We start from the raw sequence: 144179 nt of genomic DNA, 5'->3' as shown, positions 1-144179 counted from the left end.
TGCGTATTAGGAAAAAATATTTTAAATAATAGAATTTTGAGTGGAAAATACGAAAACCAAAAAAACGATGAAGGAAGGCACATGTCCAGATAGTCTCCATCAGAGTTTATAGGACAGTGTTTCTTGTTGCATCAGAATCACGCAGAGTATTTTTAAAAAATGCACGTGCCCTCATCCTGCAGAGTCTATACCTGAGTAGGGGTTCCAGAGCCTACATTTTTAACCATTCCCCACCCCCAACATTGGGGGATTCTTATGCACACTGGAGTCTGAGAGCCGCCACCCTAAACCCAAGGCATATTTGCTCACCTGGTGACCATTACACTGACTGCAGGTTCAGGCGTCAGTACTACCTGAGGTCCCTAAGAAACAGGTAGCCTTGGTAGAGACCTTGGCCCCACGCATCATGAACTCAGTGTGTAAGCCTTCAGGAAAACCACCTTTCTGACCCTAGATTTCTTGTGCTGGAAACGGAAAAACTGGAATTCATCACACACAGTATACATAATCCTGTGTGCTATTGCCAGGCAAGGAAGTGCAAGGATCTGGTTTCCACCTCCTTTATAAGGACCGGAAGAACACAAGAATGCACGTGGGTTAAGTGCACAGAGTTCAAATATGAAAACGGTCTCCACCAAAATCACGAATACACTGGCCATTTTTGACAAGGATAACTCTGTTTTAATGTCATTTCCAAAAGGAAGGCTTTGTCATCAGTTCAGCTGAAAACTCCTCAGTAGACGGCTTCCATCCTTCCTCTCAGGAGTGTGAGTCTGGAGGTCCAGGATGGATGCAAGCATCTTAATCAGTGTCACCAGCTCCTCAGATACTCACCTGTTAAGGTTGACTGAACAAAAAGGGCTTAAATACTGCCCTTGGACTCAGGGTTCGTTATCATTGCTAGGTCATGCTTTAATGCATAAATTTGTAAGCACGATTGCTATTACCCCCCAAATAAGAACAAAAATCCAAAAGGCCATGGCCAGGCTTTGGGAGGATATTTCCCTTGAAAAGGAAGGTTTAGGACTCAAAGGGATGCATTCTTTCTACACCATGAGGATGTTGTAAAGCAGAAAACGTTAATAAAACCGTCAGAAATGAGGTCAAAGAGCTTAACGTGGAGGTGGGGCTGACGGTCTGGAATCTTACCAAGAATCTGCTTTTCTTTCCATAAAGGAAAGGCTAAAAAGGGACTCTTCCCATCTGAACTTCAAACTAGTTTTAGATACATTCGGGAAAAAAATGTATACACACTGCAAACCTCCCACTCAGACACCCTCCCACTGGCTGGTAATTCTCTCTGAATGGTCTGTGGTGGCATCCTGGGCACCATGGCACTACTCTCCGTGGCTCTGGGGACATTGAGCGTACGCACGGATGACGTCAGGACGGGTCTTTGTGGGATCCTTTCCCTCCAAAAGGTGACTTAGAGGCACTGTGAAGAGGAATTGCTTTGTAGGAACCCAGAAATGCAAACATTTATGGAATTACTAGGCACAAATTACTTGGCACTGCAAATTGGAACAATTAGCAAACCTTTGTAAGGAAGGAATGTTGAGCGTGCAACAACTTGAGAATGGAATAAAAATGGACCTATTATTCTTTGACTCAATTAGGCGCACCTGATGTACTCAATATGCTTTTGCCGAACCGTATATTTATCTGTGCTGTTTGAGGGCAAGGGTGGGGCTACTTCTAAGCGAGACCCATTCATAGCAGCCCTGCCCCTCACCCACCATGGAATGGAAGCAACTAGTGGTTTCTGCCAACAGATGAGAACTCTAGCCTGGCCACACAATATCTTGTACACAAGTAAAATGATGCCAACACTGAGTTATTTTTCATAATGGTCACAGATTTTTGTACGAACTAGCGATAGAGAAAGGGACCATCTGAAATAAAGCCATTTAGCAATGTGACTTTCTTCCCTTCTAGCTAAGTCCACATTATGGACGTACTCTTCCCTGTATTCGCCAACATGGTAAACCAGACCCGCCCGTGGGAAGTGAGCTTTAAAGCTGGCACACAATTAGAATTTCTGTTCTACGAAAATAAAAATATCAAGTGGCCTGTCAATAATTTTACATTCCCAAAGGGCCAGGAAATCCTTTTCTAGTTTGTCTATCCACATTATTTTAAAAAATGTAACCCATATATGTATTACTAACAACCCTCTGGGGAACGAGTAACCAGTGACTGAAAGCCACCATCAGAACTTGAAGGGACGGTAAAGATGATCTAGACCCCACTCCTCCCCTACAGGTTGGGCAGACCCTCATCTTCTGACTCCTTGTTCAGGCCTGGCCCGAAATCACTGGTCTTGAGTATGTACCAGAAATGGCATTGGAGGGCTGGAGTGGGCTGCCCAGCTGTCCTAGCCTCACAGCAGCAGGTCAACAGGGACATTTTATTGGTATTACTTTCTTCTATCACCTCTTACTCTGTCTCTTTCTATGTCTGCATTTTTTTTTTTCCCTTTGAGACTCATCTTTGCTGTAATGCAAATACTTGCTTTTATTCCAAAATAAATTTTTCTGATTCTTGGAATACTCTAGTTGGCCGTGTCTTGGCATTATGTTTATAAAGTTGTTTCTGTTTCAACTTTGAATATCTTCCATGTTAGGGCTCTTTTTTGGGGAGGGGGGTAACTTTTAAATTTTGAAATAATTTCAGAATTTCTGAAAAGCTGCAAGAATCGTACAAAGGACTCCTATATACCTTTTACCCAGATTCTCCAATGGTTGACATTTTCCCACATGTGCTTGATCATTTTCTCTCTGCATAGATACATATTTATTAGTTTTTTTCCTGAACCATTTGAGCGTAAGTTGTAGCACGATGCCCCTTCACTCCTACATCATTCAGTGTGTATCTTACTATGAAAAGTATTGCACTTCAATGCTGAAAAAGGAAAAAGCAGATAAGCAAAAAGAAGAAAATTAAAATCCATCTGGAGTCTTGCTACCCAGAAATAAACATTTTGCTGTATATTCTTCCAGTTCTTTTCTATGCATATATTCAAACTTTTTACCCAAATGTGACATTAAACATACAATGTTAAGCCTGTTGGAGTCTACATAGCACAGTGGGCGAGCTCTGGTTCTGGAGTCAGCCTGGGTTCAAATCCTGTGTGTACTACTCGCTATCTGTATTCATTTCCTGTGGCTGCCATAACAAATTACCACAAACTGGGTGGCGTAAAACAACAGACATTTATTCTCTCATAGTTCAGGAGGTGAGAAGTCTGAAATCAAAGTGTTAGCAGGGCTGGTTCCTTCTGGAACTCTGAGGGAGAATCTGTTCCATGCCTCTCTCTGTGAGCTACGGGCGGCTGCCAGCAGCCCTTGGCGTCCCCCCGCTTGTAGACACATTGCTCCAGTCTCTGCCCTCCCTCCTCTCTACCCTCCCATAGACTTCTGTCCCGTGTCTCTGTGGGTCTCAAATCGCTCTCTCTCTTCTCATGTAAGGATACCAGTCATAGGTGGATCCAGGGTGACTTTGTCTTTAGATCCTTAATTACCTTTGCAAAGATGCTATTTCTAAATAAGGGCGCATTCTGAGGTTCCAGGTGGAAATGAATTTTGGGAGGATACTGTTTATCTCACTATATTAGCACTGTGTTCATGGATAAGGAATCTTACCTCTCTAAGTGTAAGTTCCTGGGGTTATTTTAAGGACTAAATGCGATAACACACGTAAAGCTAATACATAATATCCAGGACATGGTAAGTAAGCATGCAACAATTGCTAGTTATTGATTGTGACAGAAATACGAGTATAACATAATATATTCAATCAATAACCTATTGGCTATTTAGATTTTTTCCCATTTTTTTGTTATTATAGGTAAACTCCTAATAAATACCCTTGTGACTTTATTTTTGAAAAATTTTTTACATATTCATGGTTATTTACTGAGCATAAATTAGGCGTGGTTCGCAAAATTCTAAGATTTTTGAGGTCCCGAGTCCTTTCTTGGGCTGCATGGTGCTATGACTGATCTCCACTGTCCGTTTGCGGAAATCATCTTTGGTCCAGCAGTCTGGGGACCTGTCTTAGTTTTCCCCAAATTACCATTCCTGGAAATACACACTGAAGATCTGACAATGTGGGTGCCTGTTCACCAATGATTCTCCTGATGGAAACGCAGCAGGGCGTGGGAGGAGACGCACAGTGGAACGTGTGGCCCAGGGGCCACAGCTGGGCGGGGAAGGGGTGGTACCAAATCTGAAGCTCAGTCACTGGGTTCTGCAAAGCAGTTTTGAACACTCAGGTAGACAGTAAACCACAACAACCGTGGCAGGAAAACAGCCCACCACAGATAAAAGCCTAAAGCTCCAGCTGACACTCCGGTGCTCACGTTTTACTAAGTAATTGCTGAGCAGTTCAAAGTCCTGGCTCAAAGCCCTCACTGCACGTCGAGGAACAAAGGGGCCTTCTTTCGGGGGTGACCCTCGGGCCCCAGGTGATTCCAGCCCCTCTCTCCACCTCCTCCTGGGCACAGAGGTGAGGCCGGAGGAGCAGGAAAAGGAAAGGCCCTACGCACTGTCCCTGCTGTAGCCAGAGTACTTTGGTTTCCAATGTGAACTGTGTTCTTTATGACGTCAGAACGCAGAGAGGGTCACACAGATGCACCAGCGAACCAGGTGAGAAATAAAGTGACTGAGGGCCATCCACTAAGGCCCTGGCATTTGACAGTCTCCTTCTGGAACAAACACACAAACCTTTAGTCAGCTTCTTTTGACCACAATTAGAACATATTGCCAGAGCAGGCGACCACAAATGGTATTTAAAACCAGCTTGACGGTTTTGGGGGGGAGCTAAGTCAGAGAAATGCTCCCCCATCACACTCACACACACACACACACACACACACACACACACACACACACAAGCCCAGCCTTACCCTACCTCCCACGAGAAACTATTTTTCTTTTGATTGACATTCTTTTTTAAAATAATGTTTGAAATAGTTCTCAAAAGTCATGAATTTGAAGCTCAGCGGGTCTACCTGAAAAACCTATATTTAGCTTTACAGTGGGCTTGTGAAAACTTGTTTTTATTTTGATTGCTGTGGGTGTGCACCCCTGGAGTTTCGTTTTGACTTTTCGGGTTAAATGAGTTTCAAAATGAAACTCATCCGATTGTCAGATTTTCCCCCTCTTTTTAATTTAAAAACTGGAGGCTCTCTTATTCCAGAGGTTCTGACTATTAGTGTTTCTCCAGAATTCCTCTCCTTTCCCTGTAGCAAGCTGACTATTGCCCCTCGCCCGCGTGTTTAACACCTCTTTCCCCCCTTCTTAATGCCTTTAAAACAAAGAGCTGAGGCCAAGGGAACGCCCTTGGTTGATGTGTCAAAAGAGCTGAGCTCATATTCTTGCTTGTGGGTGGCGAAGCAAACTTGATCAGATCTGTGCTTGTTTCCCCATTGGAGAAATGGGATGCAGATAAGATCTTCTCTCTCTTTTTTAGGGTGCTGTAACCAAAAATCCAAGTTGAACTTCACTGTCAATTAAGGAACACTATCCCTCCTAAGTAAAAGCTGTTATCATAGGGAGGGATTTTATATCAAAATGTTTTTCATAAGCATTTGGAGCCGCAGGATCTGATGTTGGAAGCTGCGAAGTGAATTCCTACGCGCCCGCCCCCCCCCCCCCACCCAGAGGGGTACAGCCTCAGACAGGTACTCTGGCGAAGAGAAGAATGAATTATTAAGCCAACCTGTGAAGAGAGAATCGACATTCTATACTTTCTCTATTATCATAATTTATTGGGATTACTTTTTTAATGTCTGTTACACTTTATACAAAACAGTTAATAAGCTACAACTCTATTCAGCTTATATTCATGTCCTATTGCTGCTGTAACACATTACCATAAACTGAGTGGCTTTAAACACAACATAAGGCTTCCCTGGTGGCGCAGTGGTTAAGAATCCACCTGCCAATGTAGGGGACACGGGTTCGAACCCTGGTCCAGGAAGATCCCACATGCCGCGGAGCAGCTAAGCCCGTGGGCCACCACTACTGAGCCTGCGCTCTAGAGCCCACAAGCCACAACTACTGAGCCCACGCTCCACAACTACTGAGCCACGCTCCACAACTACTGAAGCCCATGCACCTAGAGCCTGTTCTCTGCAACAAGAGAAGCCACCGCAATGAGAAGCCCTCGCACTGCAACGAAGAGTAGCCCCTGCTCACCGCAACTAGAGAAAGCCTGTGCACAACAAAGACCCAACACAGCCAAAAATAAATAAATAAATAAACAAACACAACACAAACTTAATATCTTCCAGATCTGGAGGTCAGAAGTCTGAAAGCAGTTTTCCAGAGTAAAATCAGGTTGTCAGCAGGGCAGTGATCTTTCTCAAGGATCCAGGGGAGAATCTGTTTCCTGCTTTTTCCAGCTTCTTACGGCCGCCTGTATTCCTTGGCTTGTGGGCCTGCATCACTGTGACCTCTCATAAGAATCTCGGTGAGTACATTCGGCCCACCTGGATAATGCAGGATGATCTCCCCATCTCAAGATCCTTAACTTCATGATGTCTGAAAAGTCCCTTTTGCCATGTCAGGTAACAACATACTCAGGGTTCCAGGGATTAGGATGTTGGCACTTTGGTGGGCCAGGATTCAGTCTGCCACAAGGTACAAAAGCAGGGACCCAACCTCCCAGCCCTCTGTCGATCCAGTACTTAGCACACACCCACATGGCAGCAGACACTTGGTTACTACGTGTAGAATGAATGCAAGAGATTATGCCTGCTCTTGGCAGCTCTACTCATGAGATGCTTATTGAGCACCTGCTATGAGCCAGACCTAAGGGCTGCAGAGCTGTCTCGGATCACAGACAGCTGAGGAGAAGACTGAACAGGGCACAAGTGAGCCCTGGGTGTCCAGAGCCCAGGGAGCAAGGGCCCCGTAGCAAGTCCGTTTGTACCCTTGCCATTTCTTCCTTTAATTATTGGCTGCTGTCTTATCTAAGCATTCTTTGAATACATCCCCTTGGCAAATGTGATTAATTATATTCAGATTTATTTCTTTATTTCTAGTTTTTCCCCCCTGGGTCCTCTTCTGATGTGTTAAGGAGTTTCTACTGAGAATTATTAAAAGAATCAGTGATTAAGTTTCTGCAGAACCTCTCCATCCCCAGCATGTGCTCCACCCAGCGAAAGCTCAGGTGGCTCAAAGGAGGTCCAACGTGCAACTCAGAAACACAGAAGAGGTTACATGGGTTTTCCGAGCCAGCCTGAGAACCTAAGCACTGTAGCTCGTTGGTTTTATGTGTAAACGTATTTCAAATTTCAAGTAGAGCTAATATACATGTACCCTTTCAGAATACAACCCGTTAGCAAGTTATAGCCTGTCAGCTCATGCACCAGTGTCCAGAACCTGAATCCCCTTACTCAATTCAGGACAACTCAGGTGAGTTACAGAGCCCCATGTGGTTTAAGGCCCTTCTACACAAGGTCTTCTTTGGGTTTGTGCAGGCCTTCCAAGGGAGCAACCCCGTCTCCTGTCTACCCTAGATGTGACTTTTGCATCTCTCCCCTTTCCCCTTTCTCTCCCTCTAGCAGTCTGAAACGAGCTAGGGGATGAGCAGCCAGCTTGGAGGAGGTCCGCAGGAGGCTGCAGATAGAGAACTCCAGAGGCTGCGGCAGCCGTGAAGGACAGAGGTGGGATATACCAGCTGCTAGTGGCAGCCACCTCTACACATAGGTCACTCCAAAGGTCAGGCCTGTCTGATATTTGCAAACCCACATTTCCTGCCACACTCCCAAGTACACCAGGCGCCTGCAGAAATCTACACTCACCCGTTTCTGAAAGGTTGATGGGTCCTCCCAGAGTTGGAAGGGATGCCTCTGTGGTTCAAAAGGTATGAGCTAAATTGGGAACACATTTGGTTCAAGTTTAGTCTTGAAAGCTTCTCCTCTTCAACTTCTCATGTCCTATTAGCTGACTGCACTCCTGAGCACGAACGGCTCTGTGCTGCTGCCCTTTTGAGGGTGGATGTTGGAAAAAAATAAAGTGCTAATCCCACACAACTGCTTTCAATTCTGCCCACGTGGGTTTGGAGTAGGAGGGCTGTTCACTCCGAATCTTTCTACACAGCTTTCAAAACCTGCATTTTTCCATGCTAACATATCTCTGCTTGTCGGCATCTAATCGAGTTCACACACACACACACACACACACACACACACACACACACACACACCCCTTGTGTTCATACACACTATTTTCTCAAAGGGAGGAATCAGCAAGTGTGAGCCGGGATGACCACTAGATGGCAGTATATGAAACACTCCTAAGGCGCTCAGGGAGCAAGGTTTGAGGACCACACAGAGCTGGGGTTCCCAGATATTAATCTGTAAAATGTTTTAATGAAGAATAAGAAAAGGGGAGCGCTCTGTAGGTTTGTCAAGTTTTTATTTTTCCGGGGAACATTATTAAGATATAAATCAACCTCCACTGCTTCCTAAGAGAAACATTTTAACCATAGAGAAATAGGAAGGGCAGAATCTCAAAATTAGGGATTGTCTTCTCAATGTAATAAATGTCGTTTTATGAAAAACTCACCACATTGTCCTTGTGTTCTCATTTTCATGCAGACCTATAGAAGAGTCATCATGATCAAGCCTTTGGGAAATAAACCTAGAGGAAAATGTGCCATTCCAAAGTGAAATCAAGATCCTTGTATTATCTTACTTCCAAACTGATCCTAAGACTTAAGTAGGGTTTCCATCTGGAAGCACAAAGCAGAAGCAGGGATTGCCATTCGGTCAAGCTGGGTTTGATAAAAGGCACTAGGGAAGTACGTGTCTAGACAATTACATGGGATACCTGCCCCCATGTTGGCTGCATTGTTGTTGAACCACCTGCCTCATTGTCTGGACTACCTCTGTCTTTGCCTGTGTCAGGCCAGCCTCGCCTTCAGGATGGGCCCTGTGTAGCTCAACGTCGGCTGAGCCAGGCCTCTGGGGACTTCCCGCCTGTCCCAGCTGGGTGGGCATCTTTGCATCTTGTTCTACCTCGCCAAAGAATTTGCACTAGAACCCAGGGGCCCTGCGAGTCCCCTTCTGTGGCAGAGCTGGGGTGAGACACTATACATGGTTAAAGAATGTGCTCACCACTCACAGAGCGACACAAATGGTAGGCTTTCAATCAGAGAGACCCTCATGCAAATTCCATGGCTTGGGTAAATCACTTCCCCTCTCTAATCCTCAGTCTCTTCATCTGAAGGTCGAGATCATGATGACATATATCTCTGTTAGCCATTGTCAGAGTAAAGGAGGTCATCTGTAGTAAGTGTATAACACAGTGCTTTCTGTGTGCTCAATATGTGTGCTCAATATGCATTAATATTAATAATTAATTTGGGTTCAGGGTGCTCGTTTCTAGAGTTAGGCAGGCTGTGTCACACCCCAAAGATGCCCTTCTTTGCAATGAGACTGTTACACACTGCATTTTGGGAGAAATTAGCTCACCACCTCTGAGTCTCTGATTTCCTGTTAACAGCACTTACTCTGTAACTGGTCGCAGCTGAAAGTGACCGAGATGTTACATAGCCTGAGGATTTGGTTTTGAGGCACAGAGCAGGAGCCCTGGAATTTTCCTTCTAGGATCCCGGGCAGCCCTGCTTACTCAGAAGGATGGCAACTACTTAGTATTCAAATGGTGGGCAGCCCCGTTAAGCATCTCCATCATTCACTAATTCTACTTAATTCAGTAGAAGGTCCCACAGCAGGTATGTCTATGCAGATAGAGCAGCCTCTGGTGAGGTTGGAGAGCACAGAGAAAACTCCAGATAATCAGACACACTGAAACTGATACCACGACACAGGAGACACAGGAGTTGTGGGATGACTCATCCCGGCCTGGTGTAGGAAACTCCGCTTGTCACCGCCCTGGATCGTCATTGGTAAGGGGACCCTGGAAGGCTGTGCTTGCACTGCCACCTAGTGGTTACAAAAAGCAAGACCGTCTGGGAAGGATTCTGGACCCACAGACAGACCCACCTGGGCAATGATCACCGAGAACCAACATCCTCCTCACAGAAATTTTATAAGTTGAACATTTTATTCACAGATTTACAACCCAATTTCCTAATTTAATTTGATTTAATTTGATCACCCCGACCAAAGCACTGAAACGCTGTGAGATTCGAGGTAGGGGCAAAAGCACCGGCCTAGGAGTCTAAAGGCTCATTTGAGTCACTAGGTCACCGTTCAGCATTGGGGAAGTGGCTTAAATCTTCCATTTTCTCTTAGAAAAATGGAATCTAACAATACCCAGGGTTTAGGCGGCTGTGAGGTCTGAGTGTGAAGCCCCTTTGTACACCATATGGTGTTCTTCCCTTTCTAGCATCCTGCTTCTGCTTCCCTGGGATTCTGCCTCTCTGCACGCCAATGCCCACACCCCCGTTTCAGTAAAACCGATCAGCCAACCCCTCTTCTCCCCCAGGAAGTGGAGGACCCCTCTCCCTTAGTAGTGCTGAAAATAGAAAGCACAGAAAAACCAAAGAAATACAAAAAATGGGAAAGATCCAGCCCCGGATGTGCTTATGGGACAGTTAACAATGAAAAGAGTCAAGGGAGATCCCTGCCATTCACAGCCTGCATTTACCAGGAGAAAAACTTCATTCAGAGGACAACACACACCCTGAGGTGGGTTGACACCCGACAGGTCATGCTGCGTTTACACCGAGTGATGGCTCCCCAAGCAGATACAAGCAGAGGGTTCTGCTTGTTCCCCAGACTCAGCCCTGGCCCTGGGCCTGGGCCTTCCTGCCTGACCTGGGTGGAGGCCTCCTCAGAACCACTTCCTGCCCTGCTCAGCCCTTCTCTGATCTCTGAAATTCTCCAGGGATCTGAGATTCTGCACACCTGAATGGGCTCCCCTAGCTCAGCCTCCTACCCTTCATCTTCTGTGGGGCTGGCTGGGCCTCACTGTGTGTCCTGCATCCCCAGCTGACCTCTAGGGCAGAGGTCTCCACACTTGATGACGAGGCACCCCTATCTGTAAAATCATTTTAAGCACACACCTCACTATGAATATTGATTTCAGTATATATATGCACTACCGTATTACTACATCATGTATATTATAGGACTTTCACAAAGACAGATATTTTAAAAGGATGAGAAATTTAAATATAATGTATATATCATCACGCCTATGCCCTGGAGTGGGTGCAGCCCCACGGGCTTAGGTTTTTTGAAATATATTTTTAAAATATTCCCTATGAGCACAAAACACTTGAAAAGTTTTAAAAATTAGCTACAAGCACGTTTACAGACTCAACTCTCAAGAAAGATTTTGAAACTATCACTTAAATACATATCCCAAACTTTGAAATAGAAATAAGACATATGAGGTGGACCCTCTCCTGAAGCCCCGTCATGAACGCAGAGCTGGAGGAGACCTCTGCCAGGAGGGGAGTCAGGCATGAGAAGGAGCCATGATTCTCTTCGCAAATTACACCTTCCTCATCAGGCATCTCAGAAGACCGCGGCCATGCACAGTGAGAACCTTGGACACAGAGGCCAGTAGCTTTCTTGCTTTGTGTTACAGCATCTTCTGACTCTCCTGAGAGGACTCTTGTCATGATTTGCTGAAGTAAAGAGGAGCAGCTCTCCAGCAGCTACTAGACACAAGCGCTACTGGTTAATGTACATACATTGTGCCATTTAATCCCCAAAGCCATCCTGAGAGACAGGTGCGCGCCCCGCACTGCAGAGGGAAGCTGAGCTAGGAGATGTTAGGTCATGCCCTCAAGGCCCCAGAAGTAGAGTCTGCCTGCTTCTAAAGCCCCAGACTAATCGTACAAATTCACAATAGTTAACTTTTGATAGTAATAGTAATATAAAATAAGTTGACATTTACGGAGTGCTTAATCTTTATAAAGGCTTTACTGCTGCCATTTGTTCCTCACAAAAGCATTATGAGTTGATTGTATTATTTAAAAAGGAAACAAAAGCTTAGTGGATTTAAGTAATTTGCTCAGAGTTACCAGTTCTAGAACCTTGTGGAAATGTGATGTTTGACCTCAAAGTTGGAAACTGTAACCTCTATCTCCTTGTCCAAGTCAGTCCGGCTCTGCTGACTGGGAAGTGGGAAAGCAGGACCCGAACAGCAGCAATCAGGGTTCGCTGAAGGGTTTCTCCCACAGCTGAAGATTTCCTGGACCCAGAGGGGTTACGTCAAGCAGGATTAGTTTGTCAGGTTGGCCGAAGGCCGGACAGAGCTGGGAATCCGGGCTCAGAGCCTAGGCGAACCTCTGTTTTCTTGCTGTGAAATGGAGGGGCTGGACAAAACACTCCCCAAGATCTCCTGACCTCTGACTTCTATGCTTCTATGATGGAATATGGATTTTTTTTTTTTGCGGTATGCGGGTCTCTCACTGTTGTGGCCTCTCCCGCTGCAGAGCACAGGCTCCGGACGCGCAGGCTCAGCGGCCATGGCTCACAGGCCCAGCCACTCCGCGGCATGTGGGATCTTCCCGGACCGGGGCACGAACCCGTGTCCCCTGCATCGGCAGGTGGACTCTCAACCACTGCGCCACCAGGGAAGCCCAAATATGGACATTTTTGTGTGGGGAAGGGAAAGGTTTGAGAACAAAGATATTCCCTCCATTTAACAGGGATCCACCCGGCCTCCAGCCTGGAGGACGCCCACCTCCCCCCCGACCCCAACTGTGTTCTCCAACTTCTAAGCACAGGCTGTTTGTTTTTTTAATTGAACTATCATGTAAAACATCAATCATTTAATTCCTGAATTTCAGGGAAATATCCTTTGTTTCTGGAGACTCCTTGGTTTCAGCATGTGGGGTTGTTCCCTTGAATCACCTTCCTTAAGAATATCAAGCAGGCTTCCCTGGTGGCACAGTGGTTGAGAGTCCGCCTGCTGATGCAGGGGACACGGGTTCGTGCCCCGGTCCAGGAAGATCCCACATGCCGCGGAGCGGCTGGGCCCGTGAGCCCTGGCCACTGAGCCTGCGCGTCCGGAGCCTGTGCTCTGCAGCGGGAGAGGCCACAACAGTGAGAAGCCTGCGTACCGCAAAAAAAAAAAAAAGCAAAGATTTATTTTGTGTCTAATCTCCGGGAGCTTGTAGTTTTCCATGCAGCTGGATATAAGGGTCATTACTAGGTCTACATCCACTCCCCCATCTTTCCCACTATCTACTATCATATGAGCTAGAGATTCTCACCTTTAGATTTTGTTTTATATAGAGCTCTAGTGATGAAGGAGGCTGAAGAGGTCATTGACTTTCTTTGTCCAACACTGCGGCCACTAGCCACATGTGGCTATCTAAATTGAAACTAATTAAAGTTAAATAAGAAATTTTAAAAGATGGTTTCTCACTGGCACTAGCCATATTTCAAGGGCTTAATGGCCACTTGTGGCTAGTGGCTACCATATTTAAAGCACAGAAGTAGAACATTTCCATTATCACCGAATTTCTATCAGATAGTGCTGGTAGACAAAAGCACTGATTTTAAAAACAGAGGAGAGATTAAATGCTTCACTGAAGGGCCTTGGCAGAACTATGAATGAAACCCATTTTTCCATACTTGAAAGCTATTCTTCTCTTCACTACACTGGAGGAGGTGTCATTTAAACTACCCAGGGAAGGAGTTTCTCAGTGGCATGTTAATACACATTATCACAAGTTAACAGATAGGACCATCTAGTCCTCCCTGGAAGAAGCCAGGTCAGGCAGTGCAGAGAGCCAGGAAGAATGAATCACAGGAGATGAGGGTCCATCATGACTCAGGGCATGGGTCAGGCAAAGCCAGAGGCAGGGTGTGTCTCATCACATCTGTATTTCCCCGCCTGGGCCAGAGTTGGGACTCCATTGTACCAAAGGAAACAAGAGGAGCCAGGGGTGGCATGAGTGGTTGGGTATCAAGCAAAAGGACAGTTAGGGAAGACTGGAGAACTCTAACCAAGATCTTCAATAAGAAGAGAGTGTCGCTATGCCAGCTTTTCACTCTGTCTTGTCTTGGCCCTCCAGATTTATGCTCTGCTTGCTGGGATGTACAACACCATTCCGGAGTTGTTAAACTTTGCCTTAGTTCATACCCTAGGAAACTTGGTAATGAATTTCAACCCATTGTGAAAACATAGACAAGGTATAGGTTAAAAGTTTAGTTTTGTTTTCAGTAGCTGTAGAGCTGAGCCATAGAAGGAGTGCAGGATGGGAATTCAGAAGACCTGGGTCTGTTCTCCAGCACTCTTTGATCCTGGGTACCTCACTTAACCTCAGTACCCTCATCTGTGAAATGGGACAACAGTAAGTATTCCTTGTCAGGATTGTTGAGGAGATCTAGTGAGGTAATATTCAAGACAATTCTGTGCAAAGCAGAGGGCTCTGAACAACTGTGGATTAGTTATTATCTTTATTATTGTTCCCTCATTTGGCACCTCTTTCACGCAATTATGGCGCTCAATTCTAGGTGGCCACATTACCTTAGGTTTACCAGATGTATGTGTTTTTCCCCCAAGATGTACTGTGCTTAAACAATTGATGAACCTACCTAATATCCTTATTTGAAGATGAGGTAGTCAGCCTATGTGGTTTTGTGAGCCAGCAAAGAATAGTTTAATGGTTCAATCAGCTCCTTGAGGAGATACATGGTGCTTGAGATACGCCAAATAAGCAGCATGCAACCTCTGTGGGGAGAAGAGAAGTCAGCCTACTTCGTGTGAAGACACAGCTTCCTGCAGAGCCAGATGTAGTTCGCATTTTCCTCTTGCTTTTTCCCAATAGCAGTGCTCAGGGGGGATAAACTTTACTTAACCTAATTAATTTTAATCACAGCTTTCAAATCTCATACTGTGAAAAGAATTACAAATTGGAATACATTAATAGAAGCCATAGTTTATGCTGTAAGCTAATCATGAAATGTGCATTTACATTTTCTGCATGAGTTTGCAATTACCATTAAAATAAAATTCCGTTATGTCCTTTTAAATTACCAAAATGTGAAGAACAGATTGAGTCAGGCCCATTTTTGTGCTAAATTACTAGAATAATGTCTAAATTTCCAAGAATTAGACAGCTTCCTCCATTTGAGTTGCAGCGAGGAATGATTTCCAGTCATCTGCTCCAAGCTATTTCCATTTTTAAATAATAATCTTTTAAACTAATTGTGCAGAAGTCTCACCTGCTTTAACAAGCAGTCCTTTGAGTTTAGTACAGAAGAAAAATTACATATATATATATGTGTGTGTGTGTATATAGCTGTATATATACACATATATATGTCTGTATACATACATACATATGTCTGTATACATATTAGGTGTATTTAGATCTATACATAAGATCTATCTGTAAGTTTGTTTTTAGGTTCCATGTAGACTTTTATGGATATATGTGTGTTAGTAAATGCTATCTTGCTCCTCAAAGGATCGAGGCAGTTTAGAGGAAACAGAGAGGATATTAGAACAATAATAACATTAATAAAGAATTCATTCCCAAATTAGAGTAGAATGGCAAGACATCGTCAGGGTAATATCACGGGTTCTCTGTGTGTAGGGCTCGGCAGTCTTTACCTCCTTCTACTCACTGCATCTCCTTTGGTCCTGAGGCAGGTAGCACAGGTGCAGTTGTCTCCATTTCGAGGGCAAAGAGAAAGAGAGTGTCAATGAGGAGGACAGTGGGTCCTTCAGCTCCAGTCTGAGGCTCTTTCTATAGGAAGGCTCCTGGCATTTAGAAATACAATTTTTGAACTGTGATAGTCCAACGAGGAGGAAGCAGTGGGCATAAGCAGTGACCACGTGCAAACTGCATCCTGATATCTGAATATTAGTGACTACAAAACGTTGGGGGATGAATGCCCCTCCCTCATACGGCATGAAGTTTCAGCTGGTTTGTTTAGTTACCTGGCTGGACTCCTTTAGACTTTGGTTTGCTGGGAATATTTCGTATCTAATTATGCCTAAGAATGTTCCTAGTATATCACTGGCTGGCTCTGCAGCAATGCACAGAAACAGCGCCCCATAACAGCAATAATAATAGTAACAGCAGCTCCCATTACTGATCGCTATGTTCAGGACAATTTTTCGGATGACAGTCCTTCCCATTTAGTGCTCTGTCTTCCTTCTTCTCAGGTACATATTCCATTTCTGCCAAGATTTCTATCCAAGACGGCTTTAAGATGCCCACTAACCAGCTTGTCTACCTCTGCACATACCAAGACCACGAGGGCCGTGTTGGACCCCTGGCTGGCCTACGTGGAGGTGGATCTCCTTCAGGATCAGGAGGGCTGGGCCTTTGTCCAAGGGTGGTCCAGCTCCAGATACCAGGTCTTCTTCAGATGTCGACTTCTCCTGACCTGCTTCCTCCTGGCCTGACACTCATGGCTGACATCACTTGCCTTTGGATTCAGACATCGAAAGACCCTAGCCTAGGGCCCCTTAGGCCCAGGCACAGGGCCTGGATCTCGTCCATCGTTAAAGCAGGCAGTGTGTGGTTCCTGGAAGACCTGGGCTTTCAGATCCTGCAGAGCTGGGTGTGAGCTGTGGCTCCACTGTGTGCCTGCTGGGGGGTCGGGTGATTCACTGAACTGCTCCGCACTTCAAGTGCCTCATCTGTGAGCAGGGATTTATGGCCTGCTTTGCAAGGGCTTTGGGTGAAGATGAATGTGACATCTGTGTAAAGCATGAAGACAGTCCCTGGCACATGGTCAGTGTTCATTGCCCTGACACTGAGGCTCTGCCTGGGCCCTCGTCTGAGCTCCTGCTTCCTTTCCTTGTGGCCCTAGTGTCTCACTTAATTCCTGTCACAGAAGCACTCTGGGCCTATTTTCTGAGCAAGTGCCAGCCCCATCCCACCATTTCTGCCTCCTTCCTCCCCGCTTCCGCTCTTCAATTCTAGGTCTGTGGTCTCTCAGATCAGAGGGCCTGAACTCCTGCTGGATGGGGCCCTGTGCCCGGTTGCAGGGAGGATCTGAACACGGTCCTCTGGCGGTCTCTGCACCGAGCTGAGGGCAGTGAATCCCCTGTGGCATGTCTGGATTGGTGGGCCATCGGGCAACAAGTGCATTTGATCTTGCTACTCAAAGTGTGCTCCGTGGGCCAGCAGCACTCGCATCACCTGGGAGCTGGATGGAAATGCAGAATCCAGGCCACTGAGTCAGAAACTGCATCTTGACAAGAACTCCAGTGATTCACGTGGACATCAGGGCTTGAGCAGCCCTGGATCGTGCCTCCGCGTCACCTCTACAGGAGAACTCGGGTCCTTCTTTCCAGGGTCAGCGCTGGTGTCTACAGAGCCTCCAAAAGGTGTGTGTTCAAAACATGCATTTAAGTCAAATTTAATTTAATATTCCATGTAGGAGTGTTTTATTCTTCTTTCTAGGTTGTCTAAAGCAAATTTTTGAATCTCTTTCCTGGAGACCCACAGCAAATATAGGCTGTTGCCAGCTTGTTTAAGGTTAACTTGCCCATCCCCCGCCATGCAGTAGAGTCTCCTGATGATACCTACTCCAGCCCTTTCCTATTCTGGAAACACAATCACACACACACAAACACAGGGATGCACACATACATGGATGCATACATATACACATACAGGGACATGCATCAGATACGTACGTGCACATACACCAGAGGCCACGCCATTTCCCACCCCTGGACCTGTTGTCTCTTCTGCCTGGGATGTCCTTCATGCCCTCTTTTGAGTTTTAGTCACTTTAAGTTTCATTTAAAGTGTCAGCTCAGCCAGGGCCACCACTTTGCTCCCACAAGACCCTACAGAAGATGGCTGTGTGGTGGTGTTTCTACTGTCATCCCATTGCATTACAATGTTTTGTTTGTGGCTTGATCAGGTCCTGGAAACACTGAACCCAGCGAGGGCAAGGGCTGAGTTGTATTTATTCATCTTTGTAACTGCAACACTCAGCACAATGTCAGGCACGTTGCAGATGCCCCGAGAATGCTTACTGAATAAATGAAGTGGAAAAAAGCTGAGCTTGTTCTGGTGGCTTGGTGTTTTCTCCTTTGAAGTTTAATCAGAATGAAATAAAATTACTGCGGACTCCAAGCGTTTGGGGAAAGTTCTGTAAAACCTTGCAACCCAAGTGGAACAAACAGATCAAAGGGAAATTAGATGGCAATTGTTTAAAAAAATTTCTGCGGCGCCATTTTAATTAGAGAACATTCTTCTCATTAAAATTAGGAACTCCCAGGGAAATACTTGGGATGTCCCTCCTCACGTTTTTCACCAGCTATTACAGGACCCACTGAGCAGCTTTGTGAGGGAAAGCTCCGAGGATGCAGCAATAAGACACTCAGCACTTACACAGCTCTCTACACTTTCCACAATTAAGCCTTTCACCCCTGCTTGCTCTGTGGAGGAGAAGGCCAGCGTTGTGGACTGGATTTGATGGCTGAAGAGGCTCTGAGCATAAATGACGTGCTCAAGGCCACACAACTGGACCATCACAAGCAGAGCCCAGAGTTTTGCATCCTCTTCCCATGTCAAGCAGTTTTTTCCCCCAGCCTCAGAGTATAATCCCTTTTGACAAATAATGTACATCAAACCCAAAGGCTCTTCATAAGGAGACTGGATCAGTGTTTCTCAGAATTAGGGATGTCACAGATCAGTCAGATGATTGAAACTAAGTTTAGATTTGCCAACTTTTTTTTTTTTTTTTTTTTTTGCAGTACGCGGGCCTCTCACTGTTGTGGCCTCTCCCGTTGTGGAGCACAGGCTCCAGACGCACAGGCTCAGCGGCCATGGCTCACGGGCCCAGCCGCTCCGCGGCATGTGGGATCTTCCCGGACCAGGGCACGAACCTGTGTCCCCTGCATCAGCAGGCGGACTCTCAACCACTGCGCCACCAGGGAAGCCCATGCCAACTTTTTACTTTGCTAATTAGGAATGCTAAGAAAATCTATGTTCAGAATTATGTTATAAAATATTGACATTTTAATTTTATTTATTTATTCCTTTATTTTGGCTGTGTGGCTTGTGAGATCTTAGTTCCCTGACCAGGGATTGAACCTGGGCCACGGCAGTGAAAATGCCAAGTCCTAACCACTGGACCACCAGGGAATTCCCAATATTGACATTTTTAAAAGAGGGATGATTTCTGAATAAAGCCCAGCTTTTAAAAATTGAATCCATTTAGCTTCATGAAAAACTCACCCCACTGTTGTTTTTTTTCTCATTTCACAGCAGGCCAATGAAAACCAGCGATAGTTTGGAGTTGAGTTTGGGAGACACAGGCTCTGCCAAACTTTACTTGCTAGATCCACATATTTTGTTGAAACCCCAAAGCCAAGCCTTTGTAGCAGAAAACAGTGAAAGGTCACCAGCTGGTATTCCACACCGAGGTCAGTCACCTGTTCCTTACACAAGCGTGGCGGAAGGCACAACTCACTCATGACATGACTTTTCCGGAGTTAGTGTGTTATGTCTCTGCTTTATATTCCTTAGAAAGAAGACGGAAGACTTGAAGCCTTGATGTGATTTTCCCTAGTAGTTGTCAGTAGGATTAGGCTAAGCAAGTTCCTACCTGAAGACCTCATCCCGTGGTGTACCCTACTCTTATTTTTGCTTTGTCCACACAAGAAAAATAAAGAAGATAACTTAATGTTGAGATGTGAATTTGGGTGCTTATGTGCTAAGGGGAAATTTTAAAAAACAAACATAAACTCTATGAACATTATGAGGAAATTATGGAATAAAAAGTCTAAAAATGATTACCATGATTGGTTGAAGGGGGGGAACTGTGAATAGATTTTTATGTTTTCCAAGTTTTGTTTCTATACTTATATTACTTTTAGAATTCAAAGTAATTTTGTCATTATAAAGAAATGAGAAAAATTACATCTTTACTGACCTTTAGGGATTGTCAATGAGATATTGTAAAAGCAGGTAGAAGACGAATCAGTGTGCTATGGCAGGTTGTATTTTCCAAAGAGGGCACAATGGCATCTCCCTTCCATCAACCGAGTATACCGAACGATGCAATGTGATTTTTGGGGCTACCCTGTAAAAAGCCGTGTACTCTGCTCTGCTCTCTTGGAATGCTGCCCTTGGAATTCAGCTGCCATGCTATGAGAAAGCTCAAAGGAGCAGCCCAGGTGGAGAGTCCACATGTGGATGTCTGGTCAACAGCCCAAGTGAGGATCCAACAGCAACTGCAGGACAGTCAAGTGAAGAAGCCTCCAGATGATTCTTGCTCCAGCCTTTGAGTCTTCCTGGAGGAGGCCTCAGACACCATGGAGAAGAGACAGCTGTCCTTTCTCTGCCCAAGTCAAATCCCTGATCCATAGAATCCTTAATTTGAAGCATAATTAAACGGTCGCTTTATACCATTAAGGTTTGGGGTTTGTTACATAAGGAATATGTGTGTAGCATAATTCTTTTAGCAAAAGTAAGCAATGAAGAGCAAAAACAAAATCCCTGTACATCTACATATACAAAACATCTGTGTATACAAAAGAACTCCTGTATATATATATATATATATATATATATAAATATATATTTATCTGAATGTTTTTATTGTGTTAAAAGACACATAAAATTTACCTCTTTAACATGTACAGTTTTATGGCATTAAGTATATTCACATTGCTGTACAACCATCACCACTATCTGTCTCTTGATCTTTTTCCTCTTCCCAGATTGAAACTCTGTACCCATTTAACACCAGCTTCCCACGCTCACCTCCCCTCAGCCCCAGGCAACCACCCTTCTACCCTCTTTCTCTGTGACTTTGACTACTCTAGGTACCTCATATAAGTGGAATCATACAGTATTATGGCTGCCTTAGATCACTTAGCATAATGTCTTATAGGTTCAACCATACTGTAGCATGGGTCAGAATTTTCTTCCTTTTTAAGGCTGAATAATATTCCATTGTACGTATATACCACATTTTGTTTATCCATTCACCCATCAATGGACATTTGGGTTGCTTCCTCTCTTTAGCTATTGTAAATAGTGTTGCTATGAACATGGGTATGCAAACAGCTGTTCAAGTCTCTGTTTCCAATTCTTTGGGGTATATACTCAGAAGTGGAATTGTTGGATCATGTGGTAATTCTGTTTAATTTTTTGAGGAAGTATCACACTATTTTCCATAGTGGCTAAACCATCAGTGTGTAAAGTTTCCAGTTTCTCTACATCTTCAACAATACTTTTCTATTTTTTTTCTTTTTCTTTTTTTAAAAATAGCTCTCCTAGTGGGTGTGAAGTGGCATCTCATTGTGATATCTTTGATTTGCATTTTCCTAATGGTTAGTGATGTTGAGCATCTTTTAATGTGCTTATTGGTCATTTGTATATCTTTTTTGGAGAAATAGCTATTTAAGTCCTTTGTCCAATTTTTAAATTAGGTTTTTTGTATATATTCTTTTAAATGTATGTATACACACACACACACACACACACACACACACACACACATATATATATATATATATAAACAGGGAGGAGGCAGAGAAAAGCAGCCAATGGCGTGTTACCTCAGACGGTATGTGTTGGTGATAGAAGACCAGGAAAAGCAAGTCCTCTTTGCCTTTTATGTCAGGTACTGGAAGGTTTCACTTGTCACCAGCATGTGCCACTAATTGAATAAAGAAAAAAAATTAAAGAAACTACCAGTAAAATGTCATTTTGCTTAAGTGTCTCAAAATATCTGATGAGGTTTTTTCAATAGCACAGCCAAGAAAAAAAAATTGTCTTGTGCTGACCCTCCAAGCTTATTTCATTGGTAAGATTTTAATGAGAAGAAAATTTCCCTTCATTGTTCTAGTCGCAGATGCTTGGCCTGCGTTTTCCCACCTCCCTCTACCCTCCTCCCTTCTGAAACAAGCTCAGACCAGGAGAGGAGCCTGTCTCTCTTTAAAGAGACTGTTTGTTTCCATGGTAACTTGCCTTCTTCATCTTCAGAGGTGTAAACTGGGAAATTCTATTAAAGGCTTTATCCAGGCAGTTGCTTTTGAAATGGTGTCTGATATTAGCTGTTTGCTTCATTCACCTTTGCTGCCCAGTAATCTTTTGAATTTGGTGATCCTAGCAAATGGAGGAAGTAAAATGAAACAATATGAAGCTGATTATAATCGGTCTGACTGGCCCCGCTGTGCACAGTCGTCAGGTACTGTCATGGGCTGTCTTATGGAGCACCCTGGGTGTCTGTGATTTTTGTGGCCCAGGCCCACCTCTGCACTGGTCTCTGGCAGCGGAGACCAGCATGCAAGCAGATCTGCGTGGAGAGGCCGGTGAGGTCAGCTGGAGAAGAGAGAGAAACTAGCTCTGTTGTCAAAAATGACTTTGATTGTTAATGGATTTCAAGTCTTATCTCTGAGATTCTGCTATGCGCACGTGGAGTTCATTATACCCCTGCTGTGAAAGCAACTGTAGTTCAAACAGTTGCAAATAAAGCAAGTAACCAAATTACCCGAGGCTGATGATTTAAGATTTTCCAGAACTTATGCTTGTAAAGCTTCATGTATTGACTGGGAATAGAAGGTGTTGGGGGTTTTATTGACCAGTGTGATTGACAGGCATGAAATCTATATGGTTTTTAATCTCTGGATACTCAAATAAGTGACATTTAAATCAGTTTATAAACATAGAAAATACCTTGAAAACTCTTTTCCTACTCAGGAAATTCAGCTATTTTATTCCTTTTGAAAGCAACTTCATTTGATTAGAGCAAAAAATAACATTCTATTGGTTGTCCTGTTTTTTGTGTTTTTTTAAAAGCTAATTGCTGATTAATAGCTTACCTCCAACTTTTGAACACATTTGCTACATAAAATATTAATATTTAAAAATATTTAGATTGGGATGATGAAAAAGTTTTGGAGATGGATAGTGGTGAGGTCGTATAATACTGCGAATGGACTTAATGCTACTGAACTGTACACTCAAAAATGGTTACAATGGTAAACTTTATGTATGTTTTACCACAATGAAAATAATATTTGAAATTTTCCAATTGGAAAATATGAAAGTTTCGGCAGTTGCTAAAGAAAAGCCCATTAAGCAAAACATAATTATATGGGAGTCTCAGGTTCCTAGCTTCCCCACACACACTTTTTTGAAGTATAATTTAAAAATTAGGGGCTTCCCTGGTGGTGCAGTGGTTGAGAGTCCGTCTGTCGATGCAGGGGACTCGGGTTCGTGCCCCGGTCCGGGAGGATCCCACATGCCGCGGAGCGGCTGGGCCCGTGAGCCATGGCCGCTGAGCCTGCGCGTCCGGAGCCTGTGTTCCGTAACGGGAGAGGCCACAACAGTGAGAGGCCCGCGTACCGGAAAAAATAAAAATTAAAATCATATAAAAGTTGTAAGGTATACAACTTGATGTTTTGCTACATGTATATATTGTGAAAAGATCATTACAATAAAGCCAGTTAACATACTCATCTCCTTGCACAGTTAAACTATTTTCTTTCTCTCCTTTACTATTTTTTCTTTTGTGGTGAGAACCCTTAAGATCTACCCTCTTAGTGAATTTCAAGTATGCAATACAATATTATTTTTAGTCACCATGCTATACATTACGTCCCCATAACTTAAACATCTTATACCTGAAAGCTTGTATCCTTTGACCAACATCTCCCCATTCCCCTCCCAGCCCACCCCAAGGCCCTGGCAACCACCATCCTACTCTCTGCTCCTATGAGTTTGACTATTTTAGATCCCATATATAAGAAAATATTTGTATTGTAGTATTTGTCTGTGTCTGGCTTATTTTGCTTAGCATAATGTCCTTCGGGTTCATCCATGTTGTTGCAATTGGCAGAATTTCCTTCTTTATTCAAGGCTGAATAATATTCCATCACACACACACACACACACACACAAACACACACACACACACATACATTTATCCATTCATCTATGGGTGGACACAGGGTGATTCCATGTTTTGAGTACTGTGAATAATGCTGCCATGAACATGGGTGTGCAAATATCTTTTTGAGATTCAGGCTGCTAGCTTTCTGTGAAGCTTTTCTTTATCTTTAAACTTAGATTCCTGAGAAAATCCCAAATTTCACTTTCTTTTATCATATTCAGTTTTGAGTCATTTTGAATGTTTTTCTTTTCCCACAAGAGATAATAAAAGTACTATGTTTGGTAGCCCTTATCTCTAGAGACACTTTTCTTCGTTCTCAATTCTTGCCCTGGAGGAATTTGCTGTCTCACAAGGGTCATCAAAGAACACAAACCATCCCAGAGTTGTAAGGGATCTCTGAGGTCAATGCGTCTGTGGTCCTACCAGGGCAGGCTTCCCTCTCCTGTGTCTTGGGCAGGTGGACATTCAATGTTGGCTTGATTACTTCCAGTGATGAGTGACTCTCGACCTCACAGGCTGCCCATTCTACCCTTGTCAGTCTCACTACACATTCAGTCAACAGTGTGTCCTCACCCTGTGGCGGGCACTGGGGATACCAAAGGGAACAACATGGATGTGGTCCTGCTCTCACAGAGCTTACATTAGAGCATTGTTCTGTCTTTTAGGCTGAAATCTTGTCCCCTTACCTTGGACCCATTTGTTCTGATTACGTCTGCAGAGTCCTAAAGAGTGCACGGCATCATTTAGTGAGTGATTGCCATTGGCAGCCTAGAGGAGGTGAGGATTTGTAGGCATGTAAAGTGTCTCAAATCTTAATGAAGTGAGTTAAGCCAGGGCAGTCACAATACAATCTAACTCTTGCTGCTTCCTGGGAATGGACTGCAGGGGAACAGGAGCAGAGGAGGGATGCAGGAAGGATGCAACCACAGCAGCTCAAGTGAGGGATGACAGTGACTTGGACTAAGGCTCCCTGGGGCTGTCAATTTGGTCCACATCCCTCCAGGGACACAGAGGCGCATCATGACCTGGTCACTTCCTGGTTCCTCGGGCTCGCCTCTCACCCTGCCTCTGCTCCAGCCATAAGGAAGGGCCCTCAGTACTTCTGAGTCCAAAAGGTACCACAATCTCTTCCGCTTCAGGCCTTTGAACATCTTACTCCTACTTCTGGACCATTTCTCTATTTGCCTGGCAACCATCAGCATTCAGCTAAGGCATCACTTCTTCCCAGATGCTGTCCAGTTCCCAGGTTACCCACAGGGCCCCCCTTTGGAGCTCCCTCTAGCACCCTGACCTCATATCATGATGGCTCACATCACAATAGGTGGTCCTTGCCTGTTGTACCACTTTTTTTTCCATTAACTTGCGATCCCCTTGAGGCAGGCACGCCTTTGTCCTGGTGTCCCCAGTGCCATGCCTGGGGGTAGATGCAGGAATGCTCTCAAGAGCCATGAGTCAGGACTCTAGGTGGCTCTCCTCGAGCTTTCCCTAGAGTTCTCAGTTAACATTTCTCTTTTTCCTGAAGATGTTCATTCCCACCTGCCCACAGATACTGTCCCTTGTCTTCACTTTTCAGAATCTCCATCCTCATCAAATACTAATCACATTTCAGTGCTCCAGACTTCTCAATGGTGAACAAGCCTCTCACCATTGCTTTTGTTCAGAAAGAGCACAAAATGGAAAATGTTGACATACTTTTCTAGGATAGTTTCCTTCCTTTTTTTTTTTTTTTTTTGCGGTACGCGGGCGCCTCACTGTTGTGGCCTCTCCCGCTGAGGAGCACAGGCTCCGGACGCGCAGGCTCAGCGGCCACGGCTCACGGGCCCAGCCACTCCGCGGCATGTGGGATCTTCCCGGACCGGGGCACGAACCCGTGTCCCCTGCATCGGCAGGTGGACTCTCAACCACTGCGCCACCAGGGAAGCCCTCCTTCCTTTTTAAATGACATTTCTAGTTCTTTAATCAGAAATTATCAGTTTAGAACTGATTTTAATAAAGACATCATAGTTCTAATGGGCTTCTAATGCTCACATTGCAAGTGCTTGTCTAGTTTTTACTCCCTCGAGGATCTGATTTTTAAAATATATTCATTTCATTGTTACTCGGGACCTTATATATCTTTTTTCAAAACGTTGGCCTTTGTCTCCCTGAGTGCTGTTCAGACTTCAGCATTATGTTAAGAGCCCAAGCTGCCTGCCACTGAACCCCACCTTGGCCACGCCCTAGCTGGGTCACGTCAGGCAAAAGATTCCACCTCTCCGGGCCTTCTGTCCTCCTCGGGTGTGAACTGGGGATAACAGTGCCTACCTCAAAGTTCGTGAACACTGAGCAGGTTACTACTTGTAACACACTCAGGACGGTGGCTGGCATTTGCAGTGGCAACAAATACCTTCCGAAGAAGGGGAAAGAGAACAGGAGGAGCTGTGTGTGCTGGGGCAGCCGGGACCTCCCCTCCGCACAGGGCCACAGGCAGAATAAGGACAGGCCAGCCGACATCTGACATGGGAAAACGGTGCTCCACCTGGGGAGTGGGCTCCGGCAACACACCTGAGAGCGGAACCTATCTTTCTGAGCCACAGTGGCTTCAGGAACTCTGATCTGATTGTCCTGGTGCTTTCCCATTGATCGAACAGATAAAAATAGTTTCTTGAAGGCCTAGGCTGTTTTGAAAATATCATCACCCACTGAAAAAAAGAAGAAAAAAAATAGAACATTCCTTGACATTATAGCTTTAACTTAATTTTCATAGCAGTTAAAAACTTAACTTAAAACTTAATTAAAAACAATTGCTATGAAAAAACTAAAATTTGGGACAGTCTGGGACAGTATCAGGAATACTTAGAAATGGAAAATACTTCTTTTGGATGATTTTTTCTTCAGCTAAGAAAAACTGACATGATTGAGCCATTGCTACTTTTTGCCTCTATTAACTTTCTAATTAACCTTTATTGGTATTTATATTGGTATTTTTATATACTTTATATACATTGGTATAATATATTATAAAGCGCATTTATGCACTGCTTGCCTCAAAATGTAGAAGCAGTCTATAATCTCACTATAGTGGGTAATAGGATGAGGGACTAAATGTAGACTAGCAACCATATCGGGGATGCAGATGGCTCAGACACCATCTACTCGACACATGTGATTCTACTCAGGGGGCAGGACATGGGGCTAGACACCTTGTTGGGGTTTGGGAGAGGAAAGGTCAGCAAATTCAGCTGAAGGTCAGGAAGGCAGTTCAGCCAGGCAGGTGGAGCCTGGTGTACAGAGAGCAGGATGCCCAATAGAAGGTAAGGCAAGTAGCTGACCGTGGAAAGTTCCAGCAAGAGGTGACAGGGTGTCATGAGCTCCAGAACAGGGCATCTGGGAACAGACCACATTTGGATGTCAGATAAGCAGGAGCCGGTCAGCCCAAGAAGCTTGGGTCAGCTGCTAACAGGGTCCAGATTCCACGGTGTGGGTTGGTGGGATTAGCGTCTGCAATGGCCAAGATCAAGGCAGGAATCCAGTGCTAAGGGGAAGCTGTCCTCCTACTAGGGCACAAGCTCAGAGCCCTATAAGCATTAAGGGGGCCCTGATGTTGAGTCCCTGAATGGCCCACACTCCCCGTCTGTGGACAGGACTGAGTCAAGCCACATGGAGGCGCATGGCTGAGCGTGGTGGTAGGGAAAGCTGTGTAGGCATCGTTTAGGCAAGCTTTCAACTGCAAGTGGCTGAAAATTCGAGTTGCTGTGGCTTATTGCATAGGGACATTTACTGCTTCTGTCTGGAGAGTGTGATCTCAGGGTTGGTGGGGCAACCCATCAAGGTCATTCCCATCCTCAGCTCCATCATCCTGACATGTGGGCTCTCTGTCACCACTGTCATATGACAGTGTCTATGTATTAGGTCCTCACACTGGGTCCTACGCAGGAAGGAGACATGGGAGCAAAAGCCTTCTTTCTTCCAAGCCTCTGCTGTCTGGAAACAGAAGGCCTTTTCAGAAGCCTCTTAGCAGTCTTCCCCTTCAACTGCCCATTGGCCTTATATAGGTCACTCAGCCACTCCAAAAAGTAACAAGAGCTTGAAATGCAAATCTTACGTTTCCCGCTTCTATAGAAGGAAGCAGGCAAGGGAGAAGCATGGTGCAGACAGTGGTTGCTGGAAATCTTTCTTACATAATTTTTTTTACATAAATCTTTCCCCCCCTTTCCCCTTAATTTGAGCAGCACCCTAGAAAACCTTTCCCTCTTCCTTGTCAGAAGTACCTTAATTGCTTTGGCTCCTTTAGGAAAAAATGGTATGGATGTTCTCATAGGTTTACAGCTCACTCCTCTCTCTGAGACTGGCCAATCCTGACTCTTCAGGGTCAGATGTTTTGTGTATGAGCCCCCAGAATGCGTGGCCCACGGTGAGGTGGGGCACCAACGTCTGGACAAGGGGCAGCCTGAGAGAATACTACCTTACACTCTCTGTCTTTGAAAACTGCCAAGCCTTCCTAGGCCAAGGAGAGTCAATTTCAGGCAGTTGAGTTCTTAGGCCTCCTCCCTCCCTTTATCCCAATCCACATCCTTAGACAGAAAAAGCCCAAGGATATAATGAAAAAAGTACGTAACATAAGGCAGGAAGAATTTCCTTACACGCTAAGAGTGGGGACCCTTGAATGCTGAAAAGATTAGTTGTTCTAGCTTAAAATGGTCCAGAAAACAGTTGAACAAGACGGACATTTTAGGGTCCTTTGATCTGGAGGTACCCGGTCTTCTGGGGATGCAGAGATTATAGAACAGGGTGTACCCTGGGGAGAAATATATGGGTCATTGGGCGCTTTCAAACACATAATGGATCAAAAAGTTTACCTCGCTTGTGTTCTTTCTTTCTGAAGGTGTTGGATGATATACTTCAGCAAAATGAGGGAGTAAATCATGAAACAGGCAGACATGAAGCCCAGGAAACAGGGATCCAGTCCAAGAAAGCAGCAAAGGGGGTGCTCACAGGATGACAGCTCAGCACTGGCCTGGAAAGCACCAAGCCTCTGCAGCAGCTGGAGGAGCTGAACTGCGCAGGGAGAATGCTGGCTCCACAGGGGAAACGGATCTGCAACTGTGTTAAGAGAATATGAAACATTATTGATGGGTGTGGGTGATACATTTGTTTGAAGCATTTATTTGAAAAGGTGATAAATCTATAGGCAAATGAAAAAAGTACTAGGAGAAACATGTTTTTTAGAGACAGGCAATGTAAGTACAGTCATACTTTACTTGGCTCAGCAGTGAACACTAGTTACGTAGTCATGATAATGTAATTTTGGCTGATTTAATCCAAAATTGTGATCTGCTGTGTTGGGACAAAAGAGTAGGGGAAACCGAGAGCTGTGTGTGTAACGCAGCTAAATCCTTTGCAACCATAATACAGAGTCAGAATTTTGGTATGCAAATTTGATAAATCAAGAAATAGCAGTTATTATAACATATTATTTACAAATATGGGACACATATTTAGGAAGGGTTGACAGCAGGGGGTGGGGCAGCAGCTGTTCATTTTGTAGAAGATAACTTTGATTTAGGGCTACGTGCACGTTTTACCTTAAAAAATTAAAACTCATCTTTAAAAATGCATTTTAAAAGTCAGGCAAATTGTTGATTTACTTGCTGAGGTGTGTTCTGCTTCTTTGAGAATTCCTGCCTCTGACCTATGGCCAGGCCGCTGTGGAGGTGCTCTCCAATCATGACCCTTAATGAGCCCACCCAGCAGGCAGAAGTAGAGGAGGTGTCTGTCAGCATTCCAGGGTTGGTTTTGCCCTCTTGTTAAGCAGAGCTAAGTTCTGAGGAGTTTTGTTTTAAGAGTGTTAATTGAGCTCAAGTTGGGAGTGAAGGGGGAAGGGTTGGGAGAAGAGATGAAAACCCTGTTCCTGGTTACAGCATCCTTGTCATACATTACTGCTTACATAACAGTGAGCCGCCCCACTCAGCTACCACGGGGGAAATTACCATATGTAAATACGATACTTGGATTACAAAAGGTCCTTGAATACTCCAAGTGATTAGTGTTCAACCTAATCTTTAGGGATTAGTATGTATGCCAAGTTAATAACTGAAAGGATATTCCGTAAATGACTCATTTAGTCATAGTGTACATTTATGGTTTTACACAAATAATCACTACAATGTATGGTGATTAAAGTATTAAGTTCAATTTCCACTTATGTTTGGAAGCAGCTTTTTCTGTCAGCGTCCCTCAGGTTTAATACAGCAAGACTTAAAATGGGTCACATGTTGTATCTGGGAATGCTACCGTGCCATTTTACTGAGAGACTCTTCGCATTGTGCTGAGCTTGCAAACGCGTCTCTGGAGCAGAGCAGCGGCAATTTGCCCCCAATCCAGGGCTCTCCCTACAGTCCTAGGGGTCTTCCATGGGGAGCTTGACTTTTACTTTTGTTCCCAGAACGTTCACTGATTCCTAAATCCAGGTAACATTTTCTAAAGGACTATGAAGAATTTATGGTAACACTGGTGTTATTGTAAATCAGAGGATTTAGAATCTTTTCTGAAAGAAGGAATCCACAAATAAACATTCAATTCTATTTTCCCCAACATTTTGAATCATTCTGCTCTCATCAACACCTGAGGTATAATGTGACAGAAGATATGAATCAGCCCTAGCAGAGAATGGGGAAGGTAATATTAAATACTGAGATTACAGGCATTTAGAATTGGATTTAGGCCATTCCCGTGTTTACCAGTGATGAAACTTGGGGCCTAGCCTCCCAGTTCTCCCAACAGCAAGGTGGCGTCCAGCCAGGACCAGAGCCAGTCTGCCTCCCAGGTCTTTGCCAGCTCTCACACAGCCAGCTACAACCCTCCCGTTTTCAGGCTCCAAGGCAAAGCTCATTTGATGACTGTGGCGTCTTCCCTACATCGAGGAGCGATTTGATGGATGCTGATGTAAGACAAAGCAGAAATGTACCTATTACCACTACATCTATAGCTGGCATGCCTACCTTGGAATTACGAATAATACAAACTGGAGACGGTTATGTCAGTAAATAGTCTGACCTTGTCCCAATTACTTCAGCTCTTTTCTTTTTCCTCCTTTTCTTTACACACACACACACACACACACACACACACACAAAATCACTTAAAAAATAGATGGCTATTCACCAAGGAAAAGTTAAAGCAGCATATCCATGTGTTCTTGAAGTCAGTTTGTAGAGGACAGTCCTGTGGGATGAAATACCATGTTTAAATGGATAATAAAATGTCGCATTCCTAACAGCCAGCAGAACAAGAGCTCTTGGGACAAAGGTGGTACAGGAAATCTTTAAGTAACAAATATTTAAGTCCCATTTGGCTATTTTTAAGTGTAAAATAAGATCTTTTTTCCCCACAGAGCCAAAGCACTGTGTCCGGGGCACACGTGTCTGTCCCATGTTAGTGGATGTGCCTCATGCTCTTGCATGGAACCGTCTGCTGAGACCTGATCACATCGTCGACCAACCACCTCCACATGTGTCACTGTGACAGGTTCTTATTTAAGGGGAATGGCAGGTTGTTCGGATCCTAAACGAAGTTCCAAGGAACAATGCTTAAACATTTCAGGCAGCAAAAAAACTGGCTTGGGTACTCCCTTGTTTGGGCAAGGAAGGAAATTAAATGCACATTTCCTGTACTTTTTGATTTACAGACCTGCCCAAAGACGACCAGCATTCCCCGCTTGCCCACGGTTTTGCTTTCTGTGGTTTTAGTTACCAGAAGTCAACCACAGTCCCAAATATTAAATAGGAAATTTCAGAAACGAACAATTCCTAAGTTTTAAACTTCAAGCCATTCTGAGTAGTGTGATGAAATTTTGTGCTGTCCTGCCGGGGACTTGAGTCACCTATCCTTCCAGTGTACCCTCTGTGACGTTAGTCACTTAATAGCCATTTCCTTTGTAGGACTGACTGCTGCAGTGTCTCAGTACTTGTGCCCAAGTGACCCTTATTTTACTTAACGATGGCCCCAAAGTGCAAGAGTAGCGATGCTGGCAATTCGGATATGCCAAAGAGAAGCCATAAATTGCTTCCTCTAAGTGATAAGGGTGAAAGTTTCTGACGTAATAAGGAAAAAAAAATCATACGCTAAGGTTGCTAAGATCTATGGTAGGAACAAATCTTCTATCTGTGAAATTATAAAGAAAGAAAAAGAAATTTGTGCTAGCATGATAAGTGCATAGTTAAGATGGAAAAGCATTAAATTTGTAAAATAAGGTATTTTGAGAGAGAGACCACGTTCACTTAACTTTTATTACAGTATGTTGTTATAATTGTTCTATGTTATTATTAGTTATTGTTGTTAATATCCTACTGTACATAATTTATAAGTTAAATTTTGTGACAGGTATGTATGTATAAGAAAACAAGGGTTCAGTAGTATCTGCAGTTTCAGGCATCCACTGGGCATCTTGGAACGCATCCCCTGCGGCTAAGGGGGGACTGTTGCACATGATTTCTGTTGATTTTAAGAAAGTCACTTAAGTTAGTATCATGTAGTTTTAACTGTGATAGTTGGCATGGCTAATACTGGAAAAAAACAGACTCATCTGATGCCTTGTAAATGTGAGAATAAGCTGAAGTAGCTTCAGAACTGAGGTATCTCTCTAGTTTCTTCTCTGTTCTTTTGTCATGTATATTTACATGACATTAGATGTATATTTAGTTAAGTATCTTTGTAGGAAACTGATTAAAAGTCAGAAGGGTTCTAGAGTGTCTGAGGAAGAAGTATCACCATTTTTCCTTCAACCACAGAAAAAGTTGCACACATTTTCAGGTTTCTTTAGTCTCTAATTTGAATTTAGTAAATGTATCAATCAATGACTAATATCGTTATTCCTGTAATAACTAAAGAAGAGGCAGGTATCCACAAAGAGACGCAAGCAATAAGGCTGAAAGGTAATTTCATTTTGTGAATTACTTTTGCTTTTCAGAAGATAAATATTCAGCATTTGCTCAATAATTTCTGGTGCTTTCAAAGCAATTATCCTGCTGCCATATGGCATTTATAAGATATCACTAACCATTAAATTACAGAATAAACAATGCATTTCACTACTTGGAAATGTAAAAGTACCATGAAACTCAGATAAAGTTAAATAACCATTTGTTTCTCAGAACAGTTTCACTGAAAAAACTGACATGAAGGGCAGGTCATTTAAACAGTAGTTTTAAGTTTTAGTGGGACCTTGTGGCAGGGGCCTAAGATACACTGAGAGCAGTGATTAGCCACTGATGGAAAAGGAGTACAGGTCCTGGTGGTAAGCAGTACACACTCTGCCAATGCACTCTTACTTATTACTATGGGCACCACTGTACCAGGTAGGACCACTGGTAGAAAACTGAATGAGATACCATGTCAAATACTTTTTAAAGAAGATTGTTTTCATTGGTATTTAAAATATTTTTCTGCGTATTGTTTTGTGGTATGATCAACCTAATCTTTCCTTTTTTTAGCAAGCAAAAAGCAGCTACAACCTAAAAAAAAAAAAAGGAGAAAACTTAAAAAAAATTACATTTATGAAGCATATTTGCTGAAAACCACCAAGTACTTATTAATGTTGCCATGTCCGTTCACATTTCTAACACCTGAAGCAATACATATACAAATATACTTACTTTAAAAAACAAATGCAAGGGATTTTGTGAGTGAAGTATTAAGGTTCTGTAAGAACATAAAAATAAAGTGATCTTAAATGTTTCAGAAGATGGTAACACTGTACAATCAAGCAGGCCATACTGGACATACCTATAGCCCTCTAAAACCTACATTTGCCCTCAAAAACTGATACTGAAAGGTTTTCAAGCATCATTAAAAATGGTCTAATTAAAAATTCCTGGGACTTCCCTAGCGGTCCCGTGGTTAAAACTTCACCTTCCAATGCAGGGGGTGCGGGTTCGATCCCCAGTCAGGGAGCTAAGATCCTTCATGCCTCGTGGCCAAGAAACCAAGAACATAAAACAGAATCAATATCATAACAAATTCAATAAAGACTTTAAAAATGGTCCACATCAAAAAATTCTTAAAACAAAAATCCTCTCAAAGGAGTTAACTCTTCGAGAGGAGAAAAAAGCTTAAAAAAAGCACATATTGTATCATTTATGTAAAATTCTAGAAAATGAGAACTACTTTATGTGGTTAGGGAACAGACCAGTGTCTGGGGCTTGGAGTGAAGGGAGGGATAGACAGCAAGAGACGAGAGAACTTCTGGAGGTGATGGAGATGATCAGGATGTTGGCTGCTGGGTGGTTTTTTACAAGTGTATATACACTATGTCTAACTCAATAAACTGCATGCTTTAGATGAATGCAGTTTACTGTATAAAAATTACACCCCAATTATTCTTTAATAAGACCCCCACACCCGCAAAAGGGGCAAAAAACAAACCAAAAACAAACCAAAAACAAAAAAACCTGGGCTAAGTCTCACTTTCCTATAGAGTGGAGAACGAGTCTAAAGACCAAGCCTCACAGCCCCACGACCTGTACTTCCATTTGCAGCGCATCCTTCAGGTGTGTGGGTGCAGGGTGGGGTGGAAGACTGGAGATAACCCCACCCATCCAATAAGTGAGTAAAAGAGCTGAAGCACCTTGGGACTTAGTGAGCATTTTAAGTTACAGCACAGCCAAGTGGCTTAAAACACAGACTTGGCTTTAAAAGACAAATATGGGTCTCAATGTTGGGTTTAAAAGTGGTCACAAAGTCCCTGTGCCTGCAAGTTTAAAGTTACCTCACGTTCCCCTTCCTTTGTTTGCCATTCCATTTTCCTTCACGTGGGCTGATAGTGGCTGCTGAGTCTCCAGGCATGTAATTCTGCTGAAATCAGATGATGATAGAAAAGCAGACTCAGGCACAAGTCTTAACCTTTAGAAGCCTATTTTCCCACCTGTGAAATGGGAACACCATTTAACTACCATGTGACTGAAATGGACATGTCACTTGGCATTAGCCACAGCAGCTTGCCTTATCACAGGTGCCCAATAAATATTTGCTGAGGAATGAGTGAATAAGCAGGTATATTTACTAAAGTGAAGGCAGAGTTTATAAGAATGTGTGTGTACACAGATGTGTAGGTTACGGGGCTAGTAGGTTGATAAAGAAATGAAATACTTAATGTAATTTAGATAGACTACAAGAAATCAGGTTTCTAATGAGCAGAAGTGCAGTGATGTACACCGTGTTATACTTCATACAAATCAGGATTCATTTAAACTGTGAAGAGAATCCATTTAACCAAAAATTAGAATTGGGGGAAATGATGTATTAACTGGCCAATCACCCAGCCTCTCAAAAATCATGATTATGTTACAACAGCATTGAGTATTAGGATTACTGACTTTTCAGTTTTTATTCGATTTTGTATAACGTAAACATGCTGCTCGAGTAGAACACCTCACAGCTCATTTGCTGATATAAATCATTCACCATTTTTATGACCAAGTTTAGAGTAACAATCTGAATTTTATTACAAACAAAAATAAATCTAAAAAGCTTCCTTCAATTATACAGTATGCACAAGGATTTCTGCATCACATCATTTTACATAAAATGTTCTGAATGACAGAAGTAGAACTTCCTACCATTTGAAGAAAGGAGCTGACCACTGAAAACCACACACACTTACATAAAGAAACAAAAGTTTCACAGGGAAGGCCTGTGATCTGGCTACAGGCAGGAGCTGAAACTAGGAACATAAAAGAAACTTGCAGAAAAAAAAAAGACATTTGATGCTCTAAAATACTTCACTAAAAATAGTCAAACGTTTGTAAACAATTTTTAAACAGACCTCTTCAATATGCTATGTTGCTATAAGGTAAATATTCTTAACTGATTTTTATTTGACTCAAAAAAGCTATTTTTACTGCTGAGGAGTATTTCCCTGTAAGTTAGATAAAAGCTTTGTTTTCCTTCCCTGGAGGTAAAAATAAAATGTAATTAGGGCTTATTCAAGGATTGTTTGTGAATTTTTCAGACTGGGGCCTCTTAGATACTTGTCTGTCTGTTTGCTATTTCCACCCCAAAAAATGAGGGTTAGAATAAACGGTAAGACCGGACTTAATAACAAATTTGGCTGCTTGTTAACACCTCCGTTTGAAGGGCTGATGGTGAGAACACTGATGAAACTGGCATCCCTGCTATGCTTTTCTCCCATCATCAAGGATAATAAGGACTTGAAAAATATGAGCTTGGCAAGTACTTAAAAACCAAGTAAGGCTGAACCGCACTCGGTGTACAGGACCGCTACAGTACTGAAAATCCCCGTAAACAAACGAGCAAGCGTTCAACAGCCTTTTTTGCATTTGGCATCATGACTTAAAACTACTATTTCCTTCCATTTACTTATTTGGGATATTTTAATGAAGTGATTGCATGTAGTAATAACAATAATAAACTTTCCCTTTAAGTGTGTAGTGTATAGCAAAACCACATTCGTGACTAGAAATAAAATCTGAAATCTAAAATGCTAAATCCTAATGGAAAAGTTCAGCCTTAGCATCCACGCTTGGCTACCTCATGCTCTGGGATAATTAGAAAAGTCTCTAAACACTGACTAGGTCCCTTTTGGTGGAGTGATAGATGTACAGACAAGCAGCAATACTATGGAAGAGTGAAGCTTTTCCTTAGAGTTATTTTCTGTGCCAATTTTATTTTACTATTAATACATTAAGCCTAATATCACTTTCAGCTAGGTAATTAAATTACTTGGGAATGAAAACCTCCTTTTATTTAAATGAAGTGATGGTCGATATTTATTTACCAAAAACTTTTTAATAATAGATTCTGAAGAAGCTAAAAATGACACAGTTTAGTACAAACTGTCCTTTACCTTTATTGCTTGCATACATAAGGAATACATTATAAAACTCGGTGGGAAGAAGAAAAAATAATGGAAGAAAAAGTTACCTGCTTTAGTATTTTTAAGAATAGTTTTGATAAATTCTTAGATCAACTTGCTTATCTGAAATAGAGCAAAACTACAATACAATCACGATATAAGTCTAATAATCACAGCAATTATGCTTTCATTTTAAATTTCCTCTTCATAAAACATTAATGCTATAAAAATGAGGTCGATGACATCCCTACTTAAAAGACACCTTGTACTGGTATCAAAATGTAATTAATTTTAATACCAACTGAAAAAATAGAGCTTATATAGTTTATTATTTCAATGAAGTTTTATTATTACTTTTATTTTCAAAGTTGGTAGCAAAGTTACTGTTAACAATATAAATTTTCTATTTATAAGTGAAATTCCTTGAAAAGTGTTGAAAGGCAGCAGGCATCCTAGGGTGGGCTTGCAAGGAAAATCAATCATTCCAGTATCGATAATAGGATACTTGATGAATTTAGATTTACTCCTTTAACTTCCTCATTAACTTGTCCTGATTTGCCAGGTTTTTTGCTCATTTATTATTGTAAAAGAAATCTAGGCCCAAGCCTTTTGGCTGGAGCAATTATTTCCATTTTCCATGTTTTCTCTTCAGTTTTTCAAATATACAGTAGAACAATCCAATAATCATTGCAGGAAGGAATGATCATTTAAGCTGGATCATGTTCATTTATCTTTTAATTTCATTTGAGGGATATTAATATTAGAGTCATAAAAGCTTTACAGTTTCAGCACACATACACGCAATCACAGAACTAAAAATCTTTATACCTTTAAAAAAAAAGGGTTCCATTTTGTTCAATGTATCATAGACAAAGTTTAGTCTAATGAAATATGCTTTTATTAAATACAGCAGCCGCCACTTACCTTTAAATATTTCATGGATAAAGTTCAGTACTGATCCAAGGATGCTGGCATCAAAGCCCTCACTCTCAACTATCCCTAAAGGTTCTGTATTTCTATAATGTAAAACCAATTATTCTAGATTTATAATACCCTGTCTTTATCTTGGTATATACCATCTTTCGGAAAAAAATTATTGGTTTTTTGAGATGAGATACAAGAACAAAATCATTCTTGAGGTTCCACCTCGAAAAAAAGACGATGATTGCTCATAGCAGCTAGTTTGATACCCCTTTTGTTAGGCTAGCCTTCACACAACGAGCATGCATATACAGCCACGGTTTACTGCATCTGTTTTGAAGTTGAGAACTGCTGCTTATTCAAGTACAGATGCCCCCATGTTATATGAGGAGACAGTTGAATTGCATGTCCACCATGAGAAAAGGAAAATAAACGATGAAACAAATGCAGCAAATATAGGCAGCTGGCATTCAGAACACGCCAAAAAGCTAACACTCATGAATTGTCATTATAAGGGTTTTTCTTTCCTTTAAAAAAAAGTCTTTCTTTGCATATTTTAAAATTTAACGGTCCCAGAGAATCATGAAGTGCCTTGTCGTTTTTGCTGCTGACTCCTGATGACCTCTAGTTGTTTTTTGCACTGCTGATAGTAAGTAGAAAGGCTTTTGTTTTCATCTAAAAGCTTTTTATGTTCCTGTACCAGACGAGATGTATTTTGCTGGTCCTTTTCATCCTGGTCCAGTTCTGCAACTAGTTCTTGCCTAAAAACAAATACCACATATTACCCAGGATGGAAATATTCATACCTTAACGGCTAATGATGGAAGCTCAATTAATTAGAACTTTTATTCTGGGTCTATCATTATACATCTTAGGTACACTATTCAAATATAATTATGGGCTGGAATGGAAACTATCATCCGTTCTTCTGGCGTAACCATACAAATACCATAATCCTTTTAATAAGCAACTGTACTTAGATAAGTAGTGAAAACAGATAAAATGGTATAATAAAAGTGGCAGAAAATTTCATTTGGTATCCCTTTTGTGTAGGAAGGAAGAAAAAAAGGCTGGGAAGGGCTTTATCTAGCTATCCTTGAAAATAACACTTGAAGTTTTAATCATTCACATTCTACTTTTTCTTTTTTTTGCGGTACGCGGGCCTCTCACTGTTGTGGCCTCTCCCGTTGCGGAGCACAGGCTCCGGATGCGCAGGCTCAGCGGCCGTGGCTCACGGGCCCAGCTGCTCTGCGGCATGTGGGATCTTCCCGGACCGGGGCACAAACCCGTGTCCCCTGCATCGGCAGGCGGACTCTCAACCACTGCGCCACCAGGGAAGCCTCACATTCTACTTTTATACTCACGTAGTCGTATTCATACCCTGAAACCACAATCCTATTTAACTACAGTGCAAAGTGGGAGCTAACAAAACATCTGCAAACTAATTAAAATAGGTGCTTTCCAACCTAAATCTCCTTCCTATTTTAAAATAATGAGAAGAATCCAAAATACCACTTTTGAACCACTTACTCCTGCAAACATTTTCAGGAAAAACCAGAGTCTTTTATAGGCTGATAAACTTTTTTGTTTTTTTAAAATAAACAAATTTATTTATTTATTTGTGGCTGCACTGGGTCCTTGTTGCTGTGTGCAGGCCTCCTCTAGTTGTGGCTAGTGGGGGCTGCTCTTCGTTGTGTGCGGGCTTCTCATTGCAGTGGCTTCTCTTGTCATGGAGCACGGGCTCTAGGCGTGTGGGCTTCAGTAGTTGTGGCATGTGGGCTCAGCAGTTGTGGCTCGCGGGCTCTAGAGCGCAGGTTCAGTAGTTACGGCACATGGGCTTAGTTGTTCCGTGGCATATGGGAGCTTCCCGGACCAGGGCTCGAACCCGTGTCCCCTGCATTGGCATGTGGATTCTTTTTTTTAAATTTATTTATTTATTTATTTTTGGCTGCGTTGGGTCTTCGTTGCAGCGAATGGGGGCCACTCTTCATCGCGGTGCGCGGGCCTCTCACTGCTGTGGCCTTCTCTTGTTGCGGAGCACAGGCTCCAGACGCGCAGGCTCCGTAGCTGTGGCGCACGGGCTTAGCTGCTCCGTGGCATGTGGGATCTTGCCAGACCAGGGCTCGAACCCACGTCCCCTGCACTGGCAGGCAGACTCTCAACCACTGCACCACGAGGGAAGCCTGGCATGCGGATTCTTAACCACTGCGCCACCAGGGAAGTCCCCAGCCTGATAAACTTCTTTAAGTACCTTTTATTTGGGGGGTATTATGTATTAGCTCCTAAAGTGAGGCTGCTGGAAATAACTGAATAATTAATGAAAAGTCCTCAAACAAAAAGTTACTAGTAACATTTCTTATCTAAAGTATTTAAAAATCAATTAAAACTATCATATTTTTTACAGTGCCCACAATTCACCATTTGTTTTTCTCTAGGATAGAACTCCTCTTTCAAATGATTAAAGTATGAAAAAATTATAGGTTAAGTATAAGAAATACATATTCAGACATAAGAAATCTTTTTTTCTTATCATAAAGTGCCACAGAGTTCCATAATTAGTTCTACAGTTTGCAGACTGTAATATTTAATCTCGTATTTAGCCTTTAAAATATTAAGTTGAATTCATCTACATCACTGTATTAGTAAACTGTAAAAAAACTACCTCCCACCATCAGCTTCATAGGTTATTTCATGAAGGTCATGTTTAAGAAAACTGAAATACTGTTTTTTAAAGAATCTCAAATAGAGAAGTATGGAAATGGGACTGTATTTCTTTAAAAGGGGAGTAAAGCAGTCTCTGTATCTCCCAGAAAAATGTAAGTACAAAACTCCCTAGAAAAACACTCATAGATATGAAATAAAGCCCTCTAGTAAGTAATTCTACTCTCCTAAACACACACCTGGCAAGAATATATCTACATATATGTTTCTAAGATAAAGCACAACTGAACATTAGTAAATCAAATTATTTTACCTTTGTCCAAAGAAACAATAAATCTTTATAACAATAAATCTAAACAGCTTTTAACTTTAAAATTCTGAGAACATAAAACACATGGTTATGAACACTAGTTTATTTCCCTTAGTTATATTTTTCCTAATATAATAAGAAATAGTCAAAAGAGATGAGTTTTGCAGGGAAAATTAGCCGAAGGGTGCTTAAAACTTAAACAAAGAGAAAATCTCCACATTAGAAATATGCTTAGTGATTAATTCTAAAAATTATTAAGTTTTCATGTCTTTAAACAACATTGCACCTTAACACATTTTAAATTCAAAATACTAATGATTTATTCTTATTCATAAAAGATAACTTACTTTCTCTGTAATAACAATGCAATTTCTGTTTGGACTTTCATATATTCTTGTGCCATTTTACAATGCTGTTCAAACACTGCCATAGATTCTTTGGAGTTTGGGCATGGTGCTAGAGGCTGAAAAATCAGGAATGTTAAAACATAATTAAATCAAACTCAATATCTAGCTGAGAGTTAAGACAGAGACTGTGATATATTTTTATAGCACTAAAGCAATGATCTTTTAAAAATAAAGTGTTAAACCAGGCCTAGAAAATCTCAGTGCCCTTTTGTCAGCGTTAACTCAGATCTTAAATTTACACTTGCCGCTTTAACACTTTCTCATTGTTACAGAGAACCATGAGTCGAGTACTCTTGGCCTCTGGTTTTACATTTCAGGTTGCCAGACTTTATTATATTGAAAGATGTTTATAGCTCTCACACGCGTGAGGAGACAACGAAGTACATTACTTGTATTTTCAGTCACCATGAACATGCCAAAGTACCACAAAATCTATTAAGCAGAAATGAGCTTATATGGCTTTTACATTTTTATGCACTAAAAATAAAGAGCAAAATGCTATTCTTGGCAGTCTTGAACAAAGGTATGAGTATTTTAAGATGATTGTTAGAACAGGAACAGTGATTTTGGCAATTTTAATTTTGATTGACTTAACTGAGAATCAGTTATTTCAGCTTGATTTTTAAAAGTTTAAGGAGGTCAACTAAAAGCATAAATAAATGAATATACAATAACAGATAGGAACACAACCATCAGCTTTAAAGATAAACTTCTCTAAAAGGAAAAAGTAAACTTTGCTGAGAAAGTAATCCTTTACCTGTAGTTGGTGATCCAATGTAAGATAAGCCATTGGGATGGAATTATCTGATCCATTGGTATCTGGAATTAGAGCATGTATTTTATTTATTTTCTGTTACAAATAATTAGAAACAAAAAGCAAGAAAGCATGCATGAGATAATGGTATTGTTTTTCTTAGAGTAAAATAAAAGTTATTGCTACTGGTAATTTTTGAATTCTAAAAGTAAACAGAGGATATCCAATTATAGATAATTGGAATACAACCATACTCTCACACCTACAATTTAAGTTGGCTATAAGTTGAATAGAACACAATATATTAAAGCATGTAAGCCCTTGTTTAATTAAAAACAAAAACAGTGATATGGGACCTTTATATTTTAAATTCAGTCGTAACTGATTCTACCTAATCAAATCCCACATTCTTTCTTTCCTTGATCATGCTAAGTTTACTCTAAGGCTGTGTCAACTCCGGCAACATCAGTGTTCCTTCACAGGGAAAGGGGGAAAGCAAGAGGCACTTTCTCTTCCAGTGGATCACCTTCAATTAGTATAGATTCTAACATGAGCTGCCCATCCCACTCCTCCCAATGAGAATCACTGCAGAAAATGAGAGATGCTATTGACGGGAGTATATTACACACATTGACAGTATGGAAACTGTGACTCAATATCATGCCAAAAACAGTTAAAAGGGTTAATTCAAACAACCAGCCAATTTTATCAAACTATTTGAACAGACAGGTTTTGTTTGTATTTCAAAACTGCCATAACAACTTGCAAGAGAAGCATGGGATGGTTGCTTCCCAATATTAACATTTATGTACAACAGTTCCAGAAGCAGGAAGGATCACTGTGAAGTAATATGGACTTTTCTATTTCAGAAGTAGCTGCTTTCCCATCGTTTATAATAGAGAATAAGTGAGCTAAACAAGTGAGCTGTTTAGCCCTTTTTCTATAAGCGACTCCTTGAAAGAGCGGTGCGGACGAGGCAGGCAAGGTCAGGATGACAGCAAGGCACTGCCTCAAATGCAATAGGAAACCAAGACAGTTTGACGGTTCAGTAACCTCCTAATTTACTGCTGACTGATATTCTAGCTTCAGTTTTTTTTTAAAAGGCCATTAAGAATGTGCTTGCAAATAACTCCAAAAGCGAAGCTAAATCAGACCAAATGAGATAATGCATGTAAGGAATACCATGCAGTGCTAGCTAGCCTATGGTGAGCACTCAACACATGGTGCTGGTGGTGGCTATTATTATTGTTTTAAAATTATTGTTATTGATACTAAACGAAGAATTGGGAAATGAGGGCAATTTTAAATACTCAAGTTTAAATTTCATATTAAAAAATTACTGTTAATCAAATAGTGGAATGCACTAAAGAAGGAATAACCGAGGATTGCCTAAGAGAGCCTTTACCCTAAAATTATATATTAACATAAAGGTTTTTCTGAAATGGCTAAATAAGAAATACATTTGTTTCTCTGACGAAACCTCTCCCCACCCCCTTACAATAGTTTCAAATAATGCTCCCACCAAACACTGCTTTCCACAAAATTAAACTGATTAAAAGTGACTTCCCCCTGACCTTATTGGAAAAATTAAGTGTCTTGAAAGAGTTTTTCAACTTAATGTTTCCACTCCTATTGCTCTTTCTTAAATCTTTGATACTTGATATATCCTATTAAATCAGTCCCCTATATCCAATATGTATTTCAGAATTAAATACATCAGTGTTTCACAGTATTCTGGGGGTGAAAAAAAAAGTCCAAGGATTGTGCTACTCAAACAATTTTAAAGCCCTTTGAGAGTGGGAAACTTAAGGTCCTTTATTGAATTTCATCTGTTCTCTGAAACCAAGACGTGAGATTTTACTTTCTCACTTAAATTGAAATTTAGCTTTCAGTTTCTGGTTACAAGATAGCAAGGCTATGCCACAAAAGTTTGTTTTTTAGTTGTTGATCAAATCTAACCTCTTTTCTTAAATGTCCAGATTCACACTGATTTGGTTAAGTTAGGTGGAATCTCTTTTCTAGCCCCTTAAACACAATACTTATAACTATCTCATATTCTCTATGTGCTCCCTTCATGTGGAATGCTGTCTTCTCCTTTCTGTTTTATGACTAAAGAACAATAGTGACTAATCTCACTATTTTACAAAAAAGTCACAGACTATGCCAGGATTATGCTTATTTACAACTATTAAAACATTCGGTGTAGTAGTTTGTTATACATCATGATGAATTTATTTTTAATGTGTCAGTATTGTAACTGTAATCAGAATGCAAGCAATGGGGCATGTCTTATATTTCTATCTTTGCAAAGTACTAAGCACAGGACAAACTCTTGAGTGAATGTTCCCCCTGTGCACTGTTCCCCGCCCACGGTGGGACCCTCTACTGGGTCTAGGCATCTCTTTCACTAGCTGCTCTTGCGTATGTATATCTTTCTCTATCGCCAATACATTCTAAGTAGAAACCCAAGAGTACTTATGTGTTATGATTATTAAATCATTGTGCTCTTTTTCTCTGAAAAAGCACAAAAATCTCTGCCCTTTTAAATTAAAAAATCGAATTAATTACGTTGTTTTAACTTATGTATGCACTTCTAATTTTTTTCTGGGTCAGTGGGCCTTCAAAGAAAAAGGTTTTACCTGTCTCTTTCCTACAATTTATTCTGTTAGCTTGATTATCAATATTTTTCTTAGAAACAGTGCAAAGCTGAACTTCATTAATTATAAACTTAAACCAGATTCTCAACTTCTAAAATTGTATTCAAAATATTTAAAAACGATAACCACACATTTGCAGTGTATTTCAAGGCAAAGTCAAAATTCAGTTGATACTGCAACCTGGAACTATGTATGATATCTAGCTATTGCTATTTTGTGGTATTTTAGGTCCCAGAAAAGAAACAAAATGCAGCAGTTAAGTGAGAGGGACTTAGGAGAATTTTGATTTTTCCCTCATGAATTCACTATCTGCCACACGTTGACTGGCGTGTCTAGATTAGTCCAGGCTGAAGTGAGGAGACCTGCCAAATGCTGTAATGTCTGGGCGAGCACGCCCTCACCAAAGGATGTAGGAACCAAGAAGAGCTGACACTACCTGAATGTTAATGGTCAAATCTGTCGAGAGCATTTCCCTGCCCACCTCTGAGGAGAAGTACGTCACGGTAAATTCTGCACACATGCTGAGTAGTGGTGAATGTTCTGGATAATCCTAGGCTGCGCTGTGCTGAGGGTGAAACTTAGGAGTTTTTGCCGCCAATGAATTTAAACTTACTAAAACTAGTGAGTACAACCAAGGCTAAACATAGTTCTATCTTACATGACACGGAGAAAAGCCACCCAGTTAATTTTTAAAATTAAATTATGAACTTGACTAAACCATGACAAGTATCTGCAAATACTTGTAAGCAGAATTTTAGTTTGTAAAGACAGAAAGCTGACTTTTTAATTGCCACAATTAGTAACATAATTGATCTTATATAAAACCCCAAATTGCTTAATTTTCCAAGATCTAAGAGATCATCTTCCTTCTCTGACATAGTAACATATAAGTAATTTTTATAGAAGTATATTGCTGTGTATTTATCAAGGTATCCCCTTAATGCTAAAGAAAAGTTAATTCTAGTATGGCACATAATTTCCTGCTTACCCATAATGAAACTATTCTCTTACTGCCTTCAGACAGGCAGGTTTTAATACTAATATTTTGATTTTGACCAGTTAGTTTTTCATGTTGGGGAGTTTTAATAACTCTTATCAGGCTTTTAAAAGTCTATTTAACAGAATATTTACGTAACTGAAATGAGGTCTCCCTCTCAGTTAAAAATGATTCAAAAGGTCAACGGTCAGAAATGTTTTTCTTACCAAGGTACATTAATATCTTGTATTTTTAAAACAAGACTGAGATGAAGATGATTATTTTACCATTCTAATTTTAGTTATCAAAAGATGAGAATTTACTACTATCACTTAAAAGGATAGATTGTAATAGGACAATCAGACTGAAATATCAAGAATAGAATATCTTCCTATTTGAAAAAAGTCCCCAAACAAACCATCTTCAAAATACATGTTTAGTATCTGGGGGAAAAAAACACATGGGGCAAGGTAGTAGTCTCTGTCTTAGCACTCAAAAAGGCATTTTAAAACTTATTGCTAAATATCTGATCTTATTAACAGGAAAATCTAAACTACTGTATAATGCCTGCCTTTGTAAGCATTAGAGAAATGACATGATTAAATGAACATAAACATGATACATTCAACTTCATAATTAATTATAATGAGGATAAACTGGTCACCTGTGGAATCATCAGGGGTCCATGGATGACTGCGAGCTGGCTTTTCTGAGGTTGGTCCTGAGGTAGTGATCATTCTGATGCTAGGACTGGATGACCTACTGCTCACCTGCAAGAAGTGACAGGAGGAACAAAGTGTGATTTTGATATGAAAACAAAATAACAAGAGATAATTTCCATTCTAAGACACAGGAGAGACTTCCATTTCTATCAGAAGAGGTCCCAAAACACTTGCAAAAAACAAATAAATCCTCTAAGAATATTAAATATACATATGTTAAAAAAATTTATATGCACTCACATAAAATACCTCTTAAAAAACTGATAAGCTTGCAAGGAAGTAAGGGAAAAGCTCTGAGACCAGAAATAAAGTCTAGCAAGTGCTTAAGCTGCTAGCCCTGGGAATTTCAATTGAACCCCAATGGCCTGTAGCTTTTGTTCTGACTGCCTGCTGCACTCAGAGAAACAGGCATAAAGTCTTATGTCTTTGTTGGATGTGAGTAGGACTGGCGAACCCCCTGCTTAAAGCCAAAACCCAAGAAAGGCTTCACTTTCAGTAAACTAGGGAAAAAACCCTACCCTACAAAAGCACTAGCAGGACTCCCCTTCTCCCTAACATATGCGCTTTAGAAATTCTTAGCATTAGAGTCTATGGATGGTAAACTCAGTTTTTGTTCATCTGAGAATGTTACTTTGACCTCATTCTTCACATTTTTGTTGACTTAACAATTCTAGGATGACAGTTGTTTTCTTCCAGCAGTTTGAAGATACTCTACTTTCTTCTGTCTTCCTTGTTGCTTTTGAGGATCTAACTGGTATTCTTTTGCGGACAATCTTTTCTCTCTGGCTGCGTTTTTACTCTATTCTCTTTGTCTTTGTTTTCTAGAATTTGACTATAGTATGCCCTGTGTTTTAACCCAGTAATGTAGGTTTTCTCCTTTTTTTTCTGCTTGGGACTTGTTGTGGTTGGGATTTGTTATATCTTGCATCAAGCTGGGAAAGTTTTTATTGATTCACAGTGGATACATTTTCTCCCCTCTACCCAGAGCTACTACCCAAGACAGACAAATTTACTTGCTACTGCTTTTGTTTCGTTTTGTTAAAGTTATTTATTTATTTATGGCTGCATTGGGTCTTTGTTGCTGCACATGGGCTTTCTCTAGTTGCAGCGAGCGGGGGCTACTCTTTGTTGTGGTGCGTGGGCTTCTCATTGCTGTGGCTTCTCTTGTCGTGGAGCACGGGCTCTAGGCACACGGGCTCAGCAGTTGTGGCTTGTGGGCTCTCGAGTGCATGCTCAGTAATTGTGGTGCACAGGCTTTGTTGCTCCACGGCATGTGTAATCTTCCCAGACCAGGGCTCAAACCCATGTCCCCTGCATTGGCAGGCGGATTCTTAACCCCTGCACCACCAGGGAAGTCCCATTTGTGATATTAAAACAAATTAGCCTACTTGGACCTAATATGAATTATCATATTCCTTCAACTTAAACCTTTCCTAAGAGAATTCTTTGCTACTTTATTTCTTTCGTTCTAAGAAACTCTTAGTACCTCATGTGCACACTCATTTGTTCTACTTCATATTTCCCATAAGCTATAAAACTAAGAAATAATGCTCATATTTTTAGGTCAAGTCTCAAAACTGGTCTTTCTTTAAAGCTATAAGAAAGGCTACGAGTTAAATTTAAATCCATAAATTAACTAAATAAGTCTTTATATTTTAAGGAATGAATATCTCAATGAATAATATAATACGCTAACATGTTTGTATTTAAAAAGAATAAAGAATATTTAAAAATAAGCCATGGCCTTCCCTGGTGGCGTAGTGGTTGAGAGTCCGCCTGCTGATGCAGGGGACACGGGTTTGTGCCCTGTTCCGGGAGGATCCCACATGCCGCGGAGCGGCTGGGCCCATGAGCCATGGCCGCTGAGCCTGCGTGTCCGGAGCCTGTGCTCCGCAACGGGAGAGGCCACAACAGTGAGAGGCCCACGTACCGCAAAAATAAATAAATAAATAAATAAATAAAAATAAGCCATAACTATTTTTTGACTACCCAAAAAATACAAAGCATAAATAAGAACAGATAATATTTGATAATTTTTAAAAAATATGAAACTGCTGGCAACCTAGTAGGAAAGAAGTCTTATTTTTAATTAGCTATTTAAAAAAAAGTTACTGATAAAATTCTGATGGCCATAAATGCTCTGAAACTATTAAAACTCATTTAGGTTGCTCTTTCCTTCCAGACATTTACAATTACTTCTTCTATTCTCAAAGAAACTGAAAAGTTTAAGAGATATAGAAATACTTGACTTACCACAAGGGTTGGCTATGAAAGTGGTTATGAGAGTACAGAAATGCCACACAGCAATTTAAGGCAGCAAAAGAATACTAAGCCAAATTTAAACTGCAGGGCAAATTACCATCAGTAGACATGAACCAGAATTGGACTTTGACCCAAACTTTATCTCTATATTTATAAAGAGGAATTGGAAGTTATTTACAAAGATAAAGCTTTGCTTTTTATGTCTCACCTGAAAGACTGGGAAAATATTTTCGTAAGTCAAGAATCTATGGCCAGGGTTACTTACTATTTAGACTGACATTTGAAAGCTATTTAAAACCCTCAGAAATCATCTTAGTTGCTAAAATTATAGAACCACAAAACACAGAGATCAAATATTGATTTATATGATATTTCTGTGAAGTACATCTGAACAACATAAATATTAAAAAGAAATGGGTATCAGTAGGTAATGTGGATTTACAAGGGTACTTCCTCATTATGATAATCAGATTAATTAAATCTATACATGACAGGGTATATTAAAAACATCCTTCCTAATCCAAAATTATGGGCTCAATCTAATTCTGGCTTCACCATAGTTCATTACAAGGGAAATTTTAGAATTTTATTTTTCTTATATGGTCTTTAAACTCTCCAATAGGAAGGTATCCTATGAGCCAGGAATTATTTAAGACTATTATGTAAGCTTCTGATTTAGAGCTTTAACAGAAAATTATTTACACTAAAGGAGGTGCAGAATGAGGATGGACAAAAGAAGTAGTATGATAAATTATATTCCTTAAATAAGTAACAACAATGTATGATAATGCAGCTTTTGATATGTGATATAAGGCCTTTAAAGCAAATACTTTCCATGATCCCTGACAGAAGCTTCTCTTATGATACAGCAGGAATAGAACGCTAATGGATTTTACTTCTTTCCAAGTGCTAGTTTTGTTTTATTTCTCTATAGTAATACATTATAGCGAGAATAAGCTGTAAGACCCCTGGGAGGCACACTAAGAGGGACAGGCATATAAGCATGTACTAAGCATCTATTGTGTGTCTGGTACTTTCACATGTTATAAGAACCCTGGGGGGTGGATGTTATGGTCCCCACTGGCAGATAAGGTTGCTAAAGCTCAGGGAAGTTAAGGACTTGCCCAAAGCCACATATCTGACCAGTAAAAGTAGATTCTAAAGTCCATATAGAAATCGGTACGTCCAGTTCTTTAAAGAACCATAATCGCATCATCTTGCAGCTGAAATTTTCCTTGACTGCAGCACTCTCCAAGAGAAATCTTGAAAACAGATCCATATCGGATACAATTCCAGAACAGGTATGCAGGCATACATGAGAATGTATAATTTTAGGGAAACACAGAAAGGTTCACCCAGATGTATTATAAAAAATAAATCTGTGCAGTCATCTGTAGAAATTTATTATCGGACTTCCCTGGTGGCGCGGTGGTTAAGAATCCTCCTGCCAATGCAGGGAACATGGAGTCAATCCCTGGTCTGGGAAGATCCCACGTGCCGCAGAGCAACTAAGCCCGTGCACCACAACTACTGAGCCTGTACTCTAGAGCCCGCGAGCCACAACTACTGAAGCCTGTGCGCCACAACTACCGAGCCTGCACTCTAAGAGTCCGCGAGCCAGAACTACTGAGCCCGCGTGCCTAGAGCCGGTGCTCTGCAACAAGAGAAGCCACCACAATGAGAAGCCCGTGCACCTCAACGAAGAGTAGTGCCCACTCACCGCAACTTTGAGAAAGCCTGCGTGCAGCAATGAAGACCCAATGCAGCCAAAAATAAACAAATAAGTAAATTAAAAAAAAAAAAGGAATTTATTATCAAGGTGGGTTAGCCTTGCTCAACAATATAATACAACAAAAAATGATCATCAATAAATAATATTTAAATGATTAATGACGATGCAGACCACCTGAAGCCAAAACACTTGAAACTGAAGAGGTCTAGGATTACTTTACCCTGCACTGCCTTCAGTTTTATATGCAAGACAGAGTGATAGAGTATAGAGCTTGTGTGCTTTTGGAATCAGATCTGGATTCAAAACTTGGTTATAGCAATTACTGGCCAGTGTAAGGGAAGTAAAGACTTAGGTAAGTTTCTCTAACCCTCAGTTTATCCATCTGCAAAATGGGGCAAATAAAAAGTACCAAACTTATAGGGTTAAGATTTAAATAATATACATTAAAGGCACGAAATGGCTGCACAATAAATAAAAGGCAGCTGTTACTGTTAAAGTTCTCTAGGTGATCTGGGCATAAGTCTGATCTGCCCAAATAAGCTCCTGGGAGACTGGGTCTTTTTGGTACTGTCAATGCACCCTGGCCAAAGGCTACCACAAACACACCCGTCGTGGAGTTAGTTGGGTTTAGTATTTGCTGCAGTAAAGCAAAGTGCTCACCCTGGGGCACTTTGGGGTATAAGAGGGTTTTAGAAAGAGCTTACTAGAGGATCTGGGCTTTTGTTGAATGATTCTGAGGAGGCTCCAAAGAAAGAGGCGTTCACTCTAGATTGGCTACTGTCAGCAAGCAGTGGCAATTCTACAGGGAGGGCAGTCTAGAGTCAGGGTAAAGCTGCATCTGGTAAAGAAGCATCAGTCACTCATATCCACTGGGAGAGGGCAATGTTTGTATTTTGTGGGTGGCACAGTGACCTTGCTTTTGTCTGTGCTTAGACAACACTATAAAATGGTCTTGTTTTGTCTCATTTTATCATGGTCTCAGAGTCACTTTGTCTATTGGTGTTCTGAGACATTCTTTATGTCCAGCTTCTAACAACACCAAGGCTTTAGTATTAGATCAGTTCCTGGACATCAGGGGCAGCTTTTTTCTCAGCACCTTCTCAAATGGAGGCCAAATCCATTACATGTGCTTAAATGAGCTTCCTGAATTAATTAAAAACCTTAATCAATTAATTTAAAAGTGAGTTGTATGGAGGCAATCTTTTACATGAATACTTACACAACCACTTTTAATTAATAAGCTTGCTACGTTCACTAGTCCTCCTCTCAATAGAAATGGCAGTATAAAAACAACCAATTTAATTTTAGTTGACAGATGAAAAGTTTAAGTGATTTTATTAAGATCAGTCTCGAATCAATAGTCATAGTAGAAACTCTCATCAGATCACTTTCCCCTATGAGATGTGACAGTAAACTTCATTAGTAAGCTCTCTTTTCCTCTGATGGTTGTACTGACTGGGCAAATGCTTTTATGTTCTTTATCAATTTCCATGGCCAAAACAAACAAAAAACCCTGCTATGCATCTGTTTAATCACTGCTTAGCCAGATTTTAAAAAGAACTATACCTTCAATTTTGAAAATCCAGATTATGCATACTTTTCTTCTTCAAATAATGAATGCTATTTTCAGTAGTAATTAAAAAGATTTAATGGTCATTTATCATAACATTTTCAGGGGAAAATGTTTTCATAGTATATGAGGATTACCATTTGGCATTCTCACCCCAAACTGGATATTAGGCATTTTAAGTTTGTAATACTTAAGTAATTCTGAAAGAGCAGATCAATTTTAAAAACTGGCTAGACAATGGCTACATAGCACCTGTTTTAGAACAGGTTTTACCACCATATCAAACTCCCCCTCACTCTGAATCTCTTGGAGTAGTCCATGACAACTCATGCAGGTAACTGTCCCACAATCAAAGTCTGCCTCAGTTCCAGTGTTTTATAGATGAAAATGGTAATGATCGAAGTCTCATGTAATATGGAGTTTGTGAGGAAATAAGTTAAGGCTTGGTATGGTGAGGTCAGTCCTGAAATACAGCAATGCCTTTAATATAGAATACAGAGAAGAGCACTGGCACTGGCAGATGCTCCTGAATTGTCTTAGAGCAAGCCTCTCATTCCTAGTCAAAGGGAGAATACTTGGCTAGAGTTTCTCATAACTGGAATGTCAATGGCAATAGTAAATAGCATTAAAAAGACTGAGCTCATCAAGCCTCTACGGAATCACAGCAAATACCAGATGTCAAGCTATCTGTTACTGAATGCCCTAGTTAATACTTTAAGTATTTGAGGGGGAGAAAGTGGGAAACTTCATTCAAAAGTTCTGGGATCTCATGAAAGCAGATATACTGAAAAAGCTGCTATTAAATAAATAAAACCAAGATTTAAGGTCACTTAATATCATAAAATATATAATAAATTAATATGTATTATGTATATATATGTACGTATGTGTGTATATATGTATTTGAGTGTGTGTATGGGTATTGCGAGAAATAAAAATATTTCCAGATATAAATGAAGATCAAGGCTAACTATCATTTAAATATCTCAAGTGGTTTTGTTAGTTAAGTTAGCTGATGGCTAGAAAAGGTTTTCAAATATTTATTAATGACTACAAAGAATCTCTAAAATTTCAAGTATGTTATAAAAATGAAATAATAAAACACCTTTTAGATGAAAAGTACTAATACATTTTACCAGAAATTAAGTCACATTATTTATAACATATAATCCTATAATTTTCATGAATATGGACCATAATGTGGTATTTTTATTACTTCAGATGCATGCTATAGTCTTAAAATTTATTTCAGCAAAACTGAAAGCAACAACAAAACCTCATAATTAGTTTTCAATTCATTTTAAGAATGTGATATAAATTATATATGTTAAGTCTATTGACCTGAGTAACAGAAAAAGCAATGACTGCTACTTTTATATACTTGGTTGGTTAAAACTCTGCACTTGTCAGAAATGGCTTAAATTATAGCACTGTCTGGGTCATCTACAAAGAGGGAAGGGGCGTTTAGAAGAATATCCAGAAATATAAAGATGAAGAATAAAAACCTGAACAACTGGGACAGAAGACTTTCTAGAGTTTATCCATCTGCTTAGTAAATACTGTCCTAAGGATGTTTCACAAAAATATAAATCTAGGGGATATGACAAATTAAAAGATGTTAAAAGTCCGCCAAGTATGTCAGTGCCTGTGATCCCAGAGGAGTGACATCTTTTGGGGAAATATTTATTCCCCTCATTAGTAAAAAGGAGATAATACTAATGATTCATTTTAGAGGACAATGTTAATGACAAATTGTTAAATTACAAAATTGAATACTTCCTTAGTAAAGCATATATAAAAACCATATAACATACATAGAGCACTATTGAATTAATCAACATATTTTCACAAATTTCCCTTCAAGTTAAATCAATAATGGCATCTATACTGTTTTTCCCTTAAGTATTTAAGTTCTCGTGATAATGAATTTCTCTATCATAATTTTAGGTCAACTCATAAAACTAATTTTGCAGAGTATATATATATATATATATATATATATATATATATATATATAATAGTTAATTCTTGATTTCTGCCCATTACTATTCTTCAAAGACAGATAATTCAAATATTAAGTCTTACCTGACCAGGTTCTGTTCCAGTAACAGTCAAGTCTTGGATGGATCTACGTCTCGGCTGCCCGTTGCCTTTTAAAAAATAAAAGAAGTAAAATACTGAAATCTACTTGAAGAGACAATAAGGGTTTAACTGCTACAGAAGAAAGTTGGAATCTGTTGCTCCTTGGATCTACACAAAATGTTTGTGAGAAAAATAAGTGAGTTTATTGCCAAAAAAAAAGAGTGAAAGAAAGACGTAAGGAGAAGAAGAGAAACAGCTATAGTATTTTAACTCAAAAGTTGCTGGCCTAGGGCTTCCCTGGTGGCGCAGTGGTTGAGAGTCCGCCTGCCGATGCAGGGGACACGGGTTCGTGCCCCGGTCTGGGAAGATCCCACATGCCGCGGAGCGGCTGGGCCCGTGAGCCATGGCCGCTGAGCCTGCGCGTCCGGAGCCTGTCCTCCGCAACGGGAGAGGCCACGACAGTGAGAGGCCCGCGTAACGCATAAAAAAAAAAAAAAAAAAAAAAAAAAAAAAAAAAAAAAGTTGCTGGCCTACAACAAAGTATGTCCTGATACAATAACCACTCCTACTACACGAAGAGCTGCTGAATTCTCTTCTACCATCTTCTGTCATGTGTTTAAACAGATGAATGCTTGGGGGCTGGGGCTGATGACGGCATCTATTTCAAGGGCCTTACGTTACAGTTTGTACAGCAAGACAGCTAGCAGGTTGTAAGCCATGACTGACTTTAACCAACAGCAGTACCTGTTTTGATTCAGGGCCTGAAAGGATGCTTAGGCTTGCATTTATTACACTGAGTCACACTTACCTAATCCCATTAGTCTTTGTCAGAATCTAGTAATTTATTATTTGTGAACAACAACTCTTAATTTCCTAGTGGAGATGAATGACTCTCATTCCATTCCCAAATACACAGCTTGCTGAAACGGGCTAGTGTGTTAATCCTGCTTCAGGAACTTCTATGCTAAAAATAATTTAATTAAAAATCAGTTTATGAAAGAACTCTACACATGTAAGTCTTCAGTAAAATGGAATGAATTAAACAACAGCTTCACTCAGCACTTTTACTTGGGAATAGGGCTGTTTATACAGTATCTTCTAAGATGAGAGATCAGCTGTCTAAAAGGAAACACCAAAATATTATAAGTAACAGCTGACAAAAAAGTCAAAATTCTTTTGACTCTGAAAGCTATATTATGTCATTTCTCAACTAGTGGGCAGCACTCAGATCTCGTACACTAATAACTGTGGCCTGATTAGAAGACAGAATTCATTCTTAAAATTTTGTATTTCCATAACCTTCAGTACGTTATTTTAAACCGATCAGCAATATATTTAGCATCTTAATCAAGGTGACCCTATTATTTTTTACATAAACTAAAAGGACCTTACAACAGAAGAATAATGTTTAATGCAATAATGCATGCAGTGAACAGAATAACTCAAATTTACAGCCACCTTGAAAGTATAACTCTTTTCTATTTAAAGCTATGTTTTATAATTCTTTGCATAATCTTAACTCAAATTTATTTCGAGTTTCATTTTATCCCAAGCTCCAACTTTCAATTAAATTTGACATAACAACAAACTGCACATTTACTGAATCAGGCACATTAAGACATTTCTGTGAAAACTTTTAATTATCCCTGTTTCCAGAGGACAAAATGGATCCCTACCATCATGACTAATAAGCAATTTCAGGCACATTTCATTCTACACAATCATTCTAAAATTAGCTTAGATGAGACAGGCTTGTAAAAGTGTCTGGAATTCTCTTTTCAGATTAGCAACATTTGTGAATCTGGGGAACCACCCAGCACAGTGTCTAAAAATCAGTACATCACCATTGCAATAACAACAAAAACAAGCTCCAATCTAGGTGAGGGAAGGCGGAAAGGGGAATAAAAGCTTTTAAGTAGGGTAAAGGAGAGCTGATAGTTAACAAATGCCTTAGAATGAGAAATCTTCAAGCTACAATATGAGTCAAAGCAAGCAATACTAGGTAATGCACTTTCATTAGCATAACCATGGCAGAAACCATCTGGCAAACAGTTCAGACAAAGCAAAAAAGGACTGCAATCAACAAATACTTGTTGCTCCAATATTAAGTTTTAAGTCATAATTTAGAAATATGAATGTAAAAAACATCAAGCTCTTATTATCGCAAATGAAAATTACTGGGTGTGTGCTCAGTAAATTTAGACTGATTTTGAATTTTCTGGTAACTAAACACTAATTCAGAAACCCACTAACTTTATACTTTTTCAGGGTTCTTTGAAATGTGCATAACTATATTACACATGGCAGTATAAAGGAAAAAAGAAGTAGAAATGAGGGACAATATGATGTTAACAGATGCTTAATCAAGGAATATGAAACCTGTAAATGATGTCCCAAGTATTTTATTCTGTAACAAATTCTGGAACTTTCACGACTACGGGTAGGGAACAAATGATATTTTTAAGAATAACTTTTCTAAGTGAGAGCAACAAAAGGAATACACTATATCCCTAAGCCCCTCCCCCACCCAACAGGGTGGCTGGAATGGCAGCTGATAGGTCGATCATTTCTACCATACTAAAACAAAATCCATCTCTTCAAAAAGCTGCTCTTTTTAAGTACAACTGATTTCCTGAGCTGGTATTTGAAAGTCATCATTATAGAGTCCCTCCAGAGACTGCTGGATTGGGTCCCAGAGAGTAATTCTTGAGGCTTTTCTTATCGGTTTCCTTACCTTAACTACTTACATTTTTCTATGTTCCAACTTCCTGAAGACTCTCTTCATGTAAAAATCAACACATTTTCCTGGAGACATCTCTTAAATAAAATGTTGGAAATTCTGATATTCATAAGCTTTGAATATTAAAAATTATGGGACACTATCCTTATGTGTAAAATACACAAGATTTAAAAAATTCACACAGCACTGTACACTGCAGGATTATACTACTGCTTCATGGTAAACTGAATATGTAATTTAAAAATATATGTTAACTGACACTGCAGAAATACAAAGGATCATGAGCGATTACTACAAGCAACTCTGTGACTATAAAATGGAAAACCTGGAAGAAACGGGAAGAAATAGAAAATATAAACAGATCAATCACAAGCACTGAAATTGAAACTGTGAGTAAAAATCTTCCAACAAACAAAAGCCCAGGACCAGATGGCTTCACAGGCGAATTCTATCAAAAATTTAGAGAAGAGCTAACACCTATCCTTCTCAAACTCTTCCAAAATATAGCAGAGAGAGGAACACTCCCAAATTCATAGTGAGGCCACCACCACCCTGATACCAAAACCAGACAAAGATGTCACAAAAAAAACTACAGGCCAATATTGCCGATGAACATAGGTGCAAAAATCCTCAACAAAACACTAGCAAACAGAATCCAACAGCACATTAAAAGGATCGTACACCACGATCAAGTGGGATTTATCCCAGGAATGCAAGGATTCGTCAATATACGCAAATCAATGTGACACACCATATTAACAAATTGAAGGATAAAAACCACATAATAGTCTCAATAGGTGCAGAAAAACCTTTTGACAAAATTCAATACCCATTTATGATAAAATCTCTCCAGAAAATAAGCACAGAGGGAAACTACCTCAACATAATAAAGGTCATATATGACAAACCCACAGCCAACATTGTTCTCAATGGTGAAAAACTGAAACCGTTTCCACTAAGATCAGGAACAAGACAAGGTTGCCCACTCTCACCACTATTATTCAATATAGTTTTGGAAGTTTTAGCCACAGCAATCAGAGAACAAAAAGAAATAAAAGAAGTAAAACTGTCACTGTCTGCAGATGACATGATACTATACATAGAGAATCTTAAAGATGCTACCAGAAAACTACCAGAGCTAATCAATGAATTTGGTAAAGTAGCAGGATACAAAAGTAATGCACAGAAATCTCCTGCATTCCTATACACTAATGATGAAAAATCTGAAAAAGAAATTAAGGAAACACTCCCATTTACCACTGCAACAAAAAGAATAAAATACCTAGGAATAAACCTACCTAAGGAGACAAAAGACCTGTATGGAGAAAACTATAAGACACTGATGAGAGAAATTAAAGATGATACAAACAGATGGAGAGATATACCATGTTCTTGGATTGGAAGAATCAACATTGTGAAAATGACTCTACTATCCAAAGCAATCTACAGATTCCATGCAATCCCTATCAAACTACCAATGGCATTTTTCACAGAACTAGAACAAAAAATTTCACAATTTGTATGGAAACACAAAAGACCCCAAATAGCCAAAGCAATGTTGAGAAAGAAAAATGGAGCTGGAGGAATCAGGCTCCCGGACTTCAGACTATACTACAAAGCCACAGTAATCAATACAGTATGGTACTGGCACAAAAACAGAAATACAGATCAATGGAACAGGATAGAAAGCCCAGAGATAAACCCACACACATATGGTCACCCTACCTTTGATAAAGGAGGCAAGAATACACAATGGAGAAAAGACAGTTTCTTCAATACGTGGTGCTGGGAAAGCTGGACAGCTATATGTAAAAGAATGAAATTAGAACACTTCCTAACACCACACACAAAAATAAACTCAAAATGGATTAAAGACCTAAATGTAAGGCCAGACACTATAAAACTCTCATAGGAAAACATAGGAGGTACATACACTCTTTGACATAAATCACAGCAAGATCCTTTTTGACCCAGCTCCTAGAGAAATGGAAATAAAAACAGAAATAGACAAATGGGACCTAATGAAACTTAAAAGCTTTTGCGCAGCAAAGGAAACCATAAATAAGACAAAAAGACAACCCTCAGAATGGGAGAAAATACTTGCAAACGAAGCAAGTGACAAAGGATTAATCTCCAAAATGTACAAGCAGCTCATGCAGCTCAATATCAAAAAAACAAACAACCCAATCCAAAAATGGGCAGAAGATCTAAACAGACATTTCTCCAAAGAAGACATACAGACTGCCAATGAACACATGAAAGGATGCTCAACATCACTAATCATTAGAGAAATGCAAATCAAAACTACAATGAGGTGTCATCTCACACTGGTCAGAATGGCCATCATCAAAAAATCTACAAACAATAAATGCTGGAGAGGGTGTGGAGAAAAGGGAACCCTCTTGCACTGTTGGTGGGAATGTAAATTGATACAGCCACCATGGAGAACAGTATAGTGGGTCCTTAAAAAACTAAAAATAGAACTACCGTATGACCCAAAAATCCCACTACTGGCGAATACCCTGAGAAAACCATAATTCAAAAAGAGTCATGTATCACAGTGTTCGTTGCAGCTCTATTTACAATATCCAGGACATGGAAGCACCCTAAGTGTCCATCGACAGATGAATGGATAAAGAAGATGTGGCACATATATACAATGGAATATTACTCAGCCATAAAAAGAAACAAAATTGAGTTATTTGTAGTGAGGTGGCTGGACCTAGAGTCTGTCATACAGAGTGAAGTAAGTCAGAAAGAGAAAAACAAATACTGTATGCTAACACATATATATGAAATCTGAAAATAAAAAAAGACTCTGAGGAACCTAGGGGCAGGACAGGAATAAAGACTCAGACATAGAGAATGGACTTGAGGACACGGGGAGGGGGAAGGGTAAGCTGGGACAAAGTGAGTCACAAGAGGGAGGGGATATGAGGGTATAAGTATACATATAGCTGATTCACTTTGTTATAAACCAGAACCTAACACAACATTGTAAAGCAATTATACTCCAATAAAGATGTTAAAAAAATATACATATATATTAAAGTTGGCACAAGTTTCATACTCCTTTACTAGTTTTAACAGTTCTGGCTGGTTTCTTTTTTTTTTTTTTTAAGATTTTTTTGATGTGGACCGTTTTTAAAGTCTTTATTGAATTTGTTACAATACTGTTTCTGTTTTTTTTTTAATGTTTTGGTTTTTTGGCTGCGAGGCATGTGGGATCTTAGCTCCTCGACCAGAGATCGAACCTGCACCCCCTGCATTGGAAGGCCAAGTCTTAACCACTGGACTGCCAGGGAAGTACCTGGCTGGTGTTTTAGAATAAAGCCTCCTTTAGGGTGGGGGTTATTTCCCCCCTACCAAAGGAAAGCAATTATTATTGAGTTTTGCTTTCTAATAAACCTACTTTATTAGGTTAGAGTTCAATTATTTAAATTAAAAAGTGATCTTGGTAGACCACAATATGGTGCAAAGAGACTACCTAAATATTCACTGTTAGGTTAGACGCACTTCCCTATTTAATTAGCCACAAATATAGAATTCTGCTGAAGGTGCGGTGGCTACCCTTGGCAGAAGCAGGTATAGTATATCTCAGTAGAGCTCTCCTTGGGCCTCAGTGTCCCTAAATAAAGGTTTACAGCTGTTAATGACACTGTGTGCAAGGTAGGAACTTGAAGATCTAGAAAAGCTCAGTTCTTTCTATCTCATGGTCTCTTCATATTGGCGCTGCACTATTTAAAAAGGGGAAGAATTGCACTAATAATTTACGTACATACAGTTATAGGAATGTTTACAAACAGTACCTACTGGTTCTTGAACCAAATATAGTATTAGAAGGTTATATTTCCGTCCTGATGGAAAAAGCAAAGTGGTGCCCAGGTGTCTCTGCACAGCATCTCGGCCTCCAGCTGCCCAGCATTCTACAAGGTCCTCACCACTCCCCTCCACCCCTGGCCCCCCGACTTAAATTACCTAAGATATTTGAAACTTCTGAAGGAGGAAAACAACACATAGGTATTAGAAAGCTAATTACCCATTTACTTTCTGTTAAATATTATGTTTGGCCTTTTCCATATTCTACTTATTCTACTTAACTATATATTAACACTTACTTTTGGAAAATACCCAATATACAATAGAGCTAAATGTACCTGACTGAAATTAAAAGTGAATGAATAGTCATTAAAATTTTCTCAGTAAAGAGATCTAAATGCAGCTGAAATCATAAGGATTCGTAAAGTTTCTTTTCAGCTTCAAGAATATTATAAACAAGAAATATCAATTAAATTCAGGGACCTGGGCAAAAATATTTTATATATATTAACAAGATTGACTCAAAACATTTGCATATTCAATCTTCTTTATCAAATCCTTAAGAACAGTACATAAAAGAGAGTACATAATGCTCTTTGGTCAAAGCATTCTAAAATCCAAGTAAAAGAGCTGAATAAACAAAAATCCATGATCTTATTTAAGTCTTAAAGGACAAAAAAATAGAAACATTTAAAGCAATCCAATAATATGCCACCCATTCTCTTTTCTTCAAATAAAAGTAATACAAATTAAAATGTACTGGTTGAAAAGGAGAAAGGATTATGCTTTTAAAACTCCAAGTTTTAATGGAAAACATTTAAGAAAGCCTATTTCCTTTCCTGGAAGTCTTATAATATTCAATAAACAAATGCATTAGAAAACTATAGATCAAATGGTTTAAAGTCTGGGCAAGAGACTTCTACATTTACATTAACTTTGCTTAGGTAGCACACCATTATTGGGCAGGACCTTCTTCACAAATGAAGAGTTAGCAAAATGTCATACTCTATTGGTAATTTGCTCTTAATTATGTGTCTTGCTTGGTAAAAAGAAGCCAGATCAATCTATAGCCACTCTCTGTGGGCAGGGGAAAGTGGAAAGAACGGTTATCCATACCAAAGTTTGCCAATACCTCTTTAGAGCCACGGTCAAGGTAGAAGGGGTACAAAATATTGTGTAGTCTGATCCATAGGAAGTCCTGAGGTATTAGAGGTCCATTTCTGCACGACCTGAGAGACTGTTAAATTGATGAATATTGGTGTTAGCTGTAAGTTGCTTGTTCTTCCTCATTTGTTGGTGACAGAGTATATAATAGTGTTGAAAAGCAAGCAAAACACAAGATTTAAATTTGCTGACCCTATGACTAGGTTAGGCATTTTAGTCATTATAAAGATATATTAAAAAAAATCTTTAGAGTAATAGTGTGTATTTAAAAACTTTTAAGACTTGGTAAGGTTTTAAAAAATGCAAGAAACAACAAACACTTCAGAAAAGATACATTTGTACACTGCCAATAAATACACATAAAAATTTATGTGATGCTTAAATGAGCACTCCTATTAAAAAGAGGCTGTTTATTCCAAGAGGTACATTAGACAGTATACTGCACTTGGCCAAAGGAAAATATTATTGAAACTACTTATCCAAAACAGATAAGATAAAAAGTACAGCTATATTTAAAAAAATGCTTACAAATGGGATCCAATGCTAATTAATGCCAGTTTGGATATATCAAGAAGTATCTGGAAATATAATCACAGGGCTTGTAGGGAAAACAACCTAGAGGGAAAAAATTCTAGAAGGTATTAAAAAATTGGAATTAAATTTCATCCTCCTTTACAATTAAAATGGCCATGTAAGACATTTGAGACATTCCCAAAGCATGGGTTATATCTTTATGTTTAATTTAAAAATATAACCTAAGAACAAATTAATGTTTAGCTTTTATGTCCAATTGTTTCAATTCCAGTGCTTGCATCCTTTTACTAAAGGAAGTGAAACTGATTAGGTTAATGTTTGAATATCTGGGAAAAAACCCAACAAGAATATTTAATAAAATGTATTACCGAATGATATTTCCATTTGAACAGCATTGTTACTCTGGCAATTAAGAGCAGAATTAAGCTTTTCTGACTCCGTAAGTATCCAATGTCATAAAAAAGCGTCTCCTGGCTGAAGAGCTCACCTAAATTTAATATGAACCCTAATGAAGGGCAAGGCAGAATTATTCTAACTTCTCTGACTCAAACAAAACAAGAGAACATGGATGTAATTTGGCATCAGAAGATCTAGGATGGGATCCTGGCTGTGTGACTCTGGGAAAACCATTCAACATCATCAGATCTAAGATTTTCATCTGTAAAATGGCTATAATTTTATCTGATAACCTAGTTATAAGACTTACGAAGGTTAATTAAGATGATGTGCTTTAAACTACTTTATAGGCCACACAGCACATCTAACCAGGGTTTCTCAACCTTGGCACTGCTGACACTTCCGGCTGGATAATTCTTGGCTGTGGGAAGCTACCTGGGACATTGCAGAACGTGTAGCAGCATCCCTGGCTTCTGTCCACCATATGCCAGTAGCACCTATTAGTTCTGACAATGAAAAATGTTTCCAGATGTTGCCAAATGTCCCCTGGGGAGCAAATGCACCCTGGAGGAGAACCACTGAGACTATTATTCTTTCCCTTCTTCTCTCTCCCTTGTTAATCTTGTACACCATTGGCTATTTCACCCACTATGTGTGGGTGTATCTGTTCTTAATGCTTACCCATAAGACCGGATTATTGTGCCATCTGCCTCAATTTTCCTGATTCCCTCAAACGTTTAAGATAATCACAGCTCAGCAGTATGTATGTTTAAATGTTGCCACTTCTTCAGTCAGAATATTATTCCCTTAAACTTGGGACCTTTCAGTGTAGAGGTAAAATGACCCTAAGTACTTTGCTAATTTTGAAAGCAGCTCATGACTCAATAAATAAAATTACTATGTGAAGAAAGGGTTAACGGTATTCTCTGAATGGCAACAGTGAAAATGTTGTAAAGTAAACCACTTTGATAACTAGAATAAAAGTTAATTACTCTAGAAATAAAATGGTTTTGTATAGACAAAATGGCCCCTAAGAATTGTATAACTTATATTTTACACATATCTGTTATATACAAATTTTACATGTATCATAGTTCCTAGCTGCTGGAGCTCAATAATGGTTTGTTCACTTATATAATAGGCACATATTTACTAAACACTATGTGTGAGGCACTGAGCCAGATACTGCTGGTGCCATCAATAATTAATCACAAAGGCATGGTCTCTATCCTCATGTTTCAGTTTACTGGAGGAGAAAAGAACTACTAGGCATTCAGATATAATCCAATACTATGCTAAAAGCACAATCACAGGCAAAGGACAGTGTGCTGGAGCACTCACCTAACTACGCCCATGATTGTGTGGGGAAAACTATATTTCCCTGTCAAAATTTCAGGGGAAGAGGTGGAGGAAAACCTAAAGCAGAAGGGTAAATAAATGATGATTTTGATAACATATATTAACCAATACTGAAGGTCACATATGCCATTTAAGTTTCTATTGAAAATGGTGATTTAGATGCATCTGTGAAATGATCACCATAAGAAATAAAAGCAATTTGCCAATATGAGACATGGAGGTACCATGTGTGAGTTGGGTATAAAAACACGTAATTTGCAAGAAGAGTCTCCTGATAATACACAGGAATCAGAACTGACCATAATTCTTTGGCAGGATACCAAACAAAACAGCAAATCTCATTTAGTTTTACTTTATTTCTGTTTTCTAGGTTAGGGCAAAACGGTATTTAGCAACTCTTTTCTCAACTTCATATTTCTCTTGTTCCCAACAGAAAGAGGCTGGGATAGAATGCCTAGAGGGAGCCCCAAAGTAGTAACGAAAGAAGGAAAGGAGTGAAGGACAACAAATATTTTTAAAGGATTGTTTCCTCTTTCTGCTGGGTGCAAAAAAGGTCTGGGTTCAGCTCTTCCGCTCACTTAAAAGATGAGAGGAACTTGGCAGAATTCTGGACTGGTATTCTCCCTTCCGTGAAAACGTTCACTTTACCTTCTATTCTATCCTCGGTTTTGGAGATGTGAGGTTTCCTTCCAAGCCCACTTCAGTGTAGATAAACGTATACAGTTTTTAATCTGTCTCCCTAATGACTGCATGCAAGGTATCTATTTTCACGTTCTATCAAATTGGAGCAAGAAGCATTTTTTAAGTACCAGGGATCATTATTCCAGTTCCACAGCTATTAGACCGACTCAGGTGGTCTATGATACCTGATATGACGATCTCAGGGACATCCAGAATGTTGCCAAATGAAGCAGTTTTACGGTGGCCCCGTTTAGGCTTGGAAAAGGCTGCAAAAACACATATATACAGTATACATGCAAACAACTACAAATAGTAATAGAAAACGATGAACAAAAACAGAATACTTTTCAAATAGTTATGTTAATAACACTTCATGCAGAATGGCATGCAGAACTATCTAACTTTTCATCCATGCTTAGAAAAGGCGTGATTAAGGAGCAAACAATTACCAATACAAGATGTTTCACATACTGGCTTTAATTAGCAGGAAAAAAAAAATAGGGCCGAGACAAACAAAGCTGCAGGGTAATGAGAAAGCTAGATTTCAAACATGTTCATAGAAATAATCTACCTAAGTGAAACCACTGAAGTGCAATGGGGGGGTCTAGGATGAAACTGAGAAGGAAAAGAGGAGTTAAAAAGAGATAAGCTGCCATATTTGTTTTAAATGAACAAACACAGGAATATATGTCCAATTAGGTGTTTCTTGAAGTGTGCTATAAAGTAAAATTCAGTGATTAAATGATAATTACTGAATCAAAGTATGAAATGTTTATGCTTTTATAATTGTAAATATTTAAACATACTTCTGGTAAACTGAATATTTATTGTAGTTTCCAAAGTTTAGGGTGTATTCCTTCTAAACCTGAAAAGTATTGAAAGGCTGGAAAATATGAACCTTTCAAAGTAAGACAGTTCACCAACGGATGTTCAACCATCTGTTTTACATTTAGGCAGAGAAAGGACAGGGTAATTCAAATGTGTGGTTATCTTTAATCTGGTGAAATAACACTTCTGTAAAGAATACTTATAAACCAGTACCTGACTAAAAAATTGACACGAGCAGATATAAAATTACTGTTATTACATTACAGAGCATTTCCTGTTTTAGGGTAGCAACCACTATTTGGCAGGTCTAACTTGAATGATATTCCTGAAATGAAAAAGGCTGCCGAAGTGTAAGCATGTGTTCCTGTGTACACTGTTCATTGGACACTACACTGCGACACCCCGACTCCACACAGAAACGCTTGTGACTCATGGAGGCCAGGAAAGCTCGACAGTGGCTGGTGACCTCCATTCAACTTGATCGTTTCTAAAGACCCATCTGTGTGGCAGAGACTCCTGGTCACCAGCGCAACAGAACCCCAACTTTACTCAGGACAGCAATGCTCCTAGATAAAAGATTGCAGATCCTTCCTTCCCATGGAGCCACAGGGCTCTTCCTTCCCATCTGACACTATCACTATGGCCAATGACATCTACGTGGGAGTTGTTAGGAGGGACTTCTGGGAAAGCTCCTTAAAAAAGCCTGGGCATGAGCCCTTCCCCTAATTCTTGCTTCTTGATGCCAGGACTGTGGATGTGATGACTGGAACTGTAATAGCCATTAGGGAGTACAAAGTAACCTTCAGGATGAAAGCCACACAATAGGGATTATGACACAGAAAGACAGAAGAAACCCAGTTACCTAATGATCATGGGGCCTACCTCCAGATTTGTTTGTGTGTGAAATATAAAGCTTATATGTTAAAGACACTGTTATTTTGGATATTCTGTAATATCTAACTGATTCTAATGCTAACTGATAAAATAAGTGATTAGTTGAAGACAAGTATAGTTAGGATGGTCCTCTGGACAACTTCTTTCTGAAAAGAGCTTCACACAAAATGAAAATATTCTATTTAGAAAAAAACCATAAAGACCTAAAAAAAAGAGGACAAAAACAAAAAACCAAACAAACAAAACCCAAAAACCTGGTTAGCTAAGTTAAAAAAAAAGTAGGCTAATACACTTGGAAATATACTTGTATACACATATGTGGTTAAAAGACTAGAGGTAAATACACAAAAATGTTGTTTATCTCTGAGTGGGACAATTATGGAAAACTAGTATTTTTATTTGTTTATATTTCCACATTTTCCACAATAGAAATGTATTTGTAATCAGTTCCTCTCCACCCCTGGGGGAATCAGAAAGAAAACAATTTAACCCAGCATTACTAAATGAACCTGGTTAGAAAAGGTTAGAAGTTCACTCAGGTAACAAAACATGTAATTATTTTTGTGCTGACCAGTCTTTCTTGACAAAATGGAATATAAATGCTAGCTTTTTCAAGATCAAATAAAATTACTGTGATCTTTTATTTTACAATTAAAAGAATTAATCCTAAACTTAGCTACTTTTTGCCACTGAAAGTAGGAGCAGCGCAGCAGATAGTAAGGCCAAATTATATTTGGATCTGGAGTACACTTTCCTGCTAATTTCAAAACAAAACATTTGCTATTGCTTGAGTTCAGCGCAAAATTATAGTAGAATCACCCAAAATCCTCCAAAACATCCTAGTTTTGGCAAAATTTCAATTTCTCACTTAGATTTTCAGCTTGTGTTTGAGCTGAATTACATTTGATAAAATCTGTAATTAGGAAGGTATATTTTATAATCCAAATAATTTTACAAATCATGCTTTCCTTATTTGGAATTTGAGACACTTTTTGCTAGAAGCATAGGAAGTATATTGTAAACTAACTTCCTACTTTAAAAAAATTTAGGACACGCACAAAAAAAACCACTGACATTCCCACTACTGAAGCAATTGAAACTACCATTTTCACCCCTCTTTAGACTTTTATTTTCATTTTACCTGTGGTTGCAGCAATTCTGGCTTCTATTTCAGACATGTCAGCACTCATCCTCTTGCCTTCAGAGGTTGGGGGCAAGCTCTCCACACTGCTCCCACGAGAAGCTCCCAAGCTCAAACGTCCAGATTCGCTCTGTTAAAAATATAGGTCAATTTGAATCACTAAAGCTCTTTATATTTAAAAATCCTGGGCAGCCTAGAAGGAGGAATATACCAACTGGGATTCTTAGGGGTTCTGTTCTGAAAGAAATAGAAAGTTTTCAGGGAGAGGGAGCTGTAAGGCTGAGGGAGAACAAGCTGTAGATACTGGCCTTTAGGATACGCTGGTCACTAGAGCTGGGAGTTACATGCCCCAAATATTGGTTAACCTAAATGCATCGGACAAGATGAATAAAATCACTCCTTAAAATGTTTTAAAACCAGTAATAGCAAAAATATAATAAATCTGGATAATATGAAATGAGAGATCTAGAACAATTCCTTTAACTGGGGAAGGAATACGCATTTTACATTTGTAACCATCAACCGTTCAAGTTAAGGATCACTGTAAGGCGGGAGTTGCACAGGTAGCAAACGCAGCAATCATCAGAAGAGGAAATGATTTGACTGGTAGTGAATTCCAGGAGAAAATCATTACACATCTCTACTCTTAAGCTTGCCTGTCTGTTTCAGGAACAAGACTCAGGACTTATATAGAGGAAGAGGACAAACAATTAACTTGTTAGTATAACGCTCATGACTACTGGTTAGGTTACCAAAAGATTTTACTTTTTGTTACTTTAGTAACAAAACAAACCTGTTGTTTTGCCTGGTTTTTCAACAATTTTGATTCTAAGCGTTTAATGGTATCATTTGTGGCCGGAACTTGCTCCATATTAGTGTCGCTTTTATTACTGGTATTTGTAGAAGTGATGTCCATGAATGAGCCTAGGAAAGCAGAAACATTTATGACTACAGGTTGGGAATAATACAAAATGCTTCATTCAATAAGATGCAACTTAAATTCTTTTCTAAACTAGCAAGACATAAATAGAAATAAAATTGAAGACTTTTCAAGCTGATGAAGATACCCAAACAAACCCATTTTAAATGAAATTTAAGGATAGCACAAAAAGGGAACCAAAACGCCTGGTCTTCAAATAGTCAAGGATGACTTTAAGATTCTTAGCCTGAGCTAGTAGAATGGAGTGGCTATTAATCAAGATGGGGAAGACCACGGGAGGAATGACTTTGAAGTGAGCTCAGTTAGGAAATGGTAATTTTGAGTTCCTAGTAGATATCAAGCAAGTAGTTGGATATATGAGTGTGGAGTTCAGGTCTGGGATGGAGCAAAACATTGGCAAATACATCGTATACAAAGCCATGACACTGGATGAGATTACCAAGGAATGAATTTAGATAGATAAGCAAAGAGCCGAATAACTGAGCCTTGAGCACTCTCACGTTTATAGGTTGGGAAGATGAGGAGTAAACAGCATAGAAAAACATGAGAACAAGTGACCAGGGATGTAAGATGAAACCCAGGCTGGTATGGTATCCTAGAGATCAACTCAAAGTGCTGAAAGAAGTAGAGACTAATGAACTGTGTCAAAGCCTGCTGAGAATCAAAAAAGATGAGAACTGAAAAATCATTCATTTAGATTTTAGTAGTGTGAAAATAACTGGTGATCTTGACAAGAGCAATTCTGGAGTAGTGGTATAATACAAGACTGAATGGAGTGGGCACAAGTGAGAATGGAAAGAGAGAAGCTAGAGAAATACAGACTACAGCAGTCCCCCCCTTATCCTGGGGGGATACACTCCAAGATCCCCAGTTGATGCCTGCAAACTTGGATAGTACTGAACCCTCATATACTGTGTTTTCTCTTATACATATATAACTATGATAAAGGTTAATTTATAAATTAGGCACAGTAAGAGATTAACAGTAGCTAACAATAAAATAGAACAATTATAATATACCATAATAAAAGTTACACGAATGTGGTCTCTCAAATTGTACTACCTTATTGTACAAATTTAATACCTTTTCCATCTAACTAAGCACTTATCCTGCAACGTGACTGTAACTTCTGCAGTTTGAGGTGTAACAGCAAAACTAGCACAAATTTCTTTTTCCTTTGTCACAATTTCACAGATAGAAGTTCTTACTGCTGATCTTGGCAACCTCAGCATATGATTTTTTTTTTTTTCTTTCCTTATTAAAGTTGAGAACTTTCACCTTTTCACTTAGAGGAGGCACTTTATGGCTTCTCTTTGACATATCCGAATTGCCAGCATCACTACTCTTGTGCTTTGGGGCCATTATTAAATAAAATAAGGGTCCCTTGAACACAAGCACTGTGATACCTCGACAGTTGATCTGACAACCAAGAGAGAAGGATACACTGAACAAAGGGATGATTTCATGTCCCAGGCGGGATGGAGCGAAATTTCATCATGCTACTCAAGATGGCTGCAACTTAAAACTTATGAATTATTTAGTTCTGGAATTTTCCACTTCTGGACCACAGTTGACCAGGGGTAACTGAAATCACAGAAAGTGAAACCGTGGACAATAGGGGACTACTGTATATATGCTCTGGGAATGATCCCAGCAGAAAGGCTAAAACTGATGATGCAAGAGACAGGGAAGAATTGCTAGGAAGGGCAGATGGGATCTGCCGCACAAAGGAGACAGGCTTGCCTTTGGCTAGGAGCATGGATAGTTCAGCCACAGAACAGAAGAGAATGCAGAGTAGAGGGGCAGATAGAGGCAGTGGGGAGAGTGGGCTGGGGGAGCTTTTTTTAAAAAACATTTATTTATTTATTTGGCTGTGCCGGGCCTTAGTTGTGGCATGTGGGATCTTTTGTTGCTGCGCTTGGGCTTATCTCTAGTTGTGGCATGCAGGCTCAGTAGCTGCAGCACGTGGGCTCTCTAGGTGTGGCTCTTGGGCTCTGGAGCGCGCAGGCTTAGTTGCCCCACGGCATGTGGGATCTTAGTTCCCCGAAAGAACCCGCATCCCCTGCATTGGAAGGTGGATTCTTAACCACTGGACCACCAGGGAAGTCCCTCTACTATCTTTTTTGATGACCACAAACTATGGAGCTGAGGAACTCCTGAACTAAAACACAGCTTCTTAAATAAGAGTCTCTGTAGATTGTTCTACAAAGACCAAAAAGTAGGGTGTTCACGATAAAGGAAATACGTTGTTTTATATATATATGTATGTATGTGTGTATATATATACATGACATATATATGTTTATATATATGATATATATATTTACAATATATATATATTTACAATAATTTCTGATACTATTTGATCTAGCAGTAGCTAAGAACTATTTTTCAAATAAAGAATGACATTCACAGCAATATAATATCCAATCTTTTTATATATAACTGCGTAAGAATTTCAAGACTTGGAAACAGGTCTTCAGCAACTCTTTAATCTGGGTACCTGCATGAAGAATGGTGCACCTGGAAATTCAAATTGAAGTCAATCTGCAATTAAAATGCGAATGAGGACATCATTCATTGCTTCTTGATTATAACTTCATGGGAATAGAGACACAAAAATTTAGGTTATTACTGTTCTACTCTATCCATTTACCTGTACTGGTGGCAGAGTTGCTCTGTCCTTCATCTGAATACTGGCACGGGTATTGTAACGGCTCATCTGCTCCTGGAAAGTACTATATATATAAAAAGTAAACAACAATTTAAACTTTCTTTAATACAAATTAAATCTTGTGAAAACTAACTTAAAAGGTACATTTTAATTACTTCCTTTTTGAGATTTGAATGTAGCAAAAATTGCTGCTTTATTTTCACTAAGGGATACACTGAATTTGTAAATACCTAAGGTTTTGATTTTACAAAGACAATAATGTGCTACTCTTCTGAATTTCAACTATTATCAATGCCATGTATCTACCTACATATCTATTAGATAGATAGTCTAGATAGTCTAGATAGTCTTAAAGAAAACTGCCAATATTCCTCTAGAGGAACATATGAAATACAGTAGTATTATTCCTCATAATTAAATGAAACATATTTATGTTCTCACAGCAGTGATGTAAACCTCCAAATTGTTGAAATGACTTAGTCTGACAACTGAAACGGTATGCCATAATTTGTTAGAACCTATAGTTTAAATATCAAGGATTATGAATGTCCCTCTATGAACTAGAGATAAAATACTGGATATATTTGTCGGGTGAAAATTAGAATTTCGGAAAAAAAAGGAAGGTTTTCTTCTCAAATTAGACAAAGCACATAAAAGCACAGTTAAAACGTGAACAATTTATGTAACCCGAAGTTTTAAGGTATCTGAGCTCTCTTCTTATGAACGTATCTTCAGGTCCTAGAATTCTATATATAGCTAGTATCCAAATATGCAGTTAAGCTTTAATCAGATTAGTTCAAGCTGGTTTGCCTAAGTTATTTTCATTAGAATGAAAAAACTAAAATTTTGGCCATTTAGGAAGTTACTTAATCTATATTTAAAGAGATTGAAAGATTCTTCTACTTAGCAAATTGTTCTGAAATTAGGCACTTTCATAAGTACATAAACTTTTTAAAGTCAAGGTACCACTCGATAGATTTGTTAGTGCGCCAAAAACCAGAGGCCTAAAATTATTCAAATAATTCTAAGTGTTTGATTTATAGATTAGGAAATTCTAATAATCATTTAAAACGATCCTTCTAAATTCCAAAATTCTACAGAGCCTAGAAGAAAGTTTAACTTTTTAATGGCAAATGAAAAGCTGAAAATATGCAATGAAAAACCAAAAGGTAAAAATTACTTAGATAAATGTGTCTGGGAATGAAACCTCTCTACTGCGCTACATAAATGACTGCTTGATAAAGATCTCTACTAAAGAAAATTTAAAACTTAGCAAGTATTAGAGCCATAAAATACCCAAGTCCTGTAAAGGCTTTAGAGATCACCTAATTCAACTTCCCTCACATTACAGATAAGGCAACAGGCCCAGAAACAAACACATCTGTCCACTAAGTTGAGCAGAAGGAAAAAGCACGTCCAGAAATCTAGTCTTGCCATCTTTCAATTATAAAGAACTAGTTCTTTTTTTTTTTTTTCCAAAAGAATGTTTCCTCCTCTGATTATATGAGTAAAGAACACCCATTCTAACATGGAAAATACAGATAAGTATGAAGCAAAAAAAGAACAATACTGTCCCTTTACTTTAAAACCCCATTAAAAGTCAGTATATATAAAATTCCCTTAAACCCAAAGCCCCTCAAAAGAAGGATTATACCCGCATCAAGTGAGTCATTATTTTCACAATTTCCTCCATTGAAGGGCGCTGAGAAGGATCTTTAGACCAACAACGAGTCATCAGGCTCTCAATGGGCTTAGGTAAATTTTTGATCAGTGGTGGTCGAGTACCTACAATTGAAAATTAGAGGAGGGGAGAAAAGAATGTATTTACTCAAAGAATGGTGTAATTTTTTTTAAAATATGCATTTCTGAAGTGTTACTTATTTTACAGATCTTGTAATTTAAGATTTTTTTAGGAGGACTAAAAGTACCTTTTTATTGGTCCTTTGGATTAACATTATATTTTCATAAAACAGAAGCTACATCTTTTGAGAAGCCAAATTAAAATTTTATATACATTATGACTGAAAGTTAATAATATTTCATTTGCTATAAATACTCTTTTAACAAATAATAATGGCTTAATGTGTATTTTAAGAATAAAATGGTGGCTTGAGATAATCTTATTTGAACTATATTTTCAGATTTATTGTAACAATTTCAAATGTGTTTGACAAATCATGTTCCATATGTCAAAAGTCATCAACTATGGTGTTATACTCACTGACCTCCAAATGGCTCTTTTGTGGGAGACAGGTCTTAGGATTGCTGTGAATCAATCATTTCACAAGCTGAAAACTGCCAACTTTTGTGTAATTAACAAGACTGTAATATCATTAGTAAGGTCCCTAACTTAAATAAGGCCTCAAGTATAATGAAATCTTTGTAAATTTATCAATTAATAACTTAGTTCTTTTATTCCTTACTTCATGGACATTCAATTATTTACTGACAACTGACAGAAAAAGAAAACAAACTGTCCTGTTCAAAGCTCTAGCATTCTCTACAATGACAAGAAAGGTAGTACAATGAAAGGTAGCATAGGAAACTGGTAAACACATTTGAGATTACTCAGATTACTGCCTGACATGTCTATGAATGATCAAAATAGTGAGGCATATATTTATTTCTATCACATGTGGAACAGTGTGTTAAAAATGCCATTAATCAGAATAATTACAATCAAGCGATAGAAATTAAACAACAGAGAGTGAGGTTAAAAGTTAGAAGGTTAAGCAATTTCCCTTCATGAAAAGTTTATTTTCCCAAAGCAGCTGGGAAGTAACTTGATTAATAAGGATATATTCTAATATCATGAGTGGTCAGAAACATTGTAACTACAGGTATAAAAGGAATAGGAGGGATGAAAGGACACTGTGTCCATAAATCAATATAACTTAAAAATATGGGCATTTGAGCCAGAAAGATCCAGATTTAAATCCCAGCAACACCAGTTACTAATCTTGTGACCTCAGTCAAGTTATTTAACTGCTCTAGGTCTCAGTTCCCTAATGTGTAAAACTGTAAAGTGAGGCAATAATAGTACTCGCCTCATAAGAATGAATGAGAAGATAAAAAGAAGTGCTCTGTGAAGCACTTTGTGTTCTGCCTTTACGAATAGCTTAAGTAACAACACTTATTACAGTAAGTCCCCTACATATGAACCTTCAACTTGCGAAGTTTCAAAGATATGAACGTGCGTTCCATCAACGTCAGGTGTGAAATTGCAGCTTGCCCTCCGTCTCCTATTGCTAACGATCCCTCAGCTCTACCATCTCCCACCTCCTCTCCTTCCTCCAGTCAGTAACTCTTCTTGCCTGTTCACTTGATGCCAGCCCCTGCATACCCGCTGTTGTACTGTACTACGGTACTTTTCAAGATACTGTACTGTAAGGTTTAGAATGTTTTCTCTACTTTTTGTGTTTTTTATGTATTATTTGTGTGAAAAGTGTTATAAACCTATTATAGTACAGTACTACATAGCTGACTGTGTTAGTTGGGTACCTAGGATAACTTTGTTGGACTTATGAACAAATTGGACTTAAGAACGTGCTCTCAGAATGTAACTCGTTCGTATGTAGGGGACTTACTGTATTATGCTTTGCTTTCTCTTCTCAATGAGACACTTGCTTCCTAAGGAGAAAAAGGCAATAGCTCCCTAATTATCTGAACCATGTGAGAGATTTTAATTTAATCTTTAAATTTTATTTTTTCCAAGAGAGTCCAGTCCAGTGCTTCTCTGTCCCCTCTAGAGAGCCAACCGAGATAGTTGGCTCTGGCTGTCTACTGATGGCCTTTCCCTAATGAGCACAGCCAGCAAACCTTCTCAGCTTTGTGCAAAGCCAGGACTGCTCCCAGCCCTTGCCCGTTTTTAGAGTAGGGGGGAGGGCTGGAGACTGGTAATAAGAAATTGTATATTTTAATATTAGGGATAAATGGTCTTCTTTGGGGGAGAAACAATTTCCAAATAGGAATAAAATATATAAAATATATTGAAGAAAAAATTTTCACAAACCATTATGAACAGCCCACATGATACGGAAAGCTGGGCCACCAATTTCATCAAAGGGTTTCCGACGTGTTATCACTTCCCAGAGGATAATACCCCAGCTGAAGACATCACATTTTTCACTGTAATTGCTACCTAGAAAAAACAGGTAGTAAAGTTTCAAGACTTTTTCCCACATGACTAACAGAAGCAACTGCTTTCATAAATTTTAAGAATGAGCATCATGTACAAAAACAAGAGAATGCCCCATGTAGAGCTGAGAAATTACTCTTTCTGAAGACCTCAAGTCTTTGCAATAAGTACATTTTTAAAAGGAGTTAAGTATTAATAATGCACTAAAAAATCCACTTTAGAAAGCTGGTCATTTTTTACCTTCTCATCAAGAAACACAGACCTTATCTTTTATTTATTTAGACTTATATTTTCTCTGGGGCAAAGTATAAAACATTTGTACACTCCTTTCTATAATTTCTTAATCTTAAATGTTCTTCTCCCATTCTCTTGATGCTACTATCAAAGCAGAAAAAATTTCTAATCTAGTGTTAAGATTTTCTTTTCAAAATATCTGGTGAGATAAAATTATTAATTTACAAACTTAAAAATAAGTTGTAAGCAGGAAAAACTATGAATACAAATTTACAGTAAGCAGATTATGCAGCAAAAGTTATATGATTACTAAGTTGGCTGGTGAATCAGCACAATTAAATAGCCAAACAAACCCCCCAAACCCACGAACAACCCACTATAACAGTGACCAATTATTACAGCAAGAGCTATGCGTGTACTTTACAAAGGCACTAGGCAGTGCACTGTAAGAGTTACAATGACTTTACAATCTGATTTGGGCTACAGGTGTTGACATCTTTCAGAAATGAAGAGATCTACATAGGCTAACAGTCTGAGCTTTGTTGCTCTAAACAATTAACAGCAACTTTTATTTCTTGGTTCTTTTGTATAAACAAATCTTCCCGCTCTCCATACTACAGTAATAACTGTGTTATTTTAACTCAAAGAAAGACACATGAAATAAACAAATAATTTTAAAACAATGCCAATTATATGCATTCTGTATACAAACTTGAAAACAGGCGGCATTATTTAATTTTATATAATTTAACACTTGCTTGTCCACTAACTTTTTAACTGAATTTTGTGGCAAAATAGCTCCACTCAAGTGACCAGCTGCATAGCAATTTTTTTTCTCTTGGTGGCTAAAAACAAAGAACAAAAAATTTTAAATTCATCAAAAATAAGTCAAAATCAGAATCTGATTACTAAATGTTTCTGAATTTTATGGGCTTTCATACTTCCTAACATATGAATCACACATCTTGAGTTCAACTTTTCTCATTTAAAAGATAAGTTGATGTTTTTATATAGAAACCTCATATGCAATTTATGGACCACTCTTTTAGAACTTCAGTAAGACACAGAGACGTAAAACAAAGTAGGCATAAGCTTATCCTTTACTTAAGGTCCTTAGTATCTTTACTTGTGGTCCTTGCATTCTTTCTAAGGCATGCTCATTTAAACTTTAAACTGCTAATTCTTAATCGCTAGGAAACCAACACAAAGCACAGTAGATCCTCATTATTCCCAGTACTGTTCTACAAAGTTGCTGTGAACCTTGAATTAGTGAACACTGAATCATCTGTTCCTCGGGGAATTACAGGGTTGGGCTCCTATACTGATCAGTTGACATTTTTGTCAACTGATCAATACATAACCTTGTTTTATGTGTGTTTCTGTTCAAAACACCTCATTTAATATAAATTGTTGATTCATTAATACTGAACTCATGGCCAACAGCACTGTAATTCATGCCTGAATGAAGATTAGTTAGCACATGTATTTTCTCTGTAAGACACATCACAGCCTTCTGATACTTAGGAACACCAGAAAGCACTTCAATATTACTCGTAGAGGCCATTTTAAATGGTGAAATCATCAACACAAAGCACAAAAAAAGGAAAAAAATAAGGCACTAAATACATCACAGAAGTGATAAAATATAAGAACTGATACAACGGGGCAGAGCATTGCCTTGTTTGACCTCAGCTGGGAAGGTGTGTGTTGGGTGACTAAATTTTTCCCTGCTTTGTTCATGCCTGTGAATAACTATGAAAGAATTATGAGTACTGATTTTAGGATACAAGTAGGCAATTTTGCAGTTATGGAACCTGAGAATGAGGATCAACCGTACATATGCTTGAACTTCATAGAGGGTGCTAGACAACTTAAATCTTGCTGTGAGACTCAAGATCTAAGGCTATATTTATTTAATACCTCCTTAGACTTTAGTATATATCTTATAATTATATACTATGCAGAAATAAAACCATGGAAACAGGGCAAAGCCATAAACACACTGGATTTACATGGAGTAATAAGGCAGATTATCAGTCACATCATGCTTTTGCCATTTTACCTTCAAAAACTTCAGGTGCCATCCAAGCAGCACTCCCCTTATTATTGGTCATGTGTGTCTGAATGTCACAGGCTGTACCAAAATCACAGATTTTTAAAACTGTCCCCCCTGCAACCAGCAGCAAGCTGTTTTAAAAAATAAAAGGTTATAAGACCAATATTTGATTCTGCAATAAGAGACATTTGTGGAAACAGAAAAGGTTAAGCAAAATGTCATCATTCAACTTCCGTGAAATGTTACCCACTCACCTATAACAGCTTAATAATACAGAGGAATATCAGCAAAAATTGACCTTAACCTAGTTCTCTTAGGGAGACTGCTAGACCCAAATTTTGATGTCTCCATTTCTATCTCCATAATTTTTCGTGACTATGCTTCTCTGTGGGCCAAAATAAAACATGGGGTTTAAAAAACATCTAGCAAGTGAACATTATGGTGTCCTGAAATGGGAGTGGATGTATATCAATACTTTCATAAATTGTTCACCCCCTATACTTAACCTTAACCAGTGTTTTTCAAGCTACAGGCAGAAACCTAGTCACAAAATTCTAGATCACAGATCTGGAAACCTACATCACAAAACCAATTCAGTAGACTATGACAGCATTTAAAAAATAAAATAGAAAATATCAAAGTGCATCACAACTACTAAGATTAAACACTGTTTCAGGGAAGTTCAGTTTCAGTTCTATATACAATAATAGGTACACACGATAGACTGTGAAGTATTTCTTACTGTGGATGATGGTCCTGAAGTTTGCAAACCTGCTTTGCTCACCTGCTTTGCAGTGAGCAGAAATGAGTCTTTAGCTTAACATAGCAAGACTGTTTAGCTGTTCACTGACCCTATTTCCTTTCTTCTCTGGGTACATTTCTCAGCCTTCTGAGCAATTACGTATGGCTATATGACAATTCTAGTCAATAGAATGGGACGTACTTCACCTCCAAGCCCGGCCCATATGAACTCTCACATATATAAACTCCTTTTCCTTTCCCCATATGTCACTGAAGGCACAGGATTCTGAACTACAAGACAGAAGGAATCTGGGATTCTGACCCACCATGTGCATCAGGAACATTCACTTCGGACTTTACGAGCAAAACCCACAAACTTTGTACTTTAAGCCATGAGACTTCAGGGCTTATATAACAGCATCACTGTAACCAATATGAGAAATGGTATTGAAATGGGTGTTGCTATAACAAAAATCTAACATATTTGGTGTTGGTTTAGCAGTAGGCAGCAAGAACACTGAAAGTGGAAGCTGGAAAGAGAGAGATCCATGTAATGACGTGGCAAAACATTTGGTAAAATTTGTCTCCTGTGATGATTTGTGGCTTTAAAGGACTGGAAAAGCTGACTTCTTCGACTCCAAACAGCAGGAAATAAGATTCACAAAGGCCCATTAAGACAGCATTGCAGCAAAGAACAAATTAAGAGAAAAGTACTTCCCATCTCAGCTTCATGACTTCAAGGTGCCTCCATTTAGTTGAGAAAAGGCACTGAGGCCGGGAATCCAATAAACCAGGCTCAAGATTTTGTCTAAGAAAGAACTGTGGTAGTATTAGTCACAGGCACATGGAACTGACTGGAACCTGGGGGATCAAAAGCCCACGTCTGAGGAAATTATACTGCCAACGGAACCACAGGCCTGGAATAAAGACGCTTCTGACTGTTGTACAATGCCCTCAGACCCCAGATGTGCAGAAGCAGGAAGCAGCCTATAAAAGCTGGACAGCTTCTGAGGAGAGTATATGGCCCAACACCTACTCCTGACACTGCTACAGAGAATGCACAAGGAGAAGCCTACTAAAGGGTGAAGCTAGGAGTCACAAGCAATGGAAAAAGGAGCTCCTCTCCTAGGGCAGGATCAGAGTCTGATCAAAAGACAAACCTCTCACAACTCCAGGGCAGAGGGACCAGAAAATGCAGGACTTCATTGCTACAGACCAGTAGCTGCTGTATGTTTCTGTTGTTTCCTTTTCCCAATGGAGCCTTTTACTGATGGGCCTCTCTTCTACTGTTTTGTGTGTGTGTACGTGTGCTGGGAGGTGTGAGGTGGGGGGTGACAGATAACTTTTCTTTCTAATTCATTTGTTTCCAGACCGTGAGGGGCTGCATCTAGACCTGCTGGAGAGGACTACACAGCATCCTGAGATCCTGAACTGTGAGCCAGGTGGTGACTGCAAGATGTTTAACTGGCAAAGGGCAGTAAGTAGTTCTACTTGTGTGGTAAGAGTAGTAGAAAACACATGCAGATGTGGCTGGGACTGACCAGCTGCTCACCAAATCCATCCCTTCTTCCTCTGGAGAACAGAAGACATTTCCCAACCTCTCTTGCAGGTAGGTGTGGCTAAGATTGAGTTGTGGCCACTGGTATGTGGGTAGAAGGGACAGGGGTCACTCCATGGGTCTGGCTCCACAAACCTCTCATCCATCAGCTTCATTCTCTTTACCTGCTGGCTGAATGCAGAGGTCCCCAAAGTCCTGGAGGATGGCAGAAGTACAAGATGGAGGGAGCCTAACTAGGCCCTTGAATGACCATATGGAAGGTCATCTGTCAAACAGGAATATGTTTTGGATTTCACCTGAGTCAGAAATAAATTTCTGCTGTGATAAGCCTCATGTTGGCTATAGCAGCCAGTGTTAAAACAACTACTATACTCAGCTATCAGAGTCTCTTAGGGAACTGGTACTCATAGTCTTAGGTTTTCCATATCCCAATGCAATTTGGTACTCCTTTAAGAACTGAAATATATAAAGCAGTCTGAAAGTGCAAAAAGAACCATGAACATAAAAGATAATTTTTATTAGCTTATTATTATTAAAAATTAATTATACATTTAAAAATGTAAATCACTCTCTACATCATTATCTAAAAGGCTTATAGGCATGTGGGTTATTCTGCAAACCAGTAGAAACAATTCTTTATTTTGAATCCCTTCCAACCATCTTCTCTTAAATGCAAAAGAGGTACTACTGTTTTATATAGCCAACGTTTATTTTAATGTATGTTTACTGATTTTATTTCACTATTCCTTCTTGAATCTTATGCTCACGTTATGTAATCATTTTCTTTCTTCCCCAAACACCTTTAATGAAGGTCTACTTACAATAAATTCACTCAGGTTTTGTTTCACTATATCTTAAATGTAATTTAGGGCAGGTACACAATTCTGAGTAGAGAGCTATTTTTTCTCAGCTCTGTGAAGTTATGATTCCAGTCCTCTAGCTTCCATTGTTGGTGTTGAAAAGTATACTTCAGTCTAACTGTCAGTCCTTTGCAGGTAATCGCTTCGCTGATTGAAAAATCTCCCGTTTTTGCTGTTCTGTAGCCTCATTATGGTGCGTCGTAGGGGAGATTTCTTTTCATTTATCCTGCTTAGAATTCATATCTTTTATTTGGAAAATTCCTGGCTAACCCCTCTTGAAATAGTCTCTCCCCATCCTATTTTCTTTTATTGGAATTCTAATTCTATGCTGTTAGTCCTCCCTTTCCTTCTCTCCATGTTCCTTAACCTATCATTTTTTTCATTTATTTGTCTGTGTTGCATTCTGGGTAACTGCAGATATATCTTACAGCTCACTGAATCTCTTGTCACCTATTTCATATCTGCCATTTAAAAATTTTAATTATTTCTAAATGTTTTATTTAGTTCTTTTGGTCATGTTGATAGTTTTCATTCCTTGCACATTTTAATTCCTTCATTTCTGTAAATAATTTGAGCATATATATTTTATCCTCCATATTTGATAATTCCAAATATCTGGAGTCTTACTATTTGACGGCTTTATTCCACTTTGTGTTTTTTATGCTGACTTTTACTCATGGTAACTTGCATCTTTATGGGTGTGGTAATTTTTACTGTGGCTTCATATTTGATTGATCTTAATCTGGAAAAATCCTAAAGACCTGAATTGAAAGTATATGACTTTCAAATAGTTTCAGTCACCCTGAATGCCCTGAGACACCACCAATCCCAAAGCACTTTTAACCTGTCCTGTTGGGATATTTTTGATTGGGCAAGTAGAGCAGATTCAAACTCACAACAGCATGAGGGGAGACTCTCAGTTAAAAAAATAAAAGCTTGTCTAGTCAGAAAACGGTTCTTTTTTTCTAGTCAACTTTTCTTTTAGTTCTTCCGTCCAAGATACTGAACTTAGGCAGAGGTCTCAGTTCTGCTCCCTCACCTGGTGCACAACAAAGGGTCTGCATCCCGTTAAACAGAAGCCGTTAAAATTTGGGCCTCTACATTCTAGATACTGGCAGAGGCTCACAGGAGAGCCCTTGGCTTCCCACTCAGGGTTCAGTTCTCTCCATCTTTTGGCTTAATGATTCCCTTATTTTCTTCTAAGATCACCTATGCATGTAAAAGGATGTTTGTTGTAATGTGTAGCCTCTCTGGGTGCTTGCTGTAGGATGTTTTTTCAGTTTATCTGGTTTGCCATATTGCTGGAGTGTCAAAATTCTTATCATGTGAGTATAAGAGTCCAAGCTATCCCTGTGAGCACACACAGGATGTTAGATTTTAAATGCATAAATATCATGGCTTAAATTTCATGTGCTTCTCAAAATAAGGTATGTAATTTTGCCAATATAGTAGTGTATGCTGGGATAAGTGGCAGGGAGCCAACAGAGCCCCGGGTTAAAGCCAGCACATCTCCCTAGACCAACATTTTTACTCAACTGTAAGTATCTTTAACACCCTAACACTGACTTCAAAACAAATTGCATTAACACAGGAAGTCAAATGCAAAATTCTTACGCAACATTCCTTAAGAAGGCTTTTTAAGCTCTGTCCCTACTCTCAGACTTACTCAGGTTATATACATCATAACTTTGTTCTGGGGGGTGGGGGGGTATGGAGGAAAGCTGAGAAGCTCCAATTTAGGAATTTAGGGCCTTACAGGGCCTGACAAAAATGTCAACTGATTCGGTAGCATGGTATTTTCTAAAAACAGCTCTATAAATTAAATCTTCCCCGTCTAAAACTGCCCATCAGGCCAAGAAGAGTTTCTATTTTAATAACTCACTTTACTTAAGAGGTAGTAAGTAATATTGTTTATCCATTAAAAATAAAGAGGTAAATATCTGTATATAGTAATATGAAAAAAAAGTCCCAGTAAGTGAAAAAAGCAACATTATGTATAGTGTAATCTATGCATGCTTAAAAAACAAAACAGTGCTTATCTCTGAGGATTGGAAATGGGAGGTAGAAAAGACTTATTTTACATTTTAAAAAATAACAACATATACATAATTAAAGAAAGTAAAGTAAAAATGAACAATACAGAAGAAAGAAAACAACTATCGTTTTTTTTTTTTTTTTTTTTGCGGTACACGGGCCTCTCACTGCTGTAGCCTCTCCCGTTGAGGAGCACAGGCTCCGGACGCACAGGCCCAGCGGCCATGGCTCACGGGCCCAGCCTCTCCGCGGCATGCGGGATCCTCCTGGACCTGGACCGGGGCACGAACTCGTGTCCCCTGCATCAGCAGGCGGACTCCCAACCACTGCGCCACCAGGGAAGCCCTATCCTTATTTTTAATGTCCTTATTTTGAAGATGTTTCTAAAAATGTTCAATCCCAAAACCATTTTTATGTTTAGAGTATGTGTGTGTGGTAAGAGTATGACCCTATCTTGATTAAAATGACCCAATAAAAGATTTCCAGAAAATTTTCTGAACTTAAGATTCCAACTCTTCTAGGTGCTATATTACGCAAATATAATCACCAAGTAGCATACTCTTATTCAGGTTTTCCTTTTGATGACAAACAGAAATAAAGATGGGTAATATAATTTGCATCATCACACTGTAGCAATATTCAACATCGGGTTGGGGATTCATTATAATTACAGTTAATAAATTCTTTGTATATAATTTTGTTACAAAATTCTAACTGGAGAGATTACTTAGAAAGTTAGTTTTCTTTTAGTCCAACATGACTAAGATAAGCCAGATAAACTACTATTCACATCTCCATAATGCTACAAATACTTCTATGACAATTTACGTGGAAAGAATGTTAAATGCAAATTACATGCACTTCAACAAACAAAAAATTTTTCCTTGTTTCATTGTTTTTGTTTTGTTTTTTCAGTTCACTGTTGTGGCCTCTCCCGTTCCAGAGCACAGGCTCCGGACGCTGCAGGCTCAGCGGCCATGGCTCACGGGCCCAGCCGCTCCGGGGCATGTGGGATCTTCCCGAACCGGGGCACGAACCCGTGACCCCTACATCGGCAGGCAGACTCTCTACCACTGCGCCACCAGGGAAGCCCCCTCCTTGTTTCATTGTTGTTAAGTTCTTACTACTTTTAACCCAAGATAAGAATTCTGTAACTGACTTCCTTGTTTCATCCTGGTACATTCAAAATATCACAATAATTTTTCTGAATGAATTTTATATTATTATTGCTACAATTAGTACTCCTTTACTCATAAGACTTTGGATGAACTTGCAAAAGATAAATAAAACAGGGGCACTAGTGCAAGTTGATACTGTATAAAACACCTAACCACATCATCAGGTCCCTTCTTTATATGCCATTCTGAGGAACTCTTCCTGACCACAGAATCAGTGACACAGACAATAAGATACAGTACATGTATTTGTATATACAATTATATATGAAAGCAGTCATTCCAAAGAATTTTCTTTTCCCTTTTTCCCCAGTACATTCTGAAAAATCAATTCTAATTCTAAAGCCCAATTTGTATGCTGGGTGCCCCACAGGAAATGTGCAACACTACAGGATGAGTCCAACCATGAGGATGCCCAAGAGAAATTAATGACCTAGACAGACCAGACCTCTTCTAAATATGTTAATGGTATTTATTAGCAAAAGGAGAGTCCCCAGCTGTAGATGATTTTGGTAGGACGTATCTGGTCTGTCTAAATACGTCGGTTAAATAAACCTAACATTTACGGATTTATGGGGTATGGTTGGATGGAGAATGGAGGTAGCTGTTTAAGCTGTGTAATTATGGAATATAAAAGATGTTAAAAAACAAAAATAACTTTTTTGTGAGATATTTTAAAGTATATTGTTTAATAACTCTTCAGTTATTCCAAAGCCAAAAAGGCCCTAATGCAGACGGGTGACTTTTGGGAGTTGCATCTAATGGTTTCTGGCTCCTCCAGGAAAAGAATGCTTTGTCTGTGCCTGATTACTTGCCTGTATCCTTTAAATCAGCCAATTTGTTGCTGGATAAGAGCTATGATTTTCATAAGTTTGCTTTGATAATTCAACTCTTTTAAATGGGGGGGGGGTTATGGAGGACACAGTCTCCAAAACTAGGAAAAAAAAAAGTGCTTTCTTCTTTACTACCCAAGACAGGTAGCTGCAACAACAACCTCAGGAGTCAAGTTAAAAAAATAAAAGTATCATAAATCTAGGGCTTAAACATTATTTGACCAGGGACCCGGGGAAAGGGAAATCAGTTTAAGCTTGGAGGTGGAAATAAGGTACACTAGCGAGAACAGTGATTCCAAGAGTTGAAACCTATGTAGAGTGTATCAGATTAGATAGGAGAGTGAGAAGTTATACCCAGAAGGGATGCTTTAATGCCTTAAACCAGCATCAAGAGAATGGAATACTTGAGACTGATTTCCTAGGGGATACCTCTTATCTGAGGACTGATGTGGTGGCTAGGGGTACAGGGGAAAGAGCATATGGGGACTTTTTACTTTCTCACAGGTGGACAGAGAAGAAAAAAATTAGAGAGAAATGGGGACAAAAATATGTATGTTTTCTTTAATCGTGTACCCACAGAAACAAAAAATCCACAAAGTTTTAGCCTTTAAAAATATTTATGTAGGGAATTTTGAAGTTCTTTCAAAGTCCCAGAATCCTCAATAAGGAGAAATCCAGAATATTTTCAATTTCTACTCAGATGTGCCAGCAATGCCCTTTGCCTTCCTCTGAAAAGGCAAATAATAACCACTCTGTATATTTTTGTGTAATGTCGACATTGTGCTTGTTAGGGATAGAGTGGGGAACAAGACAGACTTGTCTCTGCTCACATGGAACTAACTATTTAGGGAAAACAATACATACCGTGGGCACAAAATAGGACTTACAGACTAATAGATTCTAGAATTATGCTAATCTAAGGTAGAAGTTATTAAAAATAAAAATTCAACCAAAATAAAAATGCCACTAAAGACAACATTCTAAAATGCAAGCTTAGATAAATGACTAAATGATGAAGGTGAGTTAAAAGTAAACAATCTTAAAAAAATAAAAAACAAACATTCTTGAGCAAGCCAAAGGGGATGAGAGAAGAAAAACTGATGTGCAACGACCAGCTTAAATTAGGGAGTGGGTAGGGGATGGCAAGAGAGAGAGACACCACATTATTAGAACTTACTTTGGCGGTTTCAGGTCCCTGTGAATTAGAGCTTTGGGTTGCATGCTATGAAGATAAGCCACTCCTTGGGAACACTGTAAACACCAACTCATTGCGTGGGCAGCAGTGTAATATGGCAATGGTTCAGCACCATGCAGCACTGCAAAAGAAAGGCACAAACTAAAAAGAACTTTATTGCATATAACAAAAGACACAAAGTGAATGCAAGCACTATCAGAACACACGGCTGGGTATTTTCCTACACATGCTCCCATCGGTCCTGCTTTTCATTCTTTTCCGAATAAAAAGATGGAAATAGTTAATGATTTAAAATGGATAACTACCACATAAGTACCTAACATTTAATAGGATTCCATTAACTGTTATACATACATTCAAGTAAAATTAATATACATTACCAGGTTTTTTCATATTGACAGATGCAGTCTTTCACACAATACCATAAATTATAAGCAATGTGATGACATACTACTATAAGAGAGATACAGAGAAATACTATGGAAGGAAACAAAATGTGCAACAAGATGTTTACAATTATGCTTTCTATAATGGCTAAAAACTAGAAATAGTTCAACCAAATAAAACACGGGAGTATCAGATAGCCATTAACAATGATGATCACATGAGCAGTAAATATAAGTAAAAGTTTATATAAAATAATGTTAATTTAAAAAATAAAATGCTACAATTTATTTTATATAAATGGTGTGACAAGAGACTATTTATATATATGTTTGGTGTTTCTTACAGTGAAAGGGTTAGCTCTGTTCTATAAAGGTAACTAAACGATACAGTTTCCTTTCATTGTTATCAAAATGACACATATACACTAACATGTATAAAATAGATAACTAATAAAAACCTGCTGTATTTAAAAAAAATGTTCTGTGAAGTGAATTTTCACAATTTTATTTTTTGGGAAAAAAGCAAAATAAAGCAGAATAAGGATGTGTGGTTAAAGAGTTCTAGAAGAGGAGACTGAAAGCTAAGAGAGGGCAAAAAGAAAAAATTAAAAGTATGAAGATATTTTAAAATCTATTTAAAAAGCAAGTTTGACTTTACTTAAATGCTTTTAACATTATGCAGAGTACCATCAATTTAAAAGATTGATATCCTTAGACCTCTAAATTTCACATACTAATGTTGTAGCATCTTGTCTTTTCATTTTTAATCTTTAGCAGATTTCTTTTTTTAATTACCTCCTTTTGGGACTCTGAGGATAAACTGTGAAGAACATTAAGTAACTTACAATTTATATTAAAAGCTTTTCAATTATTTCACTCTACTAGGTAAAGACAGGTGTAATGACACTCACCATTATACAAGGAGCCCCCTTCAGCATATTCCATCACAAGACACACCTAAAGGAAACATATGCCAGAATAATTAACCACAGAGCTATACCATCTTGTGGAACTTGAGAGATAACTTAGTTCAACCTTTGATTTTATAAATGCATTAAAAATCATTCTTTTGTCCCCTACTATGTGAATAGTGCTAGAGGAAATAAAAGGTATCTATGATCTAAGACCTTGTCTTCTAGGGGACCACTGTCTAAGAGTGGAGATGTATATAAAAACATAATCACGAGATCTGTGGTGACTTTTTCCAGTGCAAATGAACAGGTGCTGTCATAGGATATTGTAAGCCTCCTAAGAAGATGAGGTTACTGGATAAGACCACCTAAGACAACTATTCCCTTATATTGTGTTGCTAACAGATTAGAAACACATATAATTTTTTTTTGAAATAATATGACAGATCAAAATAGCTTCATAAACTACACAGCTGCACGTATCTGCCACATCATTTCTTATAGACAGAGTATAATGAAAAAGTGACAAACTTACTGGATTCAAGCAGGCTCCATATAGCTTTACAATGTTAGGATGGTTCACACGGGATAACTGCCGAAGCTGTAACAAATTAAGGTTTCTTTTAAAAAGTGCTAACTTTTAACGAAGTGATCTCACAGTATCATTCAAATCTTAACATTGTACAAAGCATTAGTGTAATCAATCAGCAATCACTGTTTCTGCCGAAGCTGTAACAAATTAAGGTTTCTTTTAAAAAGTGCTAACTTTTAACGAAGTGATCTCACAGTATCATTCAAATCTTAACACTGTACAAAACATTAGCGTACTCAATCAGCAATTACTGTTTCTTATGTAGCAGGCACTGTGGTCCTAAGTGCCTGCCCAGAATGGCACAGAATCCCTGCCCAGAGCTCTCAGTTTAGTTGGGGGAGAGACATGTACACAAATAATTAAAGCAATATGCCAAGTGCTATAACAGGAGTTATGTACAAGGCATAAGTACAAATTAGAAGAAACTAACTTTGCCAAGAAATGTTAGGATGCCATCCCCGAGATGGCACTGAGCTGAGTTATCCAAACCAGAAGAAGCCATATCATCATCATCATCATCTTCAAAGGTGATGGTTGAATGAATAGCCGACCTACTCTATGCTGGGCACTGGTGGGCACTTTATAGATATTGTATAATCCTCACAACTTTGCAAGGTAGGTATTATCATTTTCATTTTAAAGATGAGGTACCTTTAAGATAAGGCTCAGAGAAGGTTAAATGAGCTGCTAAATACCCTAGAGTTAGGAAACAGTACAGCCAGGGTTTGAACTTTGGTCTGACTTAAAATCTGCATTCTCTTCCTTCCATCTTCCATCTCTTGAGTTAATTCCCTCTTCTCCATTCCCACTACCACTGCCTTAGCAATTCCAACCTGAACCACTGTAGTAATTACTACAGCCTTCTCCTAACTGGTCTCCTTACTTCCAGTTTTATCCAATCCAATCCAATGATTCATATGGAGGTCAGTGAGGGGTTTGGCTGCACTCATCTCCCTTTCTCTACATCTCAAATTTCTATTAACATATCCCCCCAAACTGCGCCTTGCTCTCTCTTCTCTCCCTTTTCTGCTTCTCCCCCTTTCTTCTTCCTTTCCTTCTCTACTACCTACATTATATTGCTGGCTCATATGAAGTCCACTAAGGTAAACCTTTTTACTACATGCTACTTAGAAAGCTGTATTTTTCTACAGCCGACATCTGTAGATTTTCAGTCCTAACAGACTTAATATCACTATTTATTATATTTCATCTCGTTAAGATTCACTATTGAGCTTCAGATAGCAGATTATTCAAGCATTTATTCCTGTTCCCTCCTCAAATACCACTAAGAAGGTAAAGGTGCTTTTTTCAAGGCATAAACTCAGAAGGATGAAGAGAATGTGAAATGAGAAAACAGGACATATTTTTGGAAGTTGGACAGCAAATGACCAGCAATAACTAACACAGCAGACCTAAAAGAAATGAGAAAAAGTGAGAAGCAACCAGATTTATCTCACAAACCTCCCAAAAGGTGGAGGAGTGGTGGTAGTACCAGGTATCTATTCATACAAGCTAATAAAAGAGCAGAGAGATTGCTTAAAAGTTAGACCAAAGATTCCCTCCAGCCCTGACTTCAAACAGCTTAGTGACTGCCTCTTTACTGTCTCAAAGATTAGAGGTTGATTCTTTACAGAAGGTGTAATACCTTCCTAAATATAGAGAGATATATTTAATATAGAGATAAATACAGAGATAGAAATATAATAATACCTTCTTTAGAGAAGGTGTGAGTCTCTGGATTGGGGGATACCATATAAAACTAAGGGATGAGCTCAAAGTAGTTGCCTCTGAGAAGCAGAAAACTTGATGCGAGGAGGTACGGGGATTAACGTTTTTTTTTAAGTAAGAATACATGGAGAACCATTTGACAATTTATCAACAAAACTTTGATGAGAAACTTTTTTTCTCCAAGCTATTATGATCTTTTTGACTCTGGATTGCTAGCCTTTAACACATATTTTTACCTAGTTTTAGGAAACTGCCAATACAACAGTATACGATCAATGACCTCATATAAACCATAAACAAAAATTGTGAATAAGGCAAGATAAAGCCAGACTCCTGGAACATACTACTATAGATCATCTTTCTTCATGATGACATCAAACCATTCATCAGCATTTCTCAACTCATGCAACTAATTACAAAAATCCACTTCATCATCTCACAATTAAGTTCTCATTTCTTCATGTTATACATTATAAAGTATCATGAAGTATATTTTGAAATTATAATTAAATAAAATCACAGATATAAATTCAGAAGGTTTATAAGGTAAAGACCACTCATCTATTGGCCAATGAAGTTAAAAAGTGATAAAACCATTGCTTTATTGAAATACTGTGATCTAATATATAAAACAGCATAAAAGAATGAAGCTGGTAATACAATAATCTCATGATTATCAAATTCTCCTCCATCATCAAATATGTAAGAGAAGAGAGTTGTAAATTTTCGTGTTAAATGAGAGAAACCAATTTGAAATTGTTTTTCCTTAAAATAATCTCTTTCGAATTTCTAAAAATGTTCAGTCAAAAATGAATGCATAAAATTTCCCTTCTTAATTTTAGATAATAGGAGAGATTACCATTTCTTTTCTATTTTAAAATTTAAATTCTATGCCTTGAAATAGACCTGAATTACATGGAAGAGATTGTATTTTAATTCAGGGACGAATTCATTTATGTAACTAATTCTCTTTTCCCCTAATTTTAAATCAGAATTAAGAGTGTGAATGAAAAAATATTCCTATGGCATTCCCTTTGGTTCAACCAAACTGCTGATGTTCAAGTATACAGAGAAATGACAACCGAGAAACATTTTTTTTCATAATATTAAATTCACAGAGTATCTTAGGTGAAGAACTACACCACAGAAATGACACTTCAACTTACCTCTACAATAAAAGCTTTCCTCTCAGATTCACTTTCTATTTGTTTAATAGCAACATCTTTTGCTCTCCACTTAGCTTTGCATACTACTCCAAAAGCTCCTCTTCCAACGACCTTTAAAAAAAAAAAAAAAAACTCACGAGAATCAGAAACAAATAACAGTCTAATGCATAACACTGAAGCCAATCTGAAAGATTTATTAAAGAAGATTTTTAGTAATCATCACGATCTGGATTTGCCACTGAGTAGGTATGAATTTTCATTAGAGTGAGGAGATAATGAAATGTACTGTCTCTCTCTTTGAAAGTTTATGGTCTAGACATCTCTTCATTCTCAAAACTGAAAACAAACAAAAAAGACTCTTAGAGGGCTTCCCTGGTGGCGCAGTCGTTGAGAGTTCGCCTGCCGATGCAGGGGACACGGGTTCGTGCCCCCGTCTGGGAAGACCCCACATGCCGCAGAGCAGTTGGGCCCCGTGAGCCATGGCTGCTGAGCCTGCGCGTCCGGAGCCCGTGCTCCGCAGTGGGAGAGGCCACAACAGTGAAAGGCCCGCGTACCGCAAAAAAAAAAAAGACTCTTAGTGACAGAAAACAAATTAAAACAGGCAAGATGAATGAGAGGATAGAGAGAAGATGGCTTGGAAAAAAATAAATAAAAAGCAGAAACATATAATCAATGTTTTAAGCTCTCATATTTATGAAATTAAAAAGTAGCTTTTAAATAATTCAGTGGGGGTAGGGAGTAGAGGGGAAAGATTAAAAATAGAGATGATAAAATACTGGCCACTGTGAGGGACAGTAAAAACATAGTATCATATTATACAATGGAATATTATTTGTCAAGAAAATGGAATGAACTACTGATACATGCTAGTATCATATTATACAATGGAATATTATTTGTCAAGAAAATGGAATGAACTACTGATACATGCTACAACATGGATGAGCCTTAAAAACACTACGCTCGAGTGCCAGACACAAGAGATCATATATTGTATGATTCCAGTTATATAAAATGTCCAGAAAAGGCAAATCTTTAGAGGTAGAAAGTAGATCAGTGGTTGTTTGGGGCTAAGAGTGGAAACTGGGATTAACTGTAAATGGGTAGGAGGAATCCTACACCAAGGTGATGAAAATGTTTGAAAACTGATTTCTGGTGATGTTTGTACAACTTAGCAAATTTGTACAAATTATTGTATACTTCAAATGGGTAAATTTTATGATATGTAAAATATATCTCATTAAAGTTTTTTTTTAAGTTAAAAATAAAAATTGACAATATGTTGTATTATTGTTGAAGCTGATGGGTAGCTCATGAATTCATTCCTCTCTCAGGCTATTCGACTTCTATTAATGTTTGAAATTTGCCAAAATATTAAAACAACAACAAAAGAATAGCTTTAGATACTTGTTAGAACAAAATCATTCTACATTATCACTGTAAATGACCTTAGTTAGGTGCCACCTACTCCATTTCAACTTCCAACAGACCTAAGTACTTCCTTAAGCAAAAAATCTAATTCCCTGTACAGCTCTCATTTATGATGTACTTTCTATATAGCAGGCACTAAGCTAAGTGCTTTACATACATTGCATCATTTACACAACCTTAGGTGACAGGTACTAGAGGTATCTTCATTTTACAGATGAAGCATCTAGGTTTAAAGAAATCAACTAACTTGCCCAGGGCTATGTAGCTAGTAAAGAGCAAGTACAGTCTGATGCCAGGAAGTCTAACACCAGAATGTTAGAGATCCTGATTTGTACACATATATCTGTATTATATTTCGGAAAGGAGCAGTTATATCTTCTCTTGGAGGAGGAGTCTTCACTTCAGGCAAACTTACATGTACAGGGACTCCTTGTAGAGTAAGAAAGGGGCGCTTATAACTACCAGGACAGTAGTTGTAAACTGAGATGGATGGCCATTCTAGCCATACCTCAAATTCCAGTTCAAACATTACACAAAGCAGTATGGACATTTCTCATGTTGCTTAATGTATAAAACCATCCAAATGGTTAACATTTACTGAATGCCTATCATGTGCCAGGTACTAGTCTATGTGCTTTCATGCATTAACACATTTAATCCTCCTCCATTAAGGTAAGTAGTAAACTGAGTCAGACAGTTGCAAGTTGCCCAAGATCACAGGGTCAGAGAAGCCAGGATTTGAAGCCTAGAGTATGTAATGACCAATTCACTCTATATTCAGCCTCTGGATGTCATTAACTTAAAGGAAACTGGGCTGTCTTTCCTTTAGTGACTTTCCCTTTTTCCATTCCTAGCCCTGGGTGCTCAGGGACCTCCTGCTTAGGCTCTAGCCCTCCTCCACACCTCTCATGAGGGAAAGGAACCAACGTCAGTTATTTGGACTTGTCATTCAGTTACTTTAACATGAATGATTATTGGTTAAACCTAGTACCATCAGAATAACAGAAAAAGTACACCTAGGATCTGGAACCTAACAGACTTGAGTTTAAGTGTAGGTTCTGTCTGCCTATTAGTTACCAATACTGGGCAAGTTAATGTCTTTGAGCTTCTGCTTTCTCAACAGTAAAAGGGAGATGCTTACATTTTCCTCAGCGAATATCTATAGTGTTCATAAGTCAAAACCAGGCATTTTCTTCAATATTACAAAAGAATAATAAGTGCTTGGAGTTGGGTATGAATCAGTTTCAGGAGCTATATTCCTCATTTCTCTCACAATTAACCACTATGAATAGCAAACAGGTCCTAAAATGAATTTCAACTTTATGACAATGTCGGCTAAGAAAGCATGGATGGAGACCAGCCAACTTATTGATATTACTATGAAATAATGAGTGTGAAGTAATTTAATATATTCTTCAATTATATATTTACAAATACATCAAAGCAACTGGTACTCGGTAGGTCTCCTCTTGTTTCATTTTCCTATTCTCAGAAATGTCCCTGCAGGGATTCCAAACATTGCATTTGTGGATCATACATCTGTTGTAAAAACTGTGTAAGGTGTGCATGACTAATTGTGATGCACAAATGCCACCTAGTGCTGAGATGATGGCTGACTCTAAGTTTGCAATGTAAAACTATGGTAACAAAATGTGGGCAAGCAAGGACATGATAAGCTTCCTCCCTTTTGTTTAAGAAAGCAATTTTTTGAACTGTCTGAAATACAAACAGGCATATTCATGTAAGATGAGAGCCCATGTACTTAAGAAGCCTCCACTCACATTAGGGCCATATTATATTTCACATGTATGGTGAAACAACAGATCTAAAATGATAATAAAGTAAGTCCAAGATGCCCAAGGTTGTACACATAAACTGAAATACATGATAGAAAAAATAACTGCTGTGAATTCAAAGGTTAGAGGCACAGAGTCATTGCTTCACAAATTATATTTCTGTGTATCTAATGATTCTGATCACCAGTTCCAGTGTGTGGAGGGGGGTTTCCCCACACTCCCAAGCAATTCTCAGATACCAGCTGGACATCCTACCATTCAGCTCAATTCTGACATTATCCACCTGGAGAGAGCATCAGATCCCACAGGTTAAGGGCTCAGCTCTACCAGAGTGCAACCCCTCCCCCTTGAGAGGCCAGTCACAAGCCAGGTTATCTATCACCTGTGCTTCTCATCAACCAGCTATAGACTGGAGGTACCAATGACTCCCTCCCTTGGGTTTGATTAATTTGCTCAAGTGGTTCACAGAACACGAACACTTTACTTACTAGATTACCAGTTTACTACACAAGGATATAACTCAGGAAAAGCCGGGCAAGGTAAGCGGAAAGGGCACGGAGCTTCCATACCCTCTCTGTGCCCCACTTTCCCCCAATCCTCACGTGTTCACCAACCTGGAAGCTCTCTGAACCCTGTCCTTCTGGGTTTATATGGAGCTGTATTACAGGGCCATGAATGATTCAACCTCCAGCCCTTCTCTTCTCCCCAGAGGTCAGAGCAGTGGGACTGAAAATTCCAACCCTCTAATCACATTGTTGGTTCTCCTGGCAACCAGCCCCATCCTTAGGTGTGGTCCAAAATTAACCTTGAGACATCTTTATCTCTCTCTTCACTTATGAAAATCAGAGAGTTTGGGGAGCTGTGAGCCAGGAACTGTAGACAAAGACCAAATATATATATGAGAAATATATTTTGATCATTTGAACGACCAAGTACCTATTTCTTATAAATCACCATATCACAGAATCAAAATGTGACTTCTCATTTTTTCAAATGGCATAAATATTAGGAGTGAAAGAAAAAATATATATAAAGAATTGATTCCTGCCTTTGTGGGATGAAAATGAGGTAGAGAAGAAATTCAAGACAAAACAACAGCATTGAAATTTTTAAAAGAAACACTTCCTGGCTGAAGAGAGCCAAAGGTGAGAGTCCATGATGGCGGCTTTCAGGACAGACTTAGGGCTTCAAGGGCAGGAAAGACCTATTCCCATGCCCCCTCCCTCCCAACTTCTCACTGAGATCCCCAGGAGGAAGCAGCCTCACAGGATATGCTTTGCCAACATGGGAAGCTGCAAATGAGTAAGTGTGGCAAGGGAGACAGTCAGAGGGAGGCCCTACCCAGGTTCTCTCAGCCCCGACAGTACAGGGAAATGATACAGAAAAACTCTTGCCAAGAGAAAAACAAGGTAACTGAAGAGTTTTCTGACTGCAGGAAGGAGGCTGTTGGATGGTACACAGCTCAAATACAGGGAGCTAAATGTAGAGCTCAGCTGAATTTCAGAGGATCAATGAAAGCCAAAGGGGAAGGCCTAGTCAGCAAGCATGGAAAAATGGGTAAGATCTCCTGCTTTCAAGGGGTGAAGTGAGGCTAATGCCAAGAGAATGATGAACTTCATTTCTTTACTTCTTAAACCAATATTTCTTGAATGTCTACTATATCCATCTGGGATACAAGAGATACAGCTGTAAATAAGACAAAGGCCCTGATCTACGAGGCATGTACTTTCAATTTAAGGGGGGCCGGGAGAGGAAAGAAAAGACAGTCAATAGACAAAAAAATGAATAAGAAAAATATCAGCTTGTAAAATAAATGCTGTGTAGAAAACCAAAAAATTGAATAATGTGACAAAGAGACTGGTGAAACTTATGGCTGGATAGTATGAAATGCCATCTGAGGAGGTTACTAACTTGATATTTGAATGACACATGGAACCAAGCAAAGAAGAAGAAACAACTAAAGTAAAGGCCCTAAAGGGGGAAATAAAACCCTCATTTCCTATTCAACAATATTTGAACCCCATCAATAGACTAGGCGTTATCCTACGCATTCCAGATAAAGAAGGGAACAAACCAAACCAAAATCCTCGCTCTAACTACTTATATTCTCGTGGAGGGAGACACATAAAGAGGAAGCAAGGTTTATTTTTTTAAAAAAGATATATTTTAGAAACTAATAAATGCACTAAGAAGAAAAGCAGCATAATTGTGTGTGTGTGTACACGTGCGTGCACTACCCCCACCCCAGTTCTAAACAGGATAGTCCTGCAAAGCCTCACTGAGAAAGGTGATACTTTAGTGGTGACCCAGAGGAATACTTGGAGTGTTTGGTGTGAGTGGAGCATAGTGGGAAAAGGGAAGAGTGATGCAGGATAAAGGTGGAGATAGCACTGACATATACACACTACCAAATGTAAAATAGATAGCTAGTGGGAAGCAGCCGCATAGCACAGGGAGATCAGCTCGGTGCTTTGTGACCACCTAGAGGGGTGGGATAGGGAGGGTGGGAGGCAGATGCAAGAAGGAGGGGATATGGGGACATATGTATACCTATAGCTGATTCACTTTGTTATATAGCAAAAACTAACACACCATTGTAAAGCAATTATACTCCAATAACGATGTTAAAAAAATAAAAAAAGATAAAGCTGGAGATAGAGGCAGACTCTGGATCCTGAACGGCTCTTGGCACCATGAAAAGGAGTTTGGATTTCAGTCTAAGTAATGGGAAGCAATTAGAGGAATTTAAGGAGGAATGTGACATGATTTTGCATTTAAAAAAAAAAAAATCATTCTGGCTCTAGTGTGAAGAATGGATTGTAGGGAAGCTAGCATATATACAAAGAGAGACCAGGTAGAGGCTGTAAAAGCAGCCCAAGCAAGAGAGAAGAGCTTTGAGGACAAGGTTGATGGTAGTGCAGAAAAATGGGCAGATCTGGGATAGGTTTTAGAGGTAAAGTCAATGATGATCTGCATGCAGGCAGGACAGGTGGACAGGAAAAGAGATCAATCAAGGATAACGTCTAGACTCAGCACCAGTTTAATGAAGGATAAGAAAGACTGGAGCAAGCAGATTTTCTTTCTTTTTTTTTAACGGCACAGAGTTCTGATTTAGTCACATAAAGCTTAAGATGCCTATTAGATATCCGAGCGGAGATATCAAGAAAGAAAGTGGAAACATGAGTCAGGGAGAAGTCAGGCAGGAGATGAAAACTTGGGAGAGTCATCAGCATTTAGTTGGTACTTCTAGTCAATCAACTGGATGCTGTGACCAAAAAATAACATGTAAATACTGGGGTCCCAGAACTGAGCTTTGAAGCACTTCAACATTTGGAACACAGAGGAGAAGGAACCAGCAAACACTGAGATGCAGCAGTCAATAAGGTAGCAGGCAAACCCGGAAAGTGCCACAAGAAGCCAAAAAAGAAGAGTTTCAAGAAGAAAGCAGACAAAAACAGCAAAAGCATTAAGCCAATGGCTCTCTAAGTGTGGTCTCTGGGCTGGAAGCATCTTCATTGCCTGGAAATTTGAGAAGATGTTATTCTCAGGTTCCCACCCAGAATTACTGAGTCTGAGGGTCCGGCCCAGCAATCTGTGTTTGAACAAACCCTTCAGGTGATTGTGATATTTGGGAATTACTGTATTAGGTTATATTAAAACCATAATTGTGAGACAGGACACTTCACTGGAAACCATGACATAGACCAGAGAGCCCTCCCTTGCCGAAGTTTTCCATAAATAATATGGACATGACATCTTGGGCAGGAAGAAAGGAAAAGGAGAATTCTTGTGAGCAACGTAATGTTTTTCCTGACACATGGTAGATCAGGAGAAAAGAGTGGCACAGATGGCAAACTGCAACACAATGGCAACTGAGGTACACAATGAAAAAACTAATATTCAAACTACAAAACACTGGAAGGAAGTCACTTTTTACTTACTACCAAATTTCTAACTCAAGTTCACAATCAAATATGCTTTTTGGATTGCATTCATATCTTAGTAAGGTTCTTTGACATATTATCATTAACAATTAGTTTGAACTGACAGCTTTCCCCAAAGATCAGTTTTCACCAAGAGTGTAAAAAACGGTGCACATCCAAATTACAAGTATCCCCTCCAACACACACATCCATCCAAAATGGTGAACCTAGAAATAAATATTTCAGATACTTTTCACAATCCCTCAGATGTAAAATTAGAAGAACAGAGGAACGCAAAGACAACTTTGGTTTTAAAAGGGAAATCAATTTAGAAATATTTCCTTCTGAATTTATGAATGTTTTCTAAATTAAAATGTTCTCAGATTAATTCTCTTATTATATGTAGCTCTCCCCCTATGGTTTAGCCCTCATGGTTTTGGGTCCACAACTTTAGTCTCATGTAATAAAGCAGATTTAAATTTAATTCCTTAATAAAAAGTACAGAAGAATAAGAGAGATGATTATAGAATATTTCCATACAATTAGTATTAAAAGGCACAAAAACCAAAATCAGAAGTTGGTGTATGTGTTTAAAGAAAGCAACTCCTTTAAAAACTAATTTCTTTAAGACAGAAGACTACTCCATTCCTTTATTCAAGTCAGGTTTTTAAAAACAAAAAACCATCTAAACTAAAACTACATGGAAAAGCATGTATGCCACTGTGCTCTTAATTTACTATGAAATAATTCTTAATTGTGCCCAATTCATGTTATTTTTAGTTCAGTGACTGTAGCTGTCAGTTTGCTTTGGCTCTGTTCTGTGGTCTATGTGAATGGACCCTGGCTGTGCTGCCACTACTCTGGCTAGAAATTTGGAACATGACAGAACAAGCATAGATCTTAACATTTATCAGTTAGAACCTGGAGCCTCCAACGATTTCAGAACTTCAATATCTATTAATAAACTGTTGCAGAGTAGAACTGCCATCTGCTGACAAGACAGACTTGATAACATAAAAGGAAAACTTTGATTATTCAAACTTTCTTTTGACTTTTTCATGCAGTCTTTTAAAACCAGCCATAAGACATCCGACCTGTTTAATAGGCCCTTCTTTCAAATAATATGCCCATGTCATCTTTTAAGCTACACATGCACAATATAAAAGTTACCGCTGTGGTTACCTCTTCACTGAGATAACAATTACAGATTTCTACTGAATACAATAATTACTAAGCTTCACGTGGAAGAGCTTATTAATAATTCTGGATGTTCATAATATTAATACTGACTAACAAATCTATAGAATCAGTTTATTCAGGCCACTGTAAGTTAGGTTTTTCTCTGTTATCAGTTGCCCATATACTTATAACGTAAAATTACAAAATGTACATCACTACCAAAGTTCTTCCTGTATTTCCCTTTAAAACAAAATCTTTGCATGTCTCCATAATGAAACTTAAGAAGATATAAATGCTGCAATGATTATACGTGTCTTGCACATATGCTATTCTTGACATCAACACTGTGGGTCTCCCCTTTAAAAAGCAACCATACTAAATACGGTCTTTTTAGCATTTTAGTAAAGGCCCACCAATACATGGCTTACTCTCAGCACCTCACCCTTTGCAGCATCTTTTACCCCTGGCTAAACCAAAGTATTTGCTAGGTATAATGGATTGTAATGGAATCAACATTTGCAAAGAGAATCAGATTTCATTTTTAGTGTAAATGCTACTTTAGCCGAATCACTAACTTATCTTAACCTCTGGTTATATCACATAAAAGAACCAGACCATATAAGAGAACCAGATGGACACTAAAATTCTCATGATTATGCTGTGGTAACTTCATTTACTCACTCAGCAACTATTTATAGAAAACCTTTAGATGCTAGGCATTGGAGTTACAAGTGGGAATAAGACAGGTTAAACTTTGCTGGGGGGATACATAATTTTGGTTACTGGTAAGTACCATGAAGGATAACAAAAATGACAAAGATCTAGGTTGCTCAGGGAAGGCTTCTCTAAGGAAGTAACATTTGAAGTGGGACTTGAATGGTGAGAAGGAGTCTGCCATTTGAAGTTCTGGGGAGAAGAGCATTAGAGGCAGAGGAACAACTGCAAAGAAAATTCATCTTAGTATCTTTCCCAATCTCTGATGCTTACTTTATTCAAAATGTAGTTTCAAAATCTTTCCCACTCAATGGAGCCTTCTGTGATAAACTCTACTTTCAAATTATGGGTTAAATGCTCAATTTACATTACATTCATAGTTTTAAATTTGTGGTCCTAAAAATCTAGCCTCACAGTAAGTCAAAGTTTTTAAGGAGAGAATCCTAGGATCCTTCTATTCATCTTCCATAATCTTAGCAGTATTATCCACAGAAGACACTGTTCATTAAATGCTCAAGACCAACTATTATAAAGGAAATCGGTATTTTGTTTCCCCATTCTTACAATAAGGTTTGGTTACAGAGTACTTCAGAAAGAACCAAAGTGACCCTGTAAATCCAAATGGAAAGAGCAAATGACTCAGGAGTGAGAAATCGCAAATTCATTTCCTGGCTCTACCATTTAATTAGACATGAGGCTCCTGGCAAATCAAACTCTATGACCATTTGTCAATATCTGTAAAATGGGGGTATCATTTGCCCTATTTAACCAGGATTAGTTAGTCACAAACTACAGTCCACAAGAGGTCATGATCACTGTTCTTAAAGCTTACTGTGGAAACACAGCATAAATACTGCAAACAATAATGTGTTTTCATTTCAGAACTGGAAGAGACCTTACATGATCTTGTTCAATCTCTTATTTTACATGAGAAATCAGAGGCCCAGAAAAATAAGGTGACTTGCTCAAAGTTACTGAAACACATTATGGCAAAATCCGTATGGCATTGACATTTTCTAAATACCCAGCCTACTGGGTACACTTTTTTACCACAACACACTGCCTTCACCACTTCCTGCAAGCTAGTCCACAATGTGCATACCTCACAGTTTATTCCAACAGTCTCTACACTCAGATCCACGACAAAAGCTAAATGACTTTAAAAAAAAAAAGTACCTACATAGGTTTCTGATGCTGAGACCTGACATAATTTGATATCAGAACTGAATTTAGGAAGTTCCACACTGATATTACTGAGTCATGATATTAGAGATATTAGAAATGTAAGGCGTAAAATCAGCTAATGCCTTAAAAATATGCACCTACGAAATGAATGCATATTTGGCTTATGGTTGGAGTATTTTTCTTACATAGTTTCCAACTGAATCGATATAATGCTGATTCAATTACACTTATTTGAGAAACAGAATATGATTTTCTTTATTTATATGCAATATACTGGTACCACATAAAATACTGAAAGCAACATAAAATACTTTTTGTTTTTAGTCACCTTTCTCTGTTCTCTTATTCAAGATTTTAAGCCAGAAGTAGAATCTAAGTTAAGAAATAGTTACTGAGTGCTGTGCACCCTAGATTATGCAACACTGTTTTAATGTGAAAATAAAGAATATAATGAAAATTATGTAACAGTTTTAACATTAGAAAAGTCTAAATTCAATCTTTAACATGAAATTAAACTGTGTAATAAAAAAGTGAGAAGAATAAAATTAGATGACTGCCTGACATTAGAAAACTTCAGCTACAAACAAAAATTTACTCCTCAGGAATGTCCTAAAAATACCAAAGAAAAATTGAAACATTATCTAAACTGAAGGAAGGGTCTTTGGAAACAGAACCTCAATCAGAAGTTAAGTGGCTTCGGAGGAAGAGCAGTAAAATGATAAATGACACCTTAGTAACCAAGAATGTAAAATGCTTTAGAAAGTAGTGTGGGAAAACTAAGGTGGTAAAAACCAAATGATGTAAGCCTGTGAAAGCATTTGGAAGACCATGAAGTACAAGTTATTATTATATGACAATCTGTAGTCTACAAGCATAGCAGTTCACCACAGAGCAGACGTAAATGCTTATTTAAAAACTGTAATTCTTTTATACTGACTCACCAAATTTTCATTCTTAAAAAAGAAAGAATGTTAGCCATGAAAGCTGGATCAACTATCCAATTCTTAAAAAGGAATTTATCATAGCCTCAATAGAACACACACACACACACACACACACACACAAATTTCCCCCCTCTTTCCAAACTATGGGTCCTTCTTTTAGCCATGTGACCTTAAAGCAGGTCACTGTTCCTCTCTGTAACTCAGTTTCCTAGTAATGTGTGTCAGGCAGTGTTGGGTGTTTTGCATGTATTACCTAATAAAGTCTGTTATACAAATAAAATGAAATAGAAATTATTATCCCTATTTTACAGTTAAGGAAATGAAAGCTTAACAAGGTTAGTCAAGAGACTTGCTCCAAATCATACAGCTAATAAGTGGCATAGCTGATATACTGAACCTTCATCTAACTCCTTCCAAAGGCTTTGCTCTTCCCACTTACACTATCTTGTAAAATGAGGTTGTTTTCAGTGACCTTTAAGGTTATTTTATTCAAGTAAAAATATGAGTAAATAATCCATTATTCTTCCAAAACATGCATAGAAAAAAATTATTTGTTGAAGGATAATTATCTCACTACTTTTAGCTTGCCACCACCTAAAAATAATTTTGAATTTTTAAAGTAGAGGTAATTGACAGTCTGTAATATAGGACATACAGGGTTCTTTTTGGTGTATGTAATGTAAGGTGCTTAGTACATTTTAAAAATGATAAACAAATGGTAAATAGCAGATACAATTTTCAACCAAAGTTTTAACACTTTCTAAAGTGTATCTTTACATATATACAGATTTTACTTTTCTAAATTTTGTGGACTTTACAACCAATCTCTGTGAATTTGGAAAGAAGCAGTTATTAAAGGCACATTATTACCTTGCTCTAAAATAATTTATTGTAGAATAAAGAATGGATTCGGGTTTTCTAACAGCGATTTTTGGTCTGATATATTCTGGTTGTCACCGAAATCATTAGTTATCTTTTCAGAATATGCTACTTGAAACATCTTTTCATCGTATAGCAGTCTACAGTACTAAAGGTGAAATCAATCTAAAGTAGTCTAATTGAAGGCAGAACACTTACTATTACGACTACTGCTCTATGGAATCGGCTAAGCTGAGAACCATTCCGTACTCGGGGAAAAACTGTGTTAGACCTGGGGATGTATTAATTTATCAAGCATCCATAGAAAACTCACTGGGCGCCAGACGCTGAGCTGGAAGTCGAACATAATAAAATCCTTGGCCCTTAACAACACTATGCCTTAGAGAACCAAAACTCCAAAACGGCCATGGTCTTTGATGAATTTTACTACTGAACAGATTCGAGAACTGGTGGACCACACGACCGCACCAGTTCATCCTTCTCTGTTTGAGATGACCCAAATCAAGGCACCGGAATAGCAAATTCAAACTCAAGAGTGCCGAAGTGAGGAAAAAAGAGAGCTACACCGGAGCAGGTGAACGCGGAGAGTCCCCTTTACACCCGGTCTCCGTGGAGTGTGGGGACACCCGGGTGGACCCCACGAAACAGAAGGGTCGAGGAGGCGCCTTAAGAGTCGGGACCAGGAAGAGACCTGGACCGGCCGGGGCCGGCGCCTCCGTGCCGGGCCTCGCTCACCTCTTCCACCTCGATCTCCTTGTAGTCGATCTCTTCAAAATTGAGGACTTGGGAGGGGGCTTCGATCATCTCACCGGCGGAAGACGAGGAGGACGAAGAAGCGGCGGAGGCTGTAGACATGATCCCTTGCGGAACCCGGGGGGCCAGGGAAGGTTGCGGCCCGGACAGTCCGGGGGAGACCCGCGCCCACCGGCCTCCGGACCGACCTTCAACCTGGAGCCACGGCGATCCGTGGCGGGGACAGGGGCTGCGGCCACAGCCGAGTCCCGGCTCAGGCTCCGCTGCGTTTTCCTCCGCCGGGCCCCGCCCACAAAACTTCCGGTTCCGGCCTAAAATCGGAAACCAGAGGTGGGCGGTGAGCTCAAGGGAGGGGAAGAGAGTGGTGACAGAGACAGAGAAAGGAAGGACGGGTTGGGGGTGGAGTGGGGGAGGGTGAGAGGCTAGATTGGACCCGTTGGACAAATTTCGCGAGATCTTTGTTAAAGGGCCTCAGCAACCGGAAGATACCGCGAGAACTGGCGCGTGACGTAATTAAAACGCGCGAACGGAAGTGGCGCAGAGCACGATGGAATATCAGTGTGGTTGGTCCTCTAGGAACCGGCGGGAAAGATAAAACCTTGGGTTTGTACTCTGCTTCGTGAACTATGTTGTGACCCCGCTCCCTTTTCCCTCAGAGACCTGCAGACGGACGGTAGAGTTGGCTTGAGTTTTTGTTACGAAGCTTACTTTTCAGTTTCACCCCTAAGCTAAACTGAACTATTTCTTAAAAAGCCTTGGAAAATGTGTTTCCCTCAATGTGTTTGGAAGGAAGCGGTTGCTACTGTTACTTTGAGCCAGTCCCTGATGCTATGAGAAATTCTAAAGAAAATAATACACAGCGAGCCAGCGCGTGTAACCTGATTAACACTATGTAGCCTCACGAACAGAAGTTAATATTAGGTAAGGTAGATACTTATAATTTGGCATAATTTGTCGTTCATCTGAATTTATGGGGTGTGTTATGGTACGTGTCGGAGTGCAGAGCACTGTGCTGGATGCTTTACATTTATAGTTTAATCATTAACAGTAGCCTTGCAAGTTAAATATTTTTGTTGCCGTTTTCAGGACGTGAGAAAATAGGCTCAGAGTAAAACAATTACAATTCTCACAGGCTAGTAGAACCTAAGTCCGAATATCTATAAGGCGGAAAGTAATGCCGGTGTTGTATCAATACTATCAACACAATTTTTAGTTTTAAACTAGCTGTTAAACTTTAGTCAGTTTGACCTGAAGCCTAACTGGGAAAATTGGAGTTAGAGATGAAGGTTTAAGGACCAAGGGTGAAACCCTGGGAATGTCAAATTCTAAGTCTCAGTATGAGACCGAAAAGGAACAGGCAAAAAAGTGGGGGAATGGTGATCGGAATATCCCTGTAGGAGAGCTTTTCAGTTAAGGAATAGCCAGCCAAATAAATGCTGTACAGAAGTAAGTTTAACTCATTTGGGATTGCAAATAGGTCATTGAATTTGGCAATTAAGAAGTATGAACTCCTGGAAAATATTCTGTCATTTTTTGTAGTTTTAGTAACACTCAATGGTAGTTTGGTGAACGGGTAAGAGAATGAAAGAAAGAATAATTTCTTCTCACAGCACAATCTCTGGATGATCTTACCCAGGGTCTTGACCACTTTTATGATGGTAACTCCCAATTTCTCCCACTGTTAAAATTTTTCCTGAATTCCGGACCTATTGGACATATCTATTTAGATGTAACGTAAGCACCCAAACTTCAAGATTCCAAAAGCGAATTCACAAGTTATTACCCACCACAGATACATTCTTCCGTGTGCATTTTGTGTCTCCATGAAGGATCCTATCATCTACTCAGTTGTCCAAGTGAGAAATCAGAGCTTTATTTCTACATGTGAAGTGATGCTTAGTGCACTAGTAACCCAATAGAAGCATATTAAATCGGTGGGATAACCATTTTTACCTGTCATTTTTTTACTCAAATTCCCAAACTAGGATGGTCACCTCTTAACCTTGTCCTTTCACTCTGCAGGTCATATCTAATTTCTCTTTTTAACATGTTGATCTTAATACAATGGATGCTACCAAGTGGGAATTCAAGAAATATTTGGAATTCAAGAAATATTTGTTATATGTTCTAGCTGAATGAATAGGTTTTGCCAGTCCTCACTTTCCCTGGAGTGCAAGATCTGTTTTCTATACCTTCAGTTTAGGACTAGAATCCTGCTGATAAGGGACTAATCACTACAGCCATGATGCTGTTATGCTTGATTTTTTCCCCCCAAATTTTGTTAAGAAAAACATCAAACATACAGAAAAGTTGAAAGAATTTTACAGTAAACACCTATATGCTTACCACCAAGATGCTATCATTAACATTTTACTATACCTGTTTTATCATGTATCTGTCTATCCATCCACTCATACATCTGTCTTATTTTGTTGGATGCATTTCAAAGTGAATTTCCTACATGATCTTGAACATCTACCCCAATACTGTACTTCTCCTTCTGTGTTTTATGCACCGATTTGGACTTCTGATATTGATAGTAATCTAAAATCAATTCTTGTCCTATTTGCTTGCAGATTTTCTTCCTCCCTCCCTCCCTCCCTCCCTCCCTTCCTTCCTTCCTTCCTTCCTTCCTATCTGGCACCTCTTCACTAGCTTCTGATAATGTCCCAGCTCTCAGCCCTGCTTATGTCTCTGGCTCTAGTCATCCCCAAGGTCCAATCTACCCCTCCCATTCTGTGCTTTGACTTTATGAGCCGATAAATTACCATTTTTCATTTAAGCTGATTCACTTGCAATCAAAGAATCCTAAGCAATGTAGTTTGAATCCAGAGAAATGAGGGAGAATTTGTCTCAGTTTACCTCAATTTTGACTTTGTATTCCTTTTAACTTCTTTAACTTTCATGAGTTACAGATGGAAGCTTGAACCTCACAATTTCATGTCAACTTCAGTCACTAGTCGATTGCGTCTCCACAAATTTCCAGAGATACACATCAAGCTATTTAACTGGTTTCCTTGAATTCCCTCCCAGTTTGAGGACTCTCCACTACCCATCCTCATGTCAGTGTCCTAATAACTACTCTCTAACCTTCAACTCTGTCTTCAGTTTTAACCCTTTTATAGTACCCAGGGGATGAGGGCAAAGAGTTTTGAAATCCTTTTCTCACCATCTCTTTGCGTGTTGTAAGTGGGATTCTCATCTTACTTTGCTCATTTGGGATATGAAGGTATCTGACACCTATTTTCATGGAGCCTTAGCAGAAGCAGACTAAAATAGTTTCACTTTAATATTCTGTTGCACTGCCATGTGTCAATATAATACCTCAGAGAAAGAGTTCCATATTTTATCTGTTAATAGGACTTTTGTGATGAGTAACAGGAAACTCAAGGTAACATTGCTTAAACAATAAAGAGGATTTATTGGCTTAGTTAAGTGGGAAGCTAAGAGCTAGAACAGGCTTCAGGTGTCATTTGTTTCATAAACAATGATAACATCAATAATTTAGTTTCCATTATTGTCTTCTGCTTTTTGTGGTATTTGCCATTGCTCTAGAACAGAGTTTGTCAACTTTTTTTCCCCCCATTATTGATCCCCTAAGGAGCCTTTTAAGACTTTTTCTTCATGGCCCCCCAGCATTTTAATACCACATATATGTAGTGTATATGTTTATGTACTGTATGCACGTTTATGCTTTATACCTAAAGAGAGTACGTTTTTTTTCTCTCCCCAGTTTTCACCCCCTGGGAAATGATATCACCCCCATTAAGAATGCATGCTCTAGCAGTTTCATTTTTCATATGAGATCACGTTGTCCAGTACAATGACAGAGAGCATCACTTTTGGTAGCCGTTTCAGAAGAGCAGGGAACTTTAAGCCCTTGGCAACTGTACCCTTGAGTGAAGAATGGGGACAGGCGTTTAAGATTGCGAATGTCTTGTTTATCCTAGATCCAGGACTCAAAGAGTCATGAGCTTTGAGAAGGAGGAGCTGCTAACGAGAAGAAAAATCTAGAGACTTTTAAGAGGGGCAAAGCAGGGAATGGTTGCTGGGAATGCAACCAACAAATGTTCATTATTCATGTCTATTCAGGTTGAGCTCTATTCTTAGAAAGCGTGCCTTTACTGCCTGTTCCAGAACCAAGCTAGCCCACCCCAGTCAAATATTATTCTTTCCAGGAAGTTCAGAAATAGTTTTCTGCTTCATTATATTCAAAACTGCAGTACGCAGAAGATAGCCAACCCCTTAGCAATTCGGTGAGTGGCTGAATGGAGAGTGGCTCCCCAAATTGCTGCATTTCTTTGATATTTGGGTTTATTCTGTATTTTCTACTCCCCACATCTTCATTCTAGGTCTTTCACAGTCCATGGGGCTGCTGGGAGGGTTTTTGTTCCAGGTGCCTGCAGTGTGGCCAGTCAGAGAGGGCTTGGAAAGGTGGGGTAGAGGTGCAGCTCCAAGGCATTATATGACATGACACATAGCTGACATTTCTGTTTGCAGCTGATGTTCTTTTTTGTTCCTGTCCACTGTGCTAGCTGCAAGGCAACTGATTTGATGGTGCCTGTGTGTCCTGCAGATAAAATTTCCATCATTGTTTTTGAAATACTTGATATGAAAAAGTTCAGTTGGTTTCAAAATCCATTCATGTTATTGGAAGGAATTTGAACACTATATTTGCTATTTAAATAACAGGAAGAGCTGTTAGAGTTTTAAAATATGATTTCAACTGTTGTAAATTTTAAAGTGTTGTAAAAATATTTAAACACTTTTTTCGTTTCCTTATATGAACATAAGTTCTCTTAGATAATGCCTATCAGGAATTTGAAGAGTTCATCTTTAAAAAGTCTTGATAAGGATTGATAGGCATTTCAATTATAAAAGCTTATATTAAAAAGTTATATTTATGAAGGAAAACTTATAAAAATTCTCTTAAAATTTTGAAAAATATATTTGATATTTATAAAATTCCAATGTTTAACATTATAATGCTTTATATTTATTTTTCAAAATTACAGTGTGAGAAAAGCAATGTTTTTTTTTTTAAGTTAAGCCCAAATAGATTCTTTAAAATCTTTTCCAGTTTATTCCAGAGTATCTTACAATATTATCATTTTCAACCTGTGCCATTACATGAAAAAGTTTGAGGAGCACCAAGTTAGGAGGCTATTGTGGTAGTAACAGAAGTAATAGTGGTTTGAACAATGTAGACAGCGGCCATAGGGGTTATGGATAAATGGATATGAGAGATACTGAGCAAACAGAATTGGTGGTATGTGGGGGAAGGAGGCAAAGGAAAGGGCAGTGTAAGGGGTGATTTCCAGATTTCTTATTCGTGCAACTCAGATGGGAAGGGTGCTATTTTCAGAAGCAGGGAAGACTGGAACAAGGTTGGGGGAGAAGAGAGTAAAGAGCAGTTTAAGACACTGAGCTCGAGGTGCCTGTGAGAGTTCCAAGTGTAATTATCAAGTAGGCAGCTAGTCTTAGGGAAAAAGTGCTAGAGAAATAGATACTGGCCTGCTGATGATAATTTAGGTCATGGAAATGAATGAGATCACCTAGGGAAGATGTGTAAAGTGAGAAAGAATAGGAATTAAAACAGAGCCTTAAGGGATAAAATGTTTCAGGCATGGGTGGAGGCAGAGGAACTGCCAAAAAAATTTGTGGAAAACTAAAAATTATGATGTTGTGGAAATCAAGATAAAAGGGTGTTTCAGCATTGCATACTGTCAAGCTAAACATGAGAAAAACTCAGGAGTGTCTATTGGATTTGGGTTTTGCCTCCTGAAGGTTAGCCAAGGCATATCTCTTTGTGGGAAGGATCTGTGAATGGGCTCAGATGGGTAGGTTGGGTTGTCCACATGTGAGGGTGTAAGGTTCCTTGCAGTATACAATTGAGTCCAGAATAGGAGGGGGCGGGATAGGTCGGGAGCTCATACCCCCACATTCTTGTGAAGGTACGTAGGAGGATGGAATTTGTTGCCTTTACCAGTTATCTTGAGTTAGAAGTTATAAATATTTTGACATATGGTATATGAGCCTCTATTTGTATTCTTGCCCTGGACTCCACAACTGTTAGAAGAAGGCCTGTTTTTATATATGTTACGTTTCTATTCCTATGTGCTAGGGGTCTACATGTAGATGTTTCCAACTTGCATTTGCAGTTTCTCAGATTTCCCATAGATGTCTCTTATCACTTAGGTCTCAGCTCAATCACCTGCACTCAGCTCCCCACCCCTTCACTTTTTATCCATTACTCAGTTTTATTTTATTTCTATTCCTTTACCTACCTGACATTATCTTATTTACTTATTTGTTGCCTTGTTTATTTTCTGTCCTCCCACCCCCTCCCCACTCCTACCCATTGGATGTTAGTTCCACTGAGACAGGGATTGATAGTAAGCATTGTGTTCACCACTGTCTCTTCATGATTTAGAACAGCACCTAAAATGTAGACAATTAATAATCTTCTAAAACCTAAATGAGTATCTACATTCCTAAGTAAATGCTGTTTAGTCGTTTCAGGGAAGGAATAGGTTAACCTAATATTTCCTGTAATACCACTGAGGGAAGATTTAATAAATAGCTAAATTGATATAAAAGCATCACACCAAATTATTCATCATGGAGATTTCTTAAGTATTTAAGAATTTTGAAGGTGCTTTTGTTCTCTTGGTCAATTTAAATCTCTCTTCAATCTTAAAATTACTAATGTTTAAGGTAATTCTCTTTCTGTATTTTGCAAGGGTAAACTTTAGTTCTTCTTTCCCAACACTCACTACTGTTTAATCCATTTGAATTGTTTGTTTATTAAAATTTAATAATAAGGTGTTATTGGGGCACTAATGATTGCTTTCAGTAGTAACTGATATTTCAACTAAAACATGTAAAATCAAGATAGACATTTTTATTTTCTGAATTTCTGAGCCAAGCTTAAACATCCTGATGTACTTCAGCATCAGCTTTTTAAAAATTTATTTATTTATTATTTTTGGCTGTGTTGGGTCTTCGTTTCTGTGCGAGGGCTCTCTCCAGTTGTGGAGAGCGGGAGCCACTCTTCATCGCGGCGCACGGGCCTCTCACTGTCGCGGCCTCTCTTGTTGTGGAGCACAGGCTCCAGACGCGCAGGCTCAGTAATTGTGGCTCACGGGCCCAGTTGCTCCGCGGCACGTGGGATCCTCCCAGACCAGGGCTCGAACCCTTGTCCCCTGCATTGGCAGGCAGATTCTCAACCACTGCGCTACCAGGGAAGCCCCTCAGCATCAGTTTTTAAAAGTAGAAACTTAATCAGATAAGAACATACTTCAATAATCTTCATAGAAATAGTGCTCTTCACTACAAAAGTACATTCATTAAATGTTTTATTTCACAGGCTAATATGTCAAATCAGTGTTCCTAGATGGTCTTTTTCAGAAAAAATTCCAGAAGCAATTTGGCTTCATTTATGGGAATAAATAAGGGTGTTTCATTTCACACAGCCTCAGGGAATCACAAATTAAAACTTTCCACTAAAGTGGATGCCATTTACTATTCATTATTTCAACAAACAAACCACTCCACTCTGCTGAAGTTGCAATCAGGGTAAGGGATATATAGCGCTTGAAACCTGCAAGGCTGAGAGGGCCTAGTTTGCATTCTTATTCATAAGCAGCCCGTTTCACATTTTCCTGAGTTCCTCAGCACCCCACAGAGCTCCTTTCAGGGGTGCAAAGCTCCATTAAGTAAATAGAGGCTCCGTATTTAGAAGCCATTTCTGGGAATTCAGAGTGTTCTGAGGGGGAAACTGGTACTATCAAGATTAAGGAATTAATGAAAAGTTCTGTTTGCCATCTGTTCTGGATGCTAATTAATCTTCTAAATATTGTTAATTCAATTATGTAACGCACTTAAACTTTAACACATGGTACAGGAAAAGTAACAGGGTATTTCAGTTATGCCCAGAGGCATTCAGAAAGGTAAGGGAAGTAGTTTAAACAGAATATCATACCCCAAAGGTGTTTTAGTTTGATCTTCAGTATTTAGTGCTCAGATATTTGAAGAAATATTAGAAGTATTAGAAGACATTCAGGAAGTGGAATTTTGACAACTATTCTTTAATGGAATCTACCTGAAGTGCAGAAAATTTTGCATGGATTATTAAACCCATGCTGGTAGTGTTAGCTTGAATTGTTAAATAAAGAAGTAATCTGGTAAGTCTTTAATATTTGAAGTCTGACTAGCCGTACTGTCAGTATTGAGTTAAATGAGTTATGCTGTATTCCTATCAATATTAAAATATTTTGTTTCTGTTGTTAATAGGAATGTGAATCATATCGATGTTGTTAAATATAAAATGTCATTCCATCTCTAAATCTTAATGTATTCCAAATGGTGTGTGAAACTATATAGTACAGTGCCTAGAAAATATGTGGTGTTCAAAAATGTTAATATGAATGAAATATTGTATAAAGGCATAGAAAAAGATGACATGATGTGACAATAAAGGTTAGTCACAGCCTCCAGATCAGTCAATGAGTTTACTTCTGGAGATTCTGATCCAGTAGGTCTAAGATGTGGCTGAGGCAGCCCGAGTTTCTATTTCACAGCCCAGTAGGAGTTGAGAACCATTAAGGTCACATACAGGCAGCAGCATATATTTTAATAAATAATTTTAATAATTCATTTTGAACTAAAAATTATTGATAACATTTTAATCTTGGGCCCATTTCCCTGTTGTTTAAAAGAAGAAAGTTAATGGTAGTGATTCTGTTTTGATTTCTAGTACATTTCTTTTAACTAAAGTTGAAGACTGTTTCCAGTAGGGTCCACAAAAATTCACCTTCGTGAGGATACCTTGATCTTGACTGTAATCTCTGGTTTTGCAAATTCAGTGACTCGGTTTTAGTGATTCACTCAAGGGATGATTAGGCTTTTGATTCCTCCTAGCCAAAACCACTAGTGACCATATGAACTAAAAAGCCAGTAATGTATGCTAGTCCTTCCGAGGAAGGGGCTGGAGAAAGGGAGTCTAGTCAAGCGGTGGACAATTACAGTAAATTAACAAAAGGAGGCTTGAGAGGGGTGATGTATTTAAAGAAACTGGTCTTGTTGTGATGAACTCACTAGTTCCTATAATATCATTTTATCAACCTGAGCACTATTTAAAAAGACAACAACTAGCTTTGTAACCATAGGAAGGCATCTTTTTTTTTTTTTTTTTTTTTTCTTTTTGCGGTACGCGGGCCTCTCACTGTTGTGGCCTCTCCCGTGGCGGAGCACAGGCTCCGGACGTGCAGGCTCAGCGGCCATGGCTCACGGGCCCAGCCTCTCCACGGCACGCGGGACCCTCCCGGGGCACGAACCCGCGCCCCCTGCATCGGCAGGTGGACTCCCAACCACTGTGCCACCAGAGAAGCCCAAGGCATCTTATTTTAATGGGTCCTCGAGGGTCTTTGTAGAATCACCAAAGCCTATTTGCCTGAAAGCATAGAGTTAGATTACTAATTCTAGGCTTCTATTGTGCTCTTGAGCTAGATTCTATATTATTCATTGTAGCTGCTGGACAATACAGTTCTAGGCTTTTGTTGAGCTATCAGATAATTAGATTTCTTTGGGGCATAATGGGGCCCCTTAAGACAAATGATTAATTGTAATCTTATTTGTCTGAAGAATATGGGCCTTCCCTGGAAGAAGTCTTTTCTATTCATTTATTTAATGAGATAATTATACTTTAGGATTGCATCACAATGATTTTCCTAATAGTATTCTTTCTTTTCTTATCTGATCATTTACTACTGATTTAAGGCCAATTATGCTTAAATTTGGGGCTGGTGTGGTGAGATTCTTTGGTTTCAGAGGGAAGAAATTGAAGTTGAAATTTAAGGATAGTGAAATATTTTAAAGAGTGAAAGGTCAATTAATCCTCAGGAATGAATCCTCAAGGATGTTTAGGAATGTGGTCATACTATAATGAATGCATCAAATGTAATATTGTTATACTGTACGCCATTAAATAGAAATTGGTAATTTTGGGAGGATGAAAAATAGCAAATATTGTCATTCAGTTTATGTTAGAGTTTTAAATCTCTAAATTTCTTTAACTTTTCTAGTAAATACTACCAGTTACCTCGATAAATGGCAATTGCTTAAGGTTAGTATGTCATTATCCTGATCCAAACTGGATGCAATTCATTGCCTGAAGGGCAATTTTATTCCGAGATCAAATTAAGCAATTCTTGATCAATAAGTGAGAGTAAGTTTTACACCTCCTCGTATATGCATACAATTCAAAAATTTATTAATCAATATAAACCGTCTTCATTAAAAGACAAACAATAGCATATTTGAATTGACATATGGTGGTTATTAAACTAACAAAAATGGAGTCATCTTGGTTTCAATTTCATATAATATTGCTTACCTTAAGTTTCCTGCTCAGAATTGATTTCTACCTTTTTCTAAAGGACTCATATCAACTTTAATAAATGTCAGATTGATCCCCTTGGGAAAACAAAGAATGTGTTATTTCCTGTGTCTCTAGCTTAATTTATTTAAAAAAGATATCATCAGAATTGATAATTCACCTCCAGTTGAAGCATGTTGAACTGGCATGCAAATGATTTCTGAAAGCAACAAAATTTAGCTGTAGGACCATAATAAGATGTGAAATCTGGATTAAAAATTTAGCCTTTAAATGCCATTAGATCTTGAGAATGAATGTGGGTGATTTAGGATATGTGGAGAACAAGAAGTTAAATGACTTTATTTCTTTCAAGATGCTTTTTTACTTTAGATTTTTTATTGACTGTATAATTGTGTTCATATTAGGCAAAATCGTTAAGGTTTAATCTGTTCTTTTATTCTTGATACTTTATGGCTAAAACAGAGTATGTGACTATCTCTTATGGAAGAAAAAGTTCTGCATAAAAGCTCTCCCCTCTTAGCTAGGTTGTCAAAAATGAAATTTAGAAAATAAATTAATATTCAAAGCTCAGTGTAACTGGGCTCTTATGGCTGTGTGTGGTATTCTGGTGTATCTGTTTCTGAATAGTTGAGTCCTAAATCATTTATTCACTCCCTCATCAACAACAGTGATTTATTGAGCGTAGACAGTAGTGGCCGCTATACTATAGTGCCTTTAAAGGCTATTTAGCCTAGTGCTAAAAGTTACAGGTATATTTTACTTTCATATCCTCTCTGTATTCTAGGGCCTCTTCTGCTTACATACCAATTGCTGTTACTTGCCTGGTGTAGCAGACGCTGTGAGTGCTCCAACTTATCCCCTCAGATTCTCTTACTACTTCCACACAAGCCAGCTTGACTTCCAGGGGCCAGCAACTACATCTCTGTTGGGGGGCTAGCCTTGGGTTGCCAAAATCCATTTTGTCCACATGCTTGGGTAGGCTGAAAGTGAATGGGAATTAATGTCCCTCAGCTGAAGGCCCTTAACCCAGTGGACCTGTGGTGTAAACGTATAAATTCCCAGGCTCTTCACCCCTTTGCTGGAATAATTCTAGAGCTTCTCTGTAGTATCCACTGGGGTAGTTGGCTTAATAATACAGTGTATTGACTTCCTTTCATTTTCTATGTCATCTTCCCATTTCCCTGTTAGGGTCACTGTTCTAAATAAGCTATGTTGCATTCAATCCCTGTTTCAGGATTTGCTTCTAGGGAAAACCCAACGAAGAACTTGTTATTCTAACAATCCAGGTAGAATCTTGGTTGTGGCAGTGCAAGTCTACAAAATACAAATAATGAGTAGGATTTTTGTGTCTTTTTCAGGCCTGAAAACTATATACCCCAACATATGACTGACAGAATCTTTCTGGGTATATTTAATTGTAGATTCACATTCATATAAATACATATTGGATTAACTGGTTTCATTTTGAGATCACAAAATGATCCACCAAACTGTTCATTTTAAATAATGGAAATAACTGGATAGAGTGATTATGTATGTCATCCTTCAACTGAACAAAATTTATTGAATATCTACTATGTGCCAGGCACTATTCCAGGCTTTAGAGATATAGCAGGGAATAAGACTAATGATTACTTAGTCTTACCTGTCTGCTCTCATGAAAGCTTGAAGTTGAGCTTATTTTATTGTTTCCAGCTATATTTAGATGCTGTTCTGCAAATGTGTGCTGTTCTTGCAAGTCTTTTTTTTTTTAGTTTTGGCTGCGTTGGGTCTTAGTTGCGGCACTCAGGATCTTTTGTTGTGGCACGCAGGCTTCTCTCTAGTTGCGGCACATGGGCGCCAGAGTGCGTGGGCTCTGTAGTTGTGGTGTCCGAGCTCAGTAGTTGTGGTGCGCGGGCTCAATAGTTGCAGTGCACGGGCTTAGTTGCCCCGCGGCATGTGAGATCTTTTTTTTTTTTTTTTTTTTTTTTTTATGGTACGCAGGTCTCTCACTGCTGTGGCCTCTCCCGTTGCGGAGCACAGGCTCTGGACGTGCAGACTCAGCGGCCATGGCTCACGAGCCCAGCCGCTCTGCAGCATGTGGGATCTTCCTGGACCGGGGCACGAACCCGTATCCCCTGCATCGGCAGGCGGACTCTCAACCACTGCGCCACCAGGGAAGCCCCGGCATGTGGGATCTTAGTTCCCCGACCAAGTACTGAACCCGCGTCCCCTGCATTGGAAGGCGGATTCTTAACCACTGGACCACCAGGGAGGTCCCTGTTCTTGCAAATCTTAATAGTTGTTAATAGAAGGTTATTGGTTTTACACAGTGTGTTTAATTTTTTCTCCTAGTTCTTGCATTGCAAGACTCAGAGTTGTAATACGTTTCTTCTGTCATACTTTTCTATATTGATTGCTGCTTACTGATTTTGCATATCTCATTGGTCTACTTAATTAGTTCTTTATTTTCCCTCTTCAGTTTCATTCATTCTCTTTCAAGAATTCTCTTTCAAGAATGACTTTTCATTAGTGTAGCATTTTGTTTGTTTCAAGGTATATTTTATTATTACACTAATCTCATTAAGGTTAACATTTTTCAATATTCTCATATTTGGTTCAGCCATATTTTACTTAAGATTTTTAAAGTATTTTATTAAGTATAAAAATGCTCAAAACTGAATACATTTTTGATTAAGTCAATAAGTGGTCCAAAACAAATAATTCTTAATACTATACTGAATAGTATATTATCAGTTTGAAATAAGCTTTCCACATTGTGGCAGTTTTCAACGTAATTTAAAAATATATTAAGTTTAAACTTTCTTAGACATGCATAAAATTCTTGTAAATGGTTATTGCCTTCCTGTTACATGTCAGGGTAAACATATATAAATTAAAAGCTATGTTTTTTTCATGGGCATGCATTGCTTGGAGTGTTCACCTGAAACTTGCACTCAGCCAAAACTTGAGGAAACATTACAGAAAGCTTATGTGCGTTGTCTGTTATCTGAAGGTTTGTACTCATATAAATATGTGCGTTCCTTTAAAGAAAAACCAAATTCTAGTCATTCTCTGCCTTTAATTTTCTCTGCACGTAGAAGTGATTCTTAACGCTCTGTAGTTGCATTGCCTTTTAATTGTCTCCCTAACATTCTTCTGGCATTAGCATCTTGTTTTTCCTTTGACAAATGACCACTCTCTGTACTTGGGTTTCAGGTGAGGTTGACTACTCCTCCATTCAGTGGTAGGCACATCATCTAGGCATGGCCATGAAGAGTTGTATATCCCTTTGGCCACAGGGATTGGTTCAGGAATGGATGTGTAAACCAAGTCAGGTCAATCAGAGCCAATAGACTTTGGCTAGAACCATGGGAAAGAGGCATTCTCCTTCTGCTGGGTTGCTAGACTCATAGTCTGTATACCTGAAGCTACTAGTAGCTATCTTTGTGACCATTTAGGAAGAGCTTGTTTGAGAACAAAGCCTGTAAAGGGAATTGGAGTGTGGATGAAGAGAGACAGAATCCTAAGGACAATCCAGAGCATCTGGGTTCAGTGATGCCTGGAGATCTACCCCTGAACTGTTACTTACATGCACCACTGTGTTCCAACTGTTCCACTCTCCTGCCACTCCTTCACAGTTTGCTTTTTTTTTCTCACTTGCAACTGTAAGTTTCCTAATACTTGCTATATAGACTATATGAAACCATTTTTCTCCCTCCCTCAACAAGACTTTTGTAATCAAAACACCAAATAAATTGACTTCTATTTTAAAAACCTTTTGACTCTTGGGGTATGTGCTAGAAAGTTAAGCTTTTCTTTGCTATGAAGCAGTAAGAAGTGCCTGTGATGATGAAACTATAGTTGCTTAAAGGAGAGCAGAGCCATTGAAATAAAATCTGCAATCATATAGAAGTCCTGTTGTTCTTAGAGACACACTGTTGATTCAACAAATGTTTACCAAGTTTCTGCTATTTTAGGCATAGGAATAGAGCAGTGAGCAATACAAATAAAAATCCCTGACTTCTTGGAGCTGACATTCTTGTCTTATCCCAGAAGACTTGGTACCCAGAGTTGGAGCCATATCTGGGGCACGTGGCACTCAGGAAGACTTCATTTGAATCTCTGCCTTGAACCCAGGGTTTCCCGTTGTACTTCAATAAAATCCAAAGGCCTTGACACATTTATCAGGAGTGCACGGATCTGGTTCATGCTCACTTGTCTGAAACCTTATCTAAGAGCTTATACCTCCTTACTTATGCTGCTCCAGTTTAAACAGGCTTTCTTCCCTTTCCTCTAAGATTACTCTGTCTCAGAAACTTTCACATCTTCTCCTCTCCGTCTTGACTATCTCTGCTCCCTGATACTTCATGTGGTCACAACTTAAATGACATTTCCTCAGACAGACATTTTCTCCCCACTTAGTTTAAAGTAGATCTCCTTAATATTCTATCAAAGAACCCTATTTTTCATAGTATTTGTAATAAATTCTAATAGATATATGTATAGGTATTTGTTTTTTAGTGTTTATTTACTAACTCTCCCACCACTGTAAGCTCTGTGAGGTCAGAGACTATATTTGTTTTGTTTACCACTGGATTACTCAGTACCTGGCATAGTGCCTAGCACATCGTAGGGACTTAAATATATTTGTTGCATAACTATGTGGCTTGACCCAGGCTCTTGAGATTTAGCTTCTACTGTCTTAACCCTTTTTTGAGCCTCATGCCTTCCAAGTCAGGGACCCTTTGTGCCCTCTCCTTTAGCTATCTATTCTAGGGGTCATTCTGGTATAGCAGTCATCATCTATTTATGTGATAGCCTGGGCCTCAGGCACCAAACTGGGAGAGTGATCACAGAAACCAAAGCAGAAACTCCACCCTTATAATTAGAACTTCCCAGAGTTGAAATTGAAAGGGGCTGGGTAATCCCAGAAGCCCATTGGTCATCACAGGGGCACCAATCCCAAGCCTGACTGTGGGCAGAAGAGGCTCAGGCAGCAACCTGGAAGCCAGTGATGAGACTGGGAATATGGGCAAGTGTGTCAGCTTCTAAGCTTATGTTTTGTAGTATGATGTGTGTATGAGTTGGCAGCGGTGGTGGGAGGTTGTATACTGGACAACTGTATCTGTTTTCATACTGACTGCCTAACATATGGAATATCTGGATAAGCAGGAAGAGGTTAGAGAATCACTGTAACCTGGGGTGCTGCGGGATGCTTGGGGAGTCAGAGGCAGGGAAAATATGAGCTGACATACTGATCTCGCCTATTCCTATCCTGTTCTGGTTCTTTGTTGGTTTTAAATGTGGCATAGACGCTTACTGTCTTAGCCTTCTCTGGTCCCTTTTAGACTTCAAACCTTCTTAGATGCAAGGAATTAATTTTTCTCCCCACCATTTTATTGTGAAAAATCTCAAACATACAGCACACTTGAAATAATTTTATTGTGAACACCTATGTATTTACCACCTAGATTGTATCAACTTTTTTTTATTGTTTTATCACATCTCTGTCCATGCATTTAGTCTTTTATCCACCCATTAGTACATCTTAATTTTTGATGTATTTATTGATGAAAGTATATTGCAGACATTGGTATAATTTCTCATAAATACTTCCGCACTCATTAACAAGAGTTCAGTATTTTTTACATTTTTTTCCTCTTGAGGTAAATTTTACATATGACAAATGCACAGATCTTTAGTGTACATTTGTTGAGTTTTGACAAATGAATACATCTATATAATCTAAACCCTATTAAGATACAAAACATTACCATCATCCCAGTAAGTTCCCTCATGCCCTTTCCCAGTCAATTCCTGCCCCAACCCCTAGAGGCCAGGGCTGTTCTGTTTTGTTTTGTTTTTTAAAATCATAGTTTCAAGATGTTGATTTGTACCAGTTAGTATTATTAATGAGCCCTCAAATAATCTTTCTTCAGTTGTTACCTGTTCTTCTCATGATTCAAATAGGAAAGAACTCTGCTTCCAAAATTTGAAATCAACCAAAACTGGAAAAAAAAAAAAAAAAAGAACCTGGCACAGCGCCAGCTTTGTAATGACTTTGGTTAGGCCTAGTGTTATACCATCTAATCCATGTTTCCTCAGGGTGCAGGAGACACAGAATAAAAATAGGGGCAAAGGTCACAAGGTCACACTAACAGAAACAATACAGTATTTCTCTGGTTATCACCTCCCCTCCATTCTCCCCGGTCCATTCTGAGGTCATTCTGGCTTTTTAAATTCTTACCAGTGCTTTCAGGAAGTCTCCAAACATGTCTCACATAGGTTTCCTAACACGACCCAAATCATCCCTCTGTGTTGACAATAGCTTGTTACACTTACTTGTGTCAAACTGGTACTCCTAAAGTCTCTGCTAACCTAAAGATAAATTGTTTTCCAGGAGCACCCTTGGGCTCTTTCATAAAGAGAACATTGGTGGCCAAATCTCACTTGTCCTGTAGATATACTGAGACATGTCTAAATTTTCTGTGGATTCATGGCTCAGCTTCATCTTGGTATCTGTTGCTACTACCACAAATGACATCCTTCAAAACTAAACCATTGGTAAGGGCCATACCTTTTTTCTAGCCTTTACTCCTCCAATACAATGGGAAACACTTTATTTTTTACGTTGGCCTTTAGCTTTCATACATTCCTTTTCATGTATTAAAGTACAGACTTTCATACCTTAAACATTGACACACCCACACTACCTTCTGTACACTGAATTTGGACTCTTCTAAACCATCTTATCAGCAATGATTTTGAATAATGCAGGGTTGGCACTAACTGTCAGCCAAAAATTTAGCTTCACCTATTTTCTTGGCCTAATCCAAGCAGCAGTATTTATTTAATATTTGAATATCCTACTATATTTTATCCTTATTTGAAAAATGAATTCACAATAGAAAAATGAAAGGGCTGGTAAGAAACAAATGCCTAAGTATCTTAATAACACATTTGGGACAAAGGTTAAAATTATTAAATGAGCTGAAAGCAGTGATTTGTCAATCTCAGAGGTTCATTAGACCTAAGTGGCTAGTCTATATGTTGAGGTATATTTTTTAAAAAAGAAAGGGCATATTGGGATGCTTTAGAAAGATACCATCAAAGATTAGGTCAAAAAGGTAAATATAATGAGAGATTTTATAACATTTTGTAGCTCTTTGAGAAGAAAACTCTGTTAAAGTAGTTTATTATATTGTAATTTTCCTGCTACTATTTATCACAATTTATAAATGATAAACATATTATGTGATTATTTATCCAGTGTAGATTTATCCCAGTACACTATAATCTCCCTGAGGTTTTTTTATTTTTTTCTTTCTTTTAACCACATTTCCATAAGAACCTAGCAAAATGACTAACACTTAGATGGGTTCAATAATTGTGTTGAATGAATTAGTGAATTTGTGTAAATATGCCTATAGAAAACTACTCTGGTTTTGGACTGAAAGATAGGCACATTTTAAATATTGATAGATACAATCAAATTGCTCTCCAAAAAGCATAGATTCCATTCTTGAGGCACTGGGAAAATCTGAAAAGGATATAGGTTTGTTTTCTTGTGAAGAAATTGGCTAAAAAAAAAAGAAAAAAAAAGAAAGCCCCGTTTTATTGTGTTTAAAATGTTGGGGTAGAGAATTATATTGTATTGAGAAATTGTGTTTTAAAATTTTGAAATTATGGCTTCTTACAGGTTGGTAGTGTTGTTACTCTGGGGTATCAGAGATGTTGGCCAGGTGGAGAGTAGGAAATGTATTTTAGATAGAAGGAAGAGCAACTGCAAATATACAATATAAAAGCAAAAATCCAAATATTCAACAATAGAGATGAGATTAGATAACTTGTATACATCCATACTTTGGATAATGAGTGTTGTAGGTACTGACATAGAAAGATATTATATTATTGAGGGACAAAACACAGGTGATATGATCCTGTTTTCTTGAAACAAACACTCAGTGTGGGTGTGTGTTTGCCCACACAAGCTTGTATGTGTGTCCACAGAGAAAAAGTGTCTGGGAGAGTACAAACCAAAATGTTAACTGTGTTATTCCTGGGAAGTGAGTGGTTTGGGGTTGAGATATAGAGATTTTTAATTTAATATATCGATACCTCAGTTTTACTTTTTTTTTTAACAGTCAACCTGTATACATTTTGTAATGAACTATTTTCTAAAGAAAAAAGAGAATGCGGTATGTGGAAGCATGGCGGGCTGCTCTTAAAGTGCATTTGTTAACAAACGTGCAGGAAGCATCGGAACATTTCTTATGGCAATTCTTTACTAGACTTATACAAAATAGGTAAGATTAGATTAGTGGTTTTCTAATATTTCTAGAGACATGGAGTCTGTTGTTTAAGCTCAATCATAGGCAGAATTCCTGTATGTGAAAATGATGAAAGCAGAGTCAGTTGGTAGAAGCTGGGAGTGAGGGGCTTCTCTTGGTGTTCCCCTCCCCTTATAATCTTTTGACAGCCCCTAGGGCTCTGCTGAACACAGTTTAAAATACACTGGTCTCTTCCCGGGATGCTTTTGATTTAGTCCTTCCTGAAGGTCAGAGGGATATACCAGCTCTGTGATTCTAAAGCACAGAGAATAAAGAATGCCTACAGGTAACCCTGGAATTCTCTCTTGCTTTACAGAAAACATGTTTTGAGCAGGAAACATTTGTGTCATGTAAGATATTTCCAGATGTACAATAGAAGAGAAACATTTTTTATTTTGCATTTCTTGGCTTTGGAGTCTTATAATCTTACTTAAATTCCAGGCCCTATGATCTATGCCCTTTGTATATTCTGAAGGTGACTAGAACAGTTTTGTTAAACCAACAAATATGGGTTCTATAAATGTCTGCCTGCTCTGCCAATCTTAAATGTAATGAGACAAATAACTTAAAATAATAAAACATTACTTTGTATTTATCTAAGAATGTGGCTTTTCTGGGTCCAAGCAAGTGAACAAAGAACTACATTTTAAAAACCCATGAATATTATTTAATAGTGACGTTTAAACCAATTTTTAAAAGAATTATTCTTCTTTTAGGATGTGCACATAATTTTATATTTACTATTGTGCCTAACATTTGATTTCTGGAGTTATTTGTAGTACTAGAAGCACAATTTCTTAATATCATACATATATTATGTTTAACTTGTTAATAAAACTTAAAAGTTATTTTCATATAAACATGCTAGTGTGTTTAAAATAATAGAGAAAGCATATTATCACATTTTATTCACATAGACCCAAGATTTTGTTAATGGCTTTATTTATTTTTATTTAAAATTTGTGTGTGTCTATATAGTAGAGGGAAATAAAACAACCATAATAGAGAAGATGAAAAAAAAAATCTCACGTCCCCACAAGGTGGTACTGTGGTTCTTTTACTCTTTCAAAAATCTAAGCATAGAATTGATATTTCTCTACTTGTTTTCCTTCCCCCAACATTTTACGAGTGATCTTCAATTAGATTTTAATAAAAATGAGAAATAATTTCAAAGGAAACTTGATACTTTTCAGTTTGAGGTAACTGGCAAGTAATCAAAAATTCTCTATTTAGCTTTTTTCTTCTTTTTAAAAAATTCTTATACAAATTTTGGTTATAGTTTATGGTATTTTATTTATACTCTTTATACTATATATACTATGATAGTGTAGAGTGGTTTTTTGTTATAAAGAAATAATGTATTTTCAGGCATCTTTAAAATGTTTCAATAAATAAGCATAAATGCAGCTCATTTTTAGGCAATTCAAGTTTTAGGCAATTCAGTTTCCTCTCTCTTCTAACCACTCAATAAGTAAGAACTTGATTTAAATCGTGGTTTTATAGGTAAAAATTAGAGAACATGCTTTAAAAAAAACACTGAGTGTATCTTGTGCTCTTTTTACGCTGTATCTTTCAGCGTATTTGAAGATTAAAAAATATGTTTACATGTAAGTATGGAACATCATGTATGAATTTGCTTGTCTTTTAGTAAAAATTCAAGACGAGTAATTCAAGACTGGGTTCCGGTTTCAGCTTCCAGGTTCCGTTCGCGGGTCATTTGGGGACGGTTGCTGAGCCCTTGAATAGATTTCTGGGCCCGGCGTCGAGGACACAGTGACAAAGAAGCCACCGCGGCCCCTGCCCTCAGGGCAGCGGTGGTCTCAGGAGTCCCGCAGAGGAGAAATTTAATGGTTGGAAGTAGGGCGAGGGGACTTGTTTCTTGAGACCGTGTTTACACAGTAAGCCGAGTCCTTCCTTGACTGCCCGATTATTTGGGGTGGCCCCGGGAGGGGGCCGATGGAGATTATGGGCATTTGTCTTGGGGAGCCCAGGGTGTAGGAAGTGGAAACAAATCTTTGATGAATTTGTTGACTACAATAATGAGTCTGCGAGGAAAGGGAGAAAGGAAAAGAAAAGAAAGAGGATTCTTCGAGAAATTGGGGAGACAAAACCAAGGGAAAACACACGATGAAAAATGATAGTAAAAGCCAGAGAAAAAATAAGGCAGAACACAGAAAAGAAGAAGCGGAATCAAACGAAGACGGGGCAGGGCACTAGGAGCTCGAGGCTGGGCATCCATCCTTTCATTTCATCCCACAGGGAGCCCGCGGAAACAGCATCTTCGGTCCCGCTTAATGGGTGGGAAAACATCGACCTTAAAAGGTTGGGTAACCGCTCAAGGTCACCGCGCTAAGTGGCAGAACCAGGATTCTCACCGCTCCTCGACCGGGAACTGGGCTTTGGCCGGATCGCGCCGGCCGCGCGGGAAAAAGGACTAGCAGGGCTGGTGACGCGCGGCCCCGGACCGGGCTGGAGCCGCCGCGCCAGGAGCGCGCCGCGGAGGTGGCCGGGCGGAGAGCGGTCATTACCTCCCCAAGCAAGAGCGCTTTTCACGTGCGCGGTCCGGGGCCTCTCCTCGCCCGAATCTGGGCAGAGGAGTGAGAAGAGAGCGGCCCCAGACCCCGGCGAGGTGAGAGGCGTCCCACCCCTTGGCTCCCCGTTACGCAAAGGCTCTTCGTGCATCGCACTCAAGGTCCCCTAGCCACGCCATCGCGGGGTGCCCCCCTCTCGCGGCCTGCAGCACCGAGGGCTGCGGGCTGGGGCTGCACGGGGTGAGTGCTGAGCTAACCACACGCCTCAGGGCTCAGGAACCCGGCGCGGACGACGGTTCCCAGCACCGGGGCTCAAGCTCCGCGGTGGGGCGGCCCTGTCAATGAGGCTTGACTCAGACCCGAGGAGGTCGCGGGTATTTACCAACCTAACGGCATTTTACGGGCATATACACAGATACATAAGACTAGGGACGTATGTACCTCATAGGGGGTAGAAACAAAACAGTCACAAGGAAGAATAATACGCAAACGGTCTGCACTGTAAATGGATGCAGTTTCATGTTCTGAGCACCCTTTTCGATGAAAAGCTCCTGCCTATCCTTAGTGATTATTCAATGGTTATTAATTGACGAGACACCTTTCACCTGAAAATGGCTTGTCTGCATTGTCTTCCTTCGCAGAGAACTGCGAATTAAAGTTTCTTTGTTAGAGAGAACAAAGAAGAATCCAAATTATTTTAAGGAGGCTTAACATTTGACTTGGCAAACCGTTTTGCTAGAGATCAACCTTCGCTCTTTGACTCGCCCCCTCTCTGTCACAGCCTCACTGCAGAGCTGTCTCTGCAACAAGGCTAATGCTCCGGCAGGTTTGCGCCCGCCCCCCTTTAGAGATTCGCAATTTAAAGTTAAGAGGACATTTAGAAGCCTCATAATACAGCCTTTTACTTTCACACGGAAGGTAGGCGAGGCCTGAAGAAATTAAGGCCATCTTGTAAGTTTGTGCCATAGCTGGGGGCCGGACCCCACGCCCCGCCCTGGCGCTCCCCTTTTCGGTCGGAGTGGTGGCCTGACGGCTACCGTGGCATCGCTTCACTTGGCCCCGCACCCTACGCTCATCCCCCCTTCCTGGGAGCCCAGTAAAAACTTCCTTCTCGAGTGTCTGGAGAAGGCAATGTCTTCTTTAAATTTTAAAAATTATTTTCTTTTGCTGTCAGATTCATTCTGACATAGATCAGGGGTGGAAAAGTGTGTGGTATAGAGTCATTAGTAAATCCATCTCGTTTTTTGTTTCATTTGACAGCAACACATTAAATTAATCCCTGTCCAAAAGAATCACATTAAGGGAGCTGTCAATGCTAATCCCCAGCTCATTGTTGCTACCTAGCTCAGGGTTGACTTTAATAGGTCGTGCTGACATTTGTTTCTTCAGAGGCACATCGGTGACTTCATCCAGACCCAAATCTATTCTCATCAAAAGTGGAGTCACCCGCAAGTTTTCTCAGACCCTGAATTCTCTGGGCTTTCTAGCTTAGGGTTTGGGCTCTTGTTGGAAGTGTTGATTCACATTTTTACCTTAAACTGAGTAAAGATGGTTATAACAATAAAAAGAAAGAAAGGTAGACTCCTCCCTGAGTAAAACAAAAAGCTGATTTAAGAAAAAAAATTATAAGTAGGATGATGATTGTTCTTGTACTTGTTTTTAGCATCCTGTATTAGCTTCTACAGTTGTCTATAGACCTGATTGTATAAAAATGCGATTTAAGATAAGAAAAAATTAGAAAAAAATAAAATGGTTGAAGAGTAGATTACATAGACTAATAAAAGGGGAGAAGAGGCAAGAATGAGAAAACCTTAATAGAGTAAAAGATCTGTAGAAGAAATGGAAGACAAAAGGAATTTACTGGTAAAGAAGAATAACATCTAAGCAGTAATTTGGATAGGAAGAATATAGGCAGTACAAAAACTAGGAAAAAATACATTACAGTAAGATTAAAACATTCTTTTACCAACATTTAGAAACTATGATTATAAAGTGTTTTCTTTCAATGTAATCTCTCTGCCTGTCTCTCCCCTGTCTTCTGTACTCGCCCCCCGCCTCCTGCACATTGATATAGATTATCCAGCTTTGTGCTTATGACATTTATGGATTCCAGATCTGACAATCATATATTAGCCTTTGTCTGGGTGGCTAAGAGAAAGCGGAGGACTGATCCAATCTTAAATCATGTAACCTGTTCTTAAAGTATGCTTCCCACCTGGTTATTCTTATTTTCATAGAGATTTGGCAGGGTTTTTAAGATGAAATGGGAGCTAAAAATTGAGAAATGGGCATCCATTATTTAACAAACTTATATTAAGTGATTAGTGTACAAATACTACAGATTTGCTATATCCATATATACCAGAAAATAATTACGAATATCCTGTTTTTAACTAATTGAACCATACTTTTTTTCATACTGCAAAGTGATACTGTAAATCTTTTTGTCAAGTGAAAACTCACCTCTGCTTCAATTTTTTTTTTCCTGAAAATCTGTTTTCAAGTAAGTGTGGCACAGTTGTACCTCTTACTCTCAGGATTTTAGTTATTTTTATTCTACTTTTATTACAGTTTTCATTTCCTTTTGCTCCCTTAACCTCCTCAGAGTTATCTCTGGACATAAAGATTTTAAAGTTTCTTTCATACAATCCCTGTAAAACACAGTTTCACTGAGTTTTTTATTGAAGGCAATTTCATTTATTTGAATGATTGAACAACTGAGGTTCATTCAGAGGAAATAGGCCAGGGTTTTGGTGGTCCAAACAATAAGACTGCAAAGGATCAGTAAGAAAAGAACTATGCATGCATTCAAGAATCTCCAGACAAATGCCAGGAGTGTGAGGAATAAGAACTTGGGTTCATATTGCATCAGTGGATTAAGACCTAGTTGACATTTTAGAAATTGGTGGGTTAGAGCAGACCTGAATGGAATGCTGAAACTCCGGGGACTCCAAACTTAACAATGCCTTGTACTCAGCACAATGTCTCGTACACAGTAGGCACTCAGTAAATAATCTTTACATCAATAATGAATGTGTATGCAACACCTGCATGGGGGAGGGAATGCAGGACTGGATGAATACAGATAGGAAACAGAAGAGAAGGCCAGAGATGGCAGAGTTGGACTTTGTTGTAGAAGTGGGCATAGCTGGTGGTACTTTGCTGGGTTGCAATGACCGAGGAGCTGGCTCTGTGGGGATCAAGGCAGAGGGTAAAGCCAGGAGACAATAATGAAGTGCATATATGTGTACTTATCTCTTGGAAATGTATTCATATGCACTGTTCACTGTATTCATGCTCAGGTAAAAGCTTTGCCTTCAAGGAATATGTATGTCAAAGGAAAAATGTATGTGTGCAAAGTTAGATAATTCACTGTGGAATGAATGATGTTGTGTCAGGAAACGACTTTCAGTGATGGAACTTCTGAGTGTACCTCATGGTTCCCCTCTGTGTGGTCTAGAAGAGCTCCTCCCTCTCTTCTCTGCTGGATGGGGGAAGCAGGGAATGCCCTATGATGAACTGTTGGTGGTGGATCCCAAGGCCACTGGTAGAGGCTTGGCTGGGATCTGGGGGGTGTTGTTGGTTTGGTGGTGGCTGCAATGGCAGTGGGGTTACAGTGTGGGGAACTTAGTGGTAGAGCAAACCCCCCGTCATTTTCTGTAGTCTCAGGCCATTTCCTAATACCCTCTCCCGTCCACCAACCCCCTACAGTTACTTTCTTCACTGGCCTAAGACTGTTCCATGTCTGTCTCAAGTGCTTTTTGTCTGGGTTTTCTTCATCTGATGGTGGAATAGAGCCCTTATTCACTGCTTTTGCCCCATCTCCCATCTGACCTCGAGGCAAACAAAGCATTTTTGGTTTTTAAAAAGGATTGTTTCTATTAGTAATAATGGGAGTGGAGGGCACAAATAGAGATGAAAGGGTACCCCCATTTTTCTTTTCTTTTATACACGTAGATTTTTAGGGAAACACAGATATATAAATATAGAAGGACCTGAGTCAGAGGCTAAGTTTCAGACTCCACTTCTCTAGACATTTGTCATGGGAGTTGGAGTAGATGTCTGGGAAGAATGGGCTTCTGAGAGGATAGTGAGGATTTGGTGAGGACGCTGCCGGCAAGTCACAGCTTAGACTGCGTGAGGTAGCGACAGGGAAGGGGAAGTCAGCTCCGGGGCTTTTCCCTCCACTCAACTCTCCTCACTTGCTATTTCTTCTGAACCACAGGCTCTCCTCCCGGGACAGCAGGGAGCAGGGTGAGAAGTCAGACACGCAAGATTGTTTCTAAGTGTTGATCATTTTCTCTGAGCTCTCCATGGCCTCTCATGACCGACGTTTGGCATATTTCTGTGCTATCGTTTTCTGGGTTAGTAGACCAGGCTGTGGAATATAAAGAAGACCCAAGGCGGGAGAGAGGAGGTGTTTGAACTTATATACTTTTAGTTTTGTTCTATTGCTTCTAAGCCTTTAGAAAAGACTGCATCTGACAACTACAACCCATTTTCAAACTTAATTTATAACTGTGCAATTTAGATAGAAAGCCCCTGGGCAGGTATGGTAACTTTTCTGTGCCTGCCAGGGTACCAAGCACATTGAAAGCATTTAACAAATAATGATAATAATTTAAAGCAATGGGAGCATTGCGTGTATAGGGAGATAAGAAACTGGAAAACTGGGGCCCACTAATAATTAATAATGTCTCAGGAGGTGGTCCCAATGTTTTTGGATTTTAAATCCCCTCGTTCAATTTCTTGCTGGAGTGAATTCCACACAAAAAAGAATAATCTTTATTTGGATACTTAGTCACTTCAGTGTCCTGCCCTGAGCTGGCCAAGATTGCATATTCTTATGAAAATATACGCATTCATAATCAGTCTGATAATGTTGCTTCCCAGGGCTTCTAAATGCAAAAGCAAGCGATCCTATACTCAGATATGTGGCTTCAAAGTCATAGGATCATCTGAGAAGTTTGCGTTTCTCATTTTTCACTTCTTATTCTTGGAATTGAAAGGAAAACAGCACCATGAAAACTTCTAGTTAAATACATAATGAAACAAGGCCCGGCACTGGCAAGTTGACTTCACCAGGAATGAATTCTTGTCCTTTTATGTGATAGGCTGAATCGACAGACATTTTAATAAAATGACAGGATAACTCGAGTATGCCTTTGATTAACGCTTGAATTACCAATGATTTTGATGCCCCTTGTGCTCACATCCTGAAGATTTGGAGTCTGCCTTTATTGATGTGGGTTAAGATACTTAGAGACCATAGGAAAGGCTACCCTAAGGGTAGCTGAGAAGGAATGCAAAGTGTGTCTTCCATGCCTACCATCCCTTCTTCCAGTGTGTTCTTTTCCTGTGTCCGGTGCATTGCTTACCACCAGCCTCGGGTTTGGTTTAGACTTTCCTTCTCCCCGTATCAAACCTTGGGATTCTTTGCTTTTCTGAATTGACTCTACTTCATTTTATATTCTGCTTTCATAATATTCTTGAATCGTTCCTCTCCTCTATATTCTCTTTGCCATGGTCCAGTTTTGAAACTACACCATCTCTTGTTTGAATTACTGAAATAGCTTCTGGAGTGGTGCATTCAGCCTGGTCTTCCTGTAGTCCATCGTTTGCCCTGCTGTTAGACGGTTTTTTGTTTTGTTTTTGTCTTCATCCTAAAACACAGGTCTGCTTTAGTTTCTCCTCCAGTTAAAAATTTTGACACCACACCTCCTTCAGCTGTTGGATAAAAATCATATTCCTTGGCAAAGCTTAAAAAGTACTTTGTCATCTAGTTCCTGGTTATCTTCCCAGCATCATCAAAACTTCCCGCCCATGGATCCTTATACATGCATCTTTATATGGGCTGCTTTGCTTTATCTATACCTTTGAACATGACAGTCTGTCTGCTTGGATTGCATTTTTCCCTTTGTTTCTTTGGAAGATGCCTACCTTTCCTTCAAGACTCACCTTGAAATTACCTTATTGTATTAGAGATGGCGATTATTTCCTCATCATCCATACATTTTTAGAAAAAGAGAATCTATTCTTGGATTAGGGTAGGATTAGGTCAGATTCTCTGTCTAAGGAATTGATATGGGGATGGAAAGAGAGAGTGAATTAGTTGGCTGTGGGTGTTGGATGAGGAAGGTCTTATGGGCTCAAGGGTTGATGTGGTCATACGTGTAAGCCAAGAGAGCTGATCTGTAAGGAAAGGTAGTAAAATGGGCAAATTGCAGGGAAAAGCACGTATAAGTGATGTGCAAAAAATAGGGAATGAGTGGTGCGCTGTCTTGGTTCTTGCTGGCTTGTCAATTCCTATTGGAGTCCCTCCTGAGGCTGCAATTGCTTTTTAGACACTTTTAACTCTTTATGCTAATACCTTCTTTATTTAACTTGAGCAACTGAGTTTCTGTTCCTTGTTGTCAAATGATACCTTATTAAGATTCATCATGTACTAGATAAAATGATTGTGCATATATGTCCGTCTTCCCCACCAGACACTGTTTTATTTATTTTGAGATTTCCAACAATTAGTCTCACTCTGGTAGACTGACAATATATGTTTGAATGAATGAAAACTAACCTCATTTATTCAATGCCTTTTCCAACAAAGAGCTTATGAAATTACAAAGTTGGTGTTGCTATCATAGTCGATGATAAAATGTTAGTTCTTCCAGTAAATATTTGTATTTTAATAAGGGCCTTCTGAAATCAATCATTTGAAGTACAGGAAAAGCCATAAAACTGAGAATTTATTAGTATTGGATTTCATGGGAGGTATTTTTGGAGCCTTTCAATGTCTCTAAAATTGTAACATACCTTTGTTCGGGGCCAGCTGCAGGAGGAACTGTCTTAGGGACAGAAGGACTCCTTCCCTGCAGGGACTTCATAAGTGGGAACCAGGACTGGGACCTCACTGCCCAGAACTGCATTTGCTTCCTTCCAAATGGTTTTATATAAGCACAGATCATCCAGGAAAAGCAGAAATAGTCTTAGTGAAACCAGTCAAAACACCAGGTTAGGGCTTCCCTGGTGGCGCAGTGGTTGAGAGTCCGCCTGCCCATGCGGGGGACACGGGTTCGTGCCCCGGTCCGGGAAGATCCCATATGCTGCGGAGCGGCTGGGCCCGTGAGCCGTGGCCGCTGGGCCTGCGCGTCCGGAGCCTGTGCTCCGCAGCGGGAGAGGCCACAACAGTGAGAGGCCCGTGTACCGCAAAAACAAAACAAAACAAAACAAAACAAAAAACCACCAGGTTACTTGAGGTAATATCATGATTGGGAAGTTCATTTTGTGAATAAGTATGTTGCTTTTTAGATATTGTTGTCTCTAATAATACATTCTCCTACACTTTCTGTGTTGGTGTTACTGATCAAATGACACTTCACAGATGTCAAATAAACCTTCTTTTCTATGGCATGCATTAAAGAGGATGTTTTCATATTATATCTGAGACTTCTTTACATGAAAATCAAGTGGAACGGATCATTGAAATTAGCCTGAGATGAATGTTTCCCTTCCTCAAATTTAATCTTCCAAGAGTTTTAGGTCATATAATTCTTGATCTCCCCTTTTAATCGTGAGAGGTACATTTTCACCCTCCTTTCTTCCCTCTTTACAGTATTATATTATTAAGCTCCCCCCTTTTTTGGTTGGTTAAACCAGGGACATGAAACTGTCATTTCTCAAGCTGCCATCCTCTTTAACTGGCATTTCTTTTGGGGCAGATACCTTTGAGAACATCAGCCTTAACCAGGACCAAAGGCCTGTTTAACACAAGGGTTATTTTAGACAAATCTTTTAAACAGGGAATGCATCCTTCTTTATACTATTTCTGGTATATGGGCTGGCACCAAAGGCTAGCTTTATTTTGAGGACTTAATAAATAAATTCTACTTGTGGTTTAAGGTGGTGTTCCTTTTAACGTTAAATATAATTATAATAAGGTAGAGGTGTAGCGTGGGCATGCTGTTGCATAAATACTTTAAAATGTTAGTAATGTGCTAAATGAAGATGTTATTACTTCTCGGGTTTGATATTGTCATTCTGTAGTTATCATGCAATGACATAGGACTCTTCCAAATCTGTTTTTCTTCCCCATATTTAAGAAGTTCAGTTAATATTTGTTTAGGAGTGATTGCTCACGAGGCTAGGTTTGGAGACTGGTCAGCTTTTTGGGGAACCTTAATTTAATGGTTGAGTTTAAGGAAAGGGGAGAAGCTCTTTATTCTTGCCCACTCCCCACACTGCCTCACATCTAGTGGAGAGAAGAGGGAGTGAAAGCATGTAGGGAAGAAGAGAGGAAGAACCGAAGGAGAATGAAGGCCCAGTTCCAGAGAGATTGTCATGCGTTTGAACAAGTGAAATAAAAGTAGCCCTCCACATGTAAGTTCAAACTGTTCATTTAAAAATAAAAAAGCCATCAAATTGTGTCATCTTGACCAAAGCTAGTAGCTCTTTATAATATTTTAGACTTTATTTACAGAACATTCAAATATTTCTTTCCATTTATAACCAATATATTTTAACAAAACTCCTCATGTTTTATGTGACCTCAAAAGCCATCTAATTTATTTTCCTAATTGTACAGGAGAACTGCTGAATAATCCATATTATAATTAGGGTGATTATGTACTTTATTGTCCAAATCTGGACACTGAGAGTAAAAGAGGTTGCTATTCATAATCCCCCAGGGCGACAGGTATAAACTGGGAAACTAGGATTTATGAGCACCTTGATTATAAAAAATAGAGACTAAGATTGCCAGGTGGTTGAGTCATTAAAATTAGTTTTAATTGCCTTTTTAGTGTTCTGCCATTATGGCTGAGGGAAAAAGTTAAATAGGCCATTTTAAAAATAGCTAACATTTTTTGATCATTTATTATGTATTTAGAATTCTGAGCATTTTATTTATAAAAATATGATGAATCCTCACAGTAACTCCATGAGGTTGCTACTCTCTTCCCTATTTTATAGAAGAGGAAACTAAGATCTGGAGAATTACTTGTCCAAAGTCAAAAAACTAGTAACCAAGAGAGCTGGCATTCAAACCCAAGTATTTTAGCTCCGGAGTCCATGTCTCAGTCATCACCTTATTCTGCCTCTCATACATCCAGCATCCATGGTTGTGGAGGCAGGTCCTGAACAAGCATTTTGTAAATATAATCTAAAATTGCAAGATGTTATTTAGCTTTTTTAAGATAATAAACTTTTTTTTCTTTTAGATTTTATCACTGTACGTGACCATTTTGCAAAAATATAATTTTTCCATCTTGCTATTAAAATAAAAAAGAACCCTCCAGTTTTAAATTAGAAGGGAGATCAGAGGTTATCTAATTCAATCCCCTTCTTTATAGGGTGAGCAATCAAGGATCAGCCTCTTTCATGTCTTGTGTAAGTTCCTTGGGAACACAAACAGAACTGGAACCCAGGTTTCCTGTCCCTCAAACTGCAGCCCTTTTAATAGTTTTGTATTCACTTAAAATAAGAAAAATTAAATAACATATATCGAATACAGAATGTTCCCTATAAAACTAGCGCTGAAAGATAAAAGCAGAAATATAATTCAGGAAGATGTATTTTTTTCTCTAACAAAATAACACATTCCTGTTATGCACACAAAGTACCAGCCAAAATCAGCAAACTGCATAAATAATTCTAAATTCTAATCTTGCTTCTGTCACTGTCTCTGTGCAGTATTTGGTAGGTCAGTTCACCTCAATGACAGTTACCCCATGGTTATAATAGGAAAAATAATGTCTTTACTTTCTGAGGCAGGGAAAAGGCTGCCCGTTTTTTTTTTTTTTTTTTAATCCATTAACAGTTGGAAGGGACTTGCAAATTCCATGTTATGAGCATGCTACCACGTTTTGATAAGAAGCAAATTATCTAAAGTACTAACAATAATGGTTAAACAAGGCAGAAAATCTTTAAACATTGTATTCTCTGTTTATGTCTTTGATTTCAATTCTGTTCTTCTGGATAGACAGAATTAAATAAATTTTCTGTGTATATGTTTTTCTGTCTTGACCAAATTCTTGTTAGAAATAAATTGTGTTGTAAAACTACAATAAACTTTCCTGAATTTAGTAGGCGAAGCTGAATTATTCAAGCAGTTTCTCCCTGAATCTCCTTAGCTCAGTGGACTATTGCCATTGGTCACATTAACTGGGTAATTACTACATTTCCATTACTTTCTGTTATTACAGCTGAACCAAAAGTAAGAGAGCATGTACACTGAGGGTAAACTGAAAAAATAGCACTGTATTTAACTTTTTCAGTGTACATACATTTATATTTTTTAGAGGTTAGGGGCAGACTTTCATTTCAGGCTAGAGAAGTAAAAATGAAGAACCGAAATAATCTATTTTGGACTAACAGAGTTTTTAAATTAAATGCTTAAATTATAATATTAGAATAGGTATAACCCCAATCTGTATTTCAACTTCAGCAGATGCAAGACTTAATTATAGATATCATTTAAAGTATTTGATGGTTTTTTTCATAGGAACTGATGCTTAAATCTATTTGACAAGGTCTGTTTGCTGTACCTCGTTTGCATTATCCATCGTACAGAATAAACAAAATGCGTATTTTTCTTGTTATTTATTAAAGACATACCCATTTTAATCTTGAAAGCATAGGTTCAAGTCAAAGAAGTATTTATTGAATAGAAATAAATATTCCTGGCAGTTAGTAAGTTGACACTTCTTTTATGGTTCTGATTATATTTTTATTTCAACCATTAGAGGGCACATTAGTTCAAGAAAAATTAAACAAAAAGCACAGCAACAAGAAGAAAATAGGCTTAGAAGTAGTAGGCAGAGAAAATTTATGTGTTTAACTATGCTTATTTTCACTCATTTTATTGTCATTTGCAACATAATTTATTAGTTTTTTAAATCTGAAAAGAATTTAAATGCATATAGTTTCACATAAGAAATAACTCTTTACTTTTTATTGCTAGCTACTACTCCTAGAAGAATGACGTTGGCCTAGTTGAATTTGACGAGGTTGACTCTTATGTGACCAAGAAGGACATAATAAATCATGACATTTGAAGAACATCCTGAGTTCAAAGGTATGTACGATTAGGTTATTATGTACAATTAGGTTATTATGTACGATTAGGTTATTATGAAGTAAGTAAATGCTAGTCCCTGGTCTTGTAGTTATTAAAAAAAGAAAGACACCTAAGTGTGAATGAATGCAGCTTAACTGGCAAGTATTTATAACCTTTACAATTTGGTACAAATTACAGAGAGAACAATGGATGGCCCCAGAATGAACACAGGGCTTTATTTCACTAGAAAGCCTTGACTGGGGTCATAAACTGCAAGAGGGCAGGCCCCTCAAGTGGCTTATGAATGACTTCGGAGTCTCAGAATGAGTTAATTTGTTTTCAGTCTACAGCAAACTGTTATTATTTCTAATGTTCAGTCTTTTGCTCTAAGGCTGCAGGTTTTTAATCTATAGAGGCTGAAATAGATACTAGCTAGTATTTAACAATAATGCTTATATTATGTTAAGTGAAATGAATGCTTTACATGATTAATTCATTAATTTAGTTAGTAAAATTAATTGAGCACTTACTAACTTTCATGTCCTGGCCTGGGTTCTAGGGAATAAAGACAGCTTAATACATTGTCCCGGACTTGAAAATATAATTTTTTTTATTGCCCTGTGATTTATGAGAAATAAATCAACAAATAACTGTAGCATATGATAACTATATATTAGTGGGGAAATAGGAAAGATTTATCAAACCTATTATAAAAATATTTTACATTGTATTTTTAAGGAAACAGGGGTTAGGCAAAATCTAGTATATACTATCTTCAGTTTAAGACTGCAGAACTTCTCTGATAATATTTTTTTCTGAGAGTCAGCTATACAATAAATTGTAGTAATTAGTAGCATAAAACAAGGTAATAATGTAATTAAAACCAAAATATTTACTTTCTATAGAAGATACTTCTAGCATCTTAATTCTGCTCCTTGCAAGCTAATAATATTCTATAGGAATTTCTGTGTGGCTTTTACATCTGGTGGTTGTGGAATTAGCATGTACAAAGAGAGCTCAGAATTATGCTTTAATTATGATTTGAATGATGATTTGAGTCTGAGCATGAGTTGTCAACAGAATTGTGAGCTGGGGGAAAAAGAGATAAGGACTGTTAGTGGGATAAAAAGTATATTTGCCGTCACTTACTTTAAAGTGCCTTTTGTTTTAAAAGAAATAATTAATGTTAGGAATTAATTGGTTTAGATTCTTGATTTTAAAGTTATCTCTTGGTTGCTAAGGTGAAGCCTTTTCAAAATTACTACACGATATGCAATGACAGGAACATTTCGATTGAAAGGTAGAAAACATAATTGAAAAACTAGCTTTTGAGTGCCTGCTTATCACCCTAATTGATAGCAGATGAACCTGAGGAACTAAATGTTGTCGTTCAATAAAAAAAAGTATCTAGCTGGATTTCACATTATGTTGCATAGTTTCCTCTGAAAGCTAAACATTATTGCTAATGTTTTGATACAATACTAGGCTTTAAGTGGAACCTGGTATGCATTAATTATCATAAAGCAATCATGAAGTCAAAATTATATGGAAAAAAATAGATCCAGGTATAGCATCTAAAAATCTTTTAAAGTTTGGGTAACCAAATTAGGGCATTCATAAAATTCATAAAAACCATCCATAAAGAATGATGTTTTAGATGTATGTTTACTGGTATAGAAAACAGTACAAAACAGGCTATATAGTATGAGACCCACTACTGTAAAAAAAAAAAAACAAAACAAGATATATAAGAATGGGAAAATCAGAAAGGATATATGCCGAATGTTAACAGTGGTCATTTCAGGCACTGGGGTTATGGAAGATTTTCATTTTTGTTAGGCATATAATTAGAATATGTTACTATTCCAGTCTACCTAATGTTTAGCAGGAAAACCTTCATATGATTTTAGAATACAACTGTGTACTCTTGCAGATATTTAGTTGGTTCTAACATATATTTACAATTCCTATTTATTCATTTATCCTGTTCTTGTATTTACATATTTTACAAGTATTAAAACTTTAACTAACATTCAGAAAGAATGAAAGGCAAGGAAATAGCTCCACATTTTACCACATTTTGAGTCTGCACGTGAGGAGGATGATAGACCTATAGGTAGTGGTTGGTCAAACCAATCACTCAGGACAGAAAGTGTGACTCTCCTTTAAAGAAAGGTGATGGGTCAGCTAACATGCTGGCTGCCTATTTCTATAAGGCTGTATCCCTTTGAGTGAGGAGGAAACATGGTCCAATTGTTCTGCTCAAGGAGAATTTATTTTCTGATTTCTATTTAAAAGAAGAGTAGCTTTTGGCAGGTGTATTTTCAGGGGCACTGTTCACATTAGTGTGAACAGTCGGATCACTCATACAAAACTCAAATGAGACGGGTGGGTTTGCGTGGAGGTTAAGCAGGAATGTCCAGCAATAGAAAGAGCAGAATTAGCCTCTAAATTATTTAGTTGAGAAGAAACACAGGCTGCCAGATATACATATATATCATAGTGCTCTGGGGCATCTGTACTCTAGGTCAAACAAAATCAAGCTATAACAGAAAAAAGATTGCTTTGCTAGTTGGGATTAATAGCTAATCACAAGGTGAGCATTTAATAAGTTGTTGGAAGTAAATGTTATACAATCACAGTTTAAGGGAAGAAGTTATGTTTCTGGAGACACAGTAGTAAGCTCCTTTCTTCCCTTTCTGATTAAACGAGATACTCTAGTGGGGTTTTATTTTTTCTGCTTCATAGCCAGTCTTCATTCTGACATGTGGAAAACAGCTTTTAACTACTAGTGAATAATCAATTTTCTGTCACAATTTTATTAACAGTAAGTAATTAATCAGTCTCACAGTTTTATTTAGAATGTTGGTTCAAATATCTGGATGTAATTTTTTTCAGCCCAAATGAAAATTTGTAAACCATGTTTCGAATTGGTCCTGTAACTGACGAACTGATTTTCTTGAGAGAGAAAGCTTAGAAAATTTTCTAATTAGTGCTAAGACCTGATTTTCTGTGGCTCACTGCTTCATGTATTCCACTTCTTCAAATTATGCTGTAGGAAATGTCTTTAGAGGTTGGTGTTTTCTATTGATCTCTACAATTGTTCTCAGTAATTTAGAAGTTAACTGTGCAGTGAGTTTTCAAGAATGCGCTAGAGCCTTGAGTCAGCACACACTCCTCTCCACTGAGCCCAGGGCAAAGATTCTTGTAGCCCCTCCTTGGCTCCAAGAGTTAAGAGTGGGAGGCCCGGACTTCAGCTGTCAGTTCATTTCCTCTGTGTAACTTTCCTGTTCTTTCAGCCTGCAGTTCACGCCTTAAAAGCCTCTTCCCTTATAAGCTGAGAAGGGATTTGTGCCGGGTGAGCTTACCTGAGAAACTAAAGGATATCATTAATTAGAAAGGTGCTTCTGGGCAACAGGAAATTTTTCACTGGAAAGGTTTCAAATCTAAGAAAGTAATTAATTTCTCTGTGGAAAAGGATCACATTTTTCTCTTCTGATGTCCTTCTTTACTTCAATTGAGTGGTTTAAGGCACGACACAGGGAATAGGACTTCTCTCTCATTAACCCTCACAGTTTGGCTCCCTCTTTTCTGTCTCTTTCCTCTTCCATTTCAGCAGCAGTGGTGCCTTCTAGGGATTTGGGGGGACATTTTATTTTCTCTTCCTGAGGAAGAGTTAAGGAATGTAACACAGTAAGTATTTTTCTTAATGTACATATACTGTCAGAAGGAGTTTTTAAAAATGAAATATTCCTGTTTACTAAAAGAAAAATGACAAACTAGGAAAAGTAGTTACAGTAAATATGATAAAGTTTTGTTAAAAGGAACACGACAAGATGCAAATTTAGCTGCAATAAATATGATAAAGTTTTGCCATCATAGATGTACTATGATGATCAAAATATGGGGAAAGGACATGGGCTTATATTTCAAACAAGAAACAGATGGATTTAAAATCCATTGTTATTAATAATCAAAGAAATTAATATTGAAACAAGATACGTTACAAAAGTTTATGTATTTAAGTATGTATGTATCATCATCATCATTATCACTGTCATCTAGTATCAGTACAGACTCATGGATTCCTATTTTATTCAATAGATTATAATTCTTACTGTAATTATTTCCATCTCAAATTGACCCAGATTGGGTCAGTGGGAGGCCCTTCAAGCTGGCTCTTGTGTTTTTTTTGACATGCTTCCATCATTTTTTTGAGTGCCTTCTTACTTTCTGGCATAAAAAAGATGTTTAAGGCTGATCTTAAATTTTTCCTGCCCCAGACCTGGAATCGGTATTTCTTCAAGGAGCTCGTGCAGAACTTGTGTGTATTTGCGTATTAGAAACCATGAGCTCTTGCTGAGACCTCTGCTTTTAATCCAAATTCACAAGGCTCTTTACTTGCCTTTCTTCATTCCGTATTTACCTGTCTCTTCTGCACTGAGAACTCTGGCTTCTGGCAACATCAACGCATTTTCTCATTTGCTTATCCCTTCAACGCACATAAAATAGTTTAAGAATTCATACACCTTTGCCACCACAAAAACAAACCCACTAAGATGAGGTCCAGATTTGTTTGCTGTTCTTTTACTCCATGGCTGGTGTTCAAAAGTAACTTTGGTTAGTTCTTTAATTCTCCCACAGTATGCTTATATTGTTTAAAATACTTTTTGGATCACTTGTTTCTGTTTGCATTTAATTTTGTGGTTTTCCTCATCTGTGTTGATTAACTTTTATTTTTTTGGCTATATAGAACATTAACATGTTTCCAAAAGTATCCAAAAAGGTATAATCATGTATACTCAATCCCTCCTCTATTCCTTTCATTTTATTGCCCCAGCCTCTTTGTAGGTAACTAATTTCATTGTTTTCTATATTATCTTTTCTATAGTTTTTCCAAAAACAAGCATATTCTTATACATTTCCTGCTTTCCCTTCTTTCTTAGACAAAGGCAGTATACTGTATACACATTTTTGCACTGATATGAAAATCACTGCGTATCAGTTCATAGATATTCTCCTTATTCCTTTTCACTGCTGCATGATATTTCAATGCATTTTTGTACCATACTTAATTCATTCAACCTCTTATGTTTGGGCTCTTGGATTTTTCAGTTGCAAATAATGTGGCAATGAATAACCTCATATTGTTGATGTATAGCTTCTTGGTAAAAATAGTAGAAATGGGATCATTGGATTGAAAGGTAAATGTGTTTGCACTTTTGTTAGATACTGTTAAATTCCTCTCCATAAGGGTTGTATCATTTTGCATTACTCTGGTGTTGTATGAGAGTGCTTTTCTTCCATAACTTCGTGAACAGAGTATATTGTCAAGCTTTTGAATTTTTGCCAATTTGATGGTAAAATGGTAGCTCAGTGTAATTTTAATTTTCATTTATTTAATGAGTAAAGTTGAACATCTTTTCATATGTTTAGAGTCATTTTACAATCTTTATTTTTTTGGTGAATTGACTGTTCATGTCTCTTGCCTACTTTTGTGTAGAATTTTTGTTCATTATTTTCCTCATTTCTTTTTATATCAGAGATATCAGCCCTTTACCTGTGATATATGTTACTGATTTTCTTCCCGATTTGTCATTTGATTTTGTTTGTGATATTCAAGTCAAGCAAATGTTTTTTTAAACTTTCATGTAGTAAAAATATCAATTTTTCTTTCTTGCATCTGGGTTTTGAGTTATTAGTTAATTTTTCCCCTATAGCAAGATTATAGAGGAATTCGTGTGTTTTCTTCTAGTGCTTGTGTTGTTTCGTTTTAATGTATGTTTCGGGAATGGATTTAATTTTATCTTTTCATCACCCCAGTAATTTGAGATACCACCTTTATCATATACTAAATTTCCATATGTAGTTGGGCTTGTTGCTGCACTTTTTATTCTACTTAATTGGTCTGTCTGTTCACACATCAGTAGTACACTCTTCTACAGTATGTTTTAATATCTCGTAGGGTTAGTACCCTCTCACAGCTTTTCTTTTTCAGTGTTTTCCAAGTATTCTTGCATGTTTATTTTTCCATGTGAACTTTAGGAGTCCCTTGTTTAGCTCTAGGAGAGAATTTGTAGGTATTTTTATTGGGATTGCATTAAATTCATAAATTAGGGGAGAACTGACATCTTGATGATGTTGAAATGTCCTAACCAGAGCAAGGAATGTCTTTCCACTTAGGAGTGCTTTGTAGTTTTATTCATATAGGTTTTGAACATTTCTTGCTAAGTTTGTTCTCAAGTATTTTATCTTTTTTGTTGCTGTTGTAAATGGGGTTTTCTTTTCTATCATATCTTCTGTTTATTATTGTGTATAAGGAGGTTGCTGATTTTTGCATGTTAATTCTATATATTCCTACCTTGATTAATTCTTTAATTTTGTGAGATAGTTTTGTCAATGATTCCTTAGAGCTGTGTAGGTATATTAAAAAGTCCTCTGTGAGTTCCAGTTCAAGATGGCAACACAGGAGGCTCCTGAACTCACCTTTTTGCTGGCACACCAAGTCTACAGCTATATATGGAGCAATTCCCTCTGAAAGGAATCCAGAAACTGGTTGAGTGACTCCTACATATGGGGTAAACAAGAAGATATTTACATTAGGATGGATATGAAAGGCTAAGACAAACTTATGCCACAAACCCTACACCTGGCACAGGAACAAACGATCAGGAGGGAACTTACAACTCCCAGCTTCTCCCTGAGGAGTGAAGGGTTTGGACCCAACATCTAGCATCCCAATGTTGAAGACTTCTACCTGAGGGACAGGCCCCCCAAACATCTAGCTCTGAAACCCAACAGGGCTTACTTCCATGAAACCCACAAGACTATAGCAAAGAAATAAACAGTTATTAATGGGAACACAAGGACTCGGTATGGCTATTCCCCCAGGGCTCAGCACAGAAGTAGCAGACAGAATCACCTATCTTCCAGTCTGCCCCTGAAAGAGGCCTATTTACACACTTTAAAAGCTGCTGCCTGAGGGTCAGGCTTTAATTTAGCACACTGGATTATTATTGTAAATGACAAATAAACAAATAATAATTATTATAAATGATTATGATCCTCCCCTGAGACCTGGGAGGCTGGTGGGCACTGTCTCCGCATTCTCCCTCTGGCCTGCTCCAGGTCACTGGTGTCTCCCTGGAAGGAGCTTGTGCACACCTCTGGTGACCTAGCTTTTATGGCTTCAGATCAGATGATGAAACACTTGATAGTGCATCTCTGGTAGCCAGTACGGCTTGTGGTCATGGACCCCGCAGGACTATAGCAAACAAAGAAAAAGTTCTTAACTGGCTATCCCCCCAAGGCTCAGTGCAGAGAGAACAGACAAAAATGCCCAGCCCCCAGTCTTTCTTTAAAAGCTGCTGCCTAAATGTCTGGCTTCCCATCAGGTGCTGACTGATAGCCTCCCCTTTGGGACACTGACAGGTCTTAGCCCAGCTTCAACTTCTGGGAGTTCTAAGAACAAAGGAGGCAACTTGGACAATCACAAAGGTTCGAGAGACAAACAAGAGCTAGGGCCAGGTTATAAGTTTCATCTCCTACATAAGACCACTGCGTCAAGATGGAGAGGTGGCTATTTTATCGAATGAACAGAAACCAACACAGAGAGTCAGGGAAAAGGAAGAAACAGTCGAATATGTTCCAAACAAAAGAATAAGATAAAACTCCAGAGACAGGCCTTAATGAAAAGAAGATAAGTAATTTCCCTGATACAGAATTCAAAATGATGGTCTTGAAAATGCTCACTGAGAGCAGAAGAATGCATAGACAAAGTGAGAATTTCAACAGAGGTAGAAAATGTAAGAAAATACCAAACAAATTACAGAGCTGAATACAATAATTGAACTGAAAAATTTATTAAGGGTTCAAACTATATTACAAAGCTATAATAATCAAATCAGTATGGCTTTGGAATAAAAACAGACACATAGATCAGTGGAACAGAATAGAGCTCAAACATAAACCCATGAATATATGGTAAACTAATTTTTGACAATGGTGCCAAGAACACACAATAGAGAAAGGATAGTCTTTTCAATTAATAGTGCTTGGAAGACTGGACAGCCACATGTAAAAGAATGAAACTGGATCCCTATCTTACACCATATACAAAAATCAACTAAAAATGGATTAAAGACTTGAACATAAACCTGAAGCCACAAAATCCTAGAAGAAAACATAGGGAGGACAGCCCTTCAAGATGGTGGAGGAGTAAGACGTGCAGATCACCTTCCTCCCCACAAATACATCAAAAATACATCTACATGTGGAACAACTCCTACAGAACACCTACTAAATGCTGGCAGAAGACGTCAGACTTCCCAAAAGGCAAGAAACCCCCCACGTACCTGGGTAGGGTAAAAGAAAAAAGAAAAAACAGAGACAAAAGAATAGGGATGGGACCTGCACCCTGGGGAGATACCTGTGAAGGAAGAAAAGTTTCCACACACTAGGAAGGCCCTTCACTGGCGGAGACAGTGGGGGTGGGGGGGAAGCTTCAGAGCCACGGAGGAGAGCGCAGCAACAGGGGTGTGGAGGGCAAAGCAGAGAGATCCTCGCACAGAGGATTGGT

The 144179-nt window shown here is 38.8% G+C and overlaps 1 protein-coding gene and 1 non-coding gene across 5 annotated transcripts; both read right to left on the bottom strand.

Moving 5' to 3' along the window:
• Positions 1-18990: 18990 nt before the first annotated feature.
• On the bottom strand, positions 18991-19062 carry TRNAE-UUC (transfer RNA glutamic acid (anticodon UUC)). The gene has a single exon. It is a non-coding gene; the product is annotated as a tRNA-Glu (tRNA).
• An 18712-nt stretch (positions 19063-37774) lies between these two features.
• On the bottom strand, positions 37775-103412 carry MAP3K7 (mitogen-activated protein kinase kinase kinase 7). 4 transcript variants are annotated; one of them, XM_065888459.1, is made up of 17 exons: positions 103292-103411; positions 90506-90616; positions 87555-87620; positions 87020-87065; positions 85705-85843; positions 77333-77457; positions 74911-75039; positions 72553-72683; positions 70881-70962; positions 68078-68208; positions 67285-67414; positions 64607-64687; positions 53732-53796; positions 46025-46130; positions 41731-41792; positions 40914-41029; positions 38176-38356 (listed from the first exon to the last, which is right to left on the bottom strand). In XM_065888459.1, exons 1-17 carry the CDS (start codon positions 103409-103411, stop codon positions 38176-38178), a joined length of 1821 nt encoding a protein of 606 aa, XP_065744531.1. The 4 variants fall into 4 exon arrangements, with proteins under 4 accessions (XP_065744532.1, XP_065744531.1, XP_065744533.1 ...); XM_065888460.1 differs by lacking the exon at positions 64607-64687 and having other exon boundaries at positions 37775-38356; positions 103292-103412; XM_065888461.1 differs by lacking the exon at positions 40914-41029 and having other exon boundaries at positions 38324-38356.
• Positions 103413-144179: the final 40767 nt, after the last annotated feature.

The sequence above is a fragment of the Phocoena phocoena genome, chromosome 12 (assembly GCF_963924675.1).
Source record: "Phocoena phocoena chromosome 12, mPhoPho1.1, whole genome shotgun sequence".
Lineage (NCBI taxonomy): Eukaryota > Metazoa > Chordata > Mammalia > Artiodactyla > Phocoenidae > Phocoena > Phocoena phocoena.
The sequence above is the reverse complement of the archived record's forward strand: the minus strand, read 5'-3'. Positions and strand labels throughout refer to the sequence as shown.

Bases quoted from the DNA above. Each gene is read 5' to 3' on its own strand.
- MAP3K7 (XM_065888459.1), bottom strand. From the start codon at position 103,411: ATGTCTACAGCCTCCGCCGCTTCTTCGTCCTCCTCGTCTTCCGCCGGT. The intron at 68,209-70,880 runs GTAAATGGATAG...CTGCTTTCCTAG, and splicing joins CAACTCTGCCACCAGTACAG to GCTCATTCATGGACATCACT. The intron at 41,793-46,024 runs GTGACCAGTTTA...CTCTAATTCCAG, and splicing joins GACCCCTGATGATTCCACAG to ATACCAATGGATCAGATAAT.